General features: G+C 39.5%; 1 protein-coding gene and 2 long non-coding RNA genes across 5 annotated transcripts; 2 read left to right on the forward strand and 1 right to left on the reverse strand.

Moving 5' to 3' along the window:
* Positions 1-1,054: 1,054 nt before the first annotated feature.
* LOC119898854 lies at positions 1,055-31,078 on the forward strand. 3 transcript variants are annotated; one of them, XR_005443650.1, is made up of 3 exons: positions 1,055-1,117; positions 2,648-2,734; positions 10,476-10,883. It is a non-coding gene; the product is annotated as an uncharacterized LOC119898854 (long non-coding RNA). The 3 variants fall into 3 exon arrangements; XR_005443649.1 differs by lacking the exons at positions 1,055-1,117; positions 10,476-10,883 and adding exons at positions 2,095-2,210; positions 31,014-31,078; XR_005443648.1 differs by lacking the exon at positions 1,055-1,117 and adding an exon at positions 2,095-2,210.
* Positions 31,079-31,094: 16 nt separating this feature from the next.
* On the forward strand, positions 31,095-64,518 carry LOC119898855. Its single transcript, XR_005443651.1, has 2 exons — positions 31,095-31,144; positions 63,834-64,518. It is a non-coding gene; the product is annotated as an uncharacterized LOC119898855 (long non-coding RNA).
* Positions 64,519-75,449: 10,931 nt separating this feature from the next.
* Positions 75,450-78,979, reverse strand: pou4f2 (POU class 4 homeobox 2). Its single transcript, XM_038713135.1, has 2 exons — positions 78,136-78,979; positions 75,450-77,825 (listed from the first exon to the last, which is right to left on the reverse strand). The coding sequence occupies exons 1-2, from the start codon at positions 78,340-78,342 to the stop codon at positions 76,896-76,898; spliced, it is 1,137 nt and encodes a 378-aa protein (XP_038569063.1). The 5' UTR covers positions 78,343-78,979; the 3' UTR covers positions 75,450-76,895.
* Positions 78,980-144,179: the final 65,200 nt, after the last annotated feature.

The following is a 144,179-nucleotide window of genomic DNA, read 5'->3' on the forward strand; positions in this document are numbered from 1 at the left end:
CACATACATCCTCCTGCCTCATCTCTCCTTACCCCACCCCACCCCTCAAGCCCCCAACTCCCCACCACCAACCCCCTGCTTCCATGAAGAGAAATCTCTGAAGAGCTAATTAGTGGTGGAATGGAGTCCAGGAACAGCCAACGGAGCTGAAGAAGGGAGATTGGCGCTGGTGCTAGCTTTATCGGTCAGAGCCTGACAGAGGGGTGACAGTGAGTGGAGGCAAATCACCAGCTCACAACTGACAGAGACAATAAAGTGAACCTCTGAGCCAGAGAGAAAGAGAGTGACTGACAGGCAGGCGAGGCGAAAAAAGCTGGCTTGTAGGGGCTGTCCTGTGGCCTATGGGCAAAGTGCACAATCCCAATCACAGAGGCAAGTTCCTTTCGTCCCTGCCAAAATGTTGCGTTTGATGACCATCTCATCTGATGGTGAATTACCATGGATAGAGGATGACGTTTGGCCTAACAGTACATAATCCTGTCTCAATTAAATTTCAAAACACCTGTTTTATATAAAAAAAAGAGAAAAACTTGACATGCTACAATGTTTGTTTGCTAAACAAACATTATTACTTGTATTCGACTAAACATATAGGATGTTATTTATTTGAAACTATTTGCATCTGTCTTGAGAGTGGAAGCATACAAAGTGCATAAACATAGCCTAAGCAATTTTTGTGGGGGCTCTAAATATTACATAAAACATTAGCAAAAGGATGTAACTGCAATTGGATTTTCTTCTAATGATTTTAAATGTTTTATGTGTATTTTTTCACTCTAATAGAGATTTTAACAGTCACGGCAATAGTAAATATTTATTTTACATTTTTAAGTTAATTATCTTAAGGAACAAAGAAGCAATTTTGGAGTTAAGGCAGTTATTCTGGTATGGTTGTGTATTGCATGAGTGTATTAATAAAATGAATGCAAATTAAAACATTATTTCAACTGTGTGAAAAAATTGTTTTGTTGGTTTTAATCCAGTTTTTATTGGTATCATTAATATAGACTATAGTTTTATTGAATTCAGCTGAATTTAATGAAATGGGGCCCAAACCGCCTGAGAAGAAGAAGAAGAAGAAGAAAAGAAAAGAGAACTCCATCACCTGGCTGCTAAGGTGAAGGGGAGGGGTTGGCTTGTAAAGATGACAACGTCAAGCTGAAAGCAGTCCAAATCAGTGATGTGAACGTGTCTAAATGTAAATACGTGCATGTGAAATTGATAGTTTGAAATAAAGCTAAAATCACTGTTAGCAGGTTGCATTGTTAGCATAGCTTTTCATTTGTTAGCCAACAGATGTTGTGTCAAAGGTACGGAAATGTGTATGCTAGTTAATGCTTACACTACTAACTTTCTTGGCCAGTTAGAGTTACAGTTTGGGAATTAGCAAGCTTACGCTCACTGTTACTGAGGACATATAAGTGAGGCCCTGAAGGTGATGTCCTGCTAGCATACTGAATGTAACAGGCTAATGGTGTGTGCTGTGGTAGCTAGTTACACATAGGCCTATTATGATTATTATCTTTCAGTCTATGATTATTATAGAAGATATTATTATATTTCATTGCATTCATTTCTTTAAATATGATAACATTTTATGGATATAACTTAGGGAATTAAAAAGAACAGTGTGGTGTAGAGGAGCCATTGTTTTGCTTAAACTTGTTACAGTTTTATAGCCCACAGAGTTTACAAGGCTTTGCAGTTATATTTATGTTGATGACTTTTATATTTAAAAATCCAACTCCAAGTATTTGGATTTGCCATTTGAAAATGTAGACGTTGAACTAACTAAACTACTTGTTGCAGAATTTTTTTGGTCATTGACGACGTTGTAGAAGCTAAAGAAACAAACTGTGGGATTAACCTGGATTCAATGGAAATTATAGACATATAGATGAGTGTAAATGGTCTGTATTTTTATAGTGCCTTTCTAGTCTTCTTACCACTCAAAGTGCTGTTATATTATGTCGCATTTACCCATTCACACACATTCATACATTGAGCCTCTGTGCTCAAACAGAAACTAACATTCACACAAATTCATACACCGATGGAACAGCCGTCGGGGCAAGTCCGGTTCAGTTACTTGCCCAAGGACTTCGAGATGGAGCCTGGAGGAGCCGGGGATTGACTGATTTTCTGATTAGTGGGCAACCCGCTCTATCACCGGAGCCATAGCCGCTCCCAACAAATGTGCCACATGAAAGGTGTGGGTACATCAGTAGTCACTCATTATGTTTATGATTAAGTTTTCATTAGTTTTTTATTACTTCGAAGTGTAGTGGGATTCTTCTCTAGGTTGCAACATAACAGATGTCACCAAAGTTTAGTAAAGTTTACTACATGAAAACATTATTTTAACATGTAAACAATTAACTAGGGGCATTATAGATAACACATTCATGCCATTTGCTTCAGATGGTCAGAGGATGGAAAAGTGGTCCCACTTAACTAAGAGTAACTGATTTCATTAAAAAAAAAACAATGAATTAGAATTTGTTGTTTGTGGACCTGGTGAATTGTTTCTGCCTTTCAATATGGTGTGTGACACTACATAGTGAGGTCACTGCAGTACCTCATGGATGTGTTGAATAGCTTTAGATTTAACTGACTAAGGAGACTGACATATGTGTTAATTAAACAGGACCAAGAAGCTGTCCTCGGACCCTGGGAACAGTGGGAAGTATGGACGTATGGATGCCTGTCCCTGTGGTTAACCTTCCACCCACATGTGAGTACCAAAATGTTTCATGTTAAATGTTATTTGGTAGTTTGCTTTAGCAAGTCATGCGCCCAATTGTTTCACATTCTCTCAAGCAATGGCTTTGGCTTTCAGTAGGCCTTTTTTGCGTATAAGACATTTTGGCACAAATGTAATTGATCAAATGCATTATGGCTTGAGTTCAGTTTAGCTGCCTGGTTTTCAGATTCCTGATGTTGTGCATGTTGGCTCACCGGTCCCATGTAGTCATTAAGGATGAGACGGTATGAAAAATTCATATAACAATTACAGTGACCAAAATGATCACGGTTATCATTATTATCACGGTATAAGAAGAAAAAGATTAAAATGTACTGATATACTCACTGAAACCATTTCAACAAGTTTTATATTGAAAACTACAAATACAAGCGTAGCGTTTTTACCAGCGTTTGTTGTCATTGACCCAAATAAACCGACGTTGCATTCTGCGCATGTGCGCCTGCTTCTGGGAGACGCAGGACAGTGTTTGCCGTGAGATTATAACAGCACGGTTAACCGTACCCAGATATCATGGTAATTAAAACGTGTATAGTAATAATAACCGTCAGGAATTTTAGCATGGTTTACCGTTGAACCGATCATCGTTTCATCCCTAGATGTCATGGTGTACTACAACACTTTAACGGAACAGAGCCAGCGTTAATGTTATTAGTAACACCCGTGCTTTTTAATGTGAATATAAAGTCAAAATGTCTGGGTTAAAAGTGTTTTTTTTAAGGCATAAGTTTAGAATTATGTGGGGATGATACAGATAACTAAAACCTAACCTGAAATATCCCTACCAACATTTTTCTTGTCGGCTGAAACAGATTTTCATTTTGGTTCGATCATATCCACAGCATTGTGCCAACAGGGGCTGTGTGTTTGATAATCAAACATTTTGGGTGTCATGTCACTTTAAAGCAGCTGTAATGAAAAATGTTATATTAATAATGAATCATCACTACTAGTGTGTGACAGGATGTTTTGCACTGTGAAATATAATAATAATAATAATCATAACAACAATAACATAGTATGTCAGAGTTATAATTATAGCTTGTTACCTCTGCCCACTAGTGGCCAAATCAGTTGTTGGAGGTTTAAATAGTAAAAACTAGATTGGGCTCTATCCTACATATAGTGTTGTGGTGTGTGAATACTCACGAGCGCCCAGCCAAATCCTGCTCTGGTATATAAACCCAATCATGTGTATTTATTTCAAATATATCTTAACAGTCTTAACTATCATCAAAGACAGAAAGGGTAACTTGAAGCAGCGGGGAAAATCTCAGTGAGGAACACACACAAGGTTTTCCCTGATAGGTATCAAGAATAGTTTAAGAGTGAGAAAGTATCTAACGCAAGAACAAAAGATTCTAACGATATTTGCTCCACCATACCTTTGCTAACATGGCCTGAGTATGGGGAAAGGTCAGAGAGGTGGCATTACACTTTTATGACGATCATTTATTTATTTTGTCAAGTAAATCCAATCAGAATGCCTGCAAGCTACCCAGATAGCAAACAGGGATAATTAGCATCACTGGGAGAGGTGGCGTCTCCTTGTACTCTGGCCTCAACTTGCTTTTATCTGTAGAAGAGGTGAGGTAGAGGAGAAGCTAAATATTGATGGAGCTGCCCATACTCGGTGAAACTCAAACACACTGTCCAGCTTTGTTAAGGGCTGTGTTTCAATGCTGGAATCTCTTCTCACATACACTAAGGATGACAAACTTCAATCATTTTTACTTATTTTTCTCTCTCTTTTGCCAGTAATTGCTTAACGTGTAATTATATTGTCACCCTCAAATATATTTTTACAGAACAAAATATGATTGTTTATCTTGGGTCTATCTATACATGTAGTGCACACGTAGTTTGGTTCCCTTGGTCCAGTTGAAAGAAAAGTTGAACTTCTGATTTAGGGTTGTTCTGATGCACAATTGGATCACTTAACGACGACTGAAGTGATGATCAGCGATTGGTTTTTCATGTGCCAATATTAAGGCAGTTTTAACTAACTCACTATCAGAACTAAGATGTCATAAAAACAGTCTCTACAATCTGCACCATACTGCAGTGTTTCCCAGCCATTGATTTATTTGTGACGACTCGGCACGCCACAATATCAACCCTCCCCCCAACAAACACAGCGAAACGGAGCCAGAACTAAAGCATTCAAGTTAACTCTGAGAAGTTAGTCTATCTATTTTCTTAACACTGTCAATGTCGGAGACGGATATGTTAACGTTAGAATACAGCTGGGTTACGCTGTATAGCTGCTATGGATTTCACCCTCCTTCTCCCCGCAGCAGGTCCGCGGCGCCACAGTTAGACGGTAATTCTGTGGGAAACACTGTACTGTGCATTTACAGATTTCTCTGGTGGTTTCTGTTAAAGCTAGTGAGCCTGTTTCTTCCATGCTGGGATTTCACTGACGTGCTTAACACTTAACACTGCCCCCTGGCGATCAGATCGCCAATCGGTGATCTCAAGTAGCCATGATCCAAAATAGAGAAGATCGCCCAACCAAGAGTTGTAAACATAACTTCACATGAACTGACTAGACAAACTGTTCAGTGAATTAATTGGATGGTCTGGATTTCAGTCAGACACACAGAGGAAAATCTAAATGAAGTTGATCATACTGCACACCTCTGCACCTTTGAGTATTAGTGGAGACTGCAACTTGACCTCCTCTTTTTAGAAATAATGATGGTGTGTTATGCCATAATAGGGGGTAATTTATGGCTGTCTAAACTTGGTTGCTACATGAGATTGCATTGAAGATTTATGCCATTTAAGGTGTTTGTTTTCTGAAATGACTGAAATGAAATATTGGTGCCATATCACCTAAAAGTCTGATTGAACCATCTACTAAGTCCTTTTCTGCTCCACTGTACTGTTGGCATTTTTATGTTAGCTAATTAGTTTTCAAGCTCTGACTTTTTATCCTCATTTAAATTGAGAATATCACGCTGTGCCTGCTGAGGTTTACACCAGGGACTGTTGCAGACATCTCTTGTGTGTTAAAATTCACCACCTCTGGAATGTCCCTTCTGTGATTCCCCAAAAGAGTTTGTGTGCATACTAATTAAATTGTGTTTTTACAGGATGTACTGAAAAATGACTCGGGATGTAGAATTATCTGTCCAAATAATCCAGCCCCAAGACACATGTTGCAATACTGTATGTAAACTTGGAAGTTGTCAAAGTACACGGTTTCCAGGGCACGTTTTGTTAGGCAAATCAGATTTGTTTCTCAAATCAGATCATTAAGACAGACTGTTGCAAGTGATCACATCGGATTTGTGTGTCCAGTGGCAGTCTGAACAAGCCCTTAGTTTGCAATGGAATAATAATAAATATTTAGTTAATCATTATCGCTAAGAACTTTGGCTAACACTAGCGCATTTACAGTGACGTCAATTAATGTCCATAGTCCCTATATATAAAATAAGCAATTCAGACAAATAAAGCATTAAACATACATATTACCCTGTAAAATCCCTTCTGCCCATTTTTTAAGTAAGTAAGTTGATCTTACTGTATATGCATGTATATATACATGAATCAATTTTTCTTTTAGGTCTACAGTATGAAACCTTTTAACCTTATTGTAGCTCATTATATATATTTTTTTCTGTCTGCACATTAACTCTCTGGTTTAGTCAGTTCTCAGTAACCTCATTTTCACTAGTTTGGTAGCAAACAAGCTTTTCCCTACCTGCTCACTACCAAGCATCAGATGAAGTTAGTTTTTATCACTTAATACGTAACACGTAATACGTAATATAAAATATGTTACAAATCGCACCTTATAGCCTCATAAACCGATAACATGGACCAAAAGAGGATCCATATGACGATATGTAAGTACAGCGCGGTTGGCTCAGCCAGAGAGAGAGAGAGTGAGGGGAGAGGGAAAGAGGTGTGTGAGTAGCCATTTCCTGTGAGCTAACTAATAATAACGTTTTTAATTTTAAATTAAATTTACAAAGGCAAGTTTTCAATTCAGGCTTTTTAGTTTGTGAAAAATTCCACAAAAAAAAAAAAAATTGTTGTAGTTCTTACACTACTACACCACCATTACGTTTTTTTCTGTTGCGCACCCCATAGAGACAGCTCACGCAGGACTTCAATGGGAAGTAAGTTGATCTTACTGTATAATTTTTATTAAGTTTAAACATTATTGTTATGCGGTGGCTCTGCCTAATAATGCTCTCCAGTGCAACTGCAGAGCAGCCACTCCACACCAAACTCATTTGATGCTGATGACATATCAAGTTTCATGTTATATCTAGTTTAAGGGCCCTAACATGATCACGATCTGTCATGTGAAATAATCAGATTTCATGGAAACCTGAATGTCCTGATTGTAGTTCAGTAATAAGAACCTTACACACTGTGGTCTACTGCGCCGGGCAAAGCAATAGCACAGTCTGTTCAGATTCAGGAGTGGTTTAGCCGAACTGGCTAGCATTCAGAATTGGGCTGAGAGCACTCAAGTGTTCAACGGGGTGTGAAGAAACAAAGCATGTGTTGTGCTGCACTTGATTGATTTCCATTACAGTTGTGTTTGCAGTAAGGTTTTGGACTAGTTTTACAAATCGTTGTAACCTTTCACACTATCATCTGGTGTTACTTTGTGTACGATGACGTAGAGAAAGTCTGATGTTTCGACTAATAACAAAGGTTTGAATCAAGAGGGAGTTTGTGTGTAAATGATGTTTGGATCGCGCAGAGGCCTGATGTGCTTTATAAACATTGCCCTTTGTTAGTGTATGTCCTGCCTTACTGAGCTGCGGTATTCTCATGGATGCTTATCATAATTGCAAATGCTTATGCATTTCTAAAGGCATGCAGTGAAGTAATATTGATTAGAGATTGTCTCCTGAGTACTAGAGGTCAATTTGAATTGCTGAAGTCTGTTTACCTCTAGTTGGATTAATACTGCTTGTGAGTGGAACAGCAGATCTAAGTGGACAAACTGGGGGACTGTTTCATTGTCCCAACAATGGTTGATGGTTGTCCAAATTAGAATAACTGGTAAGTGAAAATCAGTCCTTCATTTGGGCTACTAGGGAATGGTGTTGTCCTGCTTTTGTGCTTTAGTTTTCTCAAGACATTCTGTGTATACCTTGGGGTGTGCTGAATAATTAATGGCACCCAAATAACAACTGTAGTCCCAGATATAAGGACGACCTTAAAAACATTGATTTTTTTTTTGATGTTTCATATCATTTTGAAATATAAATTTATTTACATTTGACCCTGGCAAACTGATCTTGAGACAGCTTTTTAGTTTAAAAACATCCAGACTGTTGACAGTCTCTATCTTTAGCTTCTGTTATTTATAGCTCCATGAATCAATTTTTCTTTTAGGTCTACAGTATGAAACCTTTTAACCTTATTGTAGCTCATTATATATATTTTTTTCTGTCTGCACATTAACTCTCTGGTTTAGTCAGTTCTCAATAACCTCATTTTCACTAGTTTGGTAGCAAACAAGCTTTTCCCTACCTGCTCACTACCAAGCATCAGATGAAGTTAGTTTTTTATCACTTTGGTTAGTAGCAAATTATCAGGGCCCTTTAAGCCCTCGTATTGTAAAAAAGTTTTACTTCTTATTTTATCTTTATATAGATTCTCAAAGATCATTTACCATAAAATCAAAAGTTTGTTAGACTAAAATTTCCTCCCCAACACCACTACAATTTGTAAAAATCAAACACAGAAAATTAAAACAAATACTGCTCTGCCTATTATGATCTTACCTACGTTAGTTACTACGTAACTATATATAAGTATAATACGTAACACGTAATACGTAATATAAAATATGTTGCAAATCGCACCTTATAGCCTCATAAACCGATAACATGGACCAAAAGAGGATCCATATGACGATATGTAAGTACAGCGCGGTTGGCTCAGCCTGAGAGAGAGAGAGAGTGAGGGGAGAGGGAAAGAGGTGTGTGAGTAGCCATTTCCTGTGAGCTAACTAATAATAACGTTTTTAATTTTAAATTAAATTTACAAAGGCAAGTTTTCAATTCAGGCTTTTTAGTTTGTGAAAAATTCCACAAAAAAAAAAAAATTGTTGTAGTTCTTACACTACTACACCACCATTACGTTTTTTTCTGTTGCGCACCCCATAGCTCACGCAGGACTTCAATGGGATTAAAATATTACTCTATGTCTGCTGGATGATTAAAGACACAAACAATTGTTTGCTTTTAAATCAACCATAATGATTTTTTTTAGATAGAAAAAAAATCTGCTTTATTGAAAGTCATAGTAGAGAGAGACAGGGAAGGTTGCTGGGTATCAGTATTTAGAAATGGTATGATTTTCAATTCTGTCAAAAATGAGCACCGGTTACAATTTTCTAGGCGATCTGACCTGCCTCCGTGTTCATAACAAAACACTGACTATTAAATAACTTAACCATTTACTTCCAAACTGCACAAGGTTACAGGACCTTCTCTCTCAATATAAAAAAGTGCTCCAGGTTTGGCTACTGGAGAGAGCATTTTTGCACAAATAAAATAAATTTCAGTGTAACGCGGCTCAGTGCTGTATATTTTATCCAATTCCGTTTTCACAGAAGCAGGTGAGCCACATGGTGCAGCCTTCTTGTTAGTGACATCGCCTATCGAAACCAAATGACATGTGATTGTTTTACCCAGTCCGTGCTTTAAAATATCCTTTGTGTCTGCTTCTTCTAACCTAATACCAGATAATGTCTCTCTCTATGTCTTTATCTGCAAAATGCTAAAATGATTCAAATATAGGCTACTGTGGTAACTGTTAATATACCTGGGTGGTCCGCACAAGTAAAGTCTATGTGTGGGGAAACACAACTTATTTTGGCTTTACAGGTATTAGAAATTAGAAATGAGCCACCGTTGAACGTTTACATTTTTCAAAGTAATAAAAAAAAGGTATAATGAAAGTTGTCTTACTAAACTAATGCAAATTTCTTTTAATTATAGATCCTTAAAAATACTACAATATAAATATGTTTTAAAAGAAGCAAGCAGTCACAGTGAGAAAAAATACTTTTTTTAATGCATCGGTCATGTGCTATAAATGAGCTACACTCTATAATCTATACTCTCCTTGTAAAATAGAAAATTATGTCAAAGGAAAAAACCCTTTAATAAAATGTTATCTTTTCCCAATAATTAGTAGGGTTTTGCATTTGTACTACAGTGCAGATGCTGCCGAGTTCTTTGGCTTTTTCCTGTGCTGCCACCAAAAACACAGATGTGCACAACAATGGCTCAAAAAGGGAATGCAGAATCTTCATCATTAGCTGGCTTGAGCACTGTTTTGTAATATCAGTCAAACCAAACACTTACCCGATGTTGTACATGTTTGGTTTAAAGCTTAGAAATGTAAATTATTAAGAGATTAAAGGCGGAATCGGAATCACTTTTAATGGCCAGGTACGTGTACACATACGTGGAATTTGACTCTGGTCTTACAAAGCTCACAGTGTACATAAACATAGCAGAAACAAACAGGACAACAAGCTAAACAAGAACACACAAACTACAGTGCACAGTACACATACAACAAAACAACACCATTTGTAGACAGCGAGACATTAGTGTAATGAGGCAGAGGGCAAAGAATGCTGGAATAAATAAATCTGAGAGTATCTGAAGTCAATCGCAAAACAAGCCAGAAGTGATTATAACTGTAGTTTCTGTGACAGGTTAGGAGGAGGCTACAGGGAGAGGTCTGTTGCTTTGCCTGGCTCTAAGTGGAGGTGACAGCATTCAAACATGGTGACCTTGCGTAGGGGACCCGTGACGGGCCTCCCTGTGACTGAAGGAACATTTCTGGAGGCACCCTGCAAGGCTTTTTGGTTTGGGAGAGACATCAAGGGAACCTGCATGGTGGCAATAAGAGAGGTGTTTTTATTTTTATTTTTTTCACGATGCCAACAGCATCACTTCAACAAACTCCCTTTGATAGACATAGGTGAAAACTGGCTTGTAAAGGAAGTGAATATTGATATGATGAAAAATATTTCATCCTGAAAGTGTACAGTGTATTGATTTTGGAAAGTTGTACTGCATAAAAGTAACATAAGGTGTATTAAAAGAAATATGAAAGCGTGCAGATGAGGAGGTACACTCAGTTGAGTGCTTTTATTCATCCTTGGATCAGTGATTATTCTTAACATTATACTCAGTCGATACTTCAAAAATGACTTCAAATTTATAAAATGCTAAATATACAAGTTGGGAAAAGCATGTAGAGGACTGTCAAGGTTTTTAAATGTTTATTTAGCAAAAGTAATAGATGAGAGATGTCAGTTTCACAGTTTATAAGCCCCCTATGTCCCTAGAGGGCTGCTGTAGCCTCTGGCCATTCTCCCCTTACCTAAGGCATCACCTGGAAAAAAAAACTGATGCTTCTAGTCATTCTGCATCCCTGCATCTGTCTGAAAATAATTGGTCAGGAACCTTCTCTCCAAAAAGGGGCCATGAAAGAGTAATAGCTTGCAGCAAAAACACACATGTCTGACAGATCCCATTTGAAACTGAAAATGTATAGACCTACACTCTGTGCACTACAAACCTCATACCTAGTTAAAACAAAGTTTACTTCAACACAAGTGAGGAGAAAAATGCTGGGTCAGTATAGTTAAACATACTAAGCGTTGCAACGTGGCTTCTTAATAGACAATGTAGGGCAACAGATGGTCTCGAAGAGTCTGCAATATGCATTTTACTACAGATGTTTTGAGTAAATCTCTCTTATTTAGATTTTCAAAAATCAGACACACACACTAAATAAGTAGCCCTTCATTCCAAAGTAAAAGGAGAAGTATTAACTCCTTTATATGAATGTTAAAATGAAACAGCCTTAAGTTACAGTGTTTAATGATGGAATATGTTGAATTATTTAAAGTAATATAGCCTTCGCTTTTTGTATGTTGTTTCTGGCTGTTGTATCAGTTGACTCTTCGCTAAGCCATGCCCTGAACACGCAGCTGGCCAATCACAGTGCAGTATACTTTCATGGCTGCGCTCCATTGACTCTTGTAGAGAGGTTGTAAAGAGAAGTACGATTTATTCCCTTTCCAAAAATTAAAACAAATCCAGAAAAATGGAGGCTGTGGATTGCTCCTCATGTAATGTTAGTTAGCTAACGCTAGCTAAATTACTGTTGAATGTAACGTAATAAAGCACTACTCTTCTGCTTTTTAATGATTGTAATAGTGAATAGAGACCTACCCAGCTTTGCAGGAAAAGTGTTAATCCCTCATATTGTTGTCCTCTTTCTCAATAGTCAGGTCATGCGGTGGTTCACTTTTACGCTGTGATCGGTAGGCTTTAGTTTCTGTCTTTATTTTTTTCACGTCAGTTTGACAGCCTGAATACATCCTTCAAATCTATAACGCAACTGCAGAACTGTCTGCTCCTTTCTGAGATCGCTTTTTCCAGAAATTAGGCAATATTTCTCCAGGGAGAGCAGTTACAGACAGTGGTAGCACCATGCAAAAAGTCCGACAGCTCTGACAGTTTGTTGGACTTAGCAACAGTAACTAAGGGGGCGTGGCTTAGCAAAGGGTAAATTGAGCTGCTGTAGCACTGTTCTTCATTTTTGCTGTGTGACTTGACCTTTGATACCTCATGACCTTATCATGCAGTGAATGTTTAAAACCTTACTCCTGGGGTGGTGATGGTGCAGTGGATAAGCATAATGCCTATGGTGTGGGAAACCGGGGTTCAGTTCCCACTGCAACATCCACCAATGTGTCCCTCAGCAAGACATTTAAGCCCTAGTTGCTCCAGAGGTGTGCGGCCTCTGACAGACTTCAATTTCCATTTCAATTATTGGTTTAGAAAAGCCTCACTAAATGGAACTACTCAGATAATGGTACTTTATTACAGTATTATAGAAACTGTGCTATATTGCTTCATGTTTCTGCCTATAACATATATAGAGGGTTATTTTTATGGGGGTGGGGCTGGTTAAAACCATGGCACAAATTGTTTCTTTTCTGACATGGCAATTTCTCTTTCTTTACACCGCTGTATTATCCATCATTCCTGTGAACAACAACAATAGATATTGGATATTCAGTCACATCCTCATATGCATGAGAACATATGCACAAAAGGAAGATTGTTTTCTTCCACATTTCAGATGAAAATATATAAAAATAGATATTTATTTACTTACAATCCAGTGTTGGAGGGAACATGAAATGCATTCAGTGGATTGGGCCTGACTCTTCACTGTGTAGCCAACCACTAATATTGTGGCATATCTACATTTGCCATTCTTTTTGGCCATGTCTAATCCGGCAGAAGAAAGGCTCCTGTGCTCAAGCACTGGAGGGAAAACAATACCATTGGGCTTTGCTCTACCTGTAAGCTCACAGATGAGATAGAAACAGAGAAAAATTAAGGGAGAAAAATCATTATTCTCTGAATGAGATGTCTTGGGTTTGATCAGAGTGTGAATCAAAGCCCATCTCTTAGACTACTTAAACATTCACTTTTAAAATTCCAACCTGATTGTACTTTTATGGAAATGTCTTGCCATCAGTGGCTGCATTCTCTCCTGTCTCCAGGTCCTCTTGTATCCCTGTAGATATCTGACTTTGCCCTTCATTAGAATTCTCTTGGTAAGAAAGCAGGAGAAATGAGCAGAAGATGTAAATTCAGTCGAAAAGAAAAGGTTTAGATCTTTTCCTTTTTTGTCCAGGGAATAGACAAAAAAGAAGAATCATGGATATTCCACATCATCGAGTCAAACCTGACACCAGGGCAGAAGACTTAAGAATTTCATTAAGAATATGTTACAATGCATCACAATCACAGTCATTACCATGATAGTTATACTGTACCTATAGGCCTATATAGTATTGTCTTGATTACTTGATGCTTTTGTTAAACAATACAGGAATAGAGAATATAGAAATTTGAAATTTGTAATTTGTGGTTGCTAAGATGCTAAGAGGCTCCTTAAATAGTGTTCAATGGAAGCATAGGAATTAGTATTGTAACAAGTATTCATTTATGCTAAAAAGTGTACACATATCAGCAAGAAACCATGTCTTATGCTTCCAGCTTGAATGTAAAGGGGTCCCAGCATCACTTCATTTGTTGCTTTTAGTATAATTTAAAAAAAGAACATATTTAATAAAAACATCTGAAGTGCATATATGAAGATACTAAAGTCATTTTTAATTATAATTATTAGAATATTGTATGTTACAATAATGGGAATATTAGGTAGTAGATGTAACACGGGTGCAGATTTTTTTATAAACTTGAACTATTATTTAAAGAATTTACATTAGTATGCTGGTGACTTGCTTCTGGAGACAATTGAAGAGGCGGTATTATGCTCATTTTCAGGTTCAAAATCTTATCTAGGGGTTTTACCAGAACAGGTTTACATGGTTTCATTTTCAAAAAACCCCATATATTTCTGTCATACTGCACATTGCTGCAGCTCCTCTTTTCACCCTGTGTTGAAGGCTTCGTTTTAGCTATGGAGTGATGCATCTTGCCTCTACGTGTCTTTGTTGGGAGTTGCACATGTGCAGTTCCTAGTTAAGGACTACTAGCCAATCGGAAGCAGAGAAAGGCGGGTCAGCGAGAAGCCATTAAACACAGCTTCGGTTCAGCTATATATGTAGCAACATGGACTGGAACAAGAGTTTCAGAGTGGTGAGTTATTAATATGGAACACATGCATCTTTCATCCATAAAGATATAACTGTGCACTGTCACAGTAACAACTTTATGTCCATTGACTGCCTGGAGGGTAGTTAGTGTTTGTAACGGAGAGGAGAGGTGTGTGCCTAGCCGTTTGGCGAGCGTTATATGAGGCGCATTTTGTCACAAAAAAGATATAAAAAGATATAAACTCAATAAAGGAGAGGGAAAAAGCCAAAAAGCATAATACCACCTCTTTAACACTTAATAAGGCAGGCACCAATTTACAGATGGGACTAAGTCAATACAGGTTCAAGGGGGACTTAAGTCAAATACTCAGAGAGAACATTTGGCAGGGCCTTGTCACCACTCTGCTGTGAGTATGTCGGCTCCCTCTCTTCCCAAGTGCCACAACCAAAATCCTTTCCTTGTCAAACAAGCAGGATATTTGAAAAGCATCTTGCAGAGTCTGTCACACAAAACTGTGAAGTTTCATCTGCTGCTCTTTTTCATTATTTTTTAAGTAACTCAAGGTCTTAGTAAGTAGGAACCAAAGAAATTCAGGCTTTTTCAGCCACAGTGCATTGTGCACTCATGAGTGTTTAGACAGTGCTCACAGCCCAATGCACAATCAATGTAGTTGCGGGGGTTTATTTGGGAAAATAGATTTGAAATCCAAGCAACACTTTGGCTCACTGTTACCCCTGTGCAAGTGCAAGTGTAGACGACTGCACTGAGTATCTATTCCACCAGACAGACATAAGACCGACAACTGAAAGTCAAAGCTTAAACCTGTCTGGTGTATACATCTTGTTAACTTTCCGTGCATGTAAGTGGTGACATTGACATGTTTATATCAGCAGGACGAAACTGTGGCTGCTATTACTTTCCATAAGATAGTGTTGGTTGACATGTGGCGACATCTGCAACTCGCCATATGTAAGTAAGTTGCAGCTCCCTGGGGGGTTTTGTTTCCAAAAAATACTGTGTTTTTACTGACATATTTTGACACGCTATACTGAGTGTGTAAGAACTGTTCTTATGGATCCTGCAATAGACAGTAAAGAACTGTATGCAGTTGTGGCTGCAGTACAACTGTCATATACTTGTGAAACGATTTTGCAATGTCAGTTAATATACTTGTCTACATTGATGTTGCTGGGGTTTCATATTGATGTGATGCCAGAACAGGAGGGCAGCAGTAAGACTTGCCTGGCACAAGTTTGACCCCATTTACCTGTCAAGTTAAAATTTTTGGCTCTAACAACCTCCAAATAGGACAACGTTGGCCTTTTATGACCTGATTTTGGATGTTGTCAGGTCCACGCTGACTGCATTTGAGGCAGTGATAGTTAGCAGATATGGGTAATAATAATTTTAGATTTTTAAGCAGAAGATTTGTCAATTTATTAAATATGATTGACAAAATGCCAAGATATTAATCTCCACTGATATTCTTGATTATACATCTGTTCAGTCTGTTACTATAAAGCTAGTTTTCCCATTAATTAACGAGACCATCTCGGCCACTACAGTCTAATTTGTTCCGCCATGGTTTCAAAACGAACTGAAAATATTTTTAGAGTCTATGAAATCTTCATGTTAGGCGATATGAGAACCACATACAACATTATTTATCAAATTGGGTCAGACTTGATGAATTTAGTGTCGGGCTTGGCGATATGTCCAAAAATGTTATCATGATAAAAACATTTCATATCATTCAATATCAAATTTTTGCCCCTGAAAATTGAAGGGCCAGATGGTTAATTTGTTTGGTTAAACTTTTCTTTATGGTCAGAATGTGACAAACACTTGATGCCAAACAGTGGATCACTTTACATATCTGAGCTAGAATTAAAAAAAATTTAATGATAAATCTTTTTTCAAAAATATGACTAGTAAATCTATTTGCATCCCTTTCCCTCAACAAAATAAACATCTTAATATAAAAATTAAGTGCTAAGTCGTTTGTGATTCTAATGAATTAAATCAAATACTTATTGACAATATATTGAAAATTTGTTACATAGTTATTGAGGAAAATTATATTGTGATAATTATCATTATTGTTTTATTGCCCAGCCCTAATTTAGCATGACATACACATGTGACAACATCCGGTTTTCAATATAAGGTGTCTATACTGTATGGAAATGAGATTAATTGGACTATATTCACAGAAGCTTAAAACATATTATATGTGTCCATTATAAGTAAAAAAAACAACAACAATAAAATCTTAGGGAAATTATTTGTTAAATTTTCTATTCTTTGATTTAGGTTTGCTGGAAAAACATTAAGTAAATTTGTTGACTTTTGTTGCTATTTCATCACCATTTTAAGCTATACAATGGTTTTATGATCAAATAGCTTACTAGAGCACAACATGTTTTACAACAAAGTTCTTCATAGATTGCCTCTTAATTTTGCACCAAATTGATGCATTTAACTTTAAAATGTACAAAAAAAGATTCCGGGGGAGCATATGCCCCCGGACCCAGTTTTACCACAGATGTGTTGTTTAATACGCAGAGAATCTTCATAATTATTTCTAATACTTTCAGATGGAAGCCACTTTCTCAATCTATGCTTTGGACGTGTGATGACAATATTAGTTGTGGCCACACAGGAGCATCCTCAAATCTGAAGGGAGACACAGTCACATCTCTACTCTGGTGACAAGATTGTTAGAAATTAACAACCTTTCAAGTGAAAAGTTCTTTCAATGGCTGCCTGCCATGTTGGACAGAAAAATGTAGGCTGTAGTAGTTCCTGACCGACAAGGGAAATGGCATCAAGGCCGAGCCGAGTCACATGGCAGCCAACCAGCACTTCTTCTCATTATTAAGATGCCATGCACCAGCTCCCAGATGCTAATCAGTCTCCCAGAGACCTCAGCGCTGTGTGGTTAGTACAGATTTACAGCTCTTCTCAGCCCTCCACTTTTATTAAAGATGATCTTTCACACAGAAGGAAAAGGATGCTCTCCAGACAAATGTTAAAATGCAATGCAAAGTTTCAGGCATGAAAGGAGAAAACTGTAGGATTATTCTACAGCTATTCCAGGGAGGATGAAAAAGGAGGAAAGAATGTGGAACAAAAAGATCAAAGGATCATAGAGGAACGGGTAAAAAGGGAGAAAAGCTGTAAAATATTTAGTATGACGTCCCAACAGGTGGTCAAGGGTGCAATGCAACTCTAGGGTTTCATTTACATGAATAATGGATGATGCTTGTACTTGTGAGTGAAATTTTGTAATTTGTTTTCTCCTAATTGAAAAAAAAAGTGATTTTATATACAATCACCAAAAAAATGCAGTGCAAAATTAGATTTTTGCATGTAAGTAAATAACAATTACGCTGTAAGAATTAAAAGCAGAAACCATATCATTGTTAAAAAAATCATTGTAGAAAAAAAAATTTATTCTGCTCCTTGGAGCAAAGAGAAAGGAATACATTTGTGACTTTAAATTTTGCACACTGTAAATTAACTCACTAAGCTCACTTAAAGTACATTTATTCATTTAGCTGACACTTTTATCCAAAGCAACTTACAATTTCTATACATGTCAGAGGTCACATGCCTCTGGAGCAACTAGGGGTTAAGTGTCTTGCTCAGGGAAACAACGGATGGGCCACAGTGGGGAATTGAACCTGGGTCTCTCACACCAAAGGCATGTGTTTTATCCATTGCACCATTACGAGCCCAAAGTATTGTGGTGAAGTTCAACAGTAAGACAAACATTAAACATTTTTGTTCACTACAAACCAAGAAGAACATGAACGCTTTGAACCTTGTATGTCATCAAGGCCAAATCCTGTGCAATGCATCGAAGTCATTCCCCATTAACAATTCAAACTATGTCGAACAAGATGTGACTACATTTTTGATACACAATAGGTTTGTAGTGTAAATTGACTTATAGTATCAATGAGCCATTTCCACTCTGACTACACACTTCCTGCAGTGTACAAGATTTTTTTCATACTTACACATTCTGTAAATGAACAAAAGGCTTGCCTCAGAAACAAACACTGGTAGAATACTGCACCAATGAGCCACATTTGATTTTTAAAATGTGATCAATTTAAAAGATTGGGGCGAATTAAATTGATTAACTGATGAACATTTGGAGCTGGAATTGCTAGCTGCAAAGAGACTACAGTGCAGTGTTTCTCCTAGGATGGAGTTATAGCAGCGGAGGTAAAGCAAAATTTTTGTTTGAATATAAAACCCCAACATAACATGTCTCAGCAGTATTGCTCTTGTGTCCATGAGCATGCGATGCACATAAGAATAGTTTAAAACTTCAGTCTTTTCCCAGTTTAATGTGAGCTTTAGCTGAATGTTTTGGTGTTGGTGGTCATGGTCAGAGTGGTGGGGGGTTTGGGGGTCCTCCCCCAAGAAAATTTTACGTTTTCCAATGACTAATATGTAATCACATTGGGCCATTATTTTCACCATATGTCTGAACAAAGAGTTGGAAAAGCTAGAGCAGATAATAAATAACCAACAGCAAAAGATCAGTCTACTGGGGAGGAACTACAAACTTTAGATTTGGGGAAAATTATTTGGTTAGTTATGATGCTCTCCACAGTGATTTAACATTTATTGCACAGCATGTTTTGGACATCACCCCCTAAAACCCTGTTAATATGACCTCAGAATTGATACAGATACGCTTGTTCATGTTTGCCTTTTGTGTGTAACATGAGAAACCTCCTCCCTTCTGAGGTGCATTTTATTTGCACATTAAAATCCAAAAAGAAACGTCTCCTCATTAGCTTAAAAGGACTAGTTTGCATCACTAATTAGCTTTACTAACCCCAGCTCCTCCAGTCACCTCTGTTCTTTCTTTTCTTAATAACCACTTTCATCTGAAAAATAATTGAACCAGTTTGTACAGGACAGAGCGGCAGGCTACACCAGTTTACTCTCAGATTATAAGTGATGTTCTCAACATTGGACAAGTAGGCAGTAATAAAATACAACTACCAGTTACTTTCTATTGAGCTAATGTTACATAGCAGCCAAAAGACGCAGCCTGCTGTTGAAGCTTTCCTGCTCAGCTCAGTCTGAAGGGGAGGGGGGATGTTAGCTAACTTAGTGCTAACAGGCTTCACTTTTCCAGCAGGTGGGAAACGTCTCGGGTTACATATGTAACCCTTGTTCCCCGAGAAGGGGAACGAGACACTGCGTCGGTGACGACACTATGGGAACGCCCCTGGGCGTGGCAGGGCTGAACTATGAATGAAACTACTCCAATCCTATTGGTGTTACTAGAAGAGTAGTGTGTGACGGCGTAACCGGAGGGGGTATATAAGCACGCCGGCACATAGGACACATTAGCCCTTTCTATGAAGCAAGGCACTCCAGGCGGGGTGAGGTGTGGTGGACCGACGCAGTGTCTCGTTCCCCTTCTCGGGGAACAAGGGTTACATACGTAACCCGAGATGTTCCCCTTCGAGGGAACTCGAACTGCGTCGGTGACGACACTATGGGAACGAGATACCCACTTAGGCCGCACCGAAACCCCGCCTGCCCCCAGCGTGCAGAACCTGACGGCACGACTAGGAGGAGAGCGCACGGGTGCCGGGTGCCGGGTGGACCCTGCCAGTCTGGCCGGAACCTTAGGGACATAACCTGGACAAGGGTGCAGGATGGCCCTGACCCTCCCTGGGGCAAACTCCAGGCATCGGGGAGACACCGAAAATGCCTGGAGATCCCCAACCCTCCTCAGAGAGGTGATAGCGAGGAGAAAGGTCATCTTAAGGGTCAGGTGCTTGGCCTCAGCCGACTCCAGGGGTTCGAAGGGGGCCTCAGCCAGCGCTTCGAGAACCACTACCAGGTCCCAGGTGGGAACCCTGGAACGAGTCACGGGTCTCATCCTCCGGGCTCCACGGAGAAGGAAGCGCAAGACCAGCGGAAGCCTCCCCAACGGCCCATCACTCAGAGGGGCGTGGAATGCTGCAATGGCAGACACATATACTTTGAGCGTGGACGGGGAGAGGCCAGCGGAGAAACGGTGCTGGAGGAACCCCAGTATCACAATTACCGAGCAGGTAACTGGGTCCACCGCCCGTTCTCTGCACCAGGTGGTGAACACATTCCACTTTAGGCCGTACATCCTTCTCGTGGACGGGGCTCTGGAGCTGAGCAGCGTTTCGACTGCTCCTGTTGTCAGACCCGCCCTATGGGTCTGCGCCCCCTCAGGGGCCAGACCCATAGCTGCCACAGGGCGGGGTGCGGGTGAAAGATCCGGCCCTCCGCCTGTGACAGCAGGTCTCTCCTCAGAGGGACCTGCCAGGGCGGGCCCTCGAGGAGTGATATTAAATCCGAGAACCATACTCGTGCTGGCCAAAACGGGGTTACTAGGAGTAGGCTGACGCCCTCCTGGCGGATCCGCTCCAGAACCCTCGGGAGCAGAGCGACTGGGGCAAAAAACACATACAGACGCAGCCTCGGCCATGTCTGTACCATGGCATCCAGCCCTAGTTGGGCTGGGGGTGATAGGGAGAACCACAGGGGACCGCGCCCCATCCCGTGAGTGAGGCGTCTGTTGAAATAATTGTTCGGCGACAGATTGCTCCCAACACAGGACCTTGGGACAGGAACCAAGGCTTCCTCCATACAGACAGGGAACGAAGGCATCCGCTCGTAACCCGTATCAGACGGAGCGGATTTCCCCTCGGGGAGAATCCCTTGGATTTTAGCCACCACTGCAGGGCTCTCATGTGCAGTAGTCCGGAAGGTATTATACTGGACGCTGCTGCCAGAAGACCCAACACCCTCTGAAAGTGTTTTACAGTGATGGCGTGGCCTAACTGCACTCTGGTCACTGAGGATAAAATGGACTTGATGCGTGCGGGAGACAGGTGGGCCCGGATCGTCGTTGAGTCCCACACCACCCCTAGGAACGCAGTCCGTTGGGCGGGTGTCAGCACGCTCTTCTTCGCATTGAGCCGCAGCCCCAAACACTGAAGGTGGGCGAGGACAACATCTCGATGCCGAACCGCTAACTCTCGAGACTGGGCCAGGACGAGCCAGTCGTCGATGTAGTTCAGTATGCGGATGCCTGGAGCCTCAACGGAGCCAGAGCTGCATCCATTGGTTAACGTGTGGGGAGATAGTGCTAGGCCGAACGGAAGAACCCGATACTGGTAAGCCGTGCCCCCGAAGGCGAACCTCAGGAACTTCCTGTGAGAGGGACGGATGGAGATGTGGAAATAAGCGTCTTGCAGATCTATCGTGACAAACCAATCCTCGGATGATGATGACTGATGATGGTTGGGATGGTAAGCATCCTGAACCTGAATCTCCTCAGAGATTGGTTCAGGGACCGCAAATCCAAAATCGGACGCAATCCTCCGTCCTTCTTGGGGACCAGGAAGTATCGGCTGTAAAAGCCGGCTTCTCTGACTGGCAGGGAAATTAATTCTATGGCCCCTTTCTTCAGCAGAGAGCGGACTTCCTGTCCCAACACCTGGCTCTGTTCTGCATGTACTGTAGTCCTGACCATCCCGCAGAATCTGGGGGGGCGAACCCGGAACTGCAGCCTGTAGCCATCTACTACTGTGCGGAGGACCCATGGGGAAAGGTTCGCAAGGCTTCGCCAAGCTTCCGCGAACTTCGCCAAGGGGACCAGCCCCTCGGGGCACAAATTGGCAAGAGACTGTCATGACCAAATTCTGAATGTCTGAAATGACATTCTGGGGACATTAGGATATAGCTTGGCCAATTTGTCATTGGAATAATGTAATCGATGTACTATTTTAAATTGGATTAAACCGTGTCAAATACAGAAAGAAGAGGTGTGTATTTGTGAAAACTCTTCCCAAACTTCTTCTGGAATAGTTTCTTCAATATCCATTTCCCAGGCAGTTTTGGTTTTGTCCCATGTATGAGGGTTTTCTGCATTCTGTTTTGAATTATGTTATAAATTTTGGAGACTGTACCCTTTTTCTAAGGGTTAACATTGAGAACTGAGTATGTTCCTTCTTTAGTGGGAAGATTGGGATAAAGTTAATGATGAGCAAGATGCTTTTATTGCAGTGACACATTCTAACCACATTACACATTCTAACCAGTCCTACCAGCCTTCATTAGAGCTACTATCTAGATCTAATTATTATTTTTCATTATCAAGTAATCTGATTATTATTATTTATTGTTGTTATTATAGAGTAATAATTTAGTCAAATAATAAATTCACACCCCAAGTGTTAAGAGCCCAAAGTTAAATTACTTATTTTGTCAGACCAGCAGTCAACAAAGATGTTCAATTTACACTCATGTTCAAAGTCACCAAAACCTCAGCCTTGAGTTGTTATAACCAGCTACTGTTTCAGCTTTTCACTTGATAAATGACTTAAGGGATTAATCCATTATTCACAATTGTCAGCAGTTAATTTTGTTTTCAGTTTCTAATCATCTAAACAATTAATCAACAAATGACTAAAAGGCATAATGAGTAGGATTTGTTGGTTGCTGTTTGAAAACACGCGATTCAAAGTTGGCCCCTCCTCCACGGCAAGTGAGAGTAAGTGGTGGTCGAGTGAAGAGAGGGCGTTAGCGAGAACAAAGCAGTAAATCAGAGAAATATGAAGTCATTTTCTGATTGTTTCACAGCGGTTACGTTCTAAAGCACAATAAACAAGGCCACACCTCCACCACCCTGTCTTGTGGCTACTCTGCTCTGCTTGTTTGTGTGTGTGTGTGTGTGTGTGTAGCTCAACCTTCGCACTCAGTCAAACAGACACAGACCTGTAGGTCTTTATACTGTATATCTATGACACACACACAGAAAGCAGAGGAGAGAGATAGAGATAGGTAATGTAACCTGTAATTGTTGTATGTATGATGCTTTGGCAATGTTGTTGTTACACATTCATGCCAATAAAGCTAATTTGAATTGAATTGAATTGATAGTAATGTATCCTGGTCACTACGTTTTTATATAGTCCTGACCTCATACCTGCACGCTGCCCAAAGGTTGATGCCCAGAAACGTCCCGAACACAGCAAAATAATAAGAAAATACAAGCAGAGGGCAGGGTCTCTACATATACAGACACATACGTCCTGGTTGTTTTTAGTCTGGTGGTTTTGACAATAGCAATATAGTGACTGTTTCCAGTTAAACAAAAAGGATCTTACTCTTTTAACAGGTCTATCTCTGTAGGGATCCATTCCACAATGTTGTCAGACACTTGTAATAACAAGCTGAGCCTGTCGGTGGCAAAAACAATCAGTATAGTGGCCGTACTTTGTCGGGGCTCAATTGCCCGCAAGAATTACGTCGCAGCCCTGTTTCTCTGCTTCCAACTGCAGCACGTCCCAATTAGTCACATAGACACAAAAACATGGGAAAATAAGGTCCAGGTTTAAAAAATACACAAGTTACTCTTTAAGCACTGCCCAGTGTTTCCCACAAATAGACTTTACTAGGACAGGCGGACCAGGCATATTAATGGCTGCCAAAGTATACATTTTGCAGAGAAACACAGAGAGATATGTTATCTGGCATTACGTTACAAGATGCAGACATGGTAGATATTTTACAAGCACGGACCAGGTAAAGCAACAGTGAACAGTGAACACACCAGTGCAGATGTCATTTGGTACCGTGTGGGTTTCGATAGGCTGTGTCATTAACAAGCACCCACCACATGCGGCGCACCTGCTGCTGTGTAAACAGAATCACGGGTGGGAAAAATCCAAATGACGAGTTCTGTGGTTTTTCGGCAACTTTATAAAACATACTGATGATGGAGAAATTCAGCAGAGCAGACAAATACAGTGAGAGAGAGACAGACAGAAAGAGGCAGGGCAAGCCTGAAGAGAAAAGCAAGGTAAGCAGATTCAAGAAGTGAGTAAACACTAAAACACTAAAATAAGGTGGAAATGAAGTAGAATTAAAATGATGAAATAAGAAATAACCTACTAGAACTAGAAATGCCATGTTAGACAGTATACTATATAATTTGCCTTTCCAAGCTGGATATAGAAAAACACTGGTCTGGGGTCGTGATGCTTTGTGTGACTGAGGAAGTGCACTGAGCTAAAACACGAGAAATAATGTTTTAAAATTTTGGTAGTTGTGGTCTGTTAGGAGCTATGTATCAGTTTTTTCAAGAAAGCTGAAAGTAAGCAAACACTTTTCCTCACTGTGTTGTGCTCCACTCCAGAAGTAGCAAAAGCACAACTGCAGAGTGTCTTAGTATTTGAGGCTGTCGCTGCTTCTTCTTCTCTTTCGTCTCCTTCCTCTTTCACCACCCACCACTATGCATCTTAATATAGAACTAGATTTCCTTAATATCACTTCCTTCCTGGTCTCTCATCTATATCGCGTCCATTTTGTCAGCGTTTGCTTTAGTCCACTCGACATAAAGTACAGTATTTTGTACTGTAAAGACAGACTCTCTTTTAACTTTTAATCTGCATGAAACTAACAGTTAATTATAGACGACAAGTAACAGCTACTCATCAGTGATCTTTTAAGACAAGCCTTTTAAGTTTTGTCGGTCTTTTACAAGGGCAGATCTCCACAGATGAACCCTGTATCTCTAAGATTATTAATACAACCCTTAGGGAGAACAAACTGCAAGTCTAGCAACTACTTTATTAATCTCTCCTTAAATTAAGGAGCAGTGGTGGGCATCCTTTTCCTGTGGTTTTCCTTTTGCAGGTTTTACACACAGTAGAAGCCTGCATAGGTTCATAAACCCAAATGTCCCGTGGCGATTATTAGACGCACTAACGACAATGCAATTAAGACCTCGCCTAACTAAAAACAACTGAGTATGCAAAAAAGTAAACTGTGCAGGAGTGTTTTTATTTGCCTTAATCACGACAGGTCCGGAGTCTGCCTTACAGGTAAGTTTGAATTTCATTTGGCTCTGCTCTCTCTTAATAAACGAGATGAAGAAAAGGGATTCATTAACATATATTTACAAATTATACTATTCAAACTAATTTAGTTTCTGCAAAATGAATCTCGGTTACAAAGGAAACTGAAATGGAAATTTCTGAGCATTAAAATGTATGACTGTTGTTTTAAGAGTCTTTAGCATCACTGATCTTTTATTAAAGTTATTCAGTAGCCTTTTGCAGGGTTTGAATGAAAAGTGCTTACAGAAGATCACACGACTACTGAGTGTTTCCAAATTATGTATGAATTCAAAGTCGACATGCAGCATTCATGGGGAAAAAATTGCCACTGGGAAACTCTGGAAGAGGTCACTTTATTTTTCTTTAGGTTCTCAGTTTGAACACATGCAAGCATGACATCACACTAAATTAGTTACATGATTGTAATTAATTTATACACAGTACAGATAATCTGCAGTGGAATATACTAAGAAGGATTGTGATCAGTATCTAAATTACAATGTTTTAAAAATATTTTTTAGTTTATTCCCCAAAATTATTTTATTTTTTATTTACACAGTTATTTAAATCACAGAAAACAAGTCATTGTATATTGCTTATGACAAACCCATTAATCTGCAAAGTTTAAACATATACAAAAGAAGCTCCACTAAGTCCCAATTGCAGAGTTTTCAGTCTGTATGTTTTATGTATTGGCTCTTTCATCAAATAAAAAAAAAATCCAATTTCTCACATCCAATTTTAATCATCAAAGTTATGGTAGCAGAAGATATTTAATAGCTTAATTGTGTGTCATCAAATATTGGTAATATTCCGTATACATTTTTTGATTAAAAAATATATATATTAATTTTAAGACTCTTTATTTTCTCTTCATAGTTTACACATTCACATTGCGCATAATGATTGAGATGCAGTTGTATCCACATGTGCCACATGCTTTTCAACAATATACAAAATTTAGCTTTTTTGCAGTGAGCAGGCTCGGAGTGGCACAATTATGAAGCTGTCATGGCAGTCTCACACTAGTTATTTTTGTTATGCATATTTCTCCCACATTACACTTATTATTATTCATTTCAACAGTGAATATACATATCATGATTTGATAATGCAACCATAAAGAAAGATTTTCTTTCCCAAACATAAAGCAAACCATTTGTTCCAAGTTCCATTTTTTTTGTTCCTTTGACTCTGTCATACACAATTTATTATTTATCCCAGTCTTCTGTATTACAAATGGTCTCAGGATTAGGACAAATCAGGTCTCAACAAACTATCAGGAAGGAAATGGCTTCCTGAACAATATGTGTCAACGGAGCAATTGGCAAAGGAGTGACAATGGCCCAAGAGAGGGCCCAAACAATGCCTGAATGTCGCAGGAGGAAATCGCACTGTTCCACTTGAGACAAACACAATTTCATATTAATGAATAATTGAGAAAGTTTATAACTGGGTTGGAATCAATGTGCATGAGCGTTACGTGTATCTGTGTCATGTTTCCAGCAGCGGAGCCGTATAGGGCTGGGTTTCTTTAGTGGGATTGAGGGGCTTGATCACTGATCACGACAAGAAGTGTTTTGGGACATTTTCCCCCAAGAATGCAAATTTTGAATTGAGTTTCCATAAGTCTTTAACTTAATGATGTATCTAAATCAAAATAAATCCTATAAACTGTATTTCAAATTAATTTAGTCAACACTATTACTTGCATTGAACCTGTATTAACCGATATTCTACTACATGTATTTAGAGCTCATCAGCATGAACTGGCTGTGGCTGTGCTTGTTAACCTGTGCCTCGGTAACAAGGCAGAGGCTCGTTTGTTACATGAGAGAAGAAAGGAGGGGGTGGTCGACTTAGAGCACAGTGCCTTGACTGGAGACGAGGAGGCTCCATACTGCACCCCCATTCATGCTAATGATCCGAGCTCTGCACATAATTAAAGCCCTCGTACCCCTCTCCTGTGAAACGCAAGGGGGGACTCTTGAACGTCTCCCAACGTAGCTAGAGGAGGTTTGGAAAACTTCTGAACATCTATGGTCCATTATGTATAATTTCAAAACACATCCCAAGTATGAGGAAAAGAAACTTTTCATTTTTAATGACAAAATCATGAATTATTCTATTTATTGTATACACTCACTCTTTCAAAGGTAGCTGATCCATGAAAGGTGAAACTGAATCAAGAGGAAAGTCTTTTTGCCGTTAAGTAGGACTTACCGTTGCAAACGACACCTGTTGAGCTCTGTGGGAATGAGCAGAAGTTAAATGAGTGCAACATAAAAGGAATATCTTTTTGTATGTGTAACATGTTTTCTCCTCTTCCTTTGTTTTTACTAATTTCTCCAATATGTTATTTGTCCATTACAGTAGGGACAATATAACATAATGAAAACAAAACACATTAACTGTTGTTCCCACATTCCTCCAGTACACAGGAACAATTCAAACACTACTCACTAATTAAAAAACTAATATGGTAATTTTTTATATTAATATAAAAGTATCCTTAAAAATAGAAAGGTGCATATTTGATGAATAAAATAAAAAACAGTATGGTCTAAGTTTCCATTTAAAAAGCTAAAATGCATCCATGTGTTCTTGGACAGTTTGAGTTTTCCGACACGTGCTTACAATGTAGTTGAGAGATATTGTGATATTCTGTTGTCTGAAGCCTGAGAATTACAGCTATGTTTCTAGTTTTAATTACAATATTACTAGTTGTTGCATATCCTGGGACTGAACTGTGTGCTTGTGGCTTGTGAAACGCTAGCGTTTATAAACCAATAATGATTATCTTTTATACATGATTCATTAGTATGTCCTAAGGAAGCACTGTTTTTTTATTCCTAACAGGCTGACTTGACTGCTCAGTATGTTACTGCAGTGTGTATTAAAAGTCGGAAAAGCTCTAGCTCCTTTTTTCTGTTTTTAAGGAAAGGAGAGTATGCGCTGCACTTTAATTGTTATCCATTATGTATGACAAATCCTGTTTGTTATTCAGCGTTGATGAACTACACAAATTAAAACCAATGCACTGTTGACTGGTGGGACATTTTCATCTTGTGTGCATCTGCAGCGCACAGTGTAGTTTTCATATTTAGCCAATAGGTGTCCCTACAAACCATATAAACACTGCACTGTGCTAGTCCTGCCTGCAGCATGGCACTGTTGTAACTGCAAACATAACAATCATCACCATCTCTTTCCCTATTACAGAACCAGAGGCCACAGTCACAAGAATGCTGGTAATTAGAAAGTAATTTAACTTTTCATATACATTCCTTAACTTTATGTTGTATTAGTTAACCAGAATATTACAATTTAAAGACCTTATTATGATCTGTGTATAGATCTATTTAGATTAAGTTATCAAATAATGAAGGAGATCATGAATACTCTGGCTGGATTGATCACATATCTTGAAAGATTAAATAGAAATGTTAAATTATTGCATATATTTACACAACATGTAAATAATAAATGGCCAACTCAGAATTTTTAAACATAACTGGATGCACTCAAGAACTGACATTTTTTGCTTTGAAGTTTAGTATAAGGGGTATTTCTGAAGCATATCTCTCGACATGAAACAAAAGGTGGTTGTCACCGATGGAGACAAGCTTTATGCACGACACTGGCCGAGTTCACGCACTCATAAAATAAAACTCTTCTGAGTCTAAATGCTCAAGCAACTATATTATGAGTATACAAAGTGATTTTCCTACACATGGACGATAAAACAAACCCTGATCGTGTCATTTGATGACAGCAGAGATTAGATTACAAACCAAAGCATGCTACAAATCTCATCTGTCAGTTTTAACACCCGATTTGCCCATCAGTTAACAGTCCCCAGAGCTAACGCCTCCATCAGGCTCTCCTCATTACAATTTACTGTTCCCAGTGACGGGAATGAGCTGCAAAGCAATACTGAAGTGGACATTTTTATGTCAACAGCTCCATGCTTTTACTGATGTTCTCACTGATAATTGCTTTTTGCCTCCAAAGCCAGCAATAACCCAGCAATAACTGAAACCTGATGTTCCTCTGTACGCTGTCTCCACTGTTCTCTGATAGCTTTTAACTGTCTTGAGTCTGTTTTTGTCTTTACGTCGGTACATTTGGGCTGTAATTGTACTCATGATGTGTTACTGTCTGATATACTGACTGTGCAGTGGCTCTTCCTTGTTGGAATATTAGTTGTCTCCAGTTGCAGTCCTTTGAAATGCTCCTCCTGTCATGGAGTGTTGGATATTAAGTGTATTGTTATCATGTATTTATTTTACATATTGAGGATTAGGCTGTGTATACTGTATATGTACAGTAAATATGCATGGCTTCAATTCGAATCACTTGCTTTTAGAATTTTTTTGATACTTCCCTGCTGTTTGTTACACCATTTTTCATACTGATCAACTTACTCAATCAAGTAACTGCAAAGCAGAAAAACACCAAATGAACAAAAACAAGAGGATCTAAAATTAACTATATATTGGTCAAATACCCCAAATCTTTTGAGTCTAAGAATGATTTTACATATATATATATATATATATTTGCAAATAATAAATAAAATATCCAAAGAATGAATTATCCGTCAATTTAGCGAATCATTCGTTACACAACACTATTTGTTCACATGCGTCCTACCCAATTCATAAGCAGCCCCTGTGCACTCAAACATGTAAATGACATATTCATACTCCCATGGGCAACCAATGCACATGGCACATAAATAAACATTCACAAATTAGATAACAAGGTAGCCACAACAAGGCGTTTGTAGGTCTTTGATAGCAAACCACTATACTACAGAGGATTGTAATAGGCTGTCCTTTTTTGCCTGTTGTTGATATACCATCTGGCCCATGTAACAGCTACATCCCTTTAGGCCTGCAAATAATGACTTTCCATATCCTTGCACCTAACCTGTGCATGGCTCATTGTGCTTTAGGGGAATATGTGACACTTCACGTCCCTCCCCTTCACTTTCCTCATCTTTAACACACCTCTTCAGTTGATGTTTTTGACTATGGAGAGAGGCAGACCTTCGCTTGCAGGATAAAAGGAAGGGGTAGCGCCCCTCAATCATTCCTCCCTCCAGGAGGCAAGAGGAACGAGGGATGAGAGGGACGGGGGGCCTAGCAGGGTGCAGAGATGTAAGACACATTTAGATACAGCTTTGGCTGGTGTAAAAACTGTTGACTTTTTTCCTCTCTCTCTTCTCTATCCTCTTTTGTTGCCTTTGGGGACAAAAGGCATGCAAATATTGGCGCAGGACCATTGAAACCAATGGTGAAAGCCTATTTAAAATGTCAGGGCACTGCCTGGAAAAGTGAAACAGCTGGAAAATTCATCTCCCACGTGGTGCACTGAGTATTGTGGTGAATACTGCCACAGGTAGTGCATTCTGTCCACTTACCAAACTGTGCAATTATTGTGTTGGAAAAGAAAAACTGACTTTCGGAAACCTAACATATCAGATTTTTACTGAGAAATAAGACATGGTTAATCCAAATGAAAGCATGGCTCCAGTATCCCTGTTTATTTTCATCTCCCTACTACAGTTCACATTTTCAGGAATTTGCTGAAACAACATCTGTGTAGTCATGCTGGGGGTGGCGGGGTAACGTGGAGAGCCGTATACTCAGACTCGTTACTCTGATCCAGGCACGAGTCACCCCTGGGGAGGCTGCAGGGCCTGGGTCAGCCATATGGTGGCAGAAGCCCCTGGAGGAGCCAGCCCGATAAGCTGGATCAGCTTCAGCACTTCCTGACCGAGGCTCGGGCCACACCATCAAGTAGGTAGATGAGGGGGGTGATGGCAGCTACTCCTTAGCAGCAGGAACCACAGCAGCACCATTTGGAGCCTGAGGGCAGAGAAATGGAAATGGTTTCATCCATGGCATCTGCAATGCTAAAGGAAATTAAAAGCGGGGCTGCTGAAACTAAAACTAAATCTGCTGAGCCTCTCTGATAAAATACTCTTAAGTGATAACTTGTTGAATGCTGTGGCTGTTTCATTCCCAGAATAAATTTGGTGTTTGGCTTATTATCAAATATCTGCATTTATTTTAATGAGACAGATTACTTTGGGGTTGTATATATCAGAAAGTTGTGCAGAATCATCTTCTCTTTATTGTGTCTGAGACTTAGACTTAGACTGAGAAAATGGAGATACAATTAATCAAAAGGGATACAATGCCAGTGCCACTGAGTATTTTGCACTCAAAAATATACATGTGAACCTATACTTTCTTTAATGAATTCAACAAAGACATTGTACATCCCATTTTATGAGGTGGTTTTAAAAATGAAAATGATGTTGCACCATTTATTCTTCAGTGTCAAAATAACTTAACATAAGTGCATTTGTGTTTTGAATGTTTTATTTAGAAAATATTTTCAGTAGATAGCGTAATAAGCAGCGTCACAGGTCCAATAAATGTATTTCAGTGAAAAGACCGATACATTATTGAAACCTGAATATTTATATTTGGCAACTGGTTTATGTGCCCAGTGTAACATAGCCGTAAGCCCTCAGGACATGGAGAGAAACAGACAGTCCATTTGTCTGCTGGCAGATACACACGTCTCCACTGTCAGAGTGGACCTTACTATTCTCTGGACTGAACCTGAAGGTTTATATACCTGTAATACAAAGACTAGTGGTGGATATGGTGACCTCAGAGTTATTGTCAAAATGAGACACACTCAGTTTATGGTGGTGACTGACATGAACCTCAAAACATTATTGAATCCACTCAATAATCATTTAAAAATGATGACGTTAACATTGTGTTAACATTCAGACCTATTATTATACATTTAAATTTTGTTTCAGTCTATAGAGTGGAGTTTTGTTTTCTTTTGAGGAAGTAGCAGCATTTTCCCCAAGGGTTCTATATAAACTAAATGTGAATTGATTTGTACATACAGTAATGTATAGGATGAAACATTTTGCGTTGTGGCATTCCTATGGCTCAAAATATTATGCTGAGTGGCCACATCTCCAAATGTGCTTTCCTTTTAACATTCCTGACTGCAAGGCCTTCCTCGTTTTGCTGCTCACTTGCACTTGTGTGATTCTGAATTTTAACCAGCAGTGTCAGCTAAGAAACACCACAGAACATGTGTAAAGCATCTTAACCACTCATGTTTTAGATACCAGTGACATGAACAGCTAGAGACAAACACAGTGATGGTTCTCGGTTTGTGATATTAAAAGGGTTCCATTCAGCCGAAACAGGAATTTAACATGTAATATTTTTTTGCTGTACACATAATCACATCAGATTAATACAGGTGATTTTCAGCAATTAACATTGTGTGCAAAAAAACACATTTTTACTGCTCAAAACTAGCTTGTATGTGTCTCCTTGGAGTTGAAAGGTCAGTTAAGCTGAATTCTGTTGCCACTCCTCAAACATAATGAAATAGCCAAAAATGACATATAGAAGTGTATTCTGATCTGGCGTCCCCGTGCTAAAGGTTTACATAGGTTTAGGGAAAAATCATGGTTTGGGTAAAAATTACTATTTTGTTAAGGTAAGAGAACAATCGCACTCATGCTTAAAAAGATATGTTAACAGTCGGTTGGAAATAGGAAAACGAACAGCTGTGTTAAACTTGGATATTTTGTTGACCCGTCCATCCACCCAAGTGCACTTTGTCGCTCTATTCTAAGATCACCTTACCTCCTCCTTTGCTCATAATTACTATAGCCACTACAGTCGCTAGAGTGGCTTGTCATTTGAATGTGTTGATTATTTCTTGAAAAGACTGACGCTGTCTTTCTTCTGGAGAGGACAGTCCCAACCCTTTCAAAATGCCCAGAGAGTTATCACTATCTATTCTAGCTAGAACAGCAATAGTGATGGTCAGTGTCTTTCCCTTCTCCCCCCAATACCCATCTGACATGTCACATCCTACATTGCCCACCACGCCCCACATTCTGTTGTTTAAATATAATATAGGATAACGATAAAGTCAAGTTGGATTTCTTTATATAGTCCTAAATCACAATTTAGCCTCTTAGGGCTCTCAAGGCCTTCTCTATCTTAATCTCTGTGTTTGGTCAACTATCTCAGGATATGCAACCTGCATTTACAAACAAACCTATTCCCAAATTCCCAGTCTCAAGAAACAGGATACAGGAAACAGGATTTATTTGTTGCCATAGGAAGGGATTTCTAACTTTGCTCATCATTAATCAAATAAAGCTCATTTTAGAAATATAGCCTGGGGCAGAGGAATGTGTATGTTGTGTGTCTTTACGCTGTAATTACACTGATAAAATTCTGCAAACCTTAAATGCCACACTCAAAAACTTCCAGTAAACATATGTAGCCAGTTGCAGACTGTCTATGTTTACCTACCTGACTTAACAGTTTTCAATTTAACTCCCATCCACCTTTTGCTTGGCTTAGGCTAAATTCTATATAGCAATGCTTAACCTCTATTTCCATTCACTAATTACATTATCAAAATGATATTATAAACGCTCCATCACAATAGCCTTTTCTCCTCCCAGTGAACAGTACAGGTAGATTAGCCGTAATTTACTATCAATGTCTAAAATAAGACAACTTGGTCCTCTGAGAAAAGCATTGTTGAAAGTTTTCACTCAGTGCCAAGTTTATGAGCAGGAGCGTGCCATTTTCATTTTGTTTGGCATTTTTGAGTCATCTGAGGGGATTGGTGTGCACTTTAAGAGATACTGACATGTTATTGTCTGAGTGGCTTTTGGTCGTCATCTTTAATAGAGAATGGCTTGCCTTTTGTATTTATAATGCTCTCTTTGAGGTTGTTACAGGTGCCACTGAGAGACTCCTTATCAGACTGTCCTTGTTGATATTCACAGCAACATAATAGTTTTGCCTTACTAACTATCTATTTTGAGGAGTCTATGTAACATATTAGCTAATTATGGATTCTCTCAGCAGTGTGGCCTTACTCTGCTTCACCTGGTTTCTAATTAATTAGCTATGTTTATGCTAGCCATTATAACCTTGACAGCTCGTTACCTTTATCCCAGGAAAGGGTTCTTTCATGACAAATTACTAGGCTGGATGTGTGACACCTCCCTGACTTGCCTGTGGTCTCCTGTGCTGGGGACAAAAGCCCAGATGACTCTAACTGAGCTGTGTCTTGAAGATATGAGATATTCAAATGAGATGCTAACAGAGAGGGACTTTGTGATGCCGGATGTCTAATGTTAATGTTCTCATTTGAATATAAAAGAATCTTTGCCATTTTTTGTGGATCAAAAAGTGAGAATAAGAGGTGTGAAAGTGAGTTCTTCAGGCATGACTGACAAGACAATGGGGAGGTTTTACAGTGATGCTGCCTTTGTCAAACTGGTATTTAGCAAGCACTCAAGTACAAGGGGTTATGGGTTAAATGCAGGGCACTTAATGGAAAATGAAACATGTTTTATATCTCGTTTCAGTATTAAAGAATAAGCTTGATAAACTGATTGTTACAGCATGGAAAGACCCAAACATGCACACACAGAAAAACAAACACATACCAGGCAATTTGTATATACTGTCTGGGACCGGTGTGATATTTTGTATATAGTCTACAATCAAATTAATAAACAATGATAGACAATTATTTGATTGGTTAGTGACAAGTTGCTTAACTATGTCTAAATTGCATATTACTGAAAACGTATAGATGCATTTTTACCTTTAAAAAAATAATGGCTTGTATTATATCCTGCAAGTTTTAATGAAAACCTCAAGCAGCCTTAAAGTATCTTTACTTAAATATATATATATATATAGGAACCACATTGACGTAAATGGCATGACGTTCCAACTGAAAGTTATTTTGTTTTGTTTGTTTGTATTATTTATATTTTTCATACAAAGTAATCAAAAAATCTGAATCATTTGCATAAAATTTCCAACCTGATAAACTGATCGATATATCAATTTATAGTCGATTATTTCACTTTTGTTGGTATCGTATATGTTGCTATTAAGTAACAAGAAATTGCAGCACAGAAATGGCAAAGATGTGTTTCAGGTAATTTAGTCCACTAGAGAGCACTGACAATTTCATTTTTCAGCTATAAAATCTGCTCAGTACAGCCACATTCAGCCATTTAGTTATCCCTAATAAAAAGGTTTATTTTATTAAAAATGAATGTCGACCAATATAGTGTTATGAGACAAAACACATTTTGCCTTTGCGATTGTGAATGTGTGCTCGCTGCCCATCACTCAACACAACTGTTGTTGAACGCACACATGAATCAGACATTTATTATCATGTAGACAGCATTGGGCACAACTTTCTCTTTGGTAGTCAGTTCACTTCCTGGAGCCTCAGTGTACTCTGGTTTAACAATAAGATTTAAAATATTGAAATTTTTCTGCATGTCCTGAGAAAGCAATTACAGCTTACTCAGACAAATAGGCCAATTCAGGAAGGGTTCATGATTTCCCTGAACCCAACAGAATGTCCTTCAGTGAGACAGAGATAAAAATTCACGCTCAGGGGCTCCAGATATGCCAACAGGTCTTATCTACTACTCCTTATTCACCATCATTGCGCAATATACTGTATTGTCGAAGGCAAATTGATGATGTATAATTCAATAAGCAATGTACTAAAGAATTAATATATTCAAGTTAATTATGCCACCGTGTGAGGGAACTGTTGTACATCGGATTACCAAAATGATTTTTACTTTTGACCTTGGTCTCAGCGGATCAGCTTCATTATGAGGTTTTAGTTATAGTTTAACATTTTAAAACAATTGGCATGGAGCGGCCCCTTTATTTATGATTCAAGGATTGATGTCCTTTGTTTAAATAAAATATGGCTGAAAGGTGGGAGTGTGAATTAATAATTTCAAGCAAGTAATTAGTTGGGAAATTTATTTATTCATGTTTATGTTAGGTTTCGCTACAGCTGCTCCATAGAGGAAAAGCTGCAGATGAGATGGAAAGAAAGTGGCTGGTGTAAAGTGTTGATAGAACTAATGTTATCTGAAGGTTTTAATGAGAGGTTCTGCTTCTCTCAACCTTCACAGTGCCGATATGCAAACCAGCCTGCAGGTCCTGTACCTGCTCTCAGCTGAACAACTTGTTCAGCGGAAAATGAGTGGCCTCGTTGTATATCCTCCTAACTTTGACAGCTGGGAGATGCCTAAGGCTCATCCTGAAGCTACTACCTCAGTTTCGGAGAGCAGAGCTGCTGCAGAAATTAAGGCTTAGGTTTTTGCAGTAGTCCATTATTTCCAATGCAATGTCAGTGATGCTGTTTGTCCTGAAACTTCATACCTATATTGTACTGATTGACGGTACGAAAGTTAAAATAGAGGTGGCACTAGTGTTGTAGTACTTGAGACTGGTCCTGGTCTTGAGACCGGTCTTAAGACCACTTTTTGATGGTCTTGGTCTCGGACTCTACCGCATTTGCACTCGGTCTTGTCTCAGTCTCGGACATTAGACTGGGGATTTTATTTCAAGACCAGTCGAAACCATAACTTTGGAAGTATCAATAAATTGCTTTTGCATTGTCTGATTTATTTGTTAACATCTTTGGATTTAAAACGTATTGTTTCAAATGCAACCAATAACCCTAATTAAAAATGTGTTATCATTAACAACTGTCACCCCTACCCACTATGGTGAGCATGGAAAAGGAGCGTTGACTAAAGATGCTTACGTTGATTTCATAAGTGTTTGTATGTGGGTGTTTTAATGGGAATGTGGATCTTGACTACAACACCAGGTGGCACTACTAAAAAAATCCTCATACCCTACTGATTAATAGCAGCTTTTGATGATTTAGAGAGGGAGAAAAGTTCTTGTGAGGTTGAAGTCTAAATGTCAGCCTCAGAGGATCACGGTAACTTCTGTAAATTGCATTAACTTTTTACAATGTAGGCTAGGTTCTTTGTGTCTGCTAGCCTCATCTCATTAGATTTTCCAATTATTATTCCTTTTCACTGTGTTACTACTGGGCAAATATTCACACCCCTGACACAGTAAAAATAATTAGCTACTCCCAATAATGCAGCAGTGTATTTGGAGCAGAGAGAGGTCTCCGTTTTTTTTCTTCCAGAGATCACGACACTGAATTACCTGAAGAATACCTGGAGCAATCTGTGAACCTAATTAACTTCCCACAGAGATCAAATCAACACATCATTTTGATATATATGGGAAATAAAAACGAGCATTTGCCCTGGTCTTATCCGTCCCTTTCACTCCCTTCTGTCTTGCAAACACTGCTTTCTCCTGGATCTATTGCATGTAAGCAGAGCTGAAGAATGACGGAGGGAATGTGGCGTGGAGGACCAATTTATTCCATCAAGTAATCAATGTGCAATTTGAGTTCATTTGAATGCACTCAATCATGCCCCTAATGTTGATGGCTCAGGGGGGTGAGGATCAGTTATGCAGGAGTGTTGTATAGCTTTGGTTTGGACCCATTTCATCAAATATTTATGGGGTGAAAAAAAAGTTCATCAAAATAGGAGTGAACAAAATTACACTTAAGTTTCTCATGTGTTTGGAGCTCTTGACTTGTGTTGTTCTGAATACTGAGAGTTCTTTTGTCCAGGTTTCTTTGTTTTTTGGTGTTGCAGAGGGAGTTGGAGGAATCAGACATGTCATGAAACTTTTTTTTCGTTGTCTTTTTTTTGCTTATTTACTTAGATGAACTCATCAAACCCTTACTTTCATGGCATAAAAGGGTCTTGTCTGAATGGACATATAGTACAAAAGCAAGTGATGCAAAAAGGTGAAATCGGGGTATATCTCTCGAGCTCAATTGAGCCTGCCTTTTCTCCTCACTCTTCATCAGCTTTGCCTGCCTCGCCTCTGTCTGCCAGTGTGTTTGGCTTTTAGATGTGATGTGAGCGTAGTATTCTCTCAGACCCAGGCAGTTACTTTGTGAACAGCAGCTGCCTGCACACTGATGGTATTTCACTGCAGCATCCCCCAAGTTATATTAAATTTGCAACTGGCCCTCTTTAAGTCTTTTTCATGAGATGTATGTTTTAAAGAGTGTGTCAATTCTTAAAGATGCCCTTGGCTTTTATCAGTCGTTTTTAAGAAAGCTTTCAATAAAGAGGCGAGAGCGCGATGTGGCGGTGGCCCATTTTGCTTGCATAAACTGCATATAAAATCTTAAACTCAGATCTTAAAGGCTGATACGATCTGACTTAAAGCCGTCTCAACAAAGCCGAGGCTTCAATATTAATGAATTTAACTTAACATCGTTTTAACAATGATTCAATGTTTGCTCTTTTCAGTTTAAAGCACTTTTCTTGTTTTTAAGCTATAACTATGCATTCCTTTTCACACAAAGCTTCAGCTGCTTGGTTCCAACTGCAATTAGACACTTAAAGCCGTGACTTTTCCTGCGAAGACCCTTACAGCCCTGCAAGAAATCAATGATGCCTTTTTATTTCATGTGCGAGCCGATCTCCAAATACACCCCAAGCAACCCTGTTTGTTTTTAACATTCTCTAAGTTCCAGCTGTTCTGTTGACCTGTAGCCCTCGTAGGGCGCCAGCAAGGGCACAATTACTTCTTATTAGAGCACTGACTTCTGATACACATCTACTAGGAGGGGCGAGCCATCAATTTTAGACATGCTAAACCTCTTGTAGCAGGAGACGAGGGAGCCCACCAAATGTGAATTTATGTCTACAGCTGATATGATAGTGGAGACAGTGGTAGTGCCCTGCTGGGCTCCCGCGCAGATCAGAGATCACAGATCTACAGTGCTCACTCCTGAGAGTCTGGCCTTCTGCAACATTTACCCACTACATGGGCTCTTCAAGTCATTCATGTGCTGAAGCTCAAACATGCAAGCGCACATGCACAGGTTGGAAATAACAGTATGTCTTAATTATGTATCAGCCTGCAACAAATCAGGTCTTTTGACAGTTCTACATTAAGAAATTATTAAGTGATTACTCAGTAGTATAAATTCATCATGTTTTGCATTTTCACCAAGGTTTTTTTTTTAAATTTGTGTATGTATTATTAAGAGTGCATTCTTTGAAATCAGAAAAACAAATGTGATTAATTAAAGGAAAACTCTGAGACTGTCTGCCCATGCATGTTCATTTCTGTTCGGGTCAGGTCATTTTGGATGAGGAAGGATGAGAATGTGGCCACTTAACCTCTTTGTAAACTTGCTGTCACCCTGTGGAAGACATGTTTTTTGTCTTTAAGCAACACAGAAATACATTAGTTCCCAAACTAAATAAATCTCAGAGCTCACCAGCTGATTAACAGGATTGCCATCCATCCATCCGTCCATCCATCGTCAACCGCTTATCCTGCTTACAGGGTCGCGGGGGGCTGGAGCCAATCCCAGCTGACATTGGGCGAAAAACCAACCACATTTCTGCCATAAAAGTAATTTTCTGATTCTCTGTCTATTTTTATTTTTTTTTACCTCTTCAGCTTATATCTCTTTTACTTCTTGTTCATATGAATTTGGTTATCAACAAAACGCACATTAGCATATGCAGCTTGTGACAAGAGCTTGCAAGTATTTATACATCTATGCTTTGTTCATTGCTTTATTTTGAGGGTCACTGCTGCTCTTATGTAAAAGAGCATTGCACTTGCATTTTAGCACTAGCATTATTTTTATTCACTTATCTGCTTGACAATGTTGGAAATAAGTGCTGTTTATTCACACAGCACAATGCAATATTGATGTCCTGTCATTTCATCATAGTTGGTCAGACTTTTCCACATAAGCTTGACCTGTACTTGACTTGTCACATTGATCCACACACAGTCTTTACTGACCAGAGGAGAGAGAGGCCATGACCATCAATACAAAAGAGGGTCCCTGTTGACTTTGCCAACAGCTAATTATGCCTAAACTCTCATTAAAACAAACACATTAAGAACTGTCACAATTTTAGCTGCCATCCACTCTTAATTTTTTTGAGTTTGGTTATGTGATGAGTATAAAAAAAGTGGGCTCTCTGGTTCACAAAAAAGGCAGAGGTGGTGTGAGTGAAGCGTTGCAATAATGTGTATTGGATGTAGGAGCCTGAGAAATGTGATGGTGGTATCTGGTGTTCGGTGCACAGAGTGCAGAGAGTATAAAATGGAGTGTTGCGATACTCAATCACATATAAAAGTGTCATAATTGAGTTTTTTTAATCACAATTTGTTTTATCATCATAGCTAAAGGTTGTTAAAGGTGAGCACGTTCCTTGGTCAACAGAGTACGCAAATATTAAAACAATAAAAAAGAAAAAAAAAAGCGTTTCGTCCTTAACGATCACATGAGTTATCTGTATCTATTAGCACTAGCTCATTTTCAGATCTGGAACCTATACCAGTATACGGTGGCTGATTTAAGGTTCAGGGATCTGATTGCCTCGGGCGAGTTATTCTAAGAGCCCCCTGATGTCAGTGGGACTGTCTGGCAGAATAAAAGGCAAGGCAATAAACTGGGGGAAAAAGTAGCACACACGCATTGAAATCGGGGCCTCCCTGAGGCGATGGCCCAACTGGCCCGTGGTTAAATCCTCCACTGAAAGTGTAATAATCACACCAGAGCCCCACAGAGGGAAGGAAAGAGAAAGAGTGGGGGAAGACACAGAGTTACCAAAACAAAAGCCACCCCTTCTCTGTCCTGTTCTCTTTGTGCCTTCTATCTGAAGGGAAAAAAGACAGAAAAATCTTGGCACAAAGAAAGGGAATTATAGGGGCTGTGATGACGACTGATGGGAAAGTGGAACAAGATCTGAAACAGATCACAAGGGTTTATTGTAGCTGTGGCAGTCATTCTGATGTGTTTGCAGATATAAGCATTATACTTGTACTCTAATCCTGTCCATAGGCTGTCATTGGCTCGCCCTGGCTGCAGATAAATGGTTAATAATACTTTGAGTATCCTAAGTACTCAAATGGGCTTTGCAGTTGTAAGATTACTTAACACACATTTGTACTAGTGATGGCTTTGTCTGTGCTTTTATAAGCTCTGTCTTGTCTTTGACTGTGGCACATTTATTTTTCTGCATCTCAAAAAATTACCAACACCTCTCCATTACACTCTTCTTGAATGTCTCTCAATTCTTTCCCCTTTAAGAGTGCCCGGCAGGAACTCCCACTATAAATCACATTTAGTACCTCTGACATGTTAGAAGAAGTGATATAGCTGCCAGTGCTCTAATTGCCTTACCCTGCATGCCTCGTCTTTGTGCTCCTATCTTACATTTTAAGACATTTTAGGCCCAACTTGAGTACTTCTGTGTGTGAATTATAGATCTGCGTCCGTCTTAAGAATTGTGCAAATGAGGGGCATGTCAAGCAAAACAGTGTCATGTATTGTTTGAAAACATCAATTAATAGAATGTTTTCGATCCAGAAACACAGCTTGAGCGTTACCCCTTTTGTTCTTGCTGGTAAATTGTGGGAGGTTGAATGGGCGTGCTAATTGTGACAGGAAAGGTCAAACTAATTAGCGCTCCCTTTGAACTTGCCATTGAAAGTTCCTGATATCTCAATACCGACTTGACAGAGTTCAAACTAATCAAGACATGTCCTATATGCGGCAAAATTATCATCTTCTTGAGGAGGCTTTTTATTTGCTCAGGGTTTTTGTAACAAGACATTCACATGTGCAAATAGGCCTCTTTATCAAGTGGAAAGAGAGCACTTTGTGCACCATTAAACCTGCACAATGCCATAATTGTCTTTGTTTAGATATGTTAAATAAAGCATATCATTATGCTCTACTGGGCGTTAAGTGGTATTTAAAGGTCCATAAATTCAATTAGACAATGTTTAATGCTGCCCCTAGACCATGCTAGTGCACTGACGCACGTGATCCAGGGGAGGGTCGCGTCAGCCGTTTTTAAGAATTATTACTTAGGATTTACATTTATATTGTCATTATAATAGTACGACCCTCTTCAACCGATAGGGGCCTCAGATGCTTCGTGGGCCTGAGCTCATTTCCCCTCCCTCAGGACTGTATCCCATTTGTCATTATACATAGCTAGGAAGAAATCTCTCCTCAGTCTGATTCTGTCATTAGAGTGGTCCCGTTAGCCTGGTGCTAATGCACAGTTTAGCAGCCACCGCGGAAAATGCTAAAGAGGTCCTGACAACTCCTGGGGGTCGGCTAAGTGTGGGCCAAGGGTTTCTGTGTGTGCATCTGTGCGAGTGCGCACACGCATTAGTGTTTGAAGGGGCTAGGATGGGGTCCCAGTGGTTGTTTGCCTGTTTTCCATCAAGAGCCCTCATCTCCTTTATCCCCTTTGTGGCGGAGGCCCTCCTCGGGCAGTTCCCTCTGAGGGGGATCTAAAAAGAGCAGCTGCTGGGGAATGAGTGCCATTTCCTCCTGCTGTCACCAGCACACTGGCAACCCATAGTCCTCCTGTCCCCCTCCACTCACAAACCCCCTATTAATATGCATATGAACTTGTTTCTCTTAGTTCTGAACTCCAGTGACAAAGTGGGAAAGCATATGCCTGAAATATTCATGATCGCACACAGCAATTAAGCGATGGAGGAGGGAACTCTACGAGGGAGAGTCACTACCCCTCTGCTGGAGTTAAAAATGGCTTTTTTTTTCTCCAGCACTAAAAAGCATGTTGTCCTCTGCTTTCTCAGTAATTCTTCGAAGCATTTTCCTCGTCGTGTGTGCTGTTGCGCAACACACAGCCGTTTACCATGTAAGAGTTAATGAGGCTTAAATGAGGTGCAGTTTTTGTTTAGGGAGTTAAATACAGGTGCCAAAAGAGAAGCCACAGTACGGGACAGTTTTTCTAAATTTTTCTCTGAACCATGTTCACCATTTACTACCCCTTTATTATTTTTTTCCCATGCAAACACTGAAACTTGTGAAATTCTTCAATTGTATTACTGCAACAAGATTATAGAATCTCTAACCGAGCACTATTTTAAAACTTGTAAGTGGTGGCAGCAACCTGCTGAGTAACATATTAAGCTGAGGTTTAGATTAGAATATTTTATTTTAAGAAATGATGGACAGACACTTCAATCACTTGAATATTTAAAAGTGTTTTTTTTATAGCAACATCCCATAATTTACATTATTAACCCATTAAGATATCCTATTCATATCAATATGATTCATATCGATTTGAGCACAATAATGTCTGTTAATATTTTCTGTTTCTCCCTCACCTTTAGCACTTTAGAGGTTCTTTCGGTATTCATGCAATCCATCTTTGGAATCGCCATGTAAAAACATGCAATGTATTACATTTTGAAATTGTTGACTTTTCTTTCATGGATATAACACAATATTGCGTGCAATACAATGTTATGCGTTGTACTAGGCGCTAACACATAGCTAATCAAAAATCTATTTTAGGGAATCAGTTAAGCACTGAATCATTGTCATCTTTGTGCAAAATTTCCAGTTATATTAAGCTTACTTTATCTTTTTAAAAGACAGACTCTTTGAAGTCACCATTCAGAGATTAAGCCAAAAGAATCAGAGGCCACAGAGGGGGACGCCTCGGTGTAGCCACCAGAGAGATGGTGAGAGAGAGAATGAGAGAGAGGGGTAGGGTTTAGTTATAGAATATGAGAGGGAGAGAGGGCTGTGAGACGGTTGCCGAGGCTTGACAGCCAGGTATATTGTATCTGACATAAAGCCCAGAGATGAAAGAAGAGCGGACAGCTGGCCCACTGCACTCAGCTCACTCCATACAGTTGCACTCACCTCGTCGTTCCGCTCCCCCCCCTCCCTTTTTTGCTCTCGTTCTCCTCCTGTTTACACTCTCCTGGCGGCTCCTCAGCGGTGTGTCCGCCACTTTCCACCAGGGGATCATCTCCACTCTCTGGGCCCTGTCTGGCCCATCTGAGGAGCAGTGGTCCAGAGTTCAGCCCTCCTCTCCTGCCTCCTGCTTCGTCTCCACGCCTCTCCTATCTGCTCCGCTCCGTGCCTGTCATCTCACAGCCCACTCAGTGCCACACTGGCTTGTTTTGTCAATAACCATTTATTTGTTGCTGGAATGGCAGCAGACATTACATCTGACCTCCCTGTTTCATCAATTATGGATAGATTATTGGATGTGAACATCTGCAAGAGCTTGCTGTTGGACTCACCTCCTGGCAGGGATTAGATAAAGTATTAAACTGTTGTTTATTGTCAGGCCAAAACTCTACTGGGAAGCCAGAGAATTTCTACAACCCCACAGCAAAAAATAACTCCCATCAACAAGGCACCTTAAATAGTTTAGCAGTGCTGCCGAGGCCCCCTCATGGTAAGATATGGGCCATTTATTATTTACACTTATTACTGGTTGTTAAAACACTCATGGTAAAAGCTACTGGCAGACGGGGCTCAGTCATTGTTTGTCACCTTTGTAAATGTGTGAACCAGAGGCCAGACACACACATACACACAGATGTTTGTCTCTAAAGCAACTTTGTACTGGGACAAGTCTTTCTTTCCTGCACAGAGAAATGACCGCTGCTAAACCACTAATGAATGAGAGAACAAGCTCATGGACAGATTACACACACACTCACACACACAAACAAACATACGCACACACAGTCTCAGGGGTCAGAGAGATATTTAAAAACACATTTAGGTTATTTATTTTTAAAACATGCCAAATAAAATGTTTAACACATGAATTATAGATTTTAAATGGATATCTTCTGGCTGAATATGTAACACTGGAATCGTATTTAAGTAATAGATGGAAAATGGCAAAATGGGCAGCAGTGGTGTTAAATAAGGATAAATGTGATGCACGATCTGGGGCTCAAGTTGTACCTCAAAATTTTCCAATTTGGTCAGGGATGAATTTCAGTTCTACCATGTCATTCTTAATGTCATATTACACTTTCACAACACTGCTGCCCTTAACTGTCTCTCATCTCGACTGTCTGATAACAGGATAAGCTGTTCTCCTTACAGATTATTTCTAGTAAATTTAAACATTGAAGGAGTAGATAAAATTACTTAGTAAATAACTTAGTAAAGCATAGATATGTCATATACAGGCAGTTTATTGCATAGAGGAAATTATCATACAGGTAAGTTAATGTCTTTCAGTCAAAATTTGACACCTTATAGACAAAGCATAACAGTCCTTATGCAGCACAGCCATACTGGATCTTTCCTTTGAAAAACAAAATTTATTCTTAGGCATTTTTATTTGTACAGGTGACCTGAACTTTGACTAATAGGCTTTTTTGGCTGCTTAGTATCATCCCCATAGAGCAGTGAAGAAGGGGTTGCTGCACTGCCTTTTTAGTCCCCTGTCAAAGCCTCTCACTGTTCACCTTCAAGGCATCTGCTCAGCTGTCAACACCAGTTGTCAAACCGACACTTAGCATTCTCATTGTTTCTGTAAAAAGGAAGATATGTATTTCCACAGAGTATCCAAAAAAACCCAGCACGTTTCCCCGGCATTTTCGTTAATATCTTTAGGTGGTTTAGGCAGTGATGTAACCTCTGTCAAACAGGAAGCGTTTTTTTTAGGCTTTGAACAAAGAGCGTGAAAAACCTCCTGTGTGCTAGAGAGTAGTGGGGCACTGTGCATCAAAATATCAGTGCAGGTTGAAAGGCACAAAATAAGGTCAGTGTCACCGCACTGCATTATTAATACCCCACTGTTTATCTCCTTGCCCATTGAATCTGTGCACAAGAAAATGCTGCCTCCTATGAAATATTGATGCAATTTCCTAGCTTTACATGTAGAAAAAGCAATCGAAAAACTAGGTGTTAGACACTGGCAGTAGGTTGCTGAATGGCATGTCGCCTGCTAACATAAATTGTCAGACACAGCAAAACACTGGTGAAATGCTGGTAAAACAAGCCATCACACTGTTGCTGCAGGTCAGGTTGGGCTTGTTTATTTGAGAACATACTATTATTTGAACGCATGCCACTATGTGAATTCCAAAAATATCTGTGGATTTTATTGTAATTTAAGGATCAAAATGACTTTTTCTGTCACAATATTTAAATATATATCGTCATAATTATAGTTACATTGATTATACACTAACCTGGCGCCCAGGCAATTTCAGTGAAAATTTCAACCTCTAAGGACTTGCTAAAAAGTTGCCCAGTCTATCCCTGCCAGGTTTGTTATTTGTTATGGTGTGGAAATAGACCATTTTCTCTTGGTGACATAATGCTTAAAATAAAAATTCTTGAAATCTTGATCCTCTTTATTTAGTTCATAAAACAACTTGTTTATGAACATATATCATACCGTATCATATTAAATATGAGCTGAAATAATATTAAATCACAACTGAGTCAAATCAGATTTTATCAGCTCTGAGTCACAGTGTGTCGTATTGTGACAAATGTATCCACGCTGCACCACCATAAAACACAACATGCTTTCTCCCTTTTGTCTTTTGTCTCTTTCATGTTAAAACTGCTTACTAATTAAGCCAAATGCCGCTGCATCCAGAGTGCATGCTTCTACACACACACACACACACACACACACACACACAGGGAGCGAAAGAGAGAGAGCTCTCTAATGATCAACATGCGCCAGCGTCTTTATTATCCCAGCCAGTCAGCCTGTGTCTCTACAGCCGGCTCATGTGCTGTTTAAGTGATTGTAAATCATCCCACAGTAATGGCTGAGATTAGCATACTATCAAAAAGCTTTCTTCATGCATGATGTGGTAACATCTCAGGACCCTAACTGTTTTATGGTGAGTGAGACCATATCACCCAGTGTCATTAACAATCTAGTGGTGGCCGGGCAGGCAGCTGTACTCGGGCTACTGCTGTTAGTGTTTCCAGATGCGTGAGGAAGATGCAGGCTTGGACTGCAGCCCATTATGGGCGCTGCCTGTCAGGAGCCATTAGGCACATGCTTTTTGATTAATGCTCTAAGTGATGGTGTGAGTACTACTCAGAGACTAGCGCGGGGAAAGAGAAGGTTATCGCCGTAGTGTCAGGGAATTTGGTCTACCTTTTGCCAATGCGGCGGGTGGGTGTGAGGGTAACATCTTGATGTCGTTTTTCCCCTGCACAGAGTGGTTTTAGGCTCTGATTTCCTCTTCCTGTTTTTGAGGGAATCCTGCTTAGGGAGAGGATCTCAGGGTGTCCCCCTCCTCCTCTCAACTCATACCGCCTGCTATTGTGACCCATGAATTATTGATTAACCTTGGTAATAGAAAAGATATAACTGTGGTATGCTTTGACCTGCCTCTTCTGTGGTAGATAAGTGTTAATACCAAATAGATATGCATATGCATGGAGATGATTACATAAGATTTATTTAAAATAGGATAAAGATTAGTCTGTATGATTGCTGTTTGAATAGAGAATACATTGAATTTATTAAACAATTTTTCTCATCTAATTGTTAAAAAGAAACATTTGGTTTGAATCAGAGTTGAATATATCTGTTGTGACAGAATCACACACAGTGAGTGAACTTCTTATTATCCTAAAATATGAAGCCAATGTATTTATCTGAACACTGACATTAAAAATTTCATTTGGGCTGCCATCCCTGTGTAACAAGTTATTCTTTGGAGCAACAAGACCCATGTGTTCTCATGACATGTTTAAATGAATCCATCTGCTCAGGTCGTGTTCCTGTGATGATCTCACCTTCCAAAGCGGATCAATAAACGAAATGCTATGTTTAAACTGAATCAAATTTTCCAGTTGTAGGGTAGGGCTTTCATCCGCAACAAGCCCCTACAGTCTTCACTCTTAGCTATACCGTATATACAATTAAACGCCCCAGTAACCTGCGCGTTTTCATTAGATTGGACCTGCAGGGATGGAGCCGCACGTTTACCCCCACCCCAACCTAAAAGAGATGACCAGCCGAAGTAATTGCATGGTGCTGTGTTTACATTTATTCATGAAACGGAGGACCGCCTTTTCATCCCCATTTCCACCTGTCACCCATTCCATTTGCCGCGTCAGGAGAGAACCCCACCACACCCACACCCCCACCCTCACCACACCCCATCAAACTTGGAGCTACAATCACTAATCAGTCCCTCCCTCACGAAGGACCACTGTCTACTTGTTCCCTACCGATATTTGATTCCCCGTCAGCCTGAGCAAATGATTACGTTTTCATGCATTTGGTTCCGCCAAAATGTATGCGCACTCAGCCACATCCTTCATTGATTACTTCTAGTGCAAACATTAGGCAGAGTGTGATATACATAATTGGACAGTTGTCAGGGGAGGTCTAGCAGTGATAACCAGCGTCTTATTTCCCCTCCCTGATGGATATATGACACACCTTGAAAGTGATCACTTGCTGCCTATGTAGGCAAAAATAAATATGTCAGCTAAATGGCTTTAACATTGTAAAGCAACATACACACTGAGCTAACAATGATCACAATATCCTGATAACCTGATGTGGATATCAACATGAAATGTGTTTACCAGTTGCTTCAGTGATGAAATACACCAGTTTTTGACTGATGTTGGAGTGATGATACACCATCACCATACAGTGTAGAGTGTAGCCCTGTTTCTTTGAACTACCGTACATTAAGTTGAGAAAAAAAAGACTCAAGAGAGCAGACAGCGGCACCTTGCACTTACTATACATAACATGTGCGCGTGGCTAATTATTTTCTTGAATGCTTCTAACTTCAATAAACTGGCTGCACATTGTTGGAACAAAAGCCAGCTCAACAAGCCAAAATACCCCCTCACAGCTTCTAAAATTACATTTTCAGAGGCACAGTAGAAATAATAACACTCTAATCATTGCTAGAGTAAACACTATTCTGTTAAGAAAAACAAAAAGACATCCTTAAAGTTTGTATTTTAGTAATGAAAAGCAAACAATGGCTCCTGCAATTGCCTGACCCGTGACACAGAGGTGATGAAATGTCCCAACAGAATCTCAGCTTAGCCTTGTCTGTCTCATGAGAAATGAGCTGAAATGATTCAGCCGCACAAATGGTAGAACCACAGATGTGTAATATCTCTATCAAACTCACGTCTCTGTGTTTTCACAAGGTTAGATACACACAGAGACACCCACTGGAATTTCACATTTTACTCCTCCCCACCCTTCATCCATTCCCAAAGAATAATTGTGTGGTCAAGGTTACAACCACTGTTTGTGTTTGTTAGGTGATCATACAGCATATCCAAGGTAAGCCTCATTCCACTCTGGAGCCTTCACATTACAAAAACATCCACTTACATGGATTCATACACGGAGACATTGACCCTGGTTGGGAGTTTGGTGGGGGCAAGGAGGACCCAAACAGAATCCATATTTAATACTGTGTTCCCACTTGCACATGTACTCTCTCAAGTAAGCATAAAAGAGATATTGCTCTCTTTGACCAAGGCATTGTGGCATCAGAGATGAGCTGGTACCCTTTGTAAGTAAATGTAAATATGTGGTGGAATCCCACAGATTACATTCAAAATACAATGGATTACTGTTAGCTTGGCACACAGTGGTCACACAGACATGTTTCATTGTACTTGAAGTTGGAAGGCATGTAAGTGAAGTGGGAATGACATGTTCAGTGATCCAAACTCGTCCCGGAAGTCAGCGGTCACAGAACACATTACTTTTAAACAAATGCAGTAAATTGTGAAATTATTACCCAAACTGTCTTCTGTAAGTATTCATTACACAGTGACTATCTGATTGAGCTTGGAACTACCATAGTTTCCCCTTTGCAGTAAGGGAATATTACTAACAATGCAGGAGAGCTCACTTTTGGTTTTAACTCCAAATTGTGGTTTGGATAACCTGGCTAAACTGATGCTGTCTAAATGCGTCGGCATGGTTCAACAGAAGTGCTTGTTGGATGTTTGAAAACCACCTCTCCCCACACCTTTCTGACGTTAATATTGAAAGGACTGGATGTGATCATTTTTGTAACTTTCTAAAACCAAGAATCTGAAAGCACACCCACTTCACACTGCGACTGGCCAGGTGTGTAAAGGTTAGAAAGGAAGCATGGTGTGAGCTTCCTTCTCAATCGCATTTTTGTTATTGATCATAATTTTTGTACCTTTTTTGTATGTACAAATGAGTGCAACCAGGGCTGCAGCTAATGATGATTTTAGTATTCAAAGCTTCTATAGCTTCTATAGATTATTTCAACGATTCATCGATGTGTTGTACCTCTTAACATTCCAACGACCCGCCCACGGGCCGTCAGGTCCTGGCGGCAGCTTTCGGCATGTGCACACAGCTGATTTGTTAACTTCATACTCATACGATATACCGTTTGAAAGCTAAAATCCTTGTGATTCGACCAATGCAAACCATTTCAAGATACAATCACCACAGCGGGTACAATAAGCGCCTCTGTCAGACCACCCAGTACAAGCAAAATTGACGCGACTCACCTATGAAGCCTCATATTAACTAAGGGGCGGTGCTGTTTCAGGAAAAATATGCTAAGATATACACTCAGAAAACCTGTGTAAAATAGTCATTTTTCATGGTATTGGTATGAAATTTAAACTAGGACTAGGTAAGGCTTTATCCTGTGGTCCTACAGTGTTTTCCAGCTAATAAGTCCCAGCTATAGTTGTCTGCACGCATTTGTTAGCAAGCATTTTCAGCGGAAACAAAAAATATATTAGTTTTAGTGTGTTTAAACTTATATTAATCAATTCCAGTAGCACTTACAATCATTCTGACTTTTGGGTTAGACACTATCCATTAAATCGATGAATCGTTTCAGCACTAATTGCAACTCTATTAAAGGGGCGATGTGTTTTTGTCAGTGGCCTCTAGCAGTGAGGTTTCAGATTGCAACCAGTATCTCCCCAAGCTTGTGCTTGTGTGCTGAGATTTACAGCAATGTCAGCACAGCTAAATTTAATGGGTGATAACGAGTAAGTACACTTAGTTAGATAGTGAGCAAAACTGAATATTATAATAAAAATATTTAAAAAAGATTGTTGCTACTGGGGGGGACCCCGAATAGTCAAAGATTCAATGATTCGATAGGAGGAGCCTGATTCTAATCCCAATCTTACAGTCAAATCTTTGCAGAGCCAGTATGAAACAAGGGTCATACCATTTTGGCTATATGGGGGTTCTCAACATCTGATTTTACATAGAACTACCAGTTTTCTCCCAATGAATTAATATACAGCCTATTATGATATAAATATCAACACATAATGTGAAAAGAAAGAAGCTTTAATAAATCTTTTTAAAGTGAGTGAATAAATCCAAAATTGTAATTCTAACCCTCAAGGAAGGGGGCGTCAGTGCACATGTGTGGCATAGTGTGTATGTGGTAGAAGAAGCAGAGAGCTGGACCAGCTGCAGAGTTGTGCGTGAACTTTGTGGGACATTTGAATCATTTATCACCATTGATGAACCACACAATAAATATTGTATCATTTTTAACAGTACTTGAAATAGACCCGCGGGGAACTGCAACGTGCATATACAGTATCTCACAAAAGTGAATACCCCCTAACATATGAAGGGTGTATTGTAAATCTATATAAATCAATAAATCTAAATTGAACGAAGCAAACAACGCCAGTTCCATGCTAATCTAGCTGACTACCCCTGCCATGCTTCACTATTTGTATTAGAAACAAATTGTTCCACATTTGCTTTGAACAGTTACACCATTTCTTACAGGGTAAAACCAACACTGTGACATAATACCAGTACCAGTGTTAGCTGGTGAAGTAATGTGTCAAGCCATACAACTATAGTATTTTGCAATGGATATATAGATACGTTAGCCACTGTTCAGCATTAGCCACCAAGCTAACATTATCCATCTTAAGCCATTATAAAACACAAAATCATAATATATTTCACATGCTTTGCAGTAATGTTTATTTACCTGTCCAATAGGATGAAAGCCAAATCTGGATCAGTTTTCATATCTTAAACAAAGCGGACAAAATGCCTTCCCGATGTTTACAATGTTTTCACCTGAAGTTGGTCTGATCCTTGTTTGGCCTGACGGGCTTCAGCACAAAAATCCTTTTGGTTGTTTTTTATCCTTATGTTCTGTTGGTGTCTGTGTTGTGCTGGGAGCATTTTTTGGTGCTAGCGGACTCCATTTTGTTAGCTTACAGTTAGGCTGCAACTGACTATTTTGATAGTCGATTTAATCTATCGATTATTGAAACGAATAATCGACTATTCGGATTATGAATCGCAAAATGACACAATGCCTATAAATTAAACCTGAGTTTTAGGTATGTGCTAATTAACAGTCAAGACAATAAAATAAATACTGCTTTTAAAAATGCATCTTTTAATGAACGTTTCTGCTGCAGCAACAGAAAGTTCCACTGAAATCACGTCCTGATAAGCAGCTGATCTGCTCTTTAGTGACGGAGCAGCTTTCACGCTAGTACTGCAACACCCCGGGACAAACTGACACTGTATACAAAGAAAGGAATAACGTCATGCATTTCATTTGCCGAATTTACAAGAGTGGATCAATAATAATTGTAGTAGACAGTGTTTCATCTAACTCAACAACTCACAAAACTCAATGATTTTTTTTAAGGGAGATTGGGGCGGATTACCTGCCGCCTCACGCACAGACAGGAGAACTGTTTTCTCTTCTTTAGAAAGTATGAAATTGTCCGATGTTGTCTAATCTTGTGTGCTCGGCAGCAACACATTCTCCAGCTGGGAACGCCACCATGAGCGATGCATCGTTTATGATTGTAAAGTCAGGGCACATCTGGAATGTGAACGCGGCCGTTGTGTATCATAATTATGCACTACTCTCAGCGCTATTACTGTAACAATCAATCAAATTGACCAACTGTATAGAAATCTTTTCAGCTCATAACATGAAGTAACACGGCTTTAACGTGAAGCTAGCTTGCTAACTAGCTTACCGAGACGAGACTTCATCATCCACAGAGACACAACATTACGCACCTCCTCTTCAGATGCTCTGGTGTTTCCAGGAGAGCTCAGCTTTGCTGCAGTTCACGACCTTTCTGGAGGTTTTAGGTTGTTGCACCCCTACTTACAGTTCAGAATTATAGGAGCCTTGAGAGCGCGCATGAACATGTGTAAACCAATGGATTTTGCAGAAAGTCCGACCCCATTTCTTCACATAGGAAGCAGCAGGGTGGCTGTACTAAGTGAAAAGTTCATTTTTATGTAAGGTTATAACACATTCAAAAATAGGCAATAAAAACGGGATTCATTTTATTTTAAAAAACTACATATAGCCCTTTTAATGTTTTTAAGGAGAGCCTGCCTCGGTAATCCCATTTGTATGACGACCGCTGTTACTGTTTGATACAGCTATAAAAACATGTACATGTTTTGTATTGAGCATACCCCCACCTACTAACTACTAGTTTCTTTCCCCATCTGACATGTTATAGCAATGTTACCATGTTCCTAGATGACCAAAAGTATGAATATATGACCCATTATGCAATTATCCTGTAAGGCACCAACCATCCATCCACCTAGCTAATAACTTACTTAACTACTTATTTACTTGACTGTTAAAGTCGTGTCCATCTCACTGTTGGTGTACAGCCAAGTGAAACGGGATCCACCACCCTATCAACCCTCCACCACCCTCTGTTGCAGCAATATGTATACAGCAATTCTTAAGTTAATATAGATTCAAACTGGGAGTGAAAGAAAAAGACTTTCACTTTTTAATCTTCTCTACATGTCTTGTTTCTTTACCTTCCCTGCATCATCTAGGCTGCATGCAATTATCCAGCCATCAAAGACAAGCTGCCGTGCCAATCACCCTATCAAGGGTTAAAGGGACACACTTGTCTGCAGCAGTACCCCTTGCACATCTCTGGCCCCGGCGCATCTCAGCAGTCTTTGCTAATGACTTGTAGCCAACAAATTCCTAAGACTCTCAGGTGGCTTCCTCCAACCAGGCTCTGTGCCATGATGAAAAGCCTGAGATAAAATAAACTGACAGTTGCAACTCATTGCGAGGAGCAGGCAGCACCCTAACAGCAGCTGAGACCCCGGGAGCCCTCTCTCTTTCTTTTTTCATCCTTTCCACCATCACCCCCTCCATTCTCCTCTGCCCTCCTCCTGTGTGCCTCAGTGTGTGTGTGTGTGTGTGCGCATGGGTGATAGACTGCAAGTGTGTACGTTTGTTGTTGTATGTATGAATGCACTGGTCGTGCAATTATGTGTGTGTGTGTTTGTGAGCATCTACATGTAAAAATGCATGGGTGGATGAGTGTGTTCTGCAGAGGGGGTGTAGGATAACTACTGGGAGGGGAAAGTATATACCCCTGCCACTGTTCCCTAATTAAAGCCCATTCCCGCCTCTTTTATTTCAGTCCATTAAGCAAAAAACTGTGGCCACCCCTCTCTCGCTTCCACACATGACACACTCCAATCAATACACTCCCACTGGCTGCCTCACTGGCTGCCTCACTGGCTGCCTCACTGGGTGCCTCAAATGAATTGATTGCAGTGCAACATTATGTCTAATTGAATTTTTCAGGAGAGGTCATGCAGAGCACTGTTGCAGGCTATCAGATGTGTTTTAAAGGTTGAAACAAAAGATTTTTCAAAAAATAAATACTAGTGACATTCTCTGAATCCCTTTGTCTTGTTTTGTAAAAACAGATACATGACCATAATAATACACATTATTATGGTCATGTATCTGAATTATTTGTTGATATGTCGTTAGACTTAAAAATCATTATGTATAGCACCTCAATACAAGATTAATTATTTGCCTGACTTATTGTAACAGTTTTACTTACATCTGGGCAGTACACCGCAGCTAAGCTACAAACATAGTTCAGCCACATGGCTATCCACTTAGCTCAGCACCACAAAGGTTCACATTAGCACATCAGGCCCCGGGAGAGAGCCTCCTCCTGGTTGGTGGCTGTGGGGGTTAAGCCAGGGATGGGGGAGACTGGCAGATGGTTCAGTGGTATGTCTGACGGACTGACTGATGGATGGATGCTCAGTGCTGACTCTGTCGTTCTTCTGTTGAGTGTATGGTCACCGTCTGTACAGGAGTCCATTTGTAAGATATTTATATGGACTGCCATCTCTTGTCCTTAGCTTCTTGATGCATCAATAAACATGAAGGTGACATTTCATAGGCTACCATTCAGACTAGGTGTTAGCTTTTTGTACTTGACAGTATTTTGTAATGGGTAGTATGGAAAAATTTTGGTTGGTACACACAACATTTCATAAGCCTCCATAGAGAGAGCTTTACCTAAAGTTAGAAGAGAGACAATATTCAGATGTTAGCAGCCACCTGTTCTAATACTCTGTGTCATGATCTTGGGTTTTACTGTGTTGTTTTTCTGTTATATTGTTAAATGTCTATTTCTGTTTTACCCATTGCCTCTGTGTTCTTGTTTAGGTTTTTCAAGTTAAGCATTGCTTCCTTGTTTTCTGTTTTTAGTTACACATATCCTTGTGTATTGTCTGTAGCTTTACTTCCTGTTTTATTTTGTAATTTTGGTGAGTGGTGTTTTTGTCTAGCTTTGTTTCCTGTCTACCTTGATTCCTAATGCATCTCACCTGCCCTGCCTGCTTGTGTGTGTGAGGTGTGCCCCTTTATATATTGCGATCAATTGTGTTCAGTCCTTGTGGTGTCATCATCAAATGTAGAGTGTTTTGCCCTGTCCTCTGTTTCCTTTGGTTTCCTGTCTTTTGGATTATTCTGTTGTGTTCTGGATTGATGTTACTTTTGGATTCTTCCTTGGTTTGGAGTTTTGCCTGCTGTGCTCCGAGTAAACCTGTTTTTGAGTTTTCATTAAATAAATCCTCTTTGACCTGTATCCTCCTCGCAAGTGTCTGCATTTTGGGTCTACACCTCTGCCTCCTGCCACTTCTCTCAGCCTGTCTGATACTCTGGGTGCCACAGTCTCATCTTTCTTTCTAATTGATTTGTTCGCCTCTGCCAATGAGTTTCTGTGCAAACATCTCATTGTGTGTCTTTAGTGACCACTACAGCTGTTCCCATGCCAATTAGGACGGTGGCTCAAAGCAGGTGCCAAGGCAAATATTTAGCTAATTATCAATATTTAATAGCATTTCTGCACTGGCTCCTTTCCTAAGGTCCATCAGATGCTATTAAATCTCACCCCATAGATACACAGTTATGGCACGTAATAACTACTTGAATATAAAAGAGATTAATAATTTAAAGTGAGCCAACAAATTAGGACCCTCATTTAAAAAAAACTAGGCTTGAAACCATTTTGCATAAAACCAGCCCGGTTCAAGGTAATGCCAAGGCTCTCCTGATAAAGAATTACAGCATTAATTCAGCAAAGTGAACTTATTGCTCCTACTCCTTCTCAGAGATCCCTGGAGCATTCTGAGTAGAGGAATGAAATGATAGCATTCATGGGCACAGAGGCGCTTATTTCCATCCCCCCCATCAAACCTATTCTGAATTTTGAGTGTGTATGTCTGTGTGTATTGTGGTGAAGGGGGAAGGATTGGTCCTTTTCTCCTTGTGGTACAATTGCTTAGGTCCCTGTGAATACTGAAGGTTCACCCCCCAGAGGGGCTGAAGTGGTCTGCCTCTACCAGAGGTCCATTGTGTACACACAAGCAGAAACAGACACACAAACACGCACGCTGTGACCTCTCTGGGTCATTGCTGGAATTACATAGACATATCCCAGCTTTTGATGTAGAGATCTTGACTGGCATCTTAATTGACTCTCCAAACTGTGTCAAATGACTGTGATCAACAGGAGTCACCAGGTCTTTACCCTAAATATCCATCTCTGGTTACAAATTGAGCTTGGCTGTCAGTGTAATTGTGCTTTGATGTATGTACAAATTATACTCTTAACACGATGACAGACACATAATAGGGTTCATTTTACATATGTATTGTCTTGAAAACCCGTGTGTTGAGAGGGTTTTGTGAGATTTTCAACATTAAAGTGCTTTTTCAGAATTCTTGTTCAAATCCCACTGAGCAAACACTTCAGTTTGTGCAGGGAGAACTGCAGCACTTTGCGCGGCAAACTCTTTTAATGGAGCACGTTGCTGGAGGCACCGTTGCTTGCTTGTGTGATATTATCATTTACCTGCTGTTTTGAATTTTATTTGAATTGGGATGAAAAGATCAGGAAAAGGTGTTCACTGGCAGACATATCTTAACGCCTGTTTTTGTTTCTAATTTCAGACATGCTAAATTACTTGACATAATGTTTTATACTTTTATACTTCCTTGTGCCTTCTGGGATTTAACCTGCTTTGGCAAAGAGGGAGAGAGTCTAAAGCATCTCCCCAAGGATATGCATGCAGAGGGCAGAAAACATCAATCAGCCATCTGATACCTTACATACTGGATCTTTGTTCATATGACAAGGTCTTGTCAAACATTTTGAATTGTATGAGGTGAATTGAACGAAATGAAGCATTCTCTAGAAAAGAATAACTAATTTTGGATCAAATATTTTGGCATTGTCAGTGTTTATAGATGCAATCTAAAGAAAATTAGTGTGTGACTAATTGTATAAACTTAAATTCTGATTTAAGGTCATATTTACCTACTTAAACATCTTTATTTCATGTGCAGTCTGTATCATTAGACTAACAGCAGTTCCAAACTTGCCCTCCATTCTAATCCTAATGACTTTGGTGATCCCCTGATTTTTCGTCTAAGGCCACCTTGAGGTCAAAATTTGTCCAGTATTTTGGTCTATGACTAAATACCTGCAAATATGACAGTAGAAAATGTTTGCATTGCATTATGCTAAACCAGGCGGTGAACATGGTACCTGCTAAGCATCAGCATGTTAGAGTTGTCACTACAGGCTCCCTGAGTCAGTGTGGTTGTAGACTGTACTGTAACTTTGGTTTAGTGATATGGCCAACATACAGTATTTTCTATTGAAGATTAACCTTTTTAAGGCTAAACAAGTTAGTTGTTAGGCCAAGAAAAAACTCTTTTAAACAGCTTTTTGTGATTTACAGTTCAGTATAGTAAAAATGGGACGCCTTTATTGCCCTGCATGGGATAAAGCTAGGCCCTGTAGTTCTTCAGGCCCTCTGAAAGGCTGAAGTATGAGACCTATCTCCACTGCAGTAAAATTAGCTGAGCTTGTAAACTAGTGGGAGTCAATATATTTTGGAATCACATGTAGAGATGTGTCAGCTCCCAGAAACCACAACGTGTTTTGTGTTGGTAGCCTGAGGAAAATCACTATCTTGTTTAAGCAAAATAGGCACAGTTGTACAATAGATGTTAACCTCTTGCATCAGTGTGTTCTGTAGGTTTATAAAAGATGTACAGTTTCAACTTGACAGTGTCATAACTTTGTTCAAGGTTCCTAAAGCAATACTGGCATGGTGAAGGTTTTGCTGTTACTGCCAGTGTAACAAATTAAAAGTTCATGTTCACTCTTGCAAAATCACTGTAAGCTAAAGTAAATATTGTTGCAAAAAAATCGCCAGCCAGTTGCAGGCTATGGGTGAGGCTGAGGAACAAAATGATGTTTGAATTTGGTGATATTCATTCACCTTACCTATAACTGTCACTCTTCAGTTCCTTCTTTCCCTTATTTAGTCCACCAAATGTAACTGATGTCTTACTCAATTATCAAGAATAATAATTTGCTGTTCTAGCAATGCAGCTAGTTAGCAATGCCAATTAATGACTGCACTGATTAGGCAACACAAACCATAAATACGGCCAAATAATTGGTGTTTGGCAACTAATATAATTTACAAAATTAAGCTTTATGCATGGTTATCCTTTTAAAGTGTGTAAGACTCTATTTGTCACTGTTCATAAGAGGTAAACATTAGCATTTTGAGATGTCGCACTAATTTAGCCAGGTAGGTGATTAGTTGGTTCACAGATGAATTATGTATGTCATGCTACATTAAAGAACACACGTTCAGCAAGTTAAAACAAATCAATATTTCAAATCGCTCCATGCCATAGGTGTGCTGTGTACAATTCATATTGCGCCAACATGCATGCAAACACAAAGACAGCTTCTTACTGTCTGGTTACACTCAAATCAATCAGAACAACAAGGCCTTACGGCTCACAGAGTAAGCTTATTTGGGAGAATGTTTGCTTGAATGAGAGGCTTTCACTCTACTGTGGTAGCCACTTTCTCATCCTCAGCTCCAACCACATGTTTTTTGTGCGCTCCAAACAACTAGTGAGCAGGAAAGCAAACGCCAACTTTAATAAGTCCCTTTAAAAGATGTCAGAGGTGCTACTTTTAGACTATGTCTAAATGTGGGCCCTGAACAACCCAAAAGCATTTAAATTTAACCATTATTGTAACTTGTTGATGACCAGCAAAGTTTAAGTATGTAGTTTTTTGTAACTTCAACTTTTAACACTGTCAAAAACAACAAAGTAACTGTTAAAATTTCAGATGCAATGTTTGGAGCCTTTTGTAAATTGGGCATATTGATATTAATATTCTCCTTTAAGGCTTCCCAAACATCCAGTATCAAAGCTGTGGTGAATTTGCAGTCTTTGAACAGTAAATATACTTGAAACATAAGGACATCAAAAAAGGCCTTCCCAAGGACACACATCTACAGGTAAAAATGAATTTAAGTATTAAAATCAACTGTGTGTGAGACTGTGATGAGACAAAGGAAAAAATCACACAAGGTCATCTTTCGTAAGAAAAGAAATTCCATTCCTGTGGGGCAGAAAAGACAGAACTTCAATGACTGACAACTTGTAAACCCCTAATAATGTACCTTATTTTAAAATGTTATTAATTTAACTTTGAGTCATTTGCTTATTTATTTTTGGTATTACAAAAAAAATGTTCAAATCTGAACTAGCAGTCTTCACATGTATACTTCCATTGTGAATATAAGATGTCTAAAATGTTCACTAATTGTTGCAACACACTGCAACTTTGTCGTCTTCCTGGGTATAGGTTACCAGGAGGAGCCACACAGCATAGTTTGCCTTGAGGAAGTCAAGGTCCCAGCAGACACTATATTGATACATAGAAAAACCTGTCATTGGGAAAGTATGTTTTATACTGCATAGTAGTAAGGATGTGTGTTTCCAATGATGGTTTGGGATTTGGTTGCTGAAATCAAATTAATCACTACTCAGAAATAAAGAAATGGCAGAAGACACGCTGATAAAAAATATTTATTTATCACACATATGGATTTTTCAAATTGAAATATATTTCACATTAATAAAGAGTCATCTGTCACCCACAAAAAGAAATAGAAGTCTCTGTTTCAGGAAATAATCCTTGAAAACTTCTTTTTTCTTTTTTAAACATGTTTGTTTATTGAGATAGTAGTTTTAACTTTTAACACTGTCAAGAACAACAAAGTAACTGTTAAAAAATTCAGATGCAATGTAAATGTTTGGAGCCTTTTGTAAATTGGGCATGTTGATATTAATATTCTCCTTTAAGGCTTCCCAAACATCCATTATCAAACCTGAGGTGAATTTGCAGTCTTTGAACAGTAAATATACTTGAAACATAAGGACATCAAAAAAGACCTTCCCAAGGACACACATCTACAGGTAAAAATGAATTTAAGTATTAAAATGAACTGTGTGTGAGACCGTAATGAGACAGGGAAAAAAATCACACAAGGTCATCTTTCGTAAGAACAGAAATTCCATTCCTGTGGGGCAGAAAAGACAGAACTTTTTGTTTTAGCAAACTGCCCATCAAATAAGCATAATTACCATCAGAATTCATACGGTGTTCTGAGACTCCTGAAGGCAAGCAGCCCCACTCAAATTAGGAGCTCTGATAAATCACCATTAATTAGCTAATAAAAGCCAGCAGGTGGTTCGGAGCCCAAAGACATTCCCCGGTTGTCTGAATTATGTATATTACAGCGGTGCACTGATAAAGTAAATGAGTAAGGGGAACAACAGATAGGAGTTATGGAGGGCCTCGTGTAGGGAAAATGCTCCAATCAAATCGCCTGCAATTCCACAATCCCACCCACAGGAATACAAGTGGCTCTGACCCCCACTCAAATCACATAACACACAGGCCTTCTGGTGTGAGGCATATTTATACATGGATTATGCATACAGAATACAAAGTTTGCATTGGCCCACCCCTGAATGAAGAGCTTGTAAAGATGTTATACTTTCATTATTGAAACATAAGGCAATTATTTGGAGAACAGAGAAACGCGGATTGATTGAGGCACAGTGACCTCTTTGCATCAATCCGACAAAGGCAGCATGTATTCTTAATCATCTTCATAATCATACATATTTACCGCACATAACCACACACGTGTCGTGGCTGCATTACCTGTGATGCTTAGCCAAGAATGGGACTTCCATATTAAGCTTAACCTGGGCCTTATTTAATTGGCTACCTATGTTGAAAATTCACTCAATATTTGGGGCTGTAATGAATGAGATATCAAAAAGTCATTAGTCCAGAAAGCTATGGGAGTTTAAAAATCTACTTGATGTTCTTGGCTGAATAAACTAGGTAATAATGACACTGTTTCTGTTATCACAAACCTGAAGTGTGTTTTTGTGCTCTTACAGTGTACCTGTGTATATACGTATGTGATTGTCCCTCCAGTAATTGTTGTGGTCTTAAATGCCTGATTTTGCAGCAGCTTTTCTAAAAAAGTGCAATTAAAGTGGTGATGTTAACCCTAACCCTAAAAATGCATATTTATAACAAACTTACCTTGATTTTTTCAGCATTTGCAGCTAACTAGGATACAACAGCCAGTGTCACAGTGATTTGTCTTGTCTGACGTCCTCCGTGTATTTCTGCCATTCTCCGTGTATGTTTTGCGTGTTTGTGAATAGATGATTTCCTTTTATGTTCGACCACAATATTATACATTTTGCAAAACAGTTTACCCCCGCTTTGGTAAAGAAGATCATCTAGATATTGTTTTTCACAGCCCTTTTTTTCGGCAAACGTTATGCATGTCTGCCGCGTCTTGTGAACAAGGAAGTGATAAGCTGACGTATTGCGGGAAAATTTGCGGAAAAGATTGGACAAAATTGCAAGTTGCGCTGAATTCATTGGATTTGTTGGATTTGTGTTAATAGTTGTGATCGCAAAATCCTGGAGGGACTGATGTACTGTATATGCATATTTTATGTCCCTGCAGATGACAGTTGCGCTGTTTGTAGCCAACTTTTATTACTGTATGGTTAATCAGTTAATCGTTCTTGCCCATCACCATTTCCTGGAAACCAAGATCAGTTCTCTAAATTGCTTGTTTGTTTGATATCCAGTTTACAACAATGTAAAACAAAGAAAAGCAACAAATGTTTTGTTGATGATGGCAAAAATGATAATAATGTTACTCCTTACCCAACATACCTTCCCAAAAATTCTTCATCAAGCAATGCATATCAGATTATGGACTGACAGATAATTAAAGAATATGCAACCCAAGCATAAGAGAATATTCATATTTCTCTCCATACCACAAAACATATTCCAGCTTTGATCATTTTTTGACAGTTCCGTCACACATGGAGTAATATACCCAGAAATCCAAAACGCAGTTACATTTTTGTAACGCTCCAGTTATTCCTAATATGGTTGATCAACACGTGCATTGCATTGAAGTTAGGCATAGCGTGTTTTGACAGCTGTTCAATGTTCACATTTTCAAAAAATCTGTTTCAATGTTTTGGAAAGCTTTGACAATATTTTAATGCCCTTAACTAGTGTCCAGATACTAGGATCTTCACTTCCATGGTCTTCACTGGTTTTCACATCATAATTGCACACAAGGAGTGCACACACACACACACACACTTATTTAGAACAAATATGTATATAATAAATAGTTTGTTAATAAACTCTTTTACTTGAACAATGATGTTCACTGTTCTACTAAATTTCTTTGTGTGCTCCTACATTTTTTCATTTAGAAACACATGTACTCTTTGGGGGGGAAAAGTCAGTGTAGAGCCCTGCTTATGATATGGACCATAAAAGAAAAACCAGCAGAAACTAATTTAAGAGCATCACCATCAAAAATATTTTATTTGCCTGGTGGAAAGCCAACCAGACATTCCATTTAAAATCCTCACCCCACTGCCCTAACCCCAATTTGGCATAGCCCTATATTTCTTATCAACAATAAACAAGCATAGAAACTGAGATGAGTAGCCAGCCAAAGGCACCTACTTAGTGATGGCTTGCACATGAGCCTCGATTTTCTTAAAAAAAAACAAAAAAAACTGACCATTGTTATTTCCAACATTCAACTGAAAGAAAGCATTAAAACACTATTGGGATCCACAATGTTGAGAGTCATACTCCTTCACTGTGTCAAAAACTGAATTAATCCACTCAAGACAATATTGTGTCTCTTCCAATGGACAAATGGCCAGCTGACTTAAACATAGCAGAACTTAATATCAATTGGCAAAGCACATGAACAAGATATTTTCCATGACCTGCAACTCCAAAAATCTGTTAATATAGTACAAGGGCCAAGAGTTCATATCACCACCCACAAAATGTACTGCATTGGCTTCACAAATAACAAAACAGTATCCAAACTCAACCAATGACTTATTTCATGCTTCCCGTTTTCAGTACTCCAGTCCAGGAGGTCATGAGCAAGCTATCAAAGATCCTCTGCTTCAGCATCCCTTCTTTGCCCTCATCCATGTGTCTTCTGGGTGATCTGTCTACACTTAAAGTCACACAGCAGTTCACACCAGCCAAGAAGACTATATTACTTCACTGGAAGAACAGAAGCCATTTATCCACCAAACACTGGCTTTATTTGCTAACTGAACTTTCCAGTTTAGAAAACCTCACAGCTGTCTCCCAGGACGAAATTAAAAATTTTGAAGACACAAAATTATCTGATTTTTTTCAGTATGTTATGAGCCCCTCTTGATAGTGTTTGTACTTTGAGTTTTACTTTGTCAGTTTTTTTTTGTTTTGTACTATCTTTGTAATTTTTTGTTATGTTTGTTGTATGTTATCTTTGTCTTGATGTTGTTTTCACAAAGTGTTAAGTGAAGAGAAAAATAAATAAATATAATATATAAGTATTATAAATAAATCCTTATCAAATATGTTTTGCCGATTCATAGTCTATTTGCCTTAATGTGCATATATTGAAGCTTTCTAGCACTTGCATTTCAGACTTTAACTAAAAAATTTGAATAAGAAAACATGGCGCACACTATTTCCTGTTGATTTAATATAAATGCTCTGATGCCAACAATTGACGTAGATTGTGTAATAAAATTAAAAAATACTTCAACAATTCCTGTGGAGTTTTTTTGTAAATAAACATATTCATGTTTACATATAGTATTTCTCACCGAACTGCATAGTGTTACAGAACACCAGGCTGAAAAACAATGTTTCACTGCCCTCTGTGGTTAAAAGTCTCTAGTCTGTTTCACCTGTGATCCCACACAGCATAACTTAGTGTGTTTTGGAGTGGTCAGAAGTGTGCTTGTAGAATCTGTAACCATACCCAACAATGATCATGGGATCCTAAAGAGCGGCTCTATATCTATATCTATATAACTCCAGCAAGGTAAAGAGTTAAATCACTAGAGGTCAGTTGAGACAAAATTTTCAAGGGGTGTTAAGTTACCAAATTCCACTAGCAGGAAGCACAATATTTGTTAAAGGCAATATGTTTCAAAACACCATTTTAAATTAAATATTGTTGTGCTGCAGAGATGCCATGAGCTACACATCATATTCTACAGACTTAAGAAAACCTCTTTGTTTGGTACAGATCCCCGCAAAATTCACACTACATTACTACACTACTCATTTAAATATATTTTTCAATGACAATTAGAATAATGATGTATAAATTCCCTCTTAGATTGCAAATCATATCGCATTTGCAATGTCAGTCAAAAAAAACGCAGTGTTTTTTCCAACAATCGTTCACTCCTACTCCATAGCACTCCTAGTGGTCACAAACTCCACACGTTAAAAAAGGGTTTCAAATTAGTTACCATATCTGAGTAGAAAAATACGTAAAGATGTGAATAGTCTTATAACCAGTATTTTCTACAAAATGACTAGTATCATGGTAAATTTGTAGATTCACTAAGTGGGCTCTTATTACTTATACAAAACAGGAGTCCCACCACTTACCTTTGGAGAGGGTGTATCTGAAGTGCCCACTTCATATAATCCCTGCGAAGCATCATTAGCCTGAACAGGGGTTAATAGAGGTTAAATCAACATGCAAAAGCTGCTTTGATAGCTGCTTAGCTGCTCGATCATAGTTGATCACTGATTTTCACATTCATTTATCACAAAAATAATGTTTTGTGCAGTTTGATGAACTGTTGTTTTTGTGAAGTGGCATATTTTGCATATTATCATCCGTCTAACTCTGTTCAATTCTGCCACAACCAAGTTTCCCTGTCAGCAAACACACTCAGAAATCTAGTTTGCTTCTTTCCTCCTTGGGTAAATGAGCTCTTTTCTCTGGGTTAGATGTCCTGAGGCAGCCACTTGGCAAAGGGTGAAAGAAATGGCAAAAAGGCATCCACACAAGTGGGACATGGGAGCAGATGGGACACTGATTGCAGTGTTGTTTACAGCTGTTGAGGTCCTTCTACATTGCTATATAGAGGTCAGAAACTATGTCTGTCTGCCACATTTCACAGCACAGCCACTGAGATACACAGGCATCTCCCCAGCAAAGCTCACTGTCAATATTAGCAATTTTAAAGAAACATGCTGAGGGAATATATGTTTGGTATTTTCAGCAACGGGGTTTATTTTTTCTGGATGATTGTTATTATTTTGGTCAATATCAGATATATTATTTCCTCAAAATGTTCTAGTGTAAAAAGTGCTATCTGCACATGCTCATACTTTCAGTGCTCTTGGAAAGTGAGAAGGAAATAAAAAGGACAGCAGAGAGTAGGAGTAAATGGAAGGAAAGCCATCCAACACAAAGGTCTTTGACGATCGTTAACATTTCTTTATGTTCGCATTGAATCACTTTATATGGTTTTACTAGGGACGTTGACCATTCAGGATCGCACCATCAGGGTTCTGACTATAGTCTGTATCTCAAGCAATAATAGCCCAGAGCGGCAGGTGAAATATATCCAAAGTAATCAACCTTTTGCAAAGGCACCTCCGAAGCACACATTTCAACGGCACAGTGTAATCTAATATGGTGGGTGGCAACTTGCTTTGCTGAGACATTACTTCTGGCAAAGTATTTGCATGGCAGGATCATGTAACTTTTGTCATAGGCTATAAAAATGCTATATACCTCTCATTTAATTTGAAAAGTTGACATACCGCCTGTAATGTGGACTTGATGGTCAAGCAGAAATAGGTTTGAAATTTTCTGAACTACTGAATACTGTGTATTGGTATGTTTTTCTGACACACTTTCAGTAAAATAGGGAAATGTATAATTATGTGCAGGAAACTCCTTCTGCCTATACTTACTCCATATTTCTTTAAAGTCCATGGCTTTATGGTAGCAGTCCTTAAATGGGAATGTCTGGCTGAAATTTGTCTGCTGGCTTAATTTCAGCATGATTGGCAGCTAACAATCTACCCAGAATAATGCCACAACTGACTGCCTTCAAATGCTTTCAGAAATACAGCAATTACGGTTTTTGTACACACAAATGGTCCAGCAAAGTTATGAGCATGAGACTGGAAAAGATTGGAGATTTTCAGTAAGACGTGGTTGTACATGTATGTTTATTAATTAATGATTTAGACTATTGTACTGTTCTGAATCCCATGTAGCGTACAATGCACGTTTTGTTTGAGCCATATGTGTCTTCTTTTTTTTTTCTTTATAAAAGTGATTTCAGACAGTAGTTACATCTAGGACATGGATCATCTCCTCTATATGCATCTGCCTAAATGAAAACAGTTGCTTAAAACATACTATTGTACATGTTTGTATGTGTCGTAAACCCATAACATCAGGTTGGGTGATATGAGAGCATAATTCGTTTTGTTGTTCGTCAACTGTCTGAGATCTTTAGCCAAAAAGAGACATTCCCATCTGGTTATTTTATCCCTACAAGGTTTCTCATTTTCCAATAACTTTACAAATCTTACCATGATTTACATCAATATCCATATCATCCACCACTTTCCAAGCATTTGAAAGGATAGGATGTATTTACAACTTTAAATCCTGGAAGTATGAACCTGTGACAGGATCGGATGACCAATACAATATACAAGGAGAGTAAAAACTGTCAAGGTAGCAGAGTTAATGGTAATTATAACCATCTGCTATTGACAAAGCGTATCATTAATCTGTAGCACTGATATCCCACACTACACTACATTCGTGTACAGTATGCCTCTTTGCATAATGTGCAGAGTGTAGTGTAGTGATTTGTGGCTCACACAAAATGGAAGGACATAAAAGAGATGAACAGACATAAAGCACTCTGTGTGGAACGCTTGGGAAACTTATAGAGGGTCTCATTAACAAAATCCAAAGTGTGTAAAATAGGCTAATGGGATACTGAGTGTATGTGATTTTTGTCCTCTATAGCCTCAGTTTCTGTACTGTAAAACTCTGGAGTTTACACTAACAAAATTAAAAATTTCCTGTGAATACCCTGATGAGTCGTGGTCACTCTGTATAATGAGACCCAACCCCCTTCTTTGGTTTTTCATGAAATCATCATCTCCAAGATACAACAGTTATCGCACATGAAACAAGATGCTGTTTCACAGTTTTCAACTCGGCAACACCACATACAAGACCACAAAACTAAAGTCATCCACAAATCTACCTATTGCTGTTTATTATTTTTGATCCTGCTTTTTTTCTAGAATATATTGACATGACATGAAATGAAATTCAATTGAAATCAAATTCATTATTTAAGTTAAGAAAAAAATAGTGATTATATATATTTTGAATATTTGGTCATTCAATATTCTTGCTGCTTTGCCGACCTGATCCTTGTGTCTGTGACACACGGGAATTCCCCTTGAAGCCCAGTATAAAGAAGGATTTATTTAATCACTGAAGGTTGGCTAATTCATTAATGTCTCATGTTGTTAAATATGATGGCATTCTAGTAGTTAATGTATTTTTAATAATGCAAATATTTTAATTAGCCCAGCCCCCTCTTCATGCATGTAATCTCAAGTGTATAGTGTTTAGTGTTGATGTTTGCTGCAGTCTTACACTCTCACTTATTAATCTGACATCATTGTAATCCACTAATACTCATTTTATTTTCCACATTTTAAAGTGTATTTCTCTAAATAAATGGAGAAATGAATTAATGAAGTTCTCGTGAAAGCCTCAGATTATGCCAGAATGAAATCGGATGTTGATTTGACAAAACGTACTCCTATGTTGCTCTAAAAAAAAAAGATTCAAGAACGATGGTCCATAACCTCAATGGATTATCAATGGGGGGCCATCAACAAGGCAGTCACTTAACACTGTTTCTGTGGGGGTGTGACTACTGAACATAGTGCTTAATAATAGCATAGCGTCTTGATATGGTATACTGTATAAAGTGTGTGCATCATGTAATGATTTAGATAGATTTTATCTAATAATACAGTAGATCTGTGTTTTGGGTTTGAGATTGTGTGTGTGTGTGTGTATGTGTGTGTGTGTCCTTATTGGTGCTTTGAGATGCATAGCCATTGAGCCCATAATTTAGTCCATTATGTCCTCTGGTTTGCAGTCGTAGCCCCAGGCCTCTGGCACTGAACGTTGTGTCATTTGCTACCAACTGGGTTTTTGATGAGAGTGTGTGACCTAGACGCCTCATCCCTCACCACTGTCTCATTCCCTTTATTTACATCTGTCTTTAGCATTCTAATTACTCTCTTTATTGCTTTAGCCTGGAGGAATCTGTTATACTGGAGGGAGAGAAAAAAAAGACTAAGGACACTAGAGTTTTAACCAATAATAAAGCAGCATAACTCCCATTACCCATAGGCAAAGATTGGGCCTGTGAGGGTCTCCTGTTAATGGGCTGTGGGCAAGACAACTATGGAAAGACTACTCAGCACAGGGTTTACATGCAGGAGTTCATTTGCCTATCTGTTCTTTTCAAAACAATTTGTTTTCAATTCAAATTCAGATAGTCAAAAGAGAATTGGTTTTCCTGTTGTATAGATGTTTCTGGTTGTGTGATCATATTGTAAACAAATGTTTAATTATACTTTCTGCAACTGATAGTTTTGCCCACATTTATTATGTGTTAATAATTTGAAACACATCCTCCTGCACCAAAACTATGCATTTTGGCTTTCAGTTTTTATTCATACGTAAGGCAAGCGGGATGCACACACAGCACATCGTCTACTCTGTTTTTTAGACAATGTCAATGCACAAAAACTTTTAAATGCTCTGTCCCTTCCCACAGAATTTTATGAAATAGCATCAAGAGCAGGCACAGCAGTCTTTAATGAGCTCTCAACTTTAAAGACTTGAAGGATATTAACAAGCTGCTTGACAAATGGTGCTTAGAAGCACATTAAAGACGCAGCTAATGGTGCGCATAATGACGGCTAATTTTCGATCAGATATAAATTAGAGCCCCCAACAGTTATTTGCCTTAAGGACTTTATGTAAATGATTCTGTTCTGTATAAACTGAAAACTGAGTGAGTGAGTGAGAGAGGGAGAGGGAGTAAGAGGGAGAGAGACTAGCACTCCTTGTGGGTATGATTAATAGATCTGCAACAGAGCACGGCTGTCAAAGCCCAATGAACACACATTCACTAGACAGCTCTACCACCTTCTCATTAAGGTCCAATCTCTACGAGGTCTACAACTTACTCATTCGGAACACCAAAACAGCCTCTGAGAACGAGCGAGTCGAACACTCTGGTTGCAAAAGGAAGATCAGGTGAAAAGGGAATGCAAAGAGGAGACCTAGCTGTTCATAAAAGTGTATAGCCATCCAATGTTGTTTAATATTTGATGACTGAAGGCACTTTGATGCCATCAATTCACACGTTAGGTCATAATACATAACTGAATGCACATGGTGTGACCAAATTAAATAGTGAACACGTTTAGTTAATAGCTTATACATTAATAGACATTATGAGGAATCCTCAGACTAAGATCTGCCATTCTGATGTCAAAGGTCCTGGTGTAGACCCATGTATTCTTTATACGTGACACAGCACTGATCCACTGATTTGATCTGCGCATAGTTTGCATTCAGTTTAAATAAGTGACTGAATATGATATAATGCTGTAAACAATGCTCTTTCATTGGGATGTTAGACCCATTGAATGAACTGCGTTCTGCAACCTTAAAGGTTCTCCTTTTTTAATATAAGATGTGATGAAAGCTGTCCTTAATGTGAATATTTTGGCACACAGAATGCTTTATGTATATTAACAAAAATAATAATAGAGACAAATTTTGATGAATTTTCTACTAAACAATTCTCAAGGGAGTTTCATTGTATCATTTGTAAAACATAATGAATTTAAGCATAGGACTGCGAGATCTATCTTAAAATAAGATTATCCTGCCTTATCTTGGTAACCAAGCTTCAACTGGACAAGTTTCAGTGACACTGCAAGTTTTGGCGTTGATTATTTTAAATAAAGCTACACTGTTTTTGGCATTTACAGAAGATGAAAACAACTGAAACCTGAACACCTCATAATTTATTATACAAATGATCATTAAGATTATTAAAATACTTTAGTCATTAAATTCCAGTGAATTCTGTTTATTTATCAATACAAGATTAGCAATTAATCTTTTTAGAAATGGGTATCACATGATTAAATTTAATTAAATTAATTTTGATGAGTATTTGGTGTTCACTATGTAAGTTCTTGTAGTTGATCATGTTACCCTTTCTGAATAATGAACTGCAGGTACTGATTTAAAAGTTTTGTCTATAAGGCTACAATAAGTGTAAAACGAGCAAACAGTTTAAGAAAAGATAAATTATGCAAAGATGTTGGTCACTTTTATGAACTAGATCGGCCTTCTTGTTCAGTCATCTGAGATCTCTTCTGACTTAATTCTTTATTTTCACGGGCAGTCATTTTATCCTTGAAGGGCATTTCTTTCTCCTGCCTAAGTGGACTGTGTGTGTAACAGAGGTTCTCGTTTTAACTGGTGTTCCTCACACTTCCCCTAGCTGCATGAAAACGTATTGCGAAAGGTTAATAATATCGGTGGTGGGGGAGGTCAGTTTTACATGTGCAGAAATAATGTTCATTAAAATAAACCTTAATTTGCAGCACTATGGGTCCCAGCCCATAACTGGATGACTTCTCTGCACTGGACTATCTATAATGATAAACCCCAGTGGCATCCAAAATGCTAAATTTACTGAACACACAAAATCTGTCCATGATAAATTCTGAAACACTCTTGCCATGTAGGAGAAAGCTGTATTGCAACGGTCTAGCCGGGCTGTAGACGGTATGCCCCCTCAAGCAAAAGCATTTGAATATTAATTTTAAGATTTATGTTGAAAAATAAAATTCACAAAATGGCATTAACTGTATGGACAATAAAGAACAATCTACAGAACTAAGAGAAAATAAACAAATCTTTATGATTTCATTAATAGCAAATGTACAAATAGAATGAAAAGGCTCATGGGAAAAGGTAGAAACTTGGTTATGCATCCAAATCATTATTTTGGTGGCAACCACATGTCAGGGGTGACTGTGGCCTCTCAGCACACACCCTCTAATCACGCCCCTGAGCTATTTTACTTATAAAGGCGGTGAACGTTTCCCATGCCATTAAATTAAGAGATACCTTTTTTTAGATTTGTAATGAAAATTTAAAAACTTCGTAATTTATCGGTATCTACAAGTTCTGTTTTGGAGGCTACCTGCATATAGCAACTGAAAATCTTTCTTTTTTATTTCTTGCATTGAAAAAATATGAGATGTTAAATTGCAGAACTCAAAATGAAAGCAGCGTGTTTGAATAGATCGATATCATAAATTTTTAATAAGGAACGAATTTTTGTCTACGCATGTCTAGGTAGTAGCCTATCCGATGTTTGCAGCATTTATAGGCTAGATTTCAAAGTAAAGGCTAAACCGTGCAGGCCTTTTCCTAAAACTATAGACTAGTTTTTTCCTCACTTAAACGTGTACAAGTTCCATAATTCGTTTATCGTTTTACTCTTACATCACAGAAAGAAATCTTTAGCTTGGTTAACCCCAATTTCATTCAACTCTTCAATTCAATTATGTATTTCCTATAACGTAAGGTGTGTCACGTCTTAAATTTGAATCACTAAACTTTTAATTTTCCAGTCACAGTCCAGTCAAACTTTAGTGGTGTCGACTTACCATGTAGCCTATTAACCCATATGATGAACAACACAATAACTGGACATGTGGTTTCATTAACGATTCAGTCTTCAATTAGCATAAACTGCTAGGATTTTTTTTAATGTTTTTCGCTGGTAAACTGCAAGATACTGTATTTGAACAAAAAGTGTGTATGTTTACTGAGTGTGTGCGTGGCTGGTACGTGAGTGCAATTATGTTGGATAGAGCAGAGGGGAGAGAGATGGAGCTATTTCATTGGCAGATACAGTGTGGCTGTACAGTGTTTCCCTCCTTTGCATGCCACATAGATCAAAAAGTATCCCACCAAAAATCCTTCTAGCCATCCAATGCTGCTCCATCGATTAGTTTCTGGAAAACACTTAACAAGCTAATGACTATTGATGGCTGATTAATATTGCATCAACAACAACTGATTGGCGACAATATCAAATGGCGATCGACGCTTAACAACCAAGCAGCCATCTGACGGGAGTTGCACAATATTTTGGCGGTGCAAAAGAGCCACAGACGATAAATAAAGGGTTATATAGTGAGTGCGCAGCGCGTTCAATTTACAGTTCGTCTAATTCGAGAGCAGTCGCGTCTTTGAAGGCAGACACTTGGCGTAAATGTACAGTTAAAATATTCTACTCTCGGGTCCCCAGGCGGAGCTCCGACAGTCCCTGGCCTCATTAAATTTTCATCAATATCCCTGTGAAAGGGGGGAAATGTTCAGGGGAAAGAGAAAAATAAAACAGAGGGCGTAATTATAACAAAAGGAAACAGCGCTGCCCTTTTCGTTTTGTAGAAAGCTCCCACAGTGTCGTTCTGTTATGTACGTTTCAATGTAAAGATATACTCATGCAGCATGGTGTGAGCAGATGTGTCTGTGGCTTTAAGGTAAACTGTTTGGTTCATATATTTATTACATAAAAGAAAAGACCTTCGATTTTCTTTATTGTGTTACTCAGGCCTTTTTGTTCTATGTGTGTGTGTGTGTTTCTGTTTTTTCAGTGCTGGGGCCACATTGATTCCCTATCAAAGAATCCAGATCGATTTTCTCCCAATATGTGAAAGTGAAAGCAGGCAGCAGCAGTCTGGCTGAGAAGCTGCCTGCTTGCCTACCTGCCCGACTGCCTGCCTGTCTGTCTGTGCAGAGCTCCGGCTTGTCAAGCAGCAGCGAGGCTCACTGCATAAAGTTAATTTCAATTCCCGATGAGACACTCACTCGGCAGCCCTCCCTGACCAGCGGTAATTAACAGGGATAGCTAATGACTACTTAACTCGCTCTTCATAATTATCTGGTTTTCATAATTCGATGTGTAATTTAATAATTCGCTCTTATTAACGTATTAAGTGAATGGCTCATTTAGGGGAAATTAGAAGCACTCACCAGGAGCATCTTTTAATTGATGAACCATCATGGCTGTCTCATTAATATAAGGGTCGTTTTGATACTCTTAATTTGTCACGAGGATGTCGGTTGATCATGTTTGGTTTATGGCTCAGTGTTATGAAGGCGCTGTTTTTCCAGTTTAGAGACATTTTATTAAAGGGCTTTTTTTGGATACATTTTCAGGAAGGACAGATATGTCACGTTTAATTAATTAATGTATTTATAGATTAGAATAAAAAATAATATTTAGAAATATTTGGGGGAAAGGGATTGTCTCCTTATGTAGCACTTTAAGGAAAACCTGGGGGTGCATGATAATAATTGTATGGTTGTAAAATATAAAACATTTGACACACCGTTTTTGTGGGTGAAAACATCTAATTGACTATTGATTACATATGATTTTTCTTTTGTTTTAGAATCAATTATTTTTTGTATAGCGATATTCTCCTGCTAAAATGTGCTAATCAATCTGAAATTGTCTAAAAAATAATCCCATGCAAATGTATTCCAGATGTTGTAAATAATCATGGTAAAGGTGGAGGACAGGTTTCAGAAATGCTAATGTTTGGCTCGTGCAGCCTCCCAGGTATCTGTCCATGGTGCTGAAACGCTTGCTCAGCGCTCAACAAGCCAGCCAGCCCTGAAGCCCACAAACAGCAACTCTGCTATGGACATGACATTCAAAATGCTCCCCTCCTTTTTTCCTTTTTTTTTTGCCCTCCTCCTCCTCATATCTAACTTCGGTGCAAAGGTTTTGCTTCAAAGCCTGTGTGCCCGCATGCACAAACGAAGCATGTTTGAGTGTGTATTTAAATAGAGACGGGCACGTTGGCAGGCGAGCTGTTTTTCTGGCGGGCTGACATCTGGCAAGTCTGCGCTCCAGGGACCCATCCAGCTCTCCATAGACCCCCTGATTAGACTCTAATAGAATATTAGCATTTGCTCTCAGGTAAGGCAGCAGTGAGCTGCACAAGCTGGCAGTAAGTCAGTGGAGAAGCCACGTGTGTCTTTAACATTGATGGAATCGAGACGAAGGGGCTCCTGTAAGGCCTTCTTTATTATGTGGCCTGGAGGAGGACTGTGTTATGGCACAAAAAAGCTATTTCTAATTGCATTCTACATTTTCATTTTAGTTATTCATCTGTTATATTACCCAGACAGTGGGAGAACAGATTGGGTGTATAGGGTGGGGGTAGGGTTGTTGTTGGTGTCTTGCTCATGGGCACTGTGGCAGGGCTCGTGGCTCTTTCTAAGGTCAAACCTGACACCTTCTGGTAATAGAAAAGGCATGTTACCTTTTTTTTTTAAAAAAGAAAAAAGAATGACAATATTTTCAATCAGATAAGCATAAGGAATCCATAAAATATAGTTTAAAAGCTGTGCAGCCCACAGCTAAACAGTTTCCATCCTCCTCATCAATAAATAAATAGATTAATGAATAAAAGAATATTAATATGTCTGTATGAGCCACATTACACAGTGCAGTCATGGAAAACGTCCGATTAAATGTTAAAGTTTGTTCTTTAATGAAACACATATTGCAGTTCAATAATTAAATAAATTAAAATTACATGGATGTAATAAATTAATAGAATTATTTAACCAGGAACCAAAAGCAACATACATTACAGAAATAAGTTACCTCAGCTAAAACAGCAATACAGCAAAAACCTGTACGGATATATTTATGTGCATCGACTGGTTCCAATGAAATATTTACATTGTACACGTATACTTCCATGAAGCTGTTTCTTTTCTCTTCAAGAAAAAACATTAGTTAAACAAGGTGATTTTAACAAGCAAAGACTCCATAATGATACGCGTATATTTATACAAATAAATAGCAGAAAACATACATAAAATAATTTAAAAAGAGAATACTATCTCATATATATCTCGATTGTACCATCTCAAATGTTAGAAATAGAAATCGTAAATTAAAATTTGTGACTGTATATTTGACAGTCTTATCCCTTTAAACCAGAACAACACGCTTAACTTGCTGTCAGAATTTGATTTTCTCAAGCAAAACGAGGAGGGGGGAATCCCAATAAATATATAATGAAGTAAACATGACCTCACTCAATAAATAGTTCATAAGACACCGGCCCACGCTGGGTTGTAAACTTATTGCAGCCGGTAGAAAATCCTATTTTTTAATAGCGAAATTATGTGAAATCGTTACAAGTGAGTCACTATTTCGATATTTCCACATACTGAGGCCTAATAATAAACAACCCTACCTTAGTCCAAACCCCGGGTATCCTGAAAATAGATCCCTGACTTTGATCACACATGGTAACAAAATAAGTGGAATTAATTACACATTAAGACACAAAATTAAGTGTGTGGCAAGTAAATTATTAATTTACAAAGGGCTATTTGGCAGTAATCTAATATTAGCTTTCAAGACCTAGTAGTGTGTTGTCCTTTTAATCCCCTCATGGACCCTGAATAAATGTCAGACTGCATCGTCTTGAACTCGGAGGGAAAATGTAGCTTATCCTATAAGCCAAAAATATAAACACTAATAGTAACCAAACCAAGTGCTTTGAGTTAAACTAGACCCGCTGTGTAAATAGCAATGCTGTTTTCATTGGGCTAATTGCTAACGTAAACTATAGTCCTCACTGGAACTTAATCATACATAAAAATGAAAGCATAGAGTCCTGTAAGTCATACTGCGTTGACATTAAAAAGGTGAAGCATAGTAAGTGTGGAAACAGTGTTCTTACTTGCTCTGTCAAACGATGCTTTACTTGACTCCACGTCTCCCTCTCAGCGAGTAAAAGACGTGACTGTTGGGTTTTTTTCTCGAGTTTTTCAGTCACTGTTCAATTTTAGGAATCTTTCGAAGTTCAAAGCACAAAGTCATCGATGATTGAAAAAGGGTGTGATAGGAAATATGATACAAATCGTCTCTAAACAGTTCCAAGTCTTTTCGTGGTTGGTGGTTTAAAGCGATTTTAGACGCATGCAGAGTATTTCATTCGTTTCTGTTTCTGTCGCTGGTTGCAAAACCAGACCCGCACCACGTTCTTTTTGAGGTCCAGCTTTTCTGCGATTGCTGCGATTTTCTCCGAGGAGGGACGCGGCTGAATGGCAAAATAGGCCTCCAGTGATCTCTTCTCTGGCGCGGCTATCGACGTGCGCTTCCTCTTTTTCTCTGCGCCGTTGAACAACTCGGGTTTATTAAGTTTCTCCCTGTGTGATTTCTCGGCTTCTTCTAGCCACGCTTGCAGGATGGGCTTCAAAGCAATCATGTTGTTGTGAGAGAGCGTGAGGGACTCGAATCGGCAGATGGTGCTTTGGCTGAGGGAGCCCACCCCAGGAATCTTCAGGCTGGCTAAAGCTGACCCTACATCCGCCTGGGTAACCCCGAGTTTGATCCGTCTCTGCTTAAACCTCTCTGCGAAGGCTTCCAAGTCCCTTGGATCGGCGTCCACGTCGCTCATGCCCATGTGCGGTGGTAGCCCGTGGGCATGAGCCATGTTGATGGCTGCCTGGTGCATGTGGTTCATGCCCGCCATGTGGGCAGGGTGCGCAGGCGTGGAAACCACCGAGCCATCCGGCCCTGCCATGGCTCCTAGTGCCAGTCCCGGGGTGATGTGGTCCAGCAGGTCCCCCTCCAGTGCCTGGTGAGGCTGGTGGTGGTGGTGATGGTGGTGGTGATGGTGGTGGCCGGCCAAGGCGGACGGATGAGAAATAGGCACCGAGGAAGAGGAGGAAGACGAGGTGCAGGGGAGCGTGTTCATGGTGTGGTAGGTTGCGTCCGGTTTGAAGGGACTGTGATGTGGAGGGTGGTGGTGGCTCTTGGTCTGCGAGACTATATCCACCGCCGCTAGAGCTTCAGCCCGGGCCAACAAACTCTCATCCAAGCCTCCGAATATATTGCTCTGCAATTGCAAATAGAATGCACACATAACTGTCAGCAGGGAATTCTCCCTCCACTCCTCGGTTTAAAACATTTCCAGAATGTGAAAAAAAGAAATCCTAAAAAAGGAGCACACAAAACAAGACACATGCAACATCCCAGGTCATAAAAATTAATACGAAAGGCAAAGCCGACTGAATACATAAGTTGAGCAGAGGAAAAAAAAATATGGAGGTGTTGGGTGATTTGCTGTGCAGACATGAAAAAAACATCAAGCAAAAAAGTGGGCTGTCAAAATGTGCCTTTAAGCAGTGATTATGCAGAATACGTACCGGTGGGGTTGGGAGACAGGCTCTGCGCATCGCCTCCGAGCTGCTGCTGCTGATGATGCTGCTGCTGTGTCGGGAGGACGAGCAGGACGAGGGTGCATTGGAAGTCAAAGTGGAGGATGATGAGGAATGCAACGAATACTTGGGTTCGGGCAAGCTGGTGTGGGCCATGGCAAAAGGCTGCTTGCTGTTCAGAGACATCATCATCATATTTGCAGGCGCCCAAGCCTCGGCAAGTTCCTTTTAATAAGTTAAGACTCCGCCTCCTCGGTCGGTAGTTGAAGCCCAATTGCTTCGCAGGAATCTCTAGTCACTGTCGAATAAAGTGTAGGCTGAAGACGGTCGTCCAACACTGAAGTTATCACATCTATTTATTATTACTAGCGGAAGTATGGAGGTGTCTCGTCGTTTTGGCAAATGAGCTATCACAGGCATAAACAAGCCCTGCAACTGAGCGCAGCCGATACCCCCTTCCTTTGTGGACTTGTGGCGCGATTGTTCAAAAGAAAAAAAATAACCTTTGTTTTGTTCTCCTTCAACCGTCTCCACCCTGTATTAGGCCTATAGATATAGGCTATATTGTTTTTGCCTTGGATATCTTTTTTGGCAGGACTCCTCATAGACGACGCCAGAAAAAAATCGAAAAAGTTTCTTTCCGTCTCTTAGGATTTCCAAAATACTTCAAGTTTAAAACTTGACGTTGCCGCTTTCGTTGACTTGTTTGTTTGTTTTTTTGTCAAAAGTTTCCTTCTTGAAATGACCGTAAGTGAGAAGTAATGGCGGTGACAGTCTCTGTACTGTACCTCTTCGACTACGTTGAATGCTGCGGGGACCCGAACTGCCTCTGCTCTGAGGCGAAGGGCAGACTGAGTCTCTCTCCGCCTCTCTCTCTCTCTCTCTCTCTCTCTCTCTCTCTCTCTCTCTCGTTCTCTCTCTTACACACACACCACACACACACACACACACTCTCTCTCTCTCTCTCTCTCTCTGTCTGTCTCTCCCTCTCTCTCTCTCTCCAGCTCACTCAGTCTCTCACCCTCTCTCTCACACACGCTCTTTTCAGCTGTACCTGAAAAAACCCTTTTCATGATTTATTATTCTTCATTAGCCGCACCACCACCGCCGCCGCTGGGGACTCTGCGCATGGGCAGTCTGCGACAAGGCATTTATTTCAAATGACTCTACTTCTTACCACCAACACCTCGTTACCACCGCCACGTCTTATGAAGTTCAGAGACTTCTTGTATTCCGATTTATTGCACCTGAAAATATTTTATTGTTATCCACTGTAGGCCTAAACAGATTTCAGTTGGTGCCAAATAGATAACTGCGTCTCTGATGAATACCTTGGACAGCTCCTCTCCACCTACTCAGGTGAAAATACACCAAAGTTATTATCGTAAAGTTAAATATTTTACTACGACTTCATTATAACTCCTAAGGTAAAAATAAAAGCTGTGGAAAATTAAAAACACATTTTAATAGAATTGGCAACTGCTCATATAATTAGCCTATATTTGTATTTAAATTGAAGGTAGGCTACAGGTTAAGGTTTCATAATATCGGCAGCAATTTATTTCGCTTTTGTTGCTATGACAATTTTATTAATCTTGACTAAATGTGTGGAAATACCAGAAAAAAATGAGTAAAGTAGTTGAGAACATTACAGCCTATTTTTACTATTTAGTAGGCTATTGTGTGCAAACACTGCACTATATGAGGAAAACCTAAACGTGGGTTTTTAAAATAATTAGCACTATTTAATTGCAGATCTATATACTTATCATAGCAGGCTATTATCTTATCTCTCCTCTAATTAAGCCACATCCTCGGTAACGTAATTAGGCTAAAGCGTTTAATCACATTGTAATTAACAAGGGGCGTCTAATTTGTTTTATATGGTCAGGTCTATAGGGTGAGATAATTGTTATGATGTAAGTCTCTCGGAGGTTAGAAAGAGTTCTTAAGGAAAACAATGCCCATTGCCTTTGCCCCCCCTGTATGACTAAAAATTTTTCAAAACACGTCACTATTTGTAAACACAAACACACACAAGAAGGTGTGACATCTTGTAGCGGTTATGAAGCAATGATCAATGTAGTTGACAGACAGAGGGGTTGACCCCTTAATCACCTTAAACGCGTTGATAATATAAATCGCAAATGTTCAGGATTAAATTCACCCCGTTTCACTGGAGAATATTAAGTATGGTCTTATCCTAATTATGAGCTACACATCGCCGCCCCGGTATGTGGCCACAGCTTGTGCACCGCTTCAATAAAAGTCTGTAAGCATTTTAATCGAGGCTGCCGAGATGCAGCGTTAACGTGGCGGCATAGACGCGCTCTTCTGAACACGTCGGGCCTTTGTGAGCGACTACACGTCAGTTCCCGTTTTTTTGTTGTTGTTTTGATGCAGGTAGACATTTAATATGTCCCCATGGCTGCGACAAAAAGCCTGTTGGTATAGCTGCATAGCAGTTTTACATTACGAGAGAGAGAGAGCCATCCAGCTGCAGAAATATGTTGGCTCCCCAGCGGGACAACAGGCGCTGCTGGAGCCACCTCCAGACACAGGGAGACCGAGATCAGGCTCAGGAGACATCAAGGAGCAATCAGTGTCTGCTCACATATACCGACAGACTGATTTATGATGAAACTTTAAAGAAATCATTTATATTTCACCACCTCTAAATTGGTGTATGAAATTTTCATCCACAATGAAACACACAAAAAAGTATATCTTAAGTCAAATAAATCAGCCTGAGCTGTTCCCAAGCAATTGACTTTGAAGTACATTTTCAACACTTTCATGTGTGTGTTCATGTACTTACTTTACTTCCTATGCCAACAGTTTCTCACATATGAGGGAGGACAGTATGTCAGACTGATTAACAGAATTACCTTTGAAGGGTCTGCCATAGCAAACAGAAACACAATTAAGTGGCAATCCCGCATATTTCAGTAAGAATCACAAACCTTTTTTTCCTAATACAGAAATGATTTTAAAATAAATATAATGTAGTCTTATTTTTGTAATGTTTCATCATTAGTTTTCATGGGCTATGATAGCACCTTCAATGCAAATTTTTTTTCTCCTAAAAGAGTTATCAGCAAAAATAAATCCAAGCCATGACAAGATTTTATTGAGGAAAAATTTTAACATATTAAAAGTCCTCCAAAGAGAAACAGCGAGATCATCCTTGAGATTGGGCTGGGTTTTGTTTTCACTTTTAAAAATTTCACTGTAATGTGAGCTGAATGCCTTCTAGTTTTAAATATTTTTGGCCTCCAATTACTGATGCAGTAATGGGAGGGAATGTCGCTATTAGACAAAGACTTGTCTCAGTGCTGGAAGGTGCAGTCATACCTTTCCTTATAAAAGCATAAATCCTCAGTTGAATTGTGCAAGAAAAGGTTTCTCTCACTTCAAGGAGCGTTACTACATATAAATAAATCGGCACTGTCTAAAAATAAAAGTAAAGCCCAAGTAAAATAGAGAGAGCACATGCAGCAAGGCTTGATATAACTCAGGTGACTTGTTTGCTTTTTTCCTCCTCACTCCCTCACTTACATCCGAATCAAGGAGTGCTGCAGAGGTGTCTGTGTGCTTTACACAAAGACATACTCTTCTCAGTCTCTCTCAGGAGCTCTCCACGTTAACAATCCCAATTACACCGAGACCACCAGAGACAGCTGTTTTTATTACAGAACCGCTCCTTTGTGCCGCCAACAAGGTATCTCCGCTCCTACACTGAACACAGAGATAAAGCTACACTGAGAGACAGAGGAGAGGAGAGGAGAGGGAGAGAAGTGTGGAGTGAAGTGGATGCAGTCTCTTGGCTGCTCGCAGTGGTGATGCCTTTATTCACAGCTTCCCCCTCCCCTTCTCTGATCTCGTGGAGCTCTTTACATGTCGGAGCAGAAGGTCAATGCTTGTTGCGAGAGGGTCTACAAAGAGATCAGGATCTATCTCAAGGCAACAGCAAATCACATAAAGAAGGGGGTGTTTCAGCCACTAACAGCGATGCTTTATTTATTCATCTGCTTTACCTGGGAAATGTGACAGGTTCCACAAGGAGCATTCTGGCTTTAATGTGTTGTTTAAATGCATACAACAAAAGGTAGAAGCCTTCAGGATTTACTAAATGTCACACACTGTACTGTAGCTCTCAGAGGGAACAAGTGGCTCTCCACTTGAGATAATGAAAGAGGTTTCAAAGACTGCACTTGAATTGCAGCTCAACTGGCATACAAACTGAGAGATGGTTTTCTATTTGATCTCTACATGGGGCTAAATAAAAGCATCAACAGTTCTCAAGATATTCTAATTACTTTTTAGAGGTTGATACAGAACTGCTTTTTTTGTTAGAGCTACTTTTCCTAAGAACAGATAACTAGACCTGAAATTTTTGGACACCATAAGGAAGATTATGATGGCATATTGCCAATAAGGTCACTGTTCTGATAAAATACCAAATAACGAATAGACATTGGAAAGGCTTAGAACATGCCCTAATCAAACAACACGTAATAATTCAAATAAACAAACAACACACCATTGTCTGTCATAAAATTGCTTCATTGAAAGTTTAATCTTAGCACCTCTGTGCTATACTACCTCAGCCCAGCATCCTTAAATTCCATTTATATTGGACAACTCCTTAGTGTGTAGTGTGCCCACTTGCTTAGCGGAGTGGAGAATAAGGACATGGAGGTTTGGTGTATAGCTCATTATTCGTGTGTCTTTGCAGTCCAACAATTTATCGTGGCTTTCTTTTTCTTTTAACTATAACTGTGATGTTTCCGTAATCTTAAAGCTGCATTAACAAGTGAACAAGAAAAAAAAATATTCCTTCTTAATTTAGCTCTGTTTTGGTCTCCACCAACTCTGGAGGAAGATTTTGGGCCCCTTATTGGCAAAATGCGCCACTAACCCAACCAGCTAGTGTGTTTATCAGAAGGCATTTAGCTGAAAACTGCTGATTGCTGCTTACAGTGCTGATGAGAGAGGTGAGAGTGAACCTAAACAGTAAAGTTGCGGGCCATCAAACTGAAAAAATGAGTTGAAAGAAACTTAAACATATGTAGAGCTGAGGGGAACGGCGGAGATGGGTGATAAGTATCACACACTTTCACATTACAAACATTCAATACATCCATTGATAATATAAAAATATGGATTAATTCAGCTTTACCCACGTGTTTTAGTTGCCTATTATGGCCAATTTCATCACTTATGTTGAATACAGTACAAAAAACAACAGCAAAGCCAGCTAACCTGGCCTAGTTTTGAGGCCAACCTCAGGCCATGACTGATTAGAGGCCTTGAGAGTGAGGTGTGCCATGAGGTCAGGAAAACAAATAACACCACCACCAATTTCCCTATTACGCACCAGGTACCCACCTTTTGGGGGGGGGGGGGGCATTAGATTCTGTCTGCCTGAAGGCTGCAGGGCAGCAGATGATAAGGTCAAGCCTCATAATGATGTCACATACCTTTAGGTACTTCAGATCAATATCGAGAGAGGCGCGTTATACCTGACAGCCAGTCAAATAAAGCAAAGGGGAAAAAAAATACTCGCTTTGAGATTGTCTCTTCTGATAAAATGAGATCCTCTCTCTCATGCTGCTTTTGGCGAAGATCATATTGGTGGTATGCTTTGTGATCTTTAAAACAATCTGGTCATTCACACTTCTCATAAAATATCCTCCAGATTTGACTGATCAACCTTGAATGACAGACAAATAAAACCTTTTAAATTTAACTATAGTAAAGCTTGAATTACTGTAAACTGTATGCAGTTGATGTACCTTTTATGCACATGGTTCTGTAGGAAAACGTTTGACTTGACAGACGTTCCTTTGAGTAAACCTGACCTCATATGACCACAAACGCAATGGCGAAGAAGGCCGCGTATATGAGGAGTTATACCTCGGAGCACATGACTACATAGAATGCATATGTCAATTGCAATACACGTGATTAATGTAGCAGGATGATTGCAGAATTCTGTCCAACCTGAACGAACATTTCTTCTGCCTCTCTCATTAGTTTGACTGTCCCACGCGGTAATGTATTGCTTGTCACTGGGTTGTCTAATGGTTGATGCTAATTGACCTCCTTTCCCCCTTTCTTCTGCACAAATGAAAAGATTTCCTCCGTCCTGTGATGGAGCTTGTCACAATCTGATCCGACAAATTAAAAAGCTCGCTGCTGTCACACTGTCATCATTTGAAGCCCTTGCCTCATCAGCTATAATGATCATTTTTCTTCACCGAAACCACTGCACTGCACTGCCAAACACAATACTTAAGAGGGCACGCTGCTGCAGTTGTGCGGTACGTGTGACATATCTGAATGTTTTTCATCTGTGAAATCTTTTATACTGTTAATCTTGAACTGTCCTTCAACCTGAACATGAGGGTATCATTTTCTAAGAATGAAATTTTAGTTCATGTTTAGTTATATGTCTAAATTTCCATTTCTGAATGAATTCAACCAAGAAAATCTGATGGTTGCATCCATATAAAGACATTACTAGTGTAACCTCCTCTTTAACAGCCTCAGATTATTTACAATCTGTCACATTTTCCTGCTTCACAATGTCAAACTGTAAAAGCATAGGCAACAAAAATAGTCGTAAATTCAGTTTATTAATTAATTCACAGATCATATACAGTGACATTTGGCTCATTTCTCAATCACAGATGATAACAGAAATCTGAATTCAAATGAAGACTTATATTTTTTTCTGAACAGCTTCACATTGAATTTTTTTTCTTGTTGTTGTACTTGGAACATGTGAGTGCCATTCTGCGAGGCCATTGGCCTGAACATGATAGCAACACGAGAGCTCGGCCACCGCACATTATTGGCTGCAGAGAGATGATGACGTTCATTACCTGCAATCATCTGCCCATCTGTGGCCGAAACAGAAATTGAGTGTGGCATTTTACCTGCTGACTTTGTGTGTATAACTTTATAATTTATGCGGTGTACCCATACTATTGACAAAAACGCAGCGCGGTGATCAAAGCAAGCCATTCAGGAGGTTGGACAGGGCCACGAAGACAGGGCCTGTAACACTAATGATCTTCAAACGCTCGTCTGTTTCACTGGGAGCTATGCACAACTCCCTAGCAAGTCCCCCGTCCACCCCCTGGAGGTAATTGTGCCTGGCTGGTTAGGTGACAGGTGTCAAGTGGCCCCTCCTCAACCGATTCATCATGCTAAGCAGAGAGGAAAAGCTGATCTCAGTCTCTCCCTGTCTTTCTCTCTCTGTCTCTCTCTCTCTGTCTTTGTACTTCTTGTCTGTCTCTTTCTTGTAACTTCAAATAACTACTTTGTCATTACCTCAGTAATAGTGGCCGATCACATTTTAGCTATGTTTTATGTTTTGGAATGCAGTGTGCAATCAGAGCTTGGTCCACAACTTGGTTGATGCTGTCAAATAACTGTTCATGTTGTATTATGTGCTTATTGAGCTCAAATGAAGCTGGTGTGTGCATAACAGGCAGAGTAGGGCTGCAACTAATGATGATATTCAATATTCATCAAATTTGCAATTATATTATTGAGTGAAAAATGGTCATCGAAATTTACTAATGCCCAAGGTAGTGTCTTCAGATTATTTGAAAAATGTATTATATTATATATATTCTGTTTACTATCACAAAGCAAAGCAACAAAAACTGGAACCAGACAATGTACCATTTTTATTTGAAAATGACATAACGATTAATGAATAATTTAAATATTTCCTGATTAATTTTCTACCGATCAACTAATCAATTAATCGGCTAATTCAGCTTTGAGAGAGAGAGAGAGACAAAATTGCTTTCGACACACATTAGATGTCAGAAGCTTGTGCAGTGAAATTGTAGAAATCAATACTAGGGCTTCAGCTAACGGTTATTTTTCATGATCAATTAATCTCAAGATTATTTTTCTGATCAACTGATTAATCTTAAAATATCAGGAAATAAGAAAAAAAGGCCATTTACAGTTTTCCAGACACCATGCGAGGTCTCCTAATTGCTTATTATGCCTGACCAACAGCCCAAAACCCAAAGATATTCTATTAACAATGATATAAAAGAGAGAAATGTAGCAAGAGAATTTTTAATTAATTCACATTTTTGCTTTTTAAATGACTCAATTCATGATTTTAAGTTATTGAAAATGTATTTTGAATTATTGATTAAAAGGCTAATCATTTCAGCACCAATATTTTCTTATCTGTATTTCCTTTGAAGCTAGAGTCCTCTTTCTGTGCACAAATACTGGTAAGAGTTTAATGAGTGACAAACAATTGCGACCACTGAGCTTCCGACAGGCAGGTTAGCACACTGGCCAAAAATGATGAAGCCCAGTAGAGATGTGGAGAAAAAAATACGGTCTACATTGTGTGTATGTGTGTGAGAGAGAGAGAGAGAGAGAGACCACACCCTCACCATGCCCGCCTGTCTAAGCAGAATCCCATAGGGACCTGCCATACACACGCTCTCTCTCACACACACACCCCACCCCAGTCATTAATTCCTGCTTTGCATCTCCACACCATGTAATATTTATGGGTCACCGCAGCTTTGTATTCACAAATGGAAACGCCAAGAGAAAAAAGGGAGAAGACACGATACCTCAATCAATCCTGTGAATAAGGTTCAGATTGTCACATCATGGCTTTTTCCTCCACTAAGCCAGTGCTTATACAGCATTCTTTTCTTTGACCTCTAAACAAGTGTTTTGTATGACGGATTGTCAGACACAACCTTTGAGATGGAGTCATATTTAACTCCTTTAGAGTTAAAAAAAAAAAGAAAAAAAAAAGATGCTCAAGGCAAAGGTATTATGAACGTAGCTGCAAAATTTGAAGAACAACAGAACTGCATTAGTCAGTAAAAACAACTTAATACATTTTTGCCAGATGTGACAATGGAGTTTAAAAGACATACAGCACTATAGTACAAACATTTGCTGCTACTCAGAATCTCCACACTAATCAAGGGAAGTTTTCAGTGCATTTTTCCCCTTCTACATCTGACAGATCATAATTGGGGGGCTTTTTTTTGCTTCCTAAGATGTTGCCTGAAACCTGTGATGCAACAGTGGGAGCCATACCCTTGCTGCCTTTCAAATCAACAGTGTTGTCAAAACAGAGCCCTGAGGAACCCCCAGTAGAGCATGGCTCACCAGACCCCTGTAGAGATTTGAAGACCACTTTGGAACTCTAATCCACTCAAAATGTGCTGATAATTTTCCTTGCCAGGACACTCTCTGCCTGGTGTCACAAGAGTGGCCTCCCGGGAACAGATCAGCCAATGATAACAAAGTAGCCAGATGTCTGGCGCTGGCAGAGTCCCAGAAGCCAGACAGCGGCACGCAGCAGCATCCGCTGTGGGCCACAGATCAAAGATACCTGAGAATTACTTATGGGCACAAAATATGTGTTGCTTACTCTACAGTTCCCATTAATAACAATCTGGGAGAATTTGTATTTCTAATTAACTCTTTTCTTTCGGCATACAAAGTGCTGTAGGTTGTCTAAGGCTGCAGCAGCAATTTTTCTGTGGCAACTGCGAGTCGACAACAGGAAGTCGGATGCAGCACTGTCTGAAGGAGCCAGATCAGCTTTAAATGCAGTTCGGAGGCTCAGAACACCCCCTGACTTGCCTCTATAAACAAACAAACAGTGTAAGAGTCAGCGTATTTAGATTTAATCATGCTGCATGGTGCCTCCTTAGACTGGCCCTTGATGCATACCTAGAAAGCTTTAACAGTGAACTGAGGTGTGACCGTCATTAGCGCTTTAGTTCTTGGCTAACTTATTTCTCAAATTTTCTAAAACGGAGGAGGTGATACTTAATCTGTAAAGACCATGCCAGTTGCAACAGCATCTCCAGTATATCTGTGAATTGTAGCCACCAAGCATCTGACTTACACTGATTTATACTTTCTACAAGATTTGAAGCCTTGGCTTGTTTTTCGCCATGGTTGTTTGTGTTAGTCAGACTGACACTAAGAAGCATTGCAGTTCCATGTTGTTTTCTCCTGCAGGCCCTGCACTTCTTTTAGAGTCCTCCATTTATTCCATCTTATGTGTTATGTTTAATACACAAATATTTAGAGTAGACCCCTGACTTTGAACTGAGAAGAATAGTTAAGCTTTCTCTGCCTAGGGAAGGCGTTTGTTGCCTTTTTTCATCTTTATGGGGGGAAGAGGCGTATTTCATCTCACACACATTTGTGCATATTTTGTCAGGCTCACTCTGTTCTAGTGCACTTAAAAGTCATTGTTCAGTGGATGGATGATATGCATCCCATGCAATGTGTGTGTGCACTGTATTATATTAATTATTAAGTATAGAAAGTGTTGCTTCATTTCCGTATTTGATGGAGAATCCCCCCTCATACCATGGCACCCCTTCCCCCAATTATGTATATTACCTTTGCCTGTGCATGGTTCATGCAAATTCTCATTTGCATCGCTTTCTTGAATGTGCTATCTGCTGGCTGGAATCCCTTAAAGTCGATAGTGAACATTGCCCTTCATCAGATCTTGAATGCGATCCTTTGTCTTGTTATTCGACTATGACTCTCAATGTTTTGTAAGTGCACAGATTCAGGTTGTTTTTGGCTTTTAATAGAGGTATATAATTCTTGATTATCTCACTCTCGTAAGGTTTTCACCTTTATGTCTGCTCACTGTATATCCACATACGAGCCTATACTCTCTAATGTTTCATTAAAGTCGAGCCTTATTGTGTTGGTTAAAATATGGTGACAGGTAAATGTTAAATTACTTTCCTACGGACATTCAGCTTACTTTTAGTTTGCCAGGATATGCTGCTGTTGTGATGTTAGCTATAGTAGCAGGAGTGTTGTGAGAAATCATCTCATCCTCTCGGCATGTTAGCTTTGCAGTAGCAACTGTAGCGGCAGTTTGCTAACCGACAACTTAGCAAACATTAGTTACATTAATTGCTGTGTTGTCGTTCGCAATATATAATGATATTTTTCATGATATTGGTTTTCTCCAGCATTGCATACCCCACCTTTAACAAGTGAACCAAAAATATTGATCGGTTGTTATTAAATATATCAAGCAAGTTGTTCCATACAAAGAGATCTTCTATGAGTGTATTTAAAGCCCTGCACTAACATCCAGTCACAGTACCTTTCAGGGTTACTCCGGGTCATTTTTTAATGTCGTTTACTTGAAAATGTAACTTTAAAACGAGGCTTAAAACTGCCTTAGTGAGATCCTGTCTCCCAGCTCCGGCAGCACATCACTCCTAAAACAGCCACTCTCATCCACCCCGGCCCCGACCGTTATTAATGTGCGCTGAATAATTTAACGGGGTAAAATTACCATGCTCTTTTGAAAAGATTTTTGCCTACACAATTAAAGAGCATTATAGTGATTTTTAGTTGAACAAGAATTATGACTGTTTTCCCTCCTCTCTGCTACACTTTCTGCCTTCCTTGTTATGAGCTGTGGGTGAGCAGAGTTATAAAGGCCTGTTGTTCTCTGCTTCTGTCTGACTGCAAGGAAAGGTTGTGCTCTAGGTCTGACCTATACCATGATGAGCGGCTAATGGATAATGGATGAAGTAGTATATGTTGAACTTCTGCCAAAATGACCCCAATAATGGCATAGTGGCCCCACCAAACATGAGCTATATTTGGGCTCTTAAAAAGTACAGCTTCAGTCAGGCGATGTTTAAGGAGCCTGGCTTGATATAGCTGCTTACACTCCACATGGCTGCAGGTGATTGTATTTCATATATTTCATATCACTTTTGAGTTTTTTACTGAATCCACATGCTAAGTCAAATAGAACTGAGAAAGGATACTAATGGCTTGTTTTATGAAAGTTTGTGGGCTATTATATTGCTGTTGTACGATATCAGCATCAGCAGCGTTCGCCAGGCCTTCACTCTTATTCCATGTGGACAACTGTCCACATCTCAACCACAGGCCAACAATTGGCAGTAATTGGCACATTGCCTTGGCTGTCCTAGGAGAGATCTGAGAGTGCATGCGGCCACGGACAGGCTGCCCTTTCCACCAATTAGAGAGTTGTCTCCTCGTGGGGCGGGGGCTGGGGGAGGTCTACCTCACTGCTACCTTGTCTTTTGATCAAAATGATATGTGGAGATCCTTTTTCTCTTCTCTCCTCTCTTCCTCCTTATCCTGCTTCACTCCCGCCACTGAGGTATTACTGTTTGTGAACTGCTAGTGAGAGTCTTCAGTCAAGGACCCCAACCAGCGACTGACAGCCTTACAGTAGCAGTCAGTGGGACATTCACATTAGAGGCACTCTGACAGTCAGGCTGTGCTAGACAGGCCTCCCAATGAAAATGCTCCACACCGCTCTTTGCTGCTGGTTTCCTAATACATAACTTGCTGGCTCTCTTCTCTGTATGAACTCTCTTCTACCAGTGAATATGATTCTGAATTGGATTTGGCAGAAGCTGAAGTTTCTCTGAATAGCTGAACTTGAGTCTTTTTATTTCACACTTTCTGTTGTTGCTGGTGTATTGGCTTTTTTTTGTTGTGTCTCCAGGCACAACAGTGTGTTAGGGCTGCATGGCTTTATTATGACGGCTTTGACGCAATGATAGAAAGTGTCTCATGCGGTTAGAAATATGCAGGCCACACAAGGTACCATGGGACACCAGTCCAAAGGATCACAGCCCTCAGTGCATGCTACTTAACACTCCCCAGTTTATGCCACAGGGAAGGCTGCGGAACCAACACCCAACCCCCTTATTCTCTACCCTCTCGGTCTCTCTTGTCCTCAAAGCCTGTGTCTCTCTGCATTTCACTTCAGTAAGTATGAGGAGGCGAGGAGATGCTTCCTATACTCAGAAATATGTGTCAGGCTACTGGGTTATGCTGTGTTGCTATGTGATGTAGAGGGCAACAAAGCAAGTGTGCACAGAGAGGGAGAGAAAGAAACAGCCTCACTTATTCTCTTTAATCCACCGTGAGATATTCAGAACTAGGTTAAATTATACGTCACATTACCCAACACGTAGCCCTTTTAAGGATGTAACAAGATCACTATTTATACGTGGGACTATAGTAGTACCATGTCAACAATTAGTACAGGTAAAGCCAAGCCTTCACCACAGGTTGACACGCTCACCATAAAGCAGCTTTATTTCCCTGCTTGGACCTTCACGAGGGGGGCCTACCTAATATGCTGTCTGGCCCCGGGGCCTGTGGGAGAGTGGTTGGATTATTATGTTAATGCATGTGCCTCCTGCCCTCTCCTCAGTCCCAGCTGGCCTCCCTGTCGTTAGGAAGTGCTTTGCTCCGACAGAGGAGTAATATGCTCCATGATTGAGGGGCCAAAAGATCGAGCTCTATAAGAGAGGGGCCACCACTGATAAGCATATGATAAAAGTGCCATTGTACGTGAATGCCTCAGAGACATGGGAGATGACTTAGCAATTCCTATGGATTTCAGTGGGAGAGTGAATATGTATAAGGCTTGTGTGGTCCTTTTTGTACTACTGAATTTAATTGCCCATACCATTATATCTCATGCCATGTATTTTATTGTACTTTTATTGCATGGACTCTTTCATTAAGAGACAGTGACACATCCACCTGTAAATATGTTGGCTCCCGCTGAACAAGCGAAAGTGTGGTGCTTTTAATCATCCTGTAGGAATCAATATGAGACTTAAGAGAGGATTTAGTTTAATCTAGTTCATAATGTAAATAAAGCAATTAGGTGAGCTCTAATTTTGAGTGCCGTCAGTGAATACATTCAATCAAACCCATATTTTAAGATATCAGAAATGCAACAGAGAAGCTTCAGTCAGTGTCTGTGTGTCATTTAGTTGAAGTAATGCGTAACAGCCTTAATATTAATTGATGGAGTGTTGGTTAAGTCAGTGTAACTCCATCAGGAAAAAAATGATGACACTGTTCTGCCAGATGGCATTACCCCACAGATCAATGTCACACACTCTCATTTAATCACTAAAGTAAAAAGGGAGGTGAGAGAGAAAAAACCCCGCTAAACTTCTTGCGACTTGTCGAGAAGGAGAAACGCTGGTTGCACTGCTTTGGATCCTGCACATAATTGTGTAAATATGTCAGCCAAACAGAGGAAGATCTCTCCTTTTAAACACTTGTCTTTTTCATCCCTCCTCCTCAGGAGAGCTCGGGTAGCTACATATTAGCTTTGTGCAGGCCCATTCACAAAGTGTGTGGAGTGTTTGTGTTTTGTCGGGGGTTTGTTTTGTTTGCTTTTTAATCAAGTTCAATTTCGTCTCCATCAATACAAGCTCTTTCCACACCCCTCTTTCTCATGTCTGCCCGGGTTATAATGTGTCTCTTCTTGCAGAGGAGCCTTCACGGTTGTTATTGTTTGTTCCCTTTTATGGGCTCCAGCTGTAACGAGAGGAAGGGTATCTGTGGGTAATTGGTAGGTAAATACTTTACTGTGACTAAACGTCAGCGCGAGAGTGGTTGTAACACAAGCAGGATGTGCTGCTTTTAAGGAGAACGCAAAGAAAGACAGAGTAAATGGAGAAGCCATTTAAGTTGTGTTTTTACTTGATTTTCTTCCAGATCATCAAACAAAATATCTTGAATCATTGTTCTGGCTTCTTTTATATCAAGATCTGACTAGGTGAACTTACTTTAAAAATGAACTGCATATTTTTGTAACTCCATGCTTACCATTTGGAAATGTGACTGATTGAGGCTACATCCACTCTGCTGAAACAATTGGGCGGTTCATTAAGTAGTTGATTCACATCGTCAACTATTTTTTATAAATGATTGATATTGACATAATATTTCAAATATAATCTCCACCCATTCTCTGGTTTAAGCATCTCAAATGTTGGGATTTGCTGCTTTTTTTTCCTGATAATTTTCATGGTTGGTTAATCTGCCTATTATTTTCTTCATTGAATAGTCTAAAAAATGTCAAAAGTCATAAAATCAGTCATCCCAGTTTCCCAGAACCCTAGGTAACATCTCCAAAAGTATTTTTTGCTTGACCAACAATCCAAAACCCAAACATTTTATATATAATAATTGCAAAACCTCACATTTTAAATGGTCGGAACCAACACTTTCGGGGCATTTTTGCTTGTAAAATGACTGAAACAATTAATTGTTTGTCAATTGATCATGAGTTTTGCGCTGTTGGTCGGACAAAATAGAAATGATTAATCAATTAATTGAGAAAATAATAATACTTTTTTACTTTACTTACTTCTTTTGTTATTGTTTTGTCCTACTGTCTTGTCTACAGTGAATCCCATATTTACAGTCTGTGAAGTCCTCCACAATACATTGTATTACTTAAATACATTTGTATAAACTCAAAGATGTCTAATATGATATGGTTTTACTAAACAACATAGAAAAAAAGTTTCTTGAGGTTTGAGTGGAAACACACATTTAATGTTTCTCAAGTTTTAATGGGATTTGAGATCTTTGTTTTTCACTGTCACTTGTTTCTTACAATTGTTATTTTCACCAGGGTCTATTGATCTGTGATACAGTTTCTTGACCAAAGAGTATAATCGCAACAAATGCAAAATTGTCAGAGGAATGAAGAATGAATAGCAGTTTAAATTTGAAGCTACATTCAATCAGTGGCATGCCTATACTCTAGACACAAGCCCTCTGAGGCACAATTAGGTTGACTTAACTTTTAACTTATATCCATTCATATCCATTTGGGGCTCTCCAGTTGTCATGTAAATGTCTTTTTTTTTTTACGAAGTGGTGACTCACACTCCAGTTTGGCAAGATGGAACGGGGCACTTTGATTGTTACCCTCTCCTTTTGTTGTTTGTTAAAGGCCTCGAGGTTTGGCAGCCATTGTCTTTATAAACTCAAAGCTGTGTTAAATGCAGCCCCAGCCCAGCTAATGAGGGGGAGCCTTCAAAACCTCCACGAGATGATGCTGTCAAATGGGTGACATAAAAACGTTGCATGTAATCCCCCTGTGCAGACCCTGGGTGTAAATATGCCAGCTCCACCATTTTCACAGCGTTTACTCCCAGTTCAAACAGTCTCTCTCCCTCCTCTCCCCCTCCCCGAAAACACAATGACAGCTCTGCAATATTCTCCTCCAGAATCCTTGGCTGCCTGTGACCAATGAAACAACCAGGAACAACTCTGATAATCTCCTTCATCCACATTGTGGGTAAGACACCCCTATCTTCTTCTTTGTTTGTGTGGATTGAAACTTGTGCCACTCACACATTTTGTACTGAGCATGCTCAGAATTTTGGGTGTGATGCTTGAAAATGAATCCAGGGATTTTTGAGCTACAGATTGGTGCTGTTTGTTTGTATGGTTGTATGTTTGTCCACACAGTATTAATACTTGCTCTTGACTTAAAATCAAAAGAAGCTTAATTTGAATAAAAGTTAGGTCTATAGAGCACTCATAGTGACTGGGAAGTTATTTCTCAAATTTCTTAAACTCAGTGTTGCTGCCAAAATAATATGAACCCCTTTATACAGAATATACCAAAAAATGCTCTCAGAACTAACATTTGGTAGCTAATGACATTTTTCTGCCATAGATGAGGTCCCTTTTAAACTGTAAAGAAACATAAATGGTGATAAATGTTAAGCCATCATCTTCATTCTACAGAGAAACATACTGTATCTATCCCAGTGGGACTGGCCATTTCCAGGATCTGCCAAACTATAGTCACATGGGAGAGTGGTGGTTTAATAAGTATAAAACTGGACACTTCCGCAAAATTATTGAATGGATCCACATAAAGTGAACAACATAAAGTTGCTGCTGCAGCAGAGCTCTAGAACTTATAACAGTTGTTCTGAAAATTACATTTGTCAGTGGTTTACAATGTTTTGTCTGCTACATGTAGCTTTCCTGAACAATAAATCCTCAAATGTAAATGACAAAATAGTCACGTGACCATTACAAAATTTCTGGTGTGTCATCTTTATGATTAAGTTTTGGTTAAAGGGAACATGTGGAATTTTTTTTTTAAACAAATTATGGTTCCATTCAATGTTTCTCCCCAAGCCCACTGAGGACTAATAAAAGTAGTGAGTGCATTCCTGATACAACATTTGCAGTGTTAGAGACCTGGAAACCTGCATTGTTTACATCCATTTGTGCTTGCTTGCAGTCTGTCTTTTTTGTTGCCTTTGGTGGCACATTCAGCACTTCTTGGCATGTCAACACCACCAAGAATCATACATGTGGTGGATAATTACAAAACAAAGACCCACAAAACGTTGCTCCATGGCATCACTAGTGGTCAAAAGCTCCACAGCGTACCTTTAAGTTTAGGCAACCAAAATGACTTGGTCAGGGGAAAATCGTGCTCATGGTTAGAAGAAATCACTGTTGACTGTTGGTACGACACGGTGTTTTGCGGTGGGATGAAATAACTGATACTTCCACCTTTGCCACTTAAAAAGGAAAGTAATTACTCTCATAACTGCAAGAGATTGTCAGGAAAAAGGTTGTGTTTATTGTTTGAAGAACCAACCAATGCTGTTGGTCTTCTGATGCTTACAATGATTATACTGGAACACTGGGTGGTGATGGACCAGTGGATAAGACACATGCCTTTGGTGTGGCAGACCTGGGTTTGAGTTCCACTGCGACATATCCACCAATGTGTCCCTGAGCAAGACACTTAACCGCTAGTTGCTCCAGAGGCTTGCGAACTCTGACGTGTAGCACTTTGAATAAAAGCATCAATGTAATGGAATGATTTTTGAATATTGCACATGCCATGATACATTTACCGTGTAGTTGGTGGGTGAAATATAGCTTGAATGATGCTCCTGATTGGAAAAACTAAGGGCAGGAAACCTTAATAGTTGTTAATTTAGTGGAGAGTGATGTTAACAATTTACTGTAAAAATAATAACATCATTAACAAATCTTGTTTTTATCTTTTTAAATATTTGTTTTTGGCATTTTAGCCTATATTGGATCATGGCAGCTATAGAGAAAGACCTGCAGCAGGTTGGAATCAAAATTTGATTTTGAGCAAATACTATCACTAAGTACCAACAATATTACACAATGAAATTCAGTTAGAAAAAGTACATATTCAGTAAGCATAATAACCGTTGAATAAAATTAGTGGTGCAGTTAATGACTCTCACTTTAATTTTGCACTGCACAAGGCACATCCTTGCCCGCTCACTATTTAACTGTCCTTGTAGATGTGACCCACACATGTTCCTCATCTATCCCTTGTCTCTGTCTAGTTTGGCTGCTCATCACGCAGCAATCCATACTGTGGCTTCTCATTTGCAGGCTCTGTGTTTTGTGTGGTCCCTCTTTTGCTTCCCATGGATCTCCCTGCAGGGAACAGAGCTGACAGACTTGTCTGATTGATGTATTGGGGTGGTGTCTCATCAGCTATTGTTTTCCTCGCCAGCATTCATTCACCAGCCTTTTCTGTCCCTCTTATGTGGATACGGATGTGTCAGAATCACTGTGCTGCAGGGAGAAATTCCATAACCTATGAGCAGTAACTAAAGCACAGGGTTTACTTTTCTTTTGTCTGACATGAAGAGTCTTAGAGGTAAATTTTATTGTGGTGTGCTGTGAATTTGCTGGGTATTTGTGTTTTAACCGATCTACTACTTTGCCCCACACAACTTTTGGATGACTTTCCCAACTTCCATATCAAAATAGTCATGACTCCATGCAAGCAGAGGACTCACCTTAAGACCATGAATAGTTTTTTCTAGTTTGAGTGTGTACCTGAAAACTTTCCCAAAGAACTTTCCTGGATGTCAGTGTTCGCTCCCCCGTCTACCTCTGCACCCTTTGATAATTCTGCCCAAAACTCCTTAAATTCACAAGAGAATTCTTGAAAAACTCCTCTCTGGCAGTAGATGTGTTACTGCCAATCCGTTCACCTTCTTGACGAAGTGGGCAAGGCTAGAAGGTTGGAAAGGCTGGATGTCCGATCACGGCACAGGCCATTAAAGATGAAGGACTGGTGTGTGGTCAGAGGTAGAGGGGAAAACTAAGCCAGGCATGCGGACGGTGGGCACTCGCACCCTCCCTCATAGCATCACAAACCCGACCGACACTTCCCCCAGTAATGAGCCGGGGCCCAGACTACAGGGTCAATTATTCATACGCAGTCAGCTGGGAAAGATGGAGCAAGAGAGGAGGGGTGTTGAAGCCTCATCGAATCCTACAATTCTACCACAGTACGCAATGATTTTTTGTTGCAGTGCTGCCTCCATCCACACAACTAAATCTAAGCCAAAGTCTCGTCTGGATGGATGGAGTGTAACTTTAAAAGGCATACATGAGTGGCCACTCACTCCAGTGGCAATCCTACAGCAGTATCCTTGGCTACTCAGCCATTCTCTGGCCTCACAATTACTGTATTGAAAGGACAGACATTGATCGTCAACACACTACAGCTGTTTCCAAGAACTGTGATTATGCATACAGTAGAGCGTGTTGTTTCAGTTATCAAAGAGAATTACTCAATGTGGAGAGCCTCAGTGTCAAGTATTGGTCCTGTCTGTTTGTGCTACACAAGGATTATGGTACTGAATTAGCATTGTAGATGCTTCTGTAGGTGTAGTCTGCTGAAATTAATGGGGAAGGTCAAACACAAAAGGAAACGCTTCTTAATACTTGAGATCCTTCTCAAGAGCAGAATCGTCACAGGTGAATTTGTTTTTGTCAGAAACAAATGAGCACTTGGCAACACAGCATAGAAGGATCAAACCTATTTAGATGCTCCCCTTCACATCCATTTAAGACAGGACTGAAGACACTGATGGAGCAATGCATTGGAATGAGAATGACTCCTCCTTTCAAGGCCATTTTGCCATAGCAGAAATTTCCATGTCTCCATGTTTAGTGCCAATATCTCTGGCGTCAGGATAATCCATTTAGCTGACAGATTGCTGAGCTTTTCACTCACAAGTTGATATCAGTCTGCATTTTAATAGTTCAAGCGGAGGAACAAATCTAGTTCTTACTGTATCTACACAAATGATTGGAGTATGTGATGATCCAAGAATAATCGGAGTATGAAACTGTCATCCCCTGTAGGTTGAAAAGGTGTCTATAAAAATACATACATAATTTACTTTTCTGTTGTCCATTTAAATTGTCTGTGTTCCAGTCTTTCTTATATAAAAACTGTTGGCGGTCAAGTTGCATTGTGAGTATAAATTAGGGAGAAGACTGCATGGAATAAAATAGACTATCTCTTATTCTGCTGTATCAATTTTGATAAATTGGTACAGTACTATTTTAAATAATTTTTAAATAAATTATTTGAATACTTCTTCCATCACTGGACTCATCACTATTGGAATCCATTTTATGACACCTTTTTCCTACAGAGAGAGTATCTGATACCTGATTTTGGTTGGAGTATAACAATGACAGTTTTCATTTGTTAAAAATGCTATTATTACTGAGTCATAATTGTCTATGAATATTTTATGCATAAAAGTTGAGTAGATAAGATCCTTGGTACGTTCATTTACGAATGCATAATAATGGACCAAATCAAATCTAGTAATAAAAATAAACATTGCAGTACCTCTCTATTAAAATGGGCTTCCCTTGCAACTTAATAGTATCATATATCTCTTCATACTGGAGGGCATGCTGTGTACATTCTGCTGCAAGTGACTGGGACTGGAGAGGCATCGATCAAAATCACATAATGGCCACCATCAAGATGCACCATGAAGTAAAACACATGGAAAGAAGATTCCCCTCTTTATTAGCTGTCATCATTTCCTTGAATGTACGTGCAAATAAATGGCTAGCATCACACAGAGAGCAAATGTGTCCCCAATGAAGCCATAGAAATGGGAGGGTGGAGGGAGGCGAGGCAGTGTGTGTGTGTGTGTGTGTGTGTGTGTGTGTGTGTTTGAGGGAGAGAGAAAGAAACATAATGGTGGGGGGTTCATGGATGAAAAATCATCACCAGTCCAAATGCAGATATTGGGCAGCCTCACACTCTTGCCAGTGTCACCCTCCATTCGTCACTGTCCGCAAGCCTGCCTCTCATTAAGTGGCCCCGCTCCGGCGACAACTTAATTTCCTTAAGAGGACCAGACACCTGATTCAATTGTGCGCCCATTACAGATTTGTTTTCGCTGTCTAGGCCTTGCTGGGACCACATGGCTGTGAACAGAAATGCACTCCCACTATATTAAATGCTGTGGACATGATTCCCTGACATATGATTCATGTCTGCGTACCAGTATCTATCCCTCGCAATGCCCTTAGCTTAAATGGTGGAGAAGCTCCAGTCAGCAGGTCTGGCTCAGATCTGTGCCTGCTGCTGTAGATATATCATCAGCGTTGTCTTTTAATTCATATGTTCAGGTAGTAACCCTTTATGTAACAGCACTCACATGTCAAGGGACCTTCTAGTTTGGATATTCTTTGATTTCAATAAGTTCTCATATCAAACTGTTAATTTTTGCATTTAAGTACACAGACTGGTTTCAACAAGATCATTTTCCTCACCTGATTATTAACATTGGTTTGTTATCACGTCATCAGAAGACCCGGTGCTCTTCAATAATTCAGCAACACTTTTGAACCGTTTCAACATGACTGCTCCTCAGTCCTCTGTCTTTGAAGATCAGACAGCGTAAGATGTTTTATCTGTACGTCAGTGCGGGTGAGACTTCTATTGTCCACTGACTGCTGGTCTCCATAGCTTACCTCTCACCTACACCCGTCAGTCAAATGGTAGCCGTTGGAGACCGGGGAGAAACAGCTTTTCCTCTTGTACAGGGTTTAACTGATTGTTGCTGTAATTTTTCTGTCATGGCTTTTATCCGCAAGGTGTGAGTATGTTTGATACCAGATGCTCACCCAAAACCACACAAAAGCCTCAGGTATTCATTTATTTATAGTTATTTCTGTTTTTTTTTACAAGCATCCTGTCAATTACCCAAAAAAGAGTCGTTGTTGATCTCCAAATCGTCCAAATAGGATTGTGTGTGTGTGTGTGTGCATTCTTTGGTGTTGGTATTGGATGCTCTGAATTCTGAACAAAGCCAGAGATTAACACCCACCACCCCCACTTCCACTCACACAGTCGGATGCAGGTTTTGCCTTAAACCTATCCAGAAGACACCAAAAACTGCTGAGTGTAGGTCTGTTCTGAGCAGCCAATAAAACACAGAAAAAAACTCAAATTATGGAAGGTATTTACTCCCCCTTACCGCTCCCTTCCTGTGATGCTTTTCCTATGAACCTTCTGTATGTCTGTGTGTGCGTGTGTGTGTCTGCAGTGGATCACAGGGTCAATTGCAGGGTAAGCACATAGACATACGCACACAACCTCCCCCCTTGCTCAGATTCTCATCTATAAGCAATTTTCAGTTCTCAGTTCATCTAACCTGCATGTTTTTGGACTCTAGAAAGTAAAACTCCAGAGAGCGAGCTGAAGCTGCAAAGACTTTTCATGCTGATCATTCAAGTTTCTCTTTGTCGCTTTGTTACCCTCCCCATTTCCACTTTCTGCTTTCACATATACACCAGCTGAATCTGTACGTTTCTATTCCTATATTTTTCAGTTTTCCTCTCCCTCTTTATCCCCCCCCCCCCCCCATCTGGTCCAGGAGAGCTCAGCAGCGTGTGTGGAGGAGTGTCTCCTGTTCCCCCTGTCCTCTCCCTCTCCAGGAGCATCAAAAGGAGGAGGACCCACGCAGGGTGTTTGAAGAGCCCACCGACACTCCCCTATGGGTGGTGAACTGGCAGATGCTCAAATCACACAACTCTATCTAGGCAGGAGGAGCATCCTTCTCATCTGCTTTTGTACGCCTGCCATTGGTTTCCCTTGTAGCCATGAATCAGACATTAGTTTGTATTATTGTCGTTAGTAGATTTGTATTCTCGCACACAACGTTGCTCAATCAATCTACGCCATTCATTCTTGCATTTTCAGTCTAGGTGTTTTGACCTTTTTGTCCTCAGTTTTGTTCGTTTATAGATTAATTTGTAGACATCCAGGCTTGTAATTTCAGCAGTTTACCTATGAAAGGTAAATTCAATCAATTACAAATTTTATTGTTATCTAGAGATGATGATATTTGGTTTAATGATATACTTGTCCAAGATCAAGTCATCACAAGTCATTCCTAATTTGTGGTATTATCAGCAATTATTCATTTCAGGACTGAATGATAACCCCCTTCAGATTTGCCATCTTGCTTTGAGTGGGTCCTAAAACTATAGATCCCTAATCTGGAATCGAATCCAGGCCACCTGGGTGAAAACCAGGAATCCTAACCACTAGATCATATGGGACTGACTGTAATATGTCTTCAAATGACATCAAATGCCACAACAATATCTATTTCCAGAAACATGTCCAGTGTCAATTTGAATAATCTACAGGACACACTGTGAACCGTTTTCGCTGAGATATGGCAACGGATTATATTGATTATTCAGAGTGACAATTTGTTTCTGAACTTGCAGTTTAATTTTGATGGCAACGTCAGTCTGTGAGTTGGTTGGGACCGCTTTGGTCCAAACTGAATGGATTGGCATGACATTTTGGACTATAAGATGGATTGTTGAAAATGTTTGGAAAGGCATTTATGTCCTCCCACGGAGGAATTGTAAAACCTTGGTGAATCCTTACCTTAACATGGTTTTAGTGCCATCACCAGGTCAGAATTTCACTTCACTTGTACAATACTTTCTGCTGCTAGGGTGGCTGTAGACTCTTGTTTAAATATATGTATCTTGGATTGTATTGGGGCAGCAGCAGATATCTCAGAGAAGTCTATCCCAAGAGCTAGACAAATAAAACCAAAACTATCTGCTATGTTAACAAGCGCATCTGGCACAGACACATGTAGACTTAGATGAGGTTTCTTCTCTCAATAACTGCATGTCATACTGTGTTTTTCCCCATCAAGAGCATGAACTGCAGTACTGTTTGCTGCCAACACACATACACTGTATTGTCAGGAACTTTTCAGTAGCTCACCCGTCATAGTATCACACAGCTGCAGTCCCTGCCATGCTGATTGTCTGGCCTTTAGCTTCCCAGGTGGCAGCATTGAAGCTTTGACCTGCTCTGTCTTGCTGTACTCCACCTGCTCGTTCAGTCTACCTCTATCTGCTCGACAGCCCTCACCTCCTCCGACAGGCCTCCCAGAACATCAGTTCTTGAAAGACAAGCCTTTCTCCCTCTCTCTCTTTAATTCTTTATCTCTTTCCTTCTGCCAATTTTTTCCATTGCTTCTCTGTATCTCTTTCACTCTGCCTGTCCATCTATCAAAGCCAACCCCTCTCCCAGCTCCTACGCTCTCATGTCAGTGAGAGGTGAAAGAGGTGTCTTACAGTAAAGAAGAACCTGCAGCTTTGTTTCATATTACACCTCACAGGGTGCTGTAGCTGTCTGTGGCGATCAGCCTCTACTGCCTCCCACAAAACCTTTCTACACCTCACACAAATACTTGACTTGTTGGTATATTTCTAATCCATCTATCGTGATTTCAAGATGTAATGGAAATATGGCATGGATATAATATGTAACAACAGAAAATTAGGACAGTACCATATGTATATTGTTAATATTATATGGGAAACAAATTACATTGAGATCTAAAATTACACACAAGGCCCTTTAAATTAAAGACACTAATAAATAGATAACAGTAATATATATAATATATTATTATACTGCCACAAACTGGGCTGGTGTGTGGAACAGGAGATTGCTGCTGACCTGCTGGTCAAAATGACGTACTGCCCCCACATTCATGTGCGGAATTGCATCTCGCAGATGCGTAGCGTTAATTCCTCGGGACGTGCACGACCTAAATACCAAAGGAACGCAGGATACGCATGACAGCCATCTTGTGTACGCGAACGCATAGTAAAAAGCAAGTATATCCAGGGCTTAATGCACAGCAGATGTTATTAGTCCAAAGACTTGGGACTTGACTTGGACTTGCATAAAATGATGTGAGGATCTCTGGCCTACACACACTAAACAATATTAAAACACAAAGTATAGCCTAACAAACTTGTACTTTGAGCAGTTTATTGACCAAGTACCTTTATACTTTCACTTGAGTAGGTTTGTCAGATGGTAAGTTTTACTTTTACTTGAGTAATTCTTAGAGGAGTAATTGTACTTTTACTTGAGTATAGATTGTCAGTACTCTACCCACCACCATTAAAATTCACGTTCAGTATTATTTTCTTTACAGAAAGTCATTTAGTGATAATTTTACGTCTTCTGTTTTTGTGGAAGTTTTGAACGCTACCCTTTTATTAAGTTAATAAGGCTTATGAGTTATATATTCGGGGTGCTTTTGCAAAATGGGCATGTGTCTCAGCCTACAATCAGTTATGGTGATTGCCACATGCTTCTTCCGCCTTCATTTAAGTCGTAAGCCTGAAGATTCATTCTTGACCTTGGGAACATATATCTAAATATTCTAACTCCAGGTACTTACTTTCTGAGTTTTTGACTTCTTCAGGGAATGTTAAGGCAGTCAGTCAGTAGTTAGGCCCACTTATTGACAGAAAAATGGAAGGTGCAAAGAGCATCATAAGATGAGGTGTAAGAGACCAGATGAGTTGCGACCACCTGCAATTTAAAAGCCCCTGCCTGAACCCATTCTTTCACTGAGATACATGAAATTCAGATTCAGATTTCGATGGCCTAAGCAGTGCGTCTGTGTGTGAACAGGCCCTTAATCAGCTGAGGGATGCACTACAAATACGGACACTGTGCATCATGTTTGGTTTGTTATTCAGTAGGGAAACAGAAAACACAGCTCTGTTTTACCCTCTTCATTTACAGTGATCCTACTTCCCCCGAGCAAGCTATTACAACTCCATGGTCATATTTCATTAAAGAACTGTTTAAAATGCAACATTTTTAATAGGCTCATTGTTACTTTGTGTGTGTGTGTGTGTGTGTGTGTGTGTGTGTGTGTGTGTGTGTGTGTGTGTGTGTGTGTGTGTGTGTGTGTGTGTGAAGCAACGCATGCCCATTATACTGGTGTGTGTGATTCTGCATTTGTTCGATCCCTTTATCTAGCGATCAAAAAGGGACTGCGAGCTCATACTGAAGAAGGTTGGCCCAATGAAGGAAGGGAGAGGGTCTCTACACATGTAATCCATGTCAATGAATTTAGGCAATCTTTTTTATTTTTTTTTTATGAATATTTCAGTAGTTATTGCAGCGAGCTACTCGTGTGAGTTTCTCTTTTCACTGCTCCCTTTGCTCATAAGTGAATCACTCATCTAATGATTTAATTAATAGCATTGTATCCACAGATGAAAAGCTTATATTTAATCAGCAAAATGGAGTGAACTGAGATCAGGGGCCTTGACTGTCATCAAAATGTGCTTGAAGTCCCACTTGCTCACTAAGCCACTTTAAGCCCTGGGACACCCATACTTAATTGAGAGTTAATAAATAAATGTGGTTAGAGTAATCCCTGGATCCAGCCCCTCAGAGCTCCCAATCTAGCTTTGTGTGTGTGTGTGTGTGTGTGTGTGTGTGTGTGTGTGTGTGTGTGTGTGTGTGTGTGTGTGTGTTTGTTTGTTACTGTGTGGGTGTGCATACATGCATACCCTGGCCAAGCTCCCTATGTCACTACAACGGTGCCAAGGCAGACTCTGCTGCCCTGTGCCAGATACTGGTTTATTTACCTGAGATGCCCCCTGTGTCACTGCAAGTGCCATATGTTAGATCCCAGGACAATTGGTCCCAGAATGCACCTTCTCCCTTTTTTTTTTCCTATTTTAGTCACATACAATGCTGTATATTTATTAAATAAATCATTCATACAAAGGACTTTTTGATAGAAGTATTTTAAAATGTTGATTGGTTTTACAGTAGTGTTAATGGGAAACAACATTCCTCTGCAATACAAATGATAAGGGGTCTTGAGCAAAGACTGTATATCAAGACAATTAAGTTTGATGCCCTGTGTTAACTTTATCCTCGCCTGGTTGAAACCCAGGATTTTGGTAACCCAGAATTTTAGGTTTCTCTTTCATTTCTATCAGATTAAGGGTGAAGCTAGTTTTGCATGAATTTACTTTTTGGAAAGTAAATTCTGACAAATGCCACTAAATCATCAAACCTTTACACATCCTTAAGATAAGTAAATACAGAAATATCTCCACTCATAAATCTATACATTTTCTTGGCAAAGTTACTTACTAGAGCTAAACTGACAACAGCAATATTCGCTTATTGCAGATATATCGGGGTATGCATGAAGTAAGAAGAAATTGTAGTACACATTTAAGGTCATTTAGAAACAATGTCACAGTTATGGACATAGTGTGTCCACCAGAGAGCACTGACAAGTTGAAGTAAAAGGTAACAATTCTTTAAATAAACGAAGCGGGAACCTCTGGGTCTAAAAAGTGAAGCCATTGCGGAAGTGCCTTAAATCTGCATTCTTTTTAATGGGCAGCAGGGATGACTCTACTGGTTACAAAAAGAAGTCAGATTGTATGTAAAATTATGAGACAGTTACCCTACTTCTCGCATTATTTATTACCTCAGTAAACACTTTCCAGATGAGGTTATGGTCTCAATCACTCGTTTCAAGTCTTCTCCAACACAGTATGATGTTCATTTAGTAAATTATTGTCCCATTTAGAGGAAAATAGACAATAAAGCAGGGTGTGCTTTAGGGCATGGCTTCCTTGTGAGTGACAAGTCGCTTCATGGTGAACTGTCAGGCATAGCAATGCGTATCTCTCCCCAGCTCCACCCTTGGATATTAATAAATATGTTTACTTCCGGTTGCAAAAAAACAACAAGATGTCGATGGCTGAAATGCCAAACTCGAAATTCTATTTCCATAAAATATGGACCTTTGTTCCAAGGACTTCTGTTGAAATGAGAAGTTTTAAGTTTTTCAGCAGCTAACCAGTAGACAACAAACCCCCTTTTTCACAGCAGACATTTTAACTTGACATAGTAACACAATAGGTGTTATTAATAACATCAGCCATGACTTCCATGTTAAGTTAAATAGCCGAATAGCCTGTTCTTAACTCTTGATTTAAATGGCAGTTGTTTGTAGCTCTGAATTTGCAGCAAGGCCATTTTTTACCCCATACTATACTGATTCACATTTGCTGGTATGTAAGAGAATTAAAAAAGAAATGGTGATAGAATAGTGTGTGTTTAGCTAAGCAGGGGCAGCCCCTGGTCCATTGCCCATCATTTATTGATAAAGGCCCTGGAAAATGCGCGGGAAAAAAAAAACTAATGAAATTATCAACGTTGCTGAATTAATGATGAATGGGAATAAGAAAAGGCTGGGCTCTCTGTGGAGCCAGAGAGGAGCGCTGCTTCATTGGACATGCAGTCTCATCACATCCTCTTTTGGAGCTGCAGACACTGGGGCTCTCCACTCTCTCCTCTCCTCACCATCAGGACCTGCCATTGGATTCCATTAAAAAAAAACCTCCCCATCTTCTCATTCCCTCCGCCCCTACCTCACTGCTTTTTCTTTTTTTGTCAATTTTTTTTGCCAGCCCTATTACTTCACCTGCCACCCCACCCTCATTGCTTTTCAGAAGACGGGAACTCTTTGGTGTCTAATTTCATTTATCATTTCTTTCACTTTTCCTGAAGATGAAGAGAGAAAAGGCTGACCTGATTCTGAAGGTACTCGTGGTCAGGGAGTACACCTCTTTTCTGCCTTCTTTCTTTCTATTTTTTAAATATTTTGTTCCCCAGCTCTCCCTCCTGACAGCCTCTCTATGGATATCATTCCTGATTCTGCACATGCAAATGATATGGGAGGGAGAGACGAGGGGAGGGGGGGCTCCGCTTGGATTCATTGTCCCCTCCTCCTCCTCCTCCTCCTCCTCTTCCTCCTCTTCTTCTTCTTCTTTTCCCTGGGTGGAGCAGGAGTGGTCTGGCGAGCCGAAGCACGCTGAGAAATCACGGGCATGGGGTCTCATTAGGTAAGCAGAGGCCAGGGCAGCAGGGCTTCACTCAGACACTGATTATTCTGAGAGCAATATCTGGAGGATCACCTCAGCTATACACCTGATTAGACACACTGATTATTCTGAGAGTAATATCTGGAGGATCACCTCAGCTACACACCTGATTAGAGCTACTGTCTCTTATAGTTCAGAGCCCTCTTTGACTCAAGAAAATGAATTAATCTTGTCTGTTGTTTGGGATTGTGTTTGAAATTTGAAATTTACTGCTGTTAAAGGAACTTTTTTGCCTCATTTAGGCATTGTCTTAATTGATTTTTTTTATTTCTAAAGTGTGAAGGATTTAACTTTCTTCTTTATTCTTGTAGTCACTCCTCCTCTTGAATCCCAGCTGCTGTCTTCTGGTGAGGCCTTCCTGTTTCTATTATCTGTAGACGAATGCCCTAAATGATCTTTCTGCCAATTTGACATGTCAGCACTGTATTTACTTGAATTCGCTTTACAACAGCATATATGACTTTACTGTGTTTTTGGAGCTTCATAATACCCCGAATAGATCACCCATATATGCATGTAGCCCACTCATAAAAATTTATGACACAACGAACAGTGCATGACAGACAGCAGTGACATCCATAATATAATGTGAAGTCCTTTACATGATAATCTGATCTAAGAGGGATTCAATTATTTAATAACAACACGACAGACTTGTGATTAAAACAAATTGTATGTCAACGCAAGCACACATTCGGAGCGGTGAGGTCACAGGTGTAATGTTATGTTTTGAAGTCTCGATCCCTCCCACACACACCCTCTCTCCATCCGCTGTTTCTTTTCTTATGAATTGCCAGAATTGATCCTCATACAAATTAGGTCTGTCCTCAAAGGGCTCCATCAATACATTGACTCCTTTTATGAGGGTCATCAAACAGCCATTACTGGGCATCAGGGGGTCCCGTTTGGGGAGAGACTGCCCAGGGTGACTGATGAGCCGGATGGGGATGGTAGCTCATCTGGGGGCTTCAGAGCTGTGGGCCTGTAGCAAAGAAGCGAGGGGAGGGGGTGCTTATTGAGAGTTAGATTCATTAGTTAAGCGAAGCCAAATTTATTTTCTGTGCAACAGAGCTGGTACTACCAAATACTTCTATTACTTTACTTTGTTCTCTGTCTGGGAAAAGCTCAGTTCTGGAATACTTTAAACATAATATTCATCTATCAGGAAAAACTGTGACAGATTGAACACAAGATCCTCTTTCAGTTTAATAAGGGTGATTTTACATTTCTGGTACAAGGGGTGGTACACATGTACTGAGCTTATTGTTGTCCATTAAGATGCATGTAATTTGGCATCAAAAATTACCAGAAAAGTAAAAAAAATAAAACAGATCTGCTCCTGCATGAAGTGATTGCATCAGTTAAAAGCTCCATTTATTCATCTGGCCTGATCCTGCCACTTACTCACAGCTTACGGCTTACTCACAGCTTTGTCTTGCATGTCTTAATTATCGTTGAGTGTTTCTGACAGTATAAATGAATGCTTGCAAGCCTGACATAAGGTTTAAGCATAGTTGACTGTTGCATTAACAAAGGCCAAAATAACCTTTTCAAACAAACAAAACGCTTAAAATTTGTGTTATATTTACTCATGACAAGCAAAAATAATGTTGGCGTACAAACAATTGACAAGCAGAGGAATTGCTACGGAGGCAGAGGAGTATTCCCGATGGTTCCTCTCAGGTATTATGAAAGAATCTTTGAAACTGAACACAGGATGTAAACAAACTGTCACTGCTGTCAAACACTTGCTTCATGAAGTGTCAAAAGTTTAGACTTTTCAATTACAGCCATCTTAATTTGCATGAAAGCCTCCCCTGACTGATTAAAATACACCATTTTAAGTCTAATTGTTCAAGAAAACTGTGTTTTATGTTGCTGCAATGGTAATAACTAATGATAGATGCATAAAATTAGCATATATTTCCCAGACCAAGAGAATATCTGATCATTGTGCCATAGAGAATTGCTCTAAGTTAGGAAGTTAATTTCATTATCTCCTCCTCCTCATTTAAAGCACGCCACTTTACAATAATTGGAAAACAGAATAAAAGATTAGCTTTTGACTGGATGACGGGTGTTAATAAAGTGTGATGGAATTTGAGTGTTACAGAGTGGGTACCAATTACAGCAGCCAATCTCAGACAGGCAACCATTGATGGTGGTGGTTCAATCTCTTCATCTGCCGTACAGTACCATCAGGGACCCACTGCAGAGACCTCTGCTCCAGCTAGCAGGCTAATTGTCAATTCTGCTTAAGTCATAAGGAAAGCTATTTTACCAGGGCTTTGGAGAGGAAGTGAACTGTAAAATTAAAGGGGAAAAAAGTGAAAGTATAGCATAGCTGTTGAAATGAAGTTCAAGGAGAAGCACAGGGAGATTTTATGGAATAATGTGAGTTAGATGATGTGAAAAAAATGTCTTTTGGAAATAATACTGCAAAAAGAATGATATTATCCATCAACTTTATGAAAAGTGGCACAACTTGGGTGTTAAAATTGCCAAAGTTTAGATAAATGTCCAAGTGTGACCATTGTCACCATTTTCTTTTACAATATCAAGCTCATTTTATTCATATTCCAGTAGGTCTATGTTGGAGTGAAGTAGAAAATTCATGACATGAGTTTCTGCCTAATTCTCATGGGTCACCCTCATCCCTCATCATGTCACTGCTGTAGTCACATTAACCACATCAGTTACCGTGACACATCATCACTCATTGGTTAAACAAATGGTAAGCACAAATGCAATTTTGCCAGAAAGTCGAATGGTACACCCTTTGTGAAATTAAAAATGCAATCAAAGTCTTAAGTGTACAGGTCAGAACATTTGAATTTTTTATTTTGTCAAACCCTAATCTGAAGTGCACAGAAATAGCCTTACCTGCCTTAAATAAAAATGGTACAGTTTGTAGTCCAGAAAGCACTATGTGTTAATATTTAGCAACCCATAACTGCTCTTATTAAGGACTTGTAAAATTGGAAGATGATTTATTAACCATAAATAAAGCCATCAGTTATGACATATAAAGCCTTTATAAAGGGTGTATTAAAAAATGACACCATAGAGTCCATCTTGCTTGACAAAATGTGCTTCATAAATCTCCTCAAGTTTTTCTTTGCCAGGCAAATACTGAGCAGTGGTAGCATCTGGCTTGGCCTACACAAATACTTCATCACCATCTATACATTTTACTCACCCGTTTATACCACTGAAAAAAATCCTGAAATTATATGCCATTATAGTATTCAGGATGTATTACATTGCTATCCAGTGCAGTGCTGATTTTGCAGGCTATATGCATACAGTCCTTCACCTCCAGTGGTTCAAAGTTACAAATTCTGATTCTTTTTATCAGCCTGTGTTTCAGTTACAGGACAGTGATAAAGTGGGAAATATAAGCATTTTCTGTATGTAGGTTACTATGTTCATGTTTAAAGACCTGCTGTTGCTAACAAATGTTTTATTTTCTTAATATTGCTGTGACAAATTTACTGACTCTGGTAATTCAAGACTACAGCATCGCGTAAAAACAAAAACAAATCAGCTGTTCTAAACACCATTCACTTCTCTAATTGAACATAATCAGAGATGTAAGTAGGACAGAATGGTAGAAACCCGCCTATCTATACACACACACACACACACACACACACACACACACACACACACACACACACAGACAATCTAGCCTCATCAAAAATGATGTGGTGGGCCCTTTGTTGTCAAACTCTTCATACAGAAATCGTATATTCATGGGGGTGTATTTAAGCCATTTCTGCTGGCATAAGCAGCAGCGCAGCAGCGGCTTTCTGAAATGACTGTCGTTTTCTGCCGCTCTTTGCCACTTAACCTACCTCTCTGTTTGAGAAAGTGGCACCTTGTTTTTTGATGCGTTGCATTGCATCGTGGCCCCATCACAGTAAAGTCTTCAGGTTTAATAGTGGCTCGGAGGCCTGTGGTAACACAGACGCTTCCCGATTATACACTAAACAGCAAGATTTGCAGTTATTCAATTGGCATCATTTTGTTGCGGAGTGGCAGTGGACAAACAGCACTGCTTTGAATTAGCGCACCGCTGCTGCAGTGGTGAACTGGTGTTTACTGTATTATCTTACAGATGTTGAATGCAGCTGTCGTCTCACTTTGACACTCTGCCCCGCTCACCTGAACTCAGACATCTATATTTTTTTTATCACCTTCTTTGCTGAAAGTCGGAAAATAGGACATCATGCAAAATGTGTGATAAATGCTTAAGTCGCCTGATATGGTATCTGTCTATGAGTAGTTTTTGCATTTGACATGTATGCATTTATGCAACATGATTTCTCATTAGATTCAAATCCATAGGTCTCACATTATGTTTAAATAGTTTAGATGCTTTCCATAAACTTGGAAAGGAGATTTAAAGTGAAATCATCAAAAACTCCATAGACTCATGTAGGAGACACAAATAAATCTTTTTTCTACTTTTGACCAATGGAATCATGAGGTTTTGTTTCTCTGGTGAAGAGTTATCCACCTGCTGTCAAACCTCTTTGAGCCTCAGTTCCATTAAATCTTGTCTTTGGAGGAGCTGCCAATAAAAAGACAGGCTTTTTGTGTCGAGTTCTGTCCCCGACCTGCAGGACCACTCCCCTTAACACCCTGACACACAAGCGCACACACCTCCCCTCACTCTATGTGTGTGTGTTATGTCTGATAGATTCACATTTTCCCGAGTTTATTTAAAACAATCCTCACATTGAAAGAGTTATTGGTCTCTTTAATAATTCCTCCTGCCCATACTGGCTGTGATGAGATCCCCTCTTAATGATAATCCAATGCAAGAGATGGGGGACAAGTCATTGTCCTCTTTCTGTGCAAAATCTCATTCAAATTAACGGAGCAAATCTGAGCTAATATCAGTTGTAGTACTCGATTAAGCGGGTATGAAATTTCCTTCCTTTTGTCTTCCACTCATCTCAGCAAGGAAATGCTGTCTGACATAAGAGAGAGGGGAAAGATTACACAAAAATTTATTTGATCAGCTGTATGTGACTAACTACGCCTGCTGAAAACCTCGTGTCAGCTTCACCTGAATTTTGCGATTGCATTTTTTTCACAAAACAAGGACTGTGGATTTTGTCGTAATAACTCTTTCAAAGTACATATGGGCAAGTGAGTACTGGTATTATAAGATAAAATGTTTTGAGTAAAGATTGATGAGGAGGTGAAGAGATGTAGTGTGAAATAAATGGACTTATTATATATTCAGTCTCTTCTATTTCTGGTTTGATCAGTGCAAGTGTAAAGTAAACCACGTCATTAGCATACACTTGTGGTTTATAGTTTAACAATCTACACATACTGAACAAATGGACTGACTAGATAATAGTTACATTACAATCCTGTCCTGCAACCGAAGTTCCTGAGACAGTAAACATAAAACTGGTAAACTCAACTTAATTGATGAGAGTTGCACATGATGTGTATCTACATGTGCAAAGCAATTTGTAATTTACCCATATCAGCCAGACCATGAATTACCTTAATTAGAAACACCACCCGGAGCTCTTTCTATTGATCACCCAGCACGCTAAATCAAAAGTAATGTTGGACAGTTACCCAAGAACGCCATCGCTGATTAATCAGGCGCTGCCCAATCATTACCCTTTTAAAGAATTTCCTCTTCTTTTAACCCGTCTTCCTTTTCACCCTAGCGTTTTTGTATTTTTAATTTTCTTTTCCCAGCGCCTTATTTGATGTTTTGTAACTTTTCATGTGTTGCCAGTGCATTGCTGCTTTTAAAAAGGAAATGATTCCCTTCTAGGGTGGCAAGGGTGTATATGCATATGAATATTTTCCATTGATGAATACGATACACTGCCGCGGCGCCTTTGATAGTCTCCTGCTCGGGTCCTGGGTGATGTCATAATGGTGGGACGTCGACCCAGGGCAAAACATCCCAATCCACAGCAGCGAGGAGCAAACATTAGAGCTCTTTGACGTCCTCTGCGTTTAATATTACAGGACTGTTTACTGAGGAGGGAGTTGGTTCTCGTGACCACCAGGGAGCCCAAATATGTTTAAGGTCAAGCCATCTCAGTTCCTCTTCAGTCAACTTCAGGATCTTTGATCACTTGTTGTTTTTGACTGGGCTGTTTTCAATCGTGGCCAGGTCTTTATAATGCATGAGGGCATTACATAGTTATGAACAGTTTGGCAGGCAAGTGAAGGCAGTGATGGAACTTGTTACTTTCAGAAAAAAACTTCTTCACCGTACCTTAAGGTTAAAGGAATAGTTCGACATATCTTTATTGATTTTCTCTTTCGAGGTTGACAGCACTATCATATTTGACAAGACTACAAGAAGTCATTGAACAGATTAACTTAACGTGTATTAGTGAGCGTTAGAGGTGCTAGTAGGCAGATTTTCTTAACTTTGGAGAGAGCCAGCCTAGCTGTTTCCAGTCTTTATGCTAAGCTAAGCTACCTGGTATCCATCTTCTCATCTTACTGTCAGTGTATCAGTGTATTTCCCAAATATGTTACACTATTGCTTTAGCATGTCATAATGGAATAATGGAGGATCCTTTTATCCTTTTGTGACCTTAGATTTAAAAGGTTCTCTCTTTTTAAGTGAGGGTTAGAGGTTATGATCTTTGAATATTACTTATGAAGTGTGCCTGATATACTTTATATCTTTACCCTTATATCTCAAGATGAAACATTTTCTTAGGTTAGCAATGTATTAAAAGCTAAACTTGATACCCTAAGTGTGTCGTGTCTATTATAGAAAAATGAACACCAAGACAGGAGTTTTAAAGGATTAAATATACTTTTGAACATATAGCATTGAAAGAGAGAAATGTTGAACTTATTTTAGAGACAGAAGAAAATCAAAAATCTTAAGCTGAAAGAAGAAAGCGCAGACTTTCAAAGAGTTCAAAAAGGTCATCTTACCGCATGCGATTTGGTTATACAGGAGACAAGAGAAAAGGATGGAGCACTTCCTCAAAAACCAAATTACCCCTTGTTGGTTTGGCACAGTAAAGATTTAGAATTTTTAATATCTTAATGTATAATGCATATGGACTGAAGGTTTGACTTATTACTTACTCAGGGATTTCCTCTTTTCGACAAGGGTAAAAACATGGAGGGGAAGCATGAAAGTCAAACGCATTAGCGTTGTGTTGTTGATTGTCTTTTTCACCACACTTTATTTCAACTCACTTTTCTAGTTTCTGAACAAAGGCAGTAAACATGTCAATGTGCTCAGATGCTGAACAGGGTGCTCATTTGTAATGGATCCAGATGTTTATTCAGGATATGAGAGAGTATAGACATATAGACTTTTCCCCAAGTCTTGTTGTTATTTAAAGTGAAAAAACTTTCATCATGCAAATTGTGTTGCAAAGTTTTTTTTTGCTAGTAAGAGCCAGGCATACAGCACTAAATCTCAAGTTACAGTATGAGTAAATCAGAATAAGCTCACAAAAAGGCTTATCACTTTATCCAGTGCCCCAAAATAATACATTTTTTTAGTGAGCTAAGCAGGGCCTGTATAGCTTTCTACAAACAGAACACATTATGGTGAAGGTAACTAGTCCTACCGATTTGAGACTATAAACCATTCAATTATTCAGAAGAAGTTTAAGTTTTAGCAGTAAACTGTGATACAGCTAGTTAAACATTCAAGGGATTATCCTGTCTTACATTTCCTGTAGGGGTTAATAATAATAAGAAGTAGCTTTACCACCATCAATTTCTAATCATATTGTCAAGAAAATATCCAATAAAATAACTGAGACTTTGTGTGTCAACTCACAATATTAACTGGTTAACTGAAATCTATTTCAAAACTGCACATGCAATGACAATTTAGACATTGTGTACCTTTTTGATGTGTGTTTATTCTCTAGGGGGTTATTTTTGCTAGTAATAATACTTTAATCCTGATGTTTAGACTTGAAATATACAGCTAATGTGCAAAACTTTACAAGAACCTGCAACCTGAGAAGCCTCTATTCTGTTTTGAAAAATGTTGCAGGTGTTCAAATGATCTAACAAAGGTTGCTGCCGGTGGAGGCGGGAGGAAGTGAGGGAAGCTATCGAACTTGTGTCCTGGTTTCCCTACTAGATAATGATCTCTTGAAAGTGTGTGTTTTTTCCTCTTCTTCCAGTAACAGTGTGTGTGAGATGAAAGATAGTTCCGGGGCTAGTGCACCAGCGCACATCTGACTGAGGCAGGTGTTAGAAATGTAGATGGCTGGCGGAGACTAAAGACAATACAAATTTGAAGTGAAAACGCTACTGGCACGCCTCCTCTGTTCTTAACACGTGAAGCCCCAGGCCGATCAATTATTCATCCTATTGTGCGTGCGCGTGGCATAGTGTTAGTTCTGTAGTCAGAGAGGAGGTGTCTGTTGCACTTAAAGAGTGAGCGCCACGTCGCTTGGCAGGCCCAGGTCTGTCAGCCTGTCTCTGTCTGTCTCTCTCTGCCGCTCTCTTACACACACACACACACACACACCCACACACGTAAAAAGCCCTTGTTCTGCCTGAGCCTTTTTAATGATAGGATCAGGGGCGAGAATTGGTGGCTAAAGTGCAGCTCCAGTTATTTGAAAAAAAAGGAGAAAAGAAAGAGAAACATAGAGCAAGAAGAGTGTGAAAGATGGGGTGGGCGATAAAAGGGGGGAGGAGGTGAAGGGGGGGGGGGGGGGTGCTTTGTACACTGGGGGTATTTTTCAAAGCAGTGCAGACTTGAAGCCATTGGGAGGCTCCTTTGACTTTAATCTTGGCTGCTTCTTTGAAAATTATGACCGAGGACCACGGTTGCTTCATTAAAAGACATGTTCTGTTTCTTGTGTAGTTTCAGCCAGATTTTCTTTTTGTGCATGTGATGCTGATTTCAGCTTTCCACCCTCTGTGCTTCCAGCAGCCTCCTGAGCACCTTGCTGTGTTAAGGGCCACTCACTTTGGATGTGTGTATGTAAATAGACCAGTGAATGTTAATTGAGCAGCAGAAAATTGATTTCCTCTTGCCTCCTACCTCCCAAAATACAAACTTCACTGTGCTGTCCTCAACATAATCTGTGTCTACGAGCTATTGTCATTTGTTACACGGCGATCAGATATTGTCTCGTCTACTCTTTATGGGTAATGTAACAAATAAGTTGGATATCTTGTGCTAGAGTTGGTGGGATGGGGGCATAATAAGTCCAGTGTGCATTTCAAACTATCCTTTCTATAAAATCTGTGCCAAAAGTCTGCTGGAGGAAGTTGGAGTAGACTTAGACATGCTGGAGACAGGGATTTGTGTCCCTAAGGTTTGGGTTATGATAATTTCATATTTTGAAATCAGGTAAGTTACTTTAACCACCACGGTGTGGCAAAAAAAGACAGCACTTATTCCTGTCGACATCTCTTGTCAGAGAGGATTTGATACAAAAATCAGATTTGGTTAAATGTGTTTTGGAAGAGTTGCTGGCAGAAAACTATTAGAATGTTTTCACAGTGTTTTAAAATGCAGAAGCCAAAGGCAGCGACACAACAAAGATGAAGACACATCTTTATCTCCAGAACCATGTAGTGTACTGTGAAACATTTTTAGTTCCAAAAAGAATTTTAATGTTGTGTGAGATTGTGTAAGATTCATCATCATGTTAAAAGTAACACTAATATTATTCACACATGCACATGCCTCTTGCCAAGACATAAATAACTTTGACTTTAAATTGTGTGTTTTGCATGAAATGTCAAAGTTCAGTTTTGTTGGCGGACTAACTCATCAAATGCTCAAATTATTACAGTAATTAATGTCCATCGCTCTCTGAATTTCTACAACACCGTAGGGTGCCGCTGTGACAACGGTGTCAACAAAACAAACTTTTTTTGACAGAATAAAAGATCTATTTAGCCACTCACACTTAGTTGTATCTCAACTAGGTTGTAGCACTACTCTTAACACAAAAAGGTCACTGCTTAACTGTCGCTCCCTCTCTTTGCAACACACACGCGCACACACACACACACACACTGACACACACTGACACACTCACACACACACACACATCATATATTGGAAATTGAATCCAGAAGGCAGTAGGAAATGAAGGCAGAGAGATGAGACCTGTGTGAAATGCCACACAAAGTACTAATCGATCCCTCGCTGTGTTCACATACTGTGAGTGCACAAATCAGGGCACAGCAAGCTGCCTCTAATGACCTGGACCAGGACACACTCACACACACACACAGACACACATTCATATATGTATGAATAAATGCACACACATAACCTACCTGTACACACACACAGCTGTGCCAGCTGTCAGTGGTTGAGCCAGGATCTTTTGCCCTCCGCTCCTTCATCATCCACTAACCCTTCTCCCCGTCTATCAAGTGTTTGCTCCCTGTGAATATACAGTTCACACAAATGTTGACTGGTAAATGCTTTATGAAGTGCCAGTTGTACAAATCATGCCACTGCAGTTCCCCAAAGCCCTGCCAGCAGGAATCATGTGTAGGTTGTGATCCTCGGTAACCGTATGTGTTTTAAACATACTGTATATGCAGTATTCATGCTGTAGCAGACTATGAATGTACAGTGTGTGTGTGTGTGTGTGTGTCTCAGACAGACAGAAACTGACAGAGTTTGTCTGCTTCTGTGTTCAAGCTTGCTTGTTAGTTTTTGTGTATAAGTGTGATAATGGACAAATGCTGAAAATAATTTACCCATTTTGTGATGTGAGCCTAAAGGATAAGTCTGCTGATATTCTATAATTGTCTAATTATGTTAATCTAGCTTATTCCTCTGTGCCATAGAACCCCATTGCCATGTTCCTCCATTACAGACATTTATTTTGAATTGATACCATATACATCATACTGCTTTCCATAAATACTCACCAGAACAAGTTATCAGCAGCTGAAAATAGTCGCCAACAAATACAGTGTTTACTCTAGTTTGAGCAAGGGATGCTAAAATCTACCAGCTGTTTTAGGAGATTTTTTAGACTTGCTTAAAAATGAGAGTATGTGTTTGTGACCTGTTTCTAAAGATTTACGTTTTTAGTAGGAACAAATGGGCTTAGGGTTGAGAGCCACGGACTGGTGACAGGCTGTTTTGGTCTTTTCGTGGGATTTTTTAAGAATAGCAAATTTATTTAAAATATAGCAAATCTTATCCTTAATAAAGGTTGTTTAGGTTGTTTTTCTTTAAAGGATAGTTGTGCTTTATTACAAATTGGATGTTATTTTTGTAGTTTCCCTTCCTATAGGCTATGTTAACAATATACTCACCATTATAATTTGAGATATGGGAATGCAGAGGCATCGCTGAAAAAAGATTGTGAGCAGTCAAACAATCAGACAGGTAGAGAAAAGAAAAGAAGGTGAATGGCAAAATGATGTCAGTGGTTTAGATTATCTGAACTGCTGGCTTGTTTACAACCTGTCTGATCACCTGACCTCTCCTGTTTCTTCCCCCCTCTGACTTGTCACCTTGTTTCCAGATTTCAGCAATTTATTTGTTAAGTAGAATGACATCATAAGCAATAGAAATTGTTGACCAAAGCTATAAAAAACAAGACCTGCGTTGTAAGGAACAGGATTTTTTCTTCATGTGTCTGTCTTCATTGACAGTCCATGGTTCAGGCCATTATCATTAAATTAGCTCCTGCAGTATTGGAGCAGGATCTCTTTTTACAAACGCCAAACTCAAACACACCAACTTGTGATCAAAATCATCTGAACACATGGTGTAGAGCGTCTACGACTCCTCAGTTCACATTGCTTCTCACATCTGAAAAACAAGTTACTGTACAATGCAGCAAGTCAAGGTCAGGCCTCTCACAAAGCTAGGTGTTTTTTTTTTGTTTGTTTTTTTAATCTAATCAGTGTTTATCAAATGGACTCAAAAATTACAATTTTCACGCTACAGTAATAAGAGCCAAACTGTCCCTCTGTATGTGTACATGAAACAAACAAAGACACGCGGGGGCCCTTTGATCAGTCAATCCGTAAACAAACCCTGATGCAGAAGCCCTGCAATTGGATATGTGCAGATCAAACTGTGTCAAATCATCAACGGGCGAATAATAAGCTCTTGTTCTCTGAAGGGCAGCAGTCACAGCCGCACCATCAATTAGACTCCAGAGTTTGTGTCTTTTTCCTTTTTTACTGATTTTGAGCTGAGCGAGTCAGACTGTGCTTTGTCTTGTACCAAACCTTCAAACTTGGCTGTTTACATTATTGTGAAGATGATGGAGAAATGAATGTGGATTGTTTTTGAAAGGTGTTGAATTCTGAAGGGGGTTAAATCACAAATACTGCCATGTTGATGGGTAGAAATTGTGCCAGATTCTGTATTCATGTTTTTACCTGAAGTTTGTACCCATATCGTTGGCAAGCGGGGCGTTCTTGATGAGACATCTGTGTATGGCATATTTTAAGATATGACTGTCCTGTCATTGTTTGAATTGTTTATATTTTGTCCCTGATTGTGCGGCCACATAGGTAGAAGCTTTGCAACTATGGATGAAGTTTGCAACGTCTTTTTTTCCTAGTCTGCTCCTTCTTGTTAGTGCATGCCTCACGCTGTGCACAAGAGTATTACCCTCAAACAAGTCTGTCCTCTTTGTTTTGAGCTCTATGGGGACCCCCCTTGCAAAAAAATAATGTTTTGGAAGGCAAGCCAAACCAATGTGCGGTAGAGAGAGAGCATGGAATCAATAGTGTCTTCTTTTCTTACTTGATTTAAATGAGGGCTACCAGCTCTGAAGTTCCTTCTTGCCATGTTCATCTTGAAAGAATGTGCGCTGGTTGCACCGACTCCAAAGCCCAGCACAGTTACCATTGGCATATTAATAATTTAATGCAAATAATCATTGAGTATGCAGTTTGTGTGCGAATTTGAGCTGAAAGACAAAAGTAGAAAGTGGGGCCTCACATTGCGTTGAGGAAAATAAAGTGAGATGTTACACAGGCCTCTTTCTAGCGTCTCCGCGGGTGAATGCTGGAATGAATCCCCTTAAGAGCAGTAGCATCTCATCTAGCTTTCTCTGATTTAGATCTTATCAACTCTTCTCATTTCGCACTGCTGTAATATGAGATGTCGTAGTGTAATTTGACAAGGTTTCTCAGAGTAAACAGGCACTGAGTTTCACTCTGAGTTTGATTGCGCCCTCAAAGTCCCCTGGCTAGCTGTTAACTCAACCTGTGGTGATTCATATTTACGGCGAGGTTCTCAATGGATTGGGTGGTGCTGGCGGTGTGTACGTGCTTATGAGTGTAACTGGAGAGGTGATAGTTGGGATACTGGTTTGTTAGGTGTGTGGAGGTTAGTTGGAGATGGGGGGGGGGGGGGGGGTTGTTACACGTCACACAGAAAAGAATCTATCTAGAATAGATATCATATTAAAGCTTCTCCTTGCCATGGTTGCTCTCAGGCTTCAGCTCCAGCACCATTCCCTTACTCCCATTAGACTGTCAATAATTCATGTCAGGGATTTCATGGGATTCAGCAGATACGTTCGCCCCGTATTGATGGCGAATTTCTTTTATTTACACAGGGCCTATAATGAAATAAGAAGCCTCACATAACGCTGTACTTAGTCTGTAGGCTAATTTCTGAGGGAGAAAACAGGGGATTGGTGGTGGTGGTGTTGTGGAGGGGAGAAACGCCGGTGGGGCTTTGGTTGTACTAAGGGTCCCAGAGCTGCTTTCCTCAGCCTCCCTGCTTATGGCTTTCATTACAGGTCGCTCTTTTCTTCTTCACCCTTGTCCTAGTCTGTGTTTATGAGGTGGCGGTGCTTTTTGGTTTGTAATTCTACAGTAGGGTTGTCAGCCATGCTAAAGAAAAAATGCATCAACTTTTTCTATATTCAGATATATTTTACTAACCATATCTCTTAAAAAGTATGCATATATACTATCATTTCCTTTGCCAAATACATTTGGCAAAGTTTGGGTGGCTTTTTCACTGATCTACAGTTCCACAGCAAAGGCAGGGAAAAAGACTGGCAGCTGATGTAAAGATAGATGTGAATAATGAGTTTCAACGTGATGAGTTTCACCTTCATTATTTAATCAAGATTATATATTGACATTTGGCAGATACACCTTAGCATTTGCTGTGAGAAGTTTGCAAATATGTGAAATATGCATAAAATTTCAGATATATGCAAGTGAAAAGTGACATAATGTGCCAAAGGCCAAAGTGATGTCGTCAAATTGCATGTTTTGTCCAAGCAAAAGACATAACTCCAAATATATTCAATAAACTATTAAGTAAAAGAGAAAAAGACAGCACATCCTCACATTGGAGATGATGGAACTAGTGAATGATGACATTTTCCCTTGATGAATTAATATATTATCAAATTGTCTGTCGGTTCTAATTGTTTTAGTTATAGATGTACAAATAAAAACTTTTTTTTAGTTTTTATGTGAAGATTTCCTACAATGTAATCCTCCAGTTGACTACAACCTTAAAATCACCATATTATGAGGTTTTCACATGGCAACAGCAGCCTTATGGGCTCATCAGCTGGGCCCAGTCCTGAATAAGATATTGTACAAATGCAGTATATGTGAAATTTACCCTTTCATTAAGTCTTCCGGTTGGTATAAATGTCCAAGTGCTCTGTGTTTTGCACCTTTCCAAAACACAAAGTAAAACATAATTAAAATGCAAATGTCTGAGCCCTCTTAAGTCTGAATGATCAAAAGGTGCTCTAACCAAGCACGAAAACAGTCATAAAGTGGTTTCATCACCTGCTATAACAATCAATTAAAATACAATATGCAAAGAAAGTGTGTGTATGTGTGTGTTTGCCACAATGGTGTGGAATGAATCAGCGAGTGCCCGTGGACATTGTCATATGGACATATTAGCAGCAGCACTGGATTCCTTAGTGTTTTATGTGTATAATTTCCCCCTGATAGTGATGGTGGTTATGGTGTGTGTGTGTGTGTGTGTGTGTGTGTGTGTGTGTGTGCGAGAGAGAGAATAAGAGAGCTAGAGAGGTGATGTGGAAGGATGAGGGAGACTGAGACAGGAGAGCTGCCCCCAGTAATGAGGCCCTTTTATGGGCTTTAATTTGTCCCACTCCCCCGGGAGACTGATGGATGGCTCTCTTTATGCTCACTCTCTTTCTTTCCCCCATCTGTGATACAGAGGATTTATTTATACCCTGATATTACCTCTCTAACAAGTGCTGCCTTGCCAGTACGGCTGCCTGACTCTTCCTGCACAGATAGATAGATAGATGGATAGATAGATAGAACATTTATGGATAGATAGATAGATAGATAGATAGATAGATAGATAGATAGATAGATAGATAGATAGATAGATAGATAGATAGATAGATAGATAGATAGATAGATAGATAGATAGATAGATAGATGGAATGTTGATGAATTAGATAGATCGATGAGAAAGAAAGATGAGATAGGTAGCATTATGTGAGTCTATGTTTGTGTGTAAAAATAAAGAACTGTAGCATGCTGTGTGTGTTTGTGTTTGGATGTCTGTAGGCTCGCCTTGCTGTCTGTGTACGATTCTTCCCCTATTCTTATTTTTTTTCCCAGTTTATTTGTTTCTTTTCTGTGCGAGTGGATACATGGGGAAAAACAAAACATTTTTGCCCCTGGGCAATTCATTGCAAATTCTGGCTGACTCCTGCTCGGTTTGACTCTGGGGAAATGAAATTTAAAAACTAACTTAAAAGTTTATCACCAGTTGGCAGTTTTGGCAAGTGATAAAAATGACCAGTTGGAGAGGCAGATTTAGGTTGACAGCTACGGAGGGATGAAAATAGCACGCTGCATACGTTTACCTTGGCTGTTTCAAAGGAATGGGCACCACGCTGGCAGGGCTGCCGATGCCCATGTTCATCCATTCATCCACAGCTCAGGGTCTTGTCACTGCGGAAACTTCAAGGGAGAGTTTTTGAGTCACAACAAACAATGTACCAGCATATATATATGCATATATACAGTAAATATGGTTTGTTTGGACAGTGTAAGGTATTAATCATTCTGATGCTCACCAAGTGTAAAACACGATAGTTATGCATAATGTTACTTGATGTCACTCAAAGGCATAAAGGTGAAATCCCTGTTAAATGTAAACAAATGATTTGCTCTACTTTCAAAAATTCCAAACACTCGAAAAATGTTTTTCATGTTTTCTGATGTTTGTTGATATTAGTAGTGCTTGTAAACACATATCTGTATTTTCCGAGGCTGAACGATTAATCTGTCTATTTTCTTGATTAGTTGATTCATCCTTTGGTCTATAAAATTGTAGCAAAAAGTGAAATATGTGAGAAAAAGGAACATCTCACATTTGAGAAGGTAGGGCCAGAGGAGTATTGCTTGAAAAATCACTTCAACAATAAATCAATTATCAGAATAACTGCAGATTCATTTGTGATTAATCAAATAATATTAGCTCGAATTTGAACAATTATCAGATGGAAAAATCCCCAAACGCCTGTCTGAGGGTCGCATTGTTGAGTTTTTTCACCAATTAGCCCAACTCTTTAATTAAATATGTAATATATATACTTTTTGTGAAAATACCTTTAAGTAGTTCAGGCAGCCACAGAAGTCATTTCATAATCACATGTTCCATATATCATCCAATCATGTACCCACTAATATTTCCGGGAATTAGGTTGGTGACATGACATCAAAAGGAGTGAAAAGGAGAAACATTTTCTACTATTACCAACATACTACACACTTACGTACAATTACGTACTGTACCTGGCAGTGTAGAGAAACATCATTTAAACCATAATGTTGGCAGATATAACATAATAGTTAAATCACATAAATTGAATGTTAGATCTGTTTTTTTAAGCAGAAATTGTCCTTTTCTTTTCTTTTTTTTTTTTGGGTGTGTTGTCTGATAATTCTTTAGTTGGGCTGTACTGGGGCAATTTGGACTTACATTATGACCTCAGTATTTCTAAAATCTTGCATGGTCCTGGCTCTGTCTATAACAGACTGTCCATATAAACATTTGTCGCTCTACCTGCATTATAAAAATACTAAACTCTGCATCCTCACTGCGCTTCTGCCTGCTTTCAGCAGTTTACTGCCTTTTAATCCTCAGCCTCCTCCTCAATTATTTGCTTCCGATAATCACATGAGCAGAGGCATACCGCCAAACTCAAATGTGTATTATTGTAGCAATAAATGGTTAAAACCTTGACACGAGGGTCCTTGCTGAAATGATGATTTGGGCTTCTTCTATAGTAAAACTGGTCAACTAAAATACAGCTACATTAGCAGGGTTTAAATGATCAATTATGTAAAGTACGCTTCATTATACCTAACTTTCCATACTGTCAAAACAGAATTGGATTCATCTGTTTGATCCTTCCACTGACAATTTAGTCTTGTTTTAACAGTAGAATGTGAATAAAGACTAGCCACTGGCAATCTGCAGTATTTTATCTGTGCCACACTACCACAAAAGAAAACGTTCTTTACAGTTTCAGCTCAGTTTACTTGAAGACGAATCGCCGCTTTTTACCTGTTCTATCTATCTTCCATTCATCCTACCTCCCTTCAACTGACATAAATGAAACGGCAACACAGGAGAAGAAAAAGAAGAAGAGCACTGAGAGTAAACAGAACAAAAATATTGGTTTGCTTTCTTTCTGCTCACTCTCCCCCCCGGATATGTGATCACTAACATCTATTGCATGTATTGAAGGCTGGGCGATGGTTTGGCACGTAGATTGTCAAATCACACCTCTGAGTAACTCTCAGCACACTTAGCTCAAGGCCCCTCCATCTTACATAATCCTCTGATCTGTCTACTGCTGGAGCAGGGCCAGCAGAGGATTGACACACACTGAGCAAGAAATGAGACACGCCATGCTGTCTTACAGGGCTGAGAGCGAGATAGAGAGAGAGAACAGTGACGACAGCCATTGTGAGTGGTAACCCTGTCTACATTCTAAACAAAAATCCCATAGCACTTTGAGGTTCCCAGGTCAGAGATTTAGACAAAAAAGCACCAAACTTGTTCTTCTCCATTCCTGGATTCTTTTTTTTACAATCTCTTTAATAACTGTCATCTGTCCTTAACATACCTTAATTACAAAAGAAAGCAGGATGGTGTCCTTTTTACACTTCACCCTTCTCACCCGCATATCTTCTATTTCCATCCTTCCCCCGACCCTCCACCCCTTTGGCTGGTGAGCAGGGAAGCCCACTTGCAGTGCCCCCTTTGGCAGTTCTTTTCAACTTCACGGTGTCCCGTGGTTGAGCTTGGATCAACTACAGAAAGCCATCTGCCCACTGTGATCGCGCACTAAAGTGTCTTAATTAAGCCTCATTGCCTTTGTGTTATATGCCCCCTTTCAAATGGACCTGAGAAAAACGCCCAGAAACGTCTTAGTGAAAGACTTACTGTGTGAGAGGAAGGGAAAGACAGAGCTGGACTTACATTATAATATTTACACACCTACCCATGTGATATATCTCAGCTAGTCATGTCACACAGTCTGACAGATATTGTCATTCTATGAAATGGCTGTGCTGTAGGGATTTTGTTTTTGTTCAGCGCCTCACAGGAGAGTGCAGGCAGCGACTGGCCTCACTGATCTGCTATCATTTGCATGTTGAACACACCTATGGCTCCTTGATGTTGACGTGGAACACTCAGCTGCAAGGTCCAGAGTGCCCAAGTTACCCTACGCTCAAACACACACAGATGTACACGGTCACACAGTGACACACATACCATGGGAGCCTCTGTCATCCAGTGTCCTGTTCTGTGTCTTCATTTTGGGCTGCTGATGAGACGTGTTGTGTCGGGGATACTCTCAGGACTTTCAGATCTGTCAGTCGTTGTTCAGCCTTCATCACCTTTTGATTCACAGGAAAAGGACTGAACTGCTGTTGTCTTGATGCAACACTCCCTCTTAGCTAGGCCAGTCCATTTTTTTGTTTTGCTGATTCCCTTTAAAGCTTTGTTACAGTTTAGGTCTGTATAGAAGTCAACTTGCAGTTACCAACTATAGAGAGGTGAATGTTAAGTCACCTTTATTCTATTCTGTTTAATTTATTTATACGGTAATTTTATATATATGAGGACTGTATTAATGATCTTCAGAATTTTTTTTCATAATTACATCCATGGACAGTTTCACTCCTTGCGATTTACATTCCAATTTGTCAATCCAAATGCAAGAAGAAGCCGAAAGTCAGATTGTGGAGGGCAGGATGGTACATGAGTGTGCAGTGGATCAGACTTTCATGCAGGAGGCTGGATTTTGTATCCCGTCACAGACGTGTAATTAATGTTTGCCTTTTCATCAACAGTGACAATGGTGTTTGCTAATCTTAAAGGTTCTGTATGAGATTCTGAACATTTATAAAGCAAACAATTACTTGCTATGTAAAGATAAAGTGAAGGAATGGCATCTTCAGCAGAGAATGATTTAACATCCCTTCTGAGTATGTTTTCATCCGAACTTCTTTGTTCTTTGTATTGGTAGCCGGTCCAGCTGTGTTTGCATGATAGTAAATGGCAGTCACTTGTTGTAAAGCCATTGGCTTCGAAGAAAGTGTAAGGATACTTACATTTACATTTACATGCTTTTATCCAAAGCGATTTACATTTGAGGAACAACATACCTGCATCAACAGAGCATCAAATACAGCACGAGGTCTACAACTGACAATACATACTAGTAAAAGCAATAAATATTAGTAAGAGCTAATGGCACATATCACATCAATGGGGTAAATACCTAGGGAAAGAAGTAAGAGTCAACAAAAAAGTGAAATCAATACAAGATAATTTTAAGGGATAGAGGAAGAAGAGCACAGGAAGTGCATGTTAGAGGTGTTATAAGAGCAAGTGTTCTCGAAAGAGATGAGTTTTCAAGAGCTTCTTGAAGTTAGAGAGGGACGTCCCTGCTCTGATGTTGTGTGGTAGCTCGTTCCACCATCGTGGTGACACAGATGAGAACAGTCGGGACTGGGATCGCTTTGTGTGAAGGGATGGCAGAGCCAGGCGGCGTTCGTTGGAGGAGCGTAGTGGCTGAGAAGGAACGTAAATGTAATGTAAACTTTTCTCATCTAGCAGTGTGAATTAAGGATTTATTTTATTTATTGTTTGTTGGAATAGTGGATAGACTAATAAAGACGGTTTTATTTTGTTTCTGTCCAGTTTGAATGACTGTTTAACAATGGCCTGCAAGGTAAAAATTACTGTCTAAATAGAGTCTGGTGGACCATAGTGTCCATTTGTTTTGGTCTGAGATGCTGGTGCTCTAGTGTGACATTTGGTGGCAGTGAATGTCCCATACAGCTCCTTTAACCAAGTGTTTAGTTGCCCAACCAAACCCATACCTCAATCACACTGTAGGTGCCATGCTGAGATATTATAGAAAGTTAGAAAAAAAAACATGCTATTAGTTGTAAAAAAAAAAAACATTCTCATCAAGCATAATTTGATCTCAGATTTCTTTGATATTGGTTCCCAAAAATCTTGCATTCACGAGTAGTATTTTTGGAAAATCAAACCAGGAATATGTTAGTGTCATAAAAAGGGTTATGTAAATTTGGTTCTAAAGGTTTTCTAACTCTCATGTCTCAATTAGTAGACAACCACTCTACTTCCAGAGTCATGCCACCCTTGTAAATCTGTCTGAAAACTTACATTATGCTTTTAAAAATGGTTAAAAATAATGTAAAGTATGCAGGTATTGTTGTAATGGGATAAAATATTATTTAAAATTTGATTCAGAAAAGCTTGATTTAAAAAAGTACTCTAACTGCTAGTACAAAAAATATATACAAATCCAGCAAAAAAAAGGAAAGGTTGTTGAAAGAAATAATGTCTTGTTTCATAGTTGTTTCCCTGAAAACAGATGCACCGCTATCATCTGGTTTCTAATGTCTCAAGGCCTGATTGATCCCTCATTTGTCACAGTCACAGAAAAAAATCCCAAAATACCTCTAACTGTTTTTTCACTTCCTCCCCCTTTCTTTTCTTTTCTCCACAGTCTTTCTTTCACCATCCATTACAAGTGTGTGACAGGTTACAGACGGGTTGAGAGGAGAGAACAATGTGTTGTGACCCTCAATACTGCCCTCCAGCTCAGCGCCTGGCTCCAACTCCCTCTCCCAGCAGGCTGTGGGGGGCCTGGCCACCACCCCTCTGCCCACCTCCTTCTCCACCCCCCTCCTCCCCCACCACAACCAGAATCAATCGCTCTGCGACACCATACAAACGATCCACTGAAGTCCATGCATCACAGTACAGTGCACCACCATCAATGACCAGCCATGTGGTTTCGGGACTGAGAAAAGGGGGAGAAAGAATAAGATGGAAAGTTATTACGAGTAAATATAAAATTGAAATGGAAGAGCAAAGTGAAAAGAGACTGAGAAGGAAGCAGAATTGGAGAAAAAACGGAAAAAGACACATTGTGCACATGGCTGAATGATTTGAGGGGAACTGTCAATTGTGAGTTTTCTAACCGGCATTGCAATTATGAATCATATTACCATTATTTTCTACAAATTAAACCCCAGGCCTGTATTTATCTGCTATAATGTTTGTACCAAGCATAATCCACAACTTGTATTGCTTGTACATGAATAGAATCAGATACGATAATGCAGTTTCTTATAGTTGAGGTTATCCAAGGTTCAAACCAGTTGGTTAGAGAAAAGTCAACTTAAGTACTAAGTAAACTTCCCTAGTTTTCAATAAAACTTACCAATGTAGCTTGCATTTAATAAGACATCGCATTAGTGGTAGCCTATATCTCTTACATTACATTCAAAGGTTATATAGGGTTTTAGGATTATATTAAATGATAATAGTTGAACAAGTCCTTCAGACTAAACAACAACATAGGTCGTTTTAACCAACCTCCAAATACTACTTATATGAGCGTATCCTAAAATAGCGCCTTACCGGTGGTGTTCCAAATACAACTCATATCAGCGTATCCTACAATAACGCCCCTACCGGTGCCTTCCAAAACAGCAATTTGAAGGTTAGGGTAAGGGTTAGGGGCTACGGCGGGCTGTCAACGCTATTAAGACTAATATAGTTTGCTAGCTAGCTAACCCTAATGCTACAAAGCTAACATAGCTAATGGTACTTTACTTTTCACACGGGAACCGAACGTCGACTTTCTGGGTGAAAAGCAGCTAACTTACTAACTTACTATCTGTCCACCTAACCCACCACCACCAGTGTACAACTTTATGGCTATTTATAATACGTAACCGTCTTTGTCATGTGTCTGCGTTGTACGAGCACTAGAGGTCGCTACAACTATAAACGTAAACATGAGTCGTAATTTTCTGTGGCTTAAACAACCCACAAGGACAGGCATTAATAGCCACTTAGTTGTCCACGTGTTGATATAATGAGAAATTCCTGGGTTTGTGTGTTATGTGTATGTTGTTCTATGACATCATAAAAGTACAAATACGGTACAATTTTGAGCTATTTCCATTTTATGTTACTTGAGAGAAAATATGTACTTTTTACCCCACTACATCTATCTAACAGATATAGTCGTTAGTTACTACAGGTTTTACTGTATTACAGATTTTACATGTTTATAAAATGTGACATTGTTAAGGACTGAACTATCCAACAGTATGTAAAAGTAAAATAAATTCAGATTAGCACCACCCTGATCAGCTACATAAATAAAATGCTGCTTACATATTATTAGTAATAATAATCTGATAATATTGATATTAATAAATGATACGGCACTATAACACTGACAGGGGCCATTCTGCTCCCTCTTTTGTCATTTTCCAGAGTTGTATGTGCATGACTACTTGTTGGCTTGGAGTTCCTGTAAATAGTTTGGCACATAAGCCCACATAAAATGGCAAATTGTTGTTTTTACACTTTGTATGGAGGAAACAAAGAAATACAGCATGTTAGTTAGTGAGCTTTATAGGTGCTGGTGGGCGGAGTTTACTAGCCGGGCGAGCGGTATCTCAGTATTTCCAACCTTTTGGGCTATGCTAAGCTAAACAGCTGCTGGCTGTAGTTTTATATTTAATGGGCAGATATGAAAGTGGTATCTCCTCAGTTCCCTACCAGAAAGTAAATACGCACATTTCCAAAAATGTTGAACTATTAAATTTGGCTGTGACAGCTGTTATTATAGCTGGCAAAATCAACTAAACCTTTGACCTCCAACAGCTTGTTTAAACACTTCTAATTGTGTAAGTTACCATTAAAATTATGCCTCTTGTCATTTTAAAACGATTAATCATTCAGATGTATCGCATGTGTAGAACAACTCAAAATGTGTCTGGGCTTTAATTACATCCTGGTACATTCATTGAGCATCTGAGGTCCTCTTTGGTCAGCCACTGCTATTGTTTATTTCAAGTGTTACTCTGACTCCCAGAATTCCCCTGGGAGCACAGTGCCCTCCCTCAAACCCCCCTCCCCCATGTGCACACACACACACACTAACAAATACACACAGTCTACTATGGCAAAATTGTGTTAATTTACCCAGCCAGTAGTATTAACCATATTATATCAAATAACTGCCACAGACAATTGGGCAGCCGGCTCTGTGACTTCATTTTAATTGATTTTCTTACATGCTCTCAGCAGCAGATGATTTGGTTTCCCTCTGACACTATGTTTATTAAAGGCATATTGCATAAAGGAATAAATAGATATTGTTGGTTGGATTTATATGAGCTTTGAGGGAATGCAGAGATTCATCCCTTGTTTTAATATAAGCCCGACTTTAAGTGTTTAGTTTGATTAAAGTCAATATGTTTGTTTAACCTCCAGGCCAAAGGGACAACTTAGTGTGTGTGTGTTTGTGTGTGTGTGTAATGGTGTGTACATATATGTGTGTGTGTGTGTGTGATAGAGAAAGTGAGGTAAATGGAGAGGTGTTTACATTTATCCCAGCCTGTCCATCACAGCGATAACTCTCAGCTACCAGGATGAGCTGACTTCATTGGAATATGTAACACGGCGAATGAATGGAGACACTGTTAGTTGGCCAGAAACAGTTTTTATTTTCTGTCTTTTCTTCACGTGGAATAGCTGCGAGGAGACCCCAGGACCATTTCATCTTGAACATCCTTTACCAGCTGTCGCAGTCTTAAAGGCATGCTGTTCAGCCCACAGAAAATCCCACTAATCATCTTTTTGTGTTTGAGGGCACAATATGCTGAAACAGGCAGGGTGCTCACACACACACGCATATATACACGTAAACACACATGTACACACGCATGCACACACACACATATGCAGACACACATGCAGACACTGCCAGCCTGCTGCTCTCTCTGTCCCCATGCCCTGAGGGGGAGAAAAAGAGGGAGAGGAGGGGGGTTTCAGTATAATCACTTGTTAGAGGTCTGGCTGCGTCCCCCGACTCTCCTGTCTCTCCTCTTCTCCCAGGAACCTCCTTACTCCACGTCCAAGTGGTGTAAGGAGGTGACACGGTTCTACCTAATCTGAATGCATCACAACACATATGAGGGTCATATGTGCTCCTTTTCATGTCTTGTTTTGTATTTTTGATACCATGTCCAATAGTATACTTCATTTAGCTGAAAATGCTTAGAGGTTATCCTAAATGTAGTGTGGTTACACTGCAATGTGACACATGAGCTCCCTTGGCTGTAAAGAGATCCCAATTTCAAGGCAGCTTTGGTTAATTGTTTTGCTTGCAAGATACATTAACTATTAGTTATGCCATCTGTGTAATATTTTGGTTTTACTATTTCCTAATTAAGTTTCAGTGTAACAATAAAAAAAGACACACAGTGGCTTTGTCATAAGATATCTGCATATTACATGGTGTTAAATCTACATTGAACTCAACATTATGTTTTAGATCTTTAAGTAGTCAAAAGTATAGTATTTTAATGTGAACTGTGCGTATGCTAATGTTTTCTTAAGCTCTAAAAACACAAAGTCTCTATCCTGACAGTTTTAATGCCTTTACATAGTAACATTAACCGGAGTGAGGAATCCCACTGCCTGAGGGGCGCACAACGATTCTCACATCAAGAGGAGGCCATAAAAAGTCCAGGCCACCTGATGAAAGTGATCAGTCTAAGATAGACTATAAGGTGAGTCTGTTTTTCATCCTTGGTAAGACAATCATCCTTGTAAAAGTATATATTCACCAAAAGGTGGTAACAATGACGACAACGATAAGTTCTAAGTTTATATTTGATGGATTTTGTAATAAATGTAAACCCAGTGATTAACCTTTGAACATTGATTTCTAAGATTGTGTAATCAGATAATAAATAGATGTAACAGAAACTACAGAATATTTAGTATTATATTTAGCAGGTAACTGTATTGCTTACTGCATTTTCATAATTTAAAGAATACATTTTCCATCAGTTTGGTGCTTTGCACAGAATACAGAAAACAACACAACTCAGAGTGTAAAAGTAGCTAAAATCTTCCATATAGTTCCACTTTTTTATTCTCATTTTAATGCACCACCAGGAAACAAAGCCCTTTGTGTCAAGTCACGTGAACAATAAGTCCTTTCTCTAATTTCCCCGTTCTATGACTTTATGAGTGAGCAGCTAATGCATCATTCTTCTCATTGACTAATGTCCTGGTTCATTTTGTCCTTCCCGCTTTTCCATCACCCGCCGTGCAACACTGATTAATGCCATCACAGCAAATTAGATAGCCAAGGAACAACATGTTTATCATTTTCAAGCATTAACTAAAGTACTTTCTTGCTTCATTTCCTTCAGGACATTCAAAGCAGTGGGCACATCAAGGTGATGTATGCATGTATGTATAGTATAGAGGGGGAAATATTAATTGGAATATAGCCAGAGATGTGGCCTTTCTTCTAAAGGTTGTGAGACAGAGGACAAGAGGTGAGTGTAAGGTACCTCCAAGTAATGATGTCATTCTTTACTGTACACACACAGTGGAACTGACTTAAAATCTGCATGGCCTGTTTGAACGCTAAGACCTAGGTTTTCATAAATCTCGTAGTCCTTTAAAGCTGAGAGTTGTACGTTTCCAAACATTGTCGCCAATAATTTAAATGATGTTGGAACAAAGATCGCTGAATATCAAGAGTCGTGTTTGGGATGTTGTCTAGTTGACTACAGTACATAAAAAAACAATGTGATTCAGCTTGTGGCCTGTGTAGTTACAGGCCATAAAACCAAAACAATGAGCTGAACTGCTTATTCATGGGTTCATCATGTGCAATCCCCTCCATATTGCACATTTGATCCACTGTTAATGTAAACACATTGACTAGCGAGGCTTTAATCTGTAAGTATTTAAATGTGTCTTATTTTTGTCATTGTTACAGTGGAAATGATCCTGTATTTCTGATATTTTTATACAGAGATCATTGTACCAAACAACTCTTTTTGACCCTAAACGTGTTGGCCATTTCTGTTTTAGCTGTTTGTGTTTCTTTTATTTTTTTCATAAATAAGCTAATCAGAAAGAGGACCTTGGAAATCTTGATAGCCCAGTGAATTACAATTGCAGCCTCAGGTATTGACAGAAAGAGAGCAAGTACTCAGATATTCTCATATCATTTTCATCCTCATATCATGCTGAGAACGTAGCCTGGCATTGGTATGTTCTTACCCAATGTTCCCTCTCCCGGGCTGTATATCACATCATAAAGAATACATAAACCCCTTCTCCAAAAAAATCTACCCAGTCTCCAAGGCATCAGTGCCTAGCCCTGTTCTGTAAGTCTGAACAGAAAAAGAGGTGAAACAAAGAACTTTCCTTAGAAAGAAAAAGAAGAAAAACAACATCGCTCAAACAAAACAAAAATCGAGAGACAATGCTAATAACTGTAAAATATGAATGGTGACTTGACATATTTGCAAATGCGCTGAGAGGCGCCCTACTAAATGCGATGAAATGGGAAACCAATGGCATGGAAGAAAGCGGTTGTGGGCCTCCATCTCTTGCCATTAGATGTTCAGTGGAAGCTGTCAACAGAAGGCGCATTTGCCTGCCAAGCTCCCTCTCTGACTGAGCTCTCTGCCTGCAGCACGCCCCAAGCTCCTCTTTGACTCAAAGGGTTCATTTCACTTCTTTTAGCCTCATTCGCATGTGGTGCTACACAAAAACCCGTCTTGCTCACAGCCTGCCTCTTGTGTGTGTGTCTGTGTCTGTGTAAACTTGTGTCTATGTGTGTGTTCTTGTGTGTGTGTGTGTGTGTGAGTGTTTTTGCAAAAGTGCACGTGTACATGCATGTGTATAAATCACAAGGTGATGCCAGGATTCTCACTATTTGCACTGATGGCCAAAAAGCAACAGTGACAGGAACAGGGAAAGAGACCAGAGGGCAGAGTCCTTCATTAAATATTTTCTAGTGCTATTAGCATTAGGCTAGCTCTCAGATCAGCTGGTATTCACTGTGATATATTCATAATTATTATTCATAATTATACCACAGTTAGGGACTGTTTGTTATTTATTGGGAGGGGGGCATTTGCAATATAGGGGAAGCATGTCAAATTATTTTTTAAGCACTGGGGATAGACTTAAGTTTTTTATTTTGGCAATAGGGGAGGGACATACAGCTTTAAATGTTTGTGTTTTGTTTTTATTTTAAAATGTTTCTTCTTTTCAAAATATTTGTATTTAATGATTGGACCTCGCATCCCTCCTTAACTGCCACTGTGCGTCTGGACTATCCTCTCTCCATCACAGAATTCTTAAAGAAGTATGTGGGGGTGTCAGAGACTACACATGAATGTCAGAGGCTACACAGCATATTGATCATCTCCAACTGATGAAGATAAAGCAAAAAGGACAAAAAGGCACACACTGAGGGCAAGTTCTTCAAAGACTCTTCACACACATGCCCCTCCAAATTTCACGTTTATTTTTCATTGCAATTTTATGCAGCTGCCATGCACAGGGTGTATGTTGGCTACGCAGTGCATGTGCTTGGGTACAGTGAACATGAATGCACACAAAATCATTTGTTCTAATTTTATTGTCAAAGGCCGCCCTGGCAATTGATTTTATTCTGACTTCTGCTACAACTTGTGTATGTTATGTTTATTTGGGAAAACGGTCATTAAAATAAAAATTGATAACTTCATTAAAAAAAAACTTTTGGCATATTTGCTTAAACTACACTGAAGAAAATTATAAACGCTTGTTTTTGCCCCCATTTATCATGAGCTGAACTCAAAGATATAAGACTTTCTCTATGTACACAAAAGGCCTATTTGTCTCAAACATTGTTCACAAATCTGTCAAAACCTGTGTCAGTGAGCATTTCTCCTTTGCCGAGATAATCCATCCACCTCACAGGTGTGGCATATCAAGATGCTGACCAGACAGCATGGGTATTGCAGAGGTGTGCCTTAGGCTGGCCACAATAAAAGGCCACTCGAAAATGTGCAGTTCCATGACACAGCACAATGCCACAGATGTTGCACGTTTTGAGGGAGCGTGCAGTTGGCATGCTGACTGCAGGAATGTCCACCAGAGCTGTTGCCCGTGAATTGAATGTTCATTTCTCTACCATAAGCCATCTGCAAAGGTGTTTCAGAGAATTTGGCAGTACATCCAACCGGCCTTACAACCACAGACCACGTGTAACCACACCAGCCCAGGACCTCCACACCTAGCATCTTCACCTCCAAGATCGTCTGAGACCAGCCACCCGGACAGCTGCTGCAACAATCGATTTGCATAACCAAAGAATTTCTGTACAAACTGTCAGGGACCGCCTCAGGGAAGCTCATCTGCATGCTCGTCGTCCTCATCGGGGTCTCGACCTGACTGCAACTTCGCACAGCCATTGAAGATGAGTGGACCAACATCCACAGACCACAATCAACAACCTGATCAACTCTATGCAAAGGAAATGTCTTGCACTGCGTGAGGCAAATGGTGGTCACAACAGATACTGACCGGACCTTCCCAATACAGTGAAAATGCACATTTTCGAGTGGCCTTTCATTGTGGCCAGCCTAAGGCACACCTCTGCAATACCCATGCTGTCTGATCAGCATCTTGATACGCCACACCTGTGAGGTGGATGGATTATCTCGGCAAAGGAGAAGTGCTCACTAACACAGATTTTGACAGATTTGTGAACAATATTTACAAGAAATAGGCCTTTAGTGTACATAGAGAATGTCTTAGATCTTTTGACTTCAGCTCATGATGAATGGGGGCAAAAACAAAAGTGCTGCGTTTATAATTTTCTTCAGTGTATAATGACAATAGTACATGAGACAATAACGTGAAAAAAATCAATCCCTGCTTGTGCACATGCTACGCAGCCAATATCTTCAGAGCACAATTTCAGACGTTTGGCAAAAACAACGGCTGCGAAACAACCACCAGCTATGAAAGAACTGCCCATCCCTCCATCTTCAGCAAATATAGCGCAAAAATCGTGCAAAACCCGTATGTGAACACATTATGTTTGATGCCATGGAGCTTGTATGTGGCAAAGAGGCATGATGACAAACAGTGGAGAACTTTTGAGGGGGGACAGTGGTGTACTAGCCTGTCATCCCGCTGTTAAGCATTATTGCAGCTGCCTCTGAATCCTGGAGCTCATGCCCTGGTCTGCAAAGCGTTGGAGGTTCATGTTTGAGTAGACAAATCGAAACGAGAGGAATCGGGGGCCTTGGCAAAGCTCTCGCCATAGAGAGCGAGCCCTACACTGGATGAGGTTTCCGAGGGCAAACTTCTTGCAAGGTAGCAAGGTTTTGTATTGTATGTTCAATTGTTACCGACTGCTGCTTTAATTGGCACATGCCGCTAACGTTGACTGTGTGCACGCTATGAGGTGTGTGTATGTGATGTGCGTGAAGGGCGGTCAGAGGGCCACAGTTTAAGACAAGCCACAATTCGCTATTACATGTAATTGTTGGAAAAGGTCAGCCTATGCTTCTTATTTTCTCCAATACTAGCTACCATTGGTGTGAATATAATTTAAAAAATATGGTTATTTATGGTGGAGGGAGGGTCATGCATTTTCACTCAAATATTTGTAGCTCCGGGGAGGGTCAAGATAACAAAGTCACACCCCAGCTACAATGAAGAAATAGTGGCACCCTTAAAGTGTCAAAACTTTAAGTATAAATTGTGGCCTTCACCAGGGTCAAATAACATTTTTCATTACAAAGAATATTTAAATAAGATGTTTAAAAAGTTAGACAATGGTACCCGGCAGGGATGAAGCGCTACAACAATTACTTAATTGGAGGCAAAACATTCTTCAAAAGTGCACTTTATTTACATGTAACACGTGGCCTCTCCGACTGTAATAACTAACTTAAACATAGATGTATGGTGTAAATAGTACTATGGCAAAGTAGTTAACCTATTATTTAATATGCTTGCATTCTTATATTCAAGCAAAATGTGATACTTGCCTCCCAGAAGACTTGCACCAAAAAACACCCAAAAGCGCAAAGCAGTTGAACCAGATTTTTATCCTGAATATGTTCACACACATTTTAAAGTTATGTTTTTTTAGCATCAAGAAGATGCTAATCAGCATAGTTTACAGCTCAGAAAATGTGTAGTACAAGTACTACTGTAGAAGTACTAAAAAGTACTATAAAAGTGAAAAGTGTTTGTGCTACAAATTTTTTTCAATCCCATTTTCATAAAGATATATGTATTATTGAATTTTTATTCTACACATTATATTACTAATAAAATTGACCTGGATATGTTACCAGTTTTTTTAAACTTAAGAATTACTATTTATTAAACTAATGAGCCCTTATAGGTGGCAAACAAGCAATATTTTTACATCAAAGTGTATGACTTCATAACACTGTGGCTGTCCTCTGGCCAGTCTCTTTGGCTAGCAGCCCAAGGGTCGGACCAGTGGAGTGGAAGTTGAAGAGGGCTGTTTGAACGTAATAGGTTTTGACTGGCATGTGTTATGCGCTTCACTGCACCATTGATTGAGCGCTTGTTTGCTAAATCACTGCTGGTTTCCCCTGTCTGGTAGGCCTGTGACACGTGTGGTGTGTGGTCACTTCAGCTTGAAAAGAGAGAGAGAGAGAGAGAGAAAGAGAAGGGCAGTTTCACCCTGGTGACCATAAGAAAAAAATATAAAAAGTTAAAAATAAATTAAAACAAATATGACAGTTTCACTCCCCTTATGATGATGAACTCACCAGAACAGGAATCAATCCTTCAATTCATTTCCAAATCTTAGCACGTTGGTCTTTCCTCCATGGACACTCAGCATAACACCCCTCCTCCCCCTCTTCCTCTCTCCCATTTCACTCACTCTCTGCCCCCACCTCCCCTTTTTCAGACATGCTTTTTACAGCTTGGAGGATGTGGCAGTGGAGGGAGGTTGGTGTCATGGGTCAATGTCACTCAGCCAGCCGTCCACTCGACGGATGTGGATCTGTGAGATGAGACCTCCCAGTGGCTGACTTTTGCTTCCTTATGCTCTCTTCCGGTCTCACCTTTGCTATTTTCATAGATAAACAACAGACAATAACTAATAAGCTATATGCTGCTGATGAAAAACAGATAAAAGTTTTAATTGTGTTGTCAAGTAGCTGAATGACAAAATGTTCGTCAATTATATTTACATATATAGCATGAGCACTGGTCTGTTTAGGCCTATCGCAGTTTGAGAAATTTAAATATAATTTCAAACATCTAGGCATGAATTGTGTGCAGCTCATTTTATCGTATTACTAATAAGTAGGCTATTTATCTGTTCAATAAATGAGTAACAAACACTTATTAATTACCACTTACATGAATGAAATATGCAGTTTACCACCCACAAATGTGTCTGTGCCACAGGTAACGTGATTCACAAAGTACAGTCCCGTTCCTCTTGGACACTTGGAAACCCCTCTATCGTCCTACTCTCAAACATTTTCACTGAACACACAGGTGATGTGAATTAATGTCTGGAAAGGTTTATTCAGTGCTTCGGGCTTAGGGTGCACACTGGGACTGGGCCAGGTCCTCTGAAGGACACAACTCTGTGAGTCACATTCTTCTAAGTGCCTGAAAGCATCAGTGAACCCACTACTCCTTCCTAGACCAAAAATAATTCATTCACGCTACACTGAGGTGGTCTCTGTGAACGTGCAGTGAAAATCAGGAAGTTGCACAAAAGAGTGAAGAGTTGTTTGCAAATATATCTATTTAACTTTCATTTATTTACTGGATGTCATTTATTTAAATATCATTGGGGTTTATTTTGGACATCGGTTTAGTTAATGCAAATGCCTGGATTTATGGTTAATAAGATATTTACTGAGACCATAAGTTTATTGGCATTTTACCTATTACCAATTTACCATGAAAGAGAAAAGGTGGTTGACCAATGGTGTCCTCTAGTCCCCAAATCTAATGGAGGGTCTGGATTTGGATTAGAGTGCAGACAGGAATTGGGCCTAAACAGAAGACGCTAGAACTGGCAGGATTTGTTCTGATAATTTATTCAACAAAAAGCGTACTCACAACAGAGGAAGAGTCCTGATAAGTCCAAATAATATGTAAGTCCAAACATGGCAAACTGATTCATACAGCTTGTCCAAACAAGGCAAAAAAATAAATCCAAAGTTTCAGAACGAAAACAATAATCGAATCAAAGCAGGCTGAGGTGAGACGAAACAAAGACATGAAGACAAACCAGTTGGCTGCGTCACAGGCAGAGTAACGAGGCAGGATCACACAACAGGCTGACACACTCAACATAGAAGACAGTGATCCAGCTACGACAGAACAAAACAGAATGCAATATATACTGAGGCAAATGAGCAGTGCGGGAACACAAACAGGTGTAACACATTAGAAATAAGGCAGAACAGGAAACAAGCACACTGACACATTAACCAAACCCACAGAAACACAAACCAAACAGACCATCACCAAATAAAACAACAGATCTAACACCCAATACATAGACCAAAACAAACCAAAGCGTGACAAGGAGCCACATTTAAAGGAGCCTAATGATGGTCATGGAATTGAGGCTTCAAAGAATGCAGCTCTTTAATTGGGACCACAACAGTAATGTGGTCCTGTGTCCTGGATTTAATTTCACATTAATTAAGACAGTCAAACTACAATGCTCATACATCACATTGTATAAATGGAAATCTGTTTCTCACGCCTCAAGCCTTTTGCAAAAACTGCACTGGAAGAGAATCAACATCCTTAAAATGATTGTTAGTATAAAAACTCAATGACATTGTGGATTACTGTTAAGTGTCATAATTAAAAAATGCTATTTTTTTTAATACTCTACCGTTAAATTCTTATTAGCAAATGTTACCATGATACACTATGCAAGGATGGTAAACATAGTAAACATTACACATTCTTGACATCAGCATGTTAGCATTGTTATTTTGAGCATGTTATCATGCTGATGTTAGCATTGTGCAGAAGTACAGCTTCAGCCTTACCATTGACAAGTCAATTTCAGGTAGCAGTAACTTTTTAAAGGGACAATATGTAGTTTTCAGCGGCCACTAGCGGTTTTAAGATTGCAACTAGGCATGTGCTCGTAAGTGTGCTTGAACCATGAGCGAGCCTAATCCAAAACACAACCGCTTTCATACAGAGATCACTACATATCTCTGTATGAAGAGAGAGATCACTACATATCTCTGTATGAAAGTGGTTGTGCTTTGGATTAGGCTCGCTGTAGAAATTACTGTAATTACTGTAGTGAACGGGTCTTCCTCTGTGTTGTTGTCCTGCGCCATTTTGTTGCAGTATTGTATATTATGTGGGTCACGTTAGTTACAGCAACTGAGAGGTGGAGAAGCTGTGTCGGCCTATCGGTAAAACAACAATGGATCTAAATTCAACGTTACAAAGTAAACAGCGGCATGTATGAGCTAATGTAACGTTAGCTAGCTGCTCCTGCCTTGCATCAAGGCAAGTATAAACAAATCACTCCTTTGTACCATTACATCTTTTCTCACAGGATAAATCAACATTTTGACATATTACTGGTGATGGATCATGTTAGCTGGTGAAGAAATGTGGAAATGCAATACTACTTTGCACAGGATAACGTTAGCAACTGCTCGGCGTTAGCTGGCGAGCTAACGTGACTCTCTCCGTAACACATTCTCTCCGATGTTGACTGATTTCACCCAAATTAATCAGAATCTCATTTGGTCTGATGGGAGCTGGTCGTTTTATGATGCTAGTGGACTGCATGTCGCTGTAGTCTGAAAGAGGCTCGGGAGCGCACACAGGGCTACATCTCGACCCAATAGCTTCACATTAAAAGCAGAATAGTGGCTGTTGCAAGCAACAGAGAAAACAGGTGTGTGCTTTATTTCTAAGTGAGGCTACAGCCCATTGACAAAAGGCAGTAAAAATTTTATTTATTAAGTGATTTCATTGAAAATCTACATATAGCCCATTTAAGATGGATAAAATATAGAATTTTGAATTAAGAACTACATGTTTATTATAATCATAACATAAATCATATACATTAAAAATAAATGCTCTTTTAAATGTGTAAGATTTTGTACCGTTCTCTGAAAGGCCATGGCATAAACCAGCTTGTTGTTTTACATTGTTCTCCTCTATTTCCCTCTCTAATTTCAGATAGGTGGTTAAAAGCACCACATTCAGCCTACCCAGCGCCTGGAGTCCTTCCCTCCGCCTTGGGAAGGCTTGGCGAGTAAACAGTGTCTTTGCTGATTACAGCGCCTCTCTCTCTTTGCAGCCCAAGGTAAGCTAAAACACTTTGATCTGCTATTGATTGTCTCCCTCCTCCTCCTCAACCCTACGCCTCCTTTCCTCGCTACTGTTAAAACATAGGTGAGTCAGCCAGCGGCCTGAGGCACTGAAGCAGAAACCAGCGGCACGCTGCTGTGTTTCTAATGCTGACCACCGAGGTTAATTGGTATCCTCTCTGTGGTGTAAAAAAAATTATAATCATGTTTAAGAAAAGCTGAGGAGCTGGGGAGCTGTTTACAGAAGAGAACTAAGATAAGGCTTCAGATACTGAAGACCCTCAGAATGATAGAATCACTAGCTCGAGCTAATTTGTTAAATGTTAGATCCTTAGAGTTTTAGTTTGTTATGTGTGAAGAAATGCAAAGGAGATCAAAGGAGATGGCTAAGACAATTAAAATATTATAGGAAAAATAAGTAAATGAAATCAAGATAAAGTGAGTATCTATGCTGGTGAATAATGTTACTCAAGAGCCAATTAGCAGAACGTGTGAGCTTTGAGAAGGTTGCGGCAGTTGACACTTTTATAACTTTTAAAAAAAACATGAAGCAATTAGTGTAATTAGGTCAAAGTTGGTTACTTGATGCCCTCTTTTAAAGTGCAGGTGCATAACAAAAACTCTAGAATTATTTAACAGGCCAAGTCAAAACACTAATAATAGTTTAATAATGTTTTAATAATTAAAAAAAAATCCGCTGGACTGTTGTTGTAGAGTTGAAAAACTTTTCCAATTCATCCAAATGGCTTCTTCAGGTTGGATATCAGCAGGGAATCCTTGGCTTTTATCCTTGTGGAGATGCCATGCTGCCTCCAGATTGATGAGAAAGTTGTTAAAAACAAATACTCAGAAACTTTCAATTTAATGTTATTATTGTCATTTACTGCTCTGAAAGCCCATTAAACATATACTGGAGATACAGTATGTTTGCACTTACAAAGAGGGGAGATGGTCCTCATAAACATTAACAGCATAGGTAATTTGTTCAAATGCTTATTTGGTGATAGGAGGTCAGTTGATAGATGAACATCCACCATCCAACAAGATCTCTTCCTGGTCCATAACCAAGACCACCATCTTTCATTTCCACCACTAGGTGGCTCTGGAAAGTTGGTAGCTTGTTGTTGTTGTCAGCTTTAGTCATCATAGATTAACAGATTTTACGCTCGCAAGTCAAAGTTGTGGGGAAAAAAGCGTCAAACATATTTAAAAGTGAAACTTTTTAAACCACTCCTACAGCACAATGTGGTCCTCAGGTGTTCTTTATGTCCAGTGTGTTCCAAACAATCATAGTTTCCACCATTAGGGTAGGAACCACCTAAGGGTTGCAAGATGATTAACAGCGCAGTGCTGCTACACAAAATCCTCTATATTGTCGACTTTTTTCTAATATTTCCTTGTAAATCTGTAAATCACTGGATATTTTTGCAGCTTCAATTCCCCAAAACGTGATTTTAAAAAAAGGACAAATCAATCCATTGTTTACCACCTGCAGTCATATGCAACCTGTGACAAGGTGGCAAAGACATAGATTAATTTTTAGTCACAGATCAAAACGTTTTTGGAACCCCAGCTTCAAAACATAGATAAATACACTATCTCTGTGTATCTTTATCGGCTCCTCATAGATTGAAAGCTCAGCTGGAAGTAGAGTGTGTAACGGTATTCCGTAGTCATTTTTGGATAAGTCATGTCAGATGTTTTTAAGACACTGACAAATTCAAATTCATTGCCTGGTCTACATGGACAGTAGAGTAGTTACCAGGGGCTCCGTATAGGGGGGGAAAGTTAGGACAATTCCAAGCAAAAAATGGGTAAAAACTAATATCAAATTATATCGTCATCATTGAGTATTTTAACTATAATAATACAAGTTGTTTTTGGCAATAGAAGTTAAATATCCCAATTGACTAAAAAGTAAACATCCATATTGACCGACCACCCACTTGTATCTGCATGAAATGGTTTGATCCTGCCTTAGCCACTCATCAGTGACGGTGTTTAGATGCATTCAGTAGATGCGCTAGAAACACTGTGATCACAATGTTGCCTAGTAAACCAAAATCTGGTTTTCAAAAAAGGAAAGAGAGGAAAGAGAGAGAGGAAAGACAAAGGACAGGATGTCACTCAGAAACCCAGATTTTCACCAAGAAAGGTGGGTAGCCTTTAGTCTGTGAGTGGTGTTAATTGTCCACAGTGAAATAATCTAGCTAGCTACAGACTAGTGTAAGCCTACATTTCATCAACATTTAATCAGGGCAGGGAAACATTTAGCATATTAAATCATTGTCCCT

The sequence above is a fragment of the Micropterus salmoides genome, unplaced genomic scaffold (assembly GCF_014851395.1).
Source record: "Micropterus salmoides isolate LMB-PRFRI ecotype aquatic unplaced genomic scaffold, ASM1485139v1 Ms_hic_scaffold_12, whole genome shotgun sequence".
NCBI lineage: Eukaryota > Metazoa > Chordata > Actinopteri > Centrarchiformes > Centrarchidae > Micropterus > Micropterus salmoides.

Excerpts from the sequence above, each read along its gene's own strand:
- pou4f2 (XM_038713135.1), bottom strand. The coding sequence starts at position 78,342 with ATGATGATGATGTCTCTGAACAGCAAGCAGCCTTTTGCCATGGCCCAC. Across the intron at positions 77,826-78,135 it reads CCTGTCTCCCAACCCCACCG|AGCAATATATTCGGAGGCTT; the intron begins GTACGTATTCTG and ends TTGCAATTGCAG.